The sequence below is a fragment of the Macrotis lagotis genome, chromosome 3, assembly GCF_037893015.1.
Source record: "Macrotis lagotis isolate mMagLag1 chromosome 3, bilby.v1.9.chrom.fasta, whole genome shotgun sequence".
In the NCBI taxonomy this organism is placed as follows: domain Eukaryota; kingdom Metazoa; phylum Chordata; class Mammalia; order Peramelemorphia; family Peramelidae; genus Macrotis; species Macrotis lagotis.
This window is the reverse complement of record NC_133660.1, coordinates 279,481,646-279,624,558: the sequence shown is the minus strand read 5'-3', so window position 1 is coordinate 279,624,558 and position 142,913 is coordinate 279,481,646. Positions and strand designations below refer to the sequence as shown.

At 46.4% G+C, this 142,913-nt stretch overlaps 3 protein-coding genes across 4 annotated transcripts; 1 reads left to right on the top strand and 2 right to left on the bottom strand.

Annotated features, from left to right (window-relative positions):
* Positions 1-60,442: 60,442 nt before the first annotated feature.
* CCND1 (cyclin D1) lies at positions 60,443-74,628 on the top strand. Its single transcript, XM_074230879.1, has 5 exons — positions 60,443-60,641; positions 61,652-61,867; positions 62,397-62,556; positions 67,411-67,559; positions 70,951-74,628. The coding sequence occupies exons 1-5, from the start codon at positions 60,444-60,446 to the stop codon at positions 71,104-71,106; spliced, it is 879 nt and encodes a 292-aa protein (XP_074086980.1). The 5' UTR covers position 60,443; the 3' UTR covers positions 71,107-74,628.
* An 8,691-nt stretch (positions 74,629-83,319) lies between these two features.
* LTO1 (LTO1 maturation factor of ABCE1) lies at positions 83,320-91,236 on the bottom strand. 2 transcript variants are annotated; one of them, XM_074230877.1, is made up of 5 exons: positions 91,061-91,213; positions 90,322-90,427; positions 90,005-90,075; positions 87,862-87,979; positions 83,320-87,585 (listed from the first exon to the last, which is right to left on the bottom strand). In XM_074230877.1, the coding sequence occupies exons 1-5, from the start codon at positions 91,108-91,110 to the stop codon at positions 87,517-87,519; spliced, it is 414 nt and encodes a 137-aa protein (XP_074086978.1). In that variant the 5' UTR covers positions 91,111-91,213; the 3' UTR covers positions 83,320-87,516. The 2 variants fall into 2 exon arrangements, with proteins under 2 accessions (XP_074086978.1, XP_074086979.1); XM_074230878.1 differs by lacking the exon at positions 83,320-87,585 and adding an exon at positions 88,483-88,654 and having other exon boundaries at positions 87,891-87,979; positions 91,061-91,236.
* Positions 91,237-104,230: 12,994 nt separating this feature from the next.
* On the bottom strand, positions 104,231-110,367 carry FGF19 (fibroblast growth factor 19). The gene is made up of 3 exons (XM_074227617.1): positions 110,139-110,367; positions 109,463-109,566; positions 104,231-104,554 (listed from the first exon to the last, which is right to left on the bottom strand). The coding sequence occupies exons 1-3, from the start codon at positions 110,365-110,367 to the stop codon at positions 104,231-104,233; spliced, it is 657 nt and encodes a 218-aa protein (XP_074083718.1).
* Positions 110,368-142,913: the final 32,546 nt, after the last annotated feature.

The following is a 142,913-nucleotide window of genomic DNA, read 5'->3' as shown; positions in this document are numbered from 1 at the left end:
TCAAACTCTGATCCTCCTGAATCCAAGACCAGTGCTCTATCCACTGTGCCACCTAGCTGCCCTTACGGGGAACTCCTAGAAATGTCCCAAAAGGGAGAGATCAGTCTAAGACCTGGGGGAATCACAGAGACTCAGCTTTAGGAAGGGAGGTCTAACAAGGTATCTTGTCCCACCTCCTTCTATAGGTCAAGGTTCAAAGCACCTTGACCAAGTCACATAGGTTGTTTGTGAGGAAAAAAAGCAGCTTTGAAGCCATATCCATTGGCTCCAAACTCAGTACTCGTCACACTGAATCACACTGCCCAGAGTGTGGATGGATTTTATTTTATTACATTCATTACCTTAGGTCACTGCTCAATGTTTTTACTGTGTATTATTTCCCTTAATCAATTTTTACATGTATACACATAATACATCAATTTAGAAAATTTGTGTCATATAAACAAAGAATTTTATGGCTCCATAATTCAAATCAATAAACATTGATTAAACACTTACTCTCTGATGATGTTTGCCCTGTGTTCTACAAGAAGACCAGGGCATCAGGGAGATGATGCCATGACAAGAACATGAATTGGATTTGAGGGCAGGGGAGAAGTGAGTCACCAGCCTCACTTTCTCCTCTTGGTTCACAGAGACTCAGCTTTAGGGAGGAAGGTCTAGAGTCATCTGGGTCCAGTGGTCAGATATAAATTAGAATGATTAGAGATGACTCCGGATGCAAGGCAATCAACAATCTGAGGCTGGATTTGACCGCCTGTCTTTCTGATTCCAAGATCAGTGCTCTATCCACGGCTCCATCTAGCTGCCCTGTCACCTACTTTGTACTTCCCAGGTCACTTCCCTTCTTAATAAAAGCCAATGGCTCCCTATTTCATCGAGAAATGACTAGAAACTCTGCTGGTCCTTTCTTCTCTCCTTCTCCTCCCTTTGTTACATGGTCCAGTCACATTGATCTAACTTCCTCTGCATCCCCCTGTTGTTCTGACTGTCACTCCAACCTCTTCACCCCTGCCTTAGTTCCCCTGGCTTCTTCCAACACTCAGGCTTCAGTCCTACCTTTGGCATGAGGCCTGTCCCAGATCTCCAGGTATTAGTCCTTTCCTCCCTCAGATTCTCTCATTTATCCACTCCTGTTTCTCCTAAGTATCTAGATGTTTACAAGGCATCTCTCCCTTTGGAAAGTGAATGGCTTGAGAGCAGGGACTATTTTTGCCTTTCTTTGTTAGAAGAGACTAACAGTAATTGCAGCTGGCCTTCACTCAGGTACCTACCCCTCCTCTGCCTACACTCTATATAGTACCAGTCATATGGTGCTCAACAAGGTTAACTTACTTTCCCCTCCCTTTTGGATTTGGCAAGGCAATGGGTTAAGTGACTTGCTCAAGGTCACACAGCTAGACTATGTCTAAATTTAGATTTGAACTCAGGTCCTCCTGATTCCAGGGTCGATGCTCTATCCACTATACCATGTAGCTACCCCAACTTACTTTTTTTTTTAGGTTTTCTTTTTTTGCAAGGCAAATGGGGTTAAGTGGCTTGCCCAAGGCCACACAGCTAGGTAATTACTAAGTGTCTGAGGCCGGATTTGAACCCAGGTCCTCCTGACTCCAGGGCCAATGCTTTATCCACTGCACCACCTAGCCACCACCCCCAGCTTACTTCTTAATGAGGGAAAGTCTTCCTTGGCTCCTCATCCCCATCCCAGCTTCCCCAGAATCTACTGCTTTCCGCACTAAAAGGGAGTAAAGCAAAAAGAAACTAATACAAAAAGCACAACTAAGGTATATGCTAAGCAACTAAAAAAAAAAAAAAACCATGCCAGTATGATAGGAACAGAACCCAGTAACATTATTATCAGAAAATTCATTTGGGAGGCTCACATTCCAACTTTGGAGGGGATGGAAATAGCAGAAAGGCAGTTAATTGTCCATTTCACAGTCCACTCTGTCCAAGATCAAACCTAATCTTTCCCCATGTCCCCTCTCACCCTGGTCCCTTTGTGCCCCCTTCCTGCTCATGCAGATGATGCTGTAATCGATGGCCCCTGGTGGACCCAGCAACGGCTGCTTTGATGACCTCTTGGGATCTCATGTCTGAAACCCCCAAGGTTACCTGGACTTGTCCATCTTGAAGCAATGGTTCAAGGTCTTAGTTGGAGAAGGAAACACCACAAGAGAGGGGCAGGCCCATCCTAGACACAGGCTTGCCAAGGCAGGACAGTTGGATGAGGCTCTGAGAAGTCCTCCAACCCCAAAGCCTGAAAAGAAGAGGAACCCAGGGAGGCAGCTCAACCCTTGAGCATATGCACAAAGTTACGGATCAGAAGGCAATTGAAAGACTTTCATCCCTACCTAATAGCAGTGTTCACTCTGAGGTAGAGGAGAATCCACGAATTCAAACTTGTACTAAGGGGATCACCACTAAGGGATGTTATACTGCTCTATCACCAGCCCTTAGTCTGGTACACAAAAGGCATTTAATAAATGTGTATTGATCTATGGGTGATGCAGGGGAATGTAAATTCCTTTAGGGCAGAGGCTGCCACATCTTCGCCTTTCTGTCCTCAGCAGCTAGAAGAGTGACTGGCACCTAACAGGGGCCTGTAAAAGTGTTTGTTGAATCTAATAACTTGGATTTTTCTTGCTCTGGAGAACTACATCTTACAGATTCTAAAAACCAGAAGCTGACTAGACTTTTGTTTTTCCCACTTAAGAAAGTCTTTTGTCTCTCTGGTGCCCTTTCCCAAGAATGGCTCCTCCTGCCCCCAACTCTTCCTCTTTCCCCTTATTCTTCCACCCAGGTTCCCTTCTCAGCCCTTTAGAGTGTCTCCCTTCTGAAGGATATTTTATGTAAGGATTCTTATGACATATTCTATGAGGCAGGGAATAGGCATTGCCCTGATAAGTCCAGACAAAACGTAGACAATGGAAATATGAAGTTCTTCAGGAGAGGACTGGGGCAATCAAGGAAGACTTCAAGGAGAAGGTGCAGTTTCTGAGCCCTCGAGTCCAGGAATGGCAGCCATAGCCAAGGCAAAGATTCAGTGGGAAGAGATGAAGATGTCCCCAGCACCTGCAAGTGTTAGCAGCCCATTGCTGTGGGTGGGAAATAGGATATCTCAGAAGCAAAGAAGATTTCAATGGGGTGAAGCGATGACAGAAAGGGGGAGGGGTGGATGAGCTATGTTCCCATTTATATGAAAAATGGAACAAAAGGTTCTGGTTTTGCTGGTAATAATGAAGCATTTCAATGTGAGCAGGAAGGAGCTGGCTTCTATTAGCTTATCAAAGACTCCCTTCCAACCTCTCCAACATTTGGAGGTAGGGATCCTCCAAAACTATATTAAAGTGGGGAGAGAGGGAGAAGTGAGAGCAGGGTGGGCAGGAGAGTGCTGCTAGGTCTCAGCCAGTCTGGCCCAGAGAAGGTGGGCAGGGTTGGGTAGGGAGATATCGAGAAGAGATCTAGACTACAATCGGGTAAAGAGTAGACACTTCCCAGAGGACTCATTCTTTCTATAGAGCAATTCCATGACCAGAAACCTCTTTCTAAGAGACAGAGAGAGAGAGAGAGAGAGAGAGAGAGAGAGAGAGAGAGAGAGACTGAAAGGTATAGAAACAGACACAGAGACAGAGATCATGGAAGGAGAGAGACATAGACATAGAGACAGATTAAGAAAGGAGAGACCAGGGTGACTAGATGGCACAGTGGATAGAGCACTGGCCCTGGAGTCAGGAGGACCTGAGTTCAAATCTGACCTTAGACACTTCATAATGAACTAGTGTGCCCAAGGCCAAGCCACTTAATCCCATTTGCCTTGCAAAAACCTAAAATAAAAATGTAAAGAAAGGAGAGAGAGACCCAGAGATCAAGAAAGAAAAGCTGAAGGAGAGGGAGAGGGAGAGGGAGAGGGAGAGGGAGAGGGAGAGGGAGAGGGAGAGGGAGAGGGAGAGGGAGAGGGAGAGGGAGAGGGAGAGGGAGAGGGAGAGGGAGAGGGAGGAGAAAGTGTCAGTGTTGAAAGGGAAACCTGCCTGGAGACCAATTGAAATAAACCTCTTTTCTTTTCCATTGGACAAAAGTTCCCGGGCTCAAGGGGAGGGTAGCACCTCAGGTATGCAGGTGACAAGGTGGCACTATCTACCCAGGGCCTTCCTCCCAGCTTCTTTTGCTGCCTCTTCTCTCCTCTGCAGGCCTGGGGCTTTCTTGCATGGTGTTTCTATATAAATGTATACTATAAGATAGTTTTCCCAGCCCCAGATCTGTCCAATGAGCTCGTCCTCCTTGTGTCTGCCTTGGGGCCCTGTCTGTGTGACTCTGACCTCTGGGGAGAGCCCCCCCCCCAGCAGAAGCCCCAAGATTCTGGGGCCACAATTCTTCAGAAGGAAACTTCCCGTTCTTTCCGCTTGGCTGGCCCTTCACATGTGTGAGGCTGCCCCACAAGCCTGCGTGGCAGGAGTTGTGTCTGACTGTGGCACCTATTGTCTAGAGCTTTCCTCTAGAAAGGGGATTGGTCGCTTGGGCCTTTCATGGTGGGCCCCTGTGGGGCCAGGGCAGGCCTGGTGGAGGGAGGCCTCCCTGGAGGAGGAGCCCTCTCCCTTCCTGGATCACTAGGCAGGACAATTGTGCTATCCATCTTTTCAAGGCCTATTGTGGGGCCCCCTGGGCCTGGAGAAAGGTTTGATTCACTGGGAAACCCTTCTGGTCAAAGAGAAGGCTGACGACGTGTCCTTTAGGGACTGGGTCTTAATCACTGACTTTTTCTATCGGGGAAATGAAGAGGATTCTGGACATCAAAAGGCCTGGGAGGACGTGGCTTTGGCCACATTTTTCCTGGAAAGAATAGGAAAGCCACCCTGAAAAATGAGCTCACTTTACAATGCACAAACGAGGAGAGGGCTGGGGACTCAAAGCCCACCCCCACCATCCCCTTTCAATAGCATCCACCAAAGAAGGACTCCCAGGAGGAAAAGTTTCTTGATCACCAGGGCCAAGGCTGGACCGTGAAAATATAAATGAAGGCAGTGGGGACGCTGGGTCAGGTGGGGTTGGACTCTACCAGGGGCTCTCTCTGACCAGAGGATATACAGCTCAGTCTTAGGGAATCAAGGAGGGGGAGCAATGCTTTGCCAGAACTGGGCTACAGAGAAAAGCAGCCCCAGGTGCTATTGTTCGGGGTGGCAGAACCACCCTCTCTCATCTTTGAAAGGTCTCCCTTCCTCAATGGAGTCCTCGGAACTCTCTGTGCTAGGTTAACTGGACTTCTCTCCGCTTCTTTGAATGATTGTTTTGGGGAAGGGGTGATTTATAAGAGATTGATTAGTGGGGAGAACAAGGACCTATTGATCCCCAAGTGGAATAACCTCTCTCAAGACTGTGTTCGCCACCCAATACAGCACCCTTCCTCTTCCCTCATCTGTCCCTTTGCCTCAGAGACTTTTGAAAAAACAAACGCTCTGGGTCTCAGTTTCCCCATCTATACAATGGTACAGTTGGACTAAATGGTCTTTCCAGTCCCTTCCAGATTGGAATGACCTTCAAAAGACAAAATGAAAGTGGCTTGAGGAGAACCAACCATTCATTCATCCTTAAACAGCTGGGAGGGCTTTGATTCAATATAAAGATAATCTTATCCTTGAGTCCTGGGTCCAAAGGTCTGAATTCAGGGTGAAGCTTTCACTTTTAACTGTTGTGCTAAGGAGGGGAGGGGGGAGATTTCTGCCAAGTCAGTCCCAGAGGCAAAGGAGGTGGGAGAAACTCAATGACCATCTAGACCAGCCAATAGCAGAATAGAAATCTGTGCTACAATAGTCAATCAATTAAGCATCTAAGTGTCTATTGTGGACCAGGCCCAATGGTAGATGCTAAGGAGACACACATATAACACACACATAGAAAGAATGAGAATTCCAAGAGACAGAGACAGAAAGGGAGGAAAAGGAGGAGGAGAAGAGGGGAGAGAGTGAGAGAGAGGCAGAGACAGAGGGGGGTAAAGGAGAGGAGAGGGAAGAGGAGGGGAGAGGAGGGGAGAGGGGAGGGGAAGGGAGGAGAGGAAAGGGGAGGGGAGAGGAAAGGGAGGGAGACAGAATAATGAAGTTGGGGGAGGAGGGCATGAGAGGTGAGACTTTAGGCAGGAAGACTAGTTGGTGCAGTGAGAGAGGCAAGAGCTGAAAAGACTTTCAATGAAGGGAATATCTTTGTAAAATTTGTTATTTGTTCTTTGTTCTCCAAGAGGACCAATGACACCGGGAAGGAGATCATCCTGACTTGCAAGTGACTTGGGTTGAAGTGAGGCAGGGTGGTGCAAAGTCCTCTGCAACCATGTGGATCCAGTGGCCAGATATGGATCAGGACAACTGGAGAGGAGAGGAGAGGGCAGAAGGGATTAGATGTAAAAGTAGAAATGATACAATAAATAATAATAATAGTTATTATTATGATAACCAGCATTTACAAAGTGCTTTTAGATTTACAAAATGCTGCACAAAAATGATCTCATATAATAGTCTTAGTAATCTAATATCACAACAATCCTGGGAGGCAGGTGCTATTATAATCACTATTTTATAGTTGAGGAAACTGAGTCTGAGAAGGTCAGTGACTTGGCCAGGGTCTCACAAGTAGTAGGTGCCTGAGACTGGATTCTAATCATCTTACTGATTAAAGATTCAACACTCTGTCCAAGACACTCGAGTCAAGGAGGGTTGAGGAAATGCTGAGATTAAAAAGGGGAGACTTGATTGCTGTTGCTCAGTCTGCTCCAGCTCTTTCTGAGCCCATTTGAGTTTTCTTGGCAGAGATACTCGAGAGATTGTCATTTTCTTCTCCAGCTCATTTTATAGGTGAAGAAACTGAGGCAAACGGAGTGAAGAGTCTAGCCCAGGGTCACAAGTCTAGTGAGAGTCTGAGGCCAGATTTGAACATTGTGAGACACTGTTAAGGGTGCAGAAATAGGAAGTTTGGTGGGGGTAGGTGGATGGGGAATCTGAGGTGCCTAGAAACCACCCAACTTAGAATGTCCACTGAGCAGTTGGTGCTTTGGGATTGAAGCTCCATCCATGGCTAGGCTGGGGAGTCTGGAAGTCATCTGCCCAGAGATAATCACCCCAGGGAGATAAGAGAGAACCAAGAGAGCCTCTGTGGGAAGATTCCAGTGAGTGGGCACCTGCCATTCCCCAGGTAGCCAGCACTCCTACATACTGATGTCTATCCTGAAGCTGCCTCTGCACCTCTTCCCTGCCCCCAGCCCCCATTGCTCCTGTATAAACCAGGGTGGCCTGTCTTCTGGAAGGAGACATTGTCCCAAGCCTCAGCTGGGTCTCCTTGGGCTTCTAGGCTCCTCCAGGGGAGAGCCCCAACCTTGGGAACCTACTGGGTTGAAAGGAGAATGGCTGGGAATATGACACAGCCCCACATCTTCCCCGCCTTGGGCAAGGACCAGGACTCCTATCTCCAACTGTCACCCTCCAGGCTCTCCTTTGAGATCTGCACTACAGATTTCTAGAGAATTCCGATTCTTGTGACAAGCCCCCACCCCCATCTTGCCTTGCCACATTGTAAGGGCCATTCCCCAGGATTCTGAGGACAGATAACCACCTTGTCTGCTCATCCTGCTGGTAAGAAAGCCCACTGGCTTTAACCTTTAGATTTCTCTTCCTCAGGGAGGCAAACTCTTCAGGACCTTGGGGACCGACTCAGAAGGGACTTGAAAGATTGTCTAACCCAACGAAAAGTCTCCTTTTCTAAAGAGCCATCCCTGAAGTGGAATGAGCTGCTGCAGGAGGAAGTAGGGGGAGGGGGGTCCCAACATGGAGACAGGTCAGCCCTTACTCTTGATGTGGCAGAGCAGACCCTGTTTAGGGAAGGGTTAGATGGTTAGAAGGGTTAGGTCCTTTTCACTTCTGATGTTGGGGGGCTCTCGGAATAGATGGAGACACTGAGCTTTAGAGGCTTGACTCTCATGATCCTAAGGAAAATCACCTGTAATTTGGACTCAATAACCCTTCCAGTCCCTCCCTCCCAGGGGGGTAGGAGGAGGTCCCCATCAATAGATTGCTTTTATTTAGTGCTGATGAAAGCCCAAAATGGGCCTGCCCTTCAAACCAGTCAATAAAGTACTTTGCTCTCCTTCAACTCCAGCAAGATAATGTGTGGGAAGCATTCAGGAGACTTAAAAAGAACAAAGCAACAACAGCAACCCATGAATGTCCCGTTGCTTTGTGGCACCCCTCTCTGAAAACATGGTTTTCTTCCCAATTCCCCTCTTCCCTGGTCTGGATTCTTGAATGAGTAGATCCCCCCATTCTGGTACAAGGGAATCAAGAGTGGGACTGTCTTCCATGAAACCTCCCCGGCATGGGGTCAACAGGAGAATTCTCAGTACAAGAGGAATGGGCTCCACACAAGAATTTCCAGTAAAAGTGTCCAGATGAGGCTGTGAGGTTCAAGGAGCTGCAGCCAACTCATTGGGCAACCTTGGGACTTATTTCCTATAACTCCAAAACTCTCAGTCAGTTCTCACATGAAAATAATCTGAGGGATGTAGGCATGGAGGACAAGAACACGTCAAAGCGAGTAGCCTGACCAGGTGAACAATGGGCGGACCCACTGAATAGCTCCAATTTCTACCTTTCTTTGATGTTACTGGAGAGAGTGACCAAAAAGGGCCAAATGACCAAATCCAAGATTCTGGTGTCTCTTGCTTGGCTCCCCAGGCCTTGTATTCATTCTAGGGCCAGGAAGAATACCAAGCAATATGAAGTGTCCACCTTGAATCATAGAACATCATCTTAAAGTTGAGAGAACATAGAACATCAGAGCTGGGCTTGCTCTTAGAGTGTTGAATGTAGGAACCTTAGAACAGAGAATTTTGGAGTTGGAGAGTGCTCTATGCTAACCCTCTCATTTTAGAGCTGTTCAAGCTGAGGATCAAAAAAGGTGGGGGTTTGTCCAGAGGAGGAAACTGAGACTTATGTGAGCCCAGCAAAGAAGCCCTCATTTTTGAGTTAAAGGAGCTGACTGGAAGGCCTCAGACGGGGTCATCTCTGCCTTCTGTCCACCCTCACCTGACCTCCCCACCCTCCCTTTCCTGCTGAGTCTCAGGCAGTTAATGATGGACTAAGAGGAATGATAGGGCCAGGCCCCCCATTGTTCCTATTATCTGTGTCTACACTGTCACAACAGCTAAAGGCTTCACTTATTCAATTCCATTCAATGCCATTCAACAAACATTTATTGAATCCTTTCTATGTGCTAGGCCTGGGCTGGGAGCTTGTGGAGATGCAAGCATTGCCCCCCCACCCCATGACAACGAGGAAGAATCCCTGTCCCCAAGGGACTTCCAGTCACTCTACAGGCCTGGGGACTGGAACTATTCTGACTGGAATCTGAATTTCCTGGGTTCTTCAGTTAAAACAGCAAGGTCTCTGTTGGCAAAGCCCCTCCCAAGGAGGGTTCTGGTCTCTGACTTTGCTCAAAAGTTTCTTGTATTTAAAAACTGCCTGAAATAGGAAGGCAGAAAAGTCTCACTGACACCAAGATGTTCATGGAAGGAAGTTGGAAAGAGGAGAGGGAAGAAGGGAAGGAAGGAAAGGAGGGAGGAAGGGAGGGAGGGAGGGAGGAAGGAAGGGAGGGAGGGAGGAAGGGAGGAAGGGAGGAAGGGAGGAAGGGAGGAAGGAAGGAAGGAAGGAAGGAAGGAAGGAAGGAAGGAAGGAAGGAAGGAAGGAAGGAAGGGAGGGAGGGAGGAAGGGAGGAAGGGAGGAAGGGAGGAAGGAAGGAAGGAAGGAAGGAAGGAAGGAAGGAAGGAAGGAAGGAAGGAAGGAAGGGAGGAAGGAAGAAGAGCGAGAGAGAAAGGGATGAAGGAAAAAGATTTTTAAATGTTTGAATCCCAAGTTTGGTCATTGACTGGGGTCTTGATGTCTCTTTGCTTCTTTAAGGGAACATTCAGGGGCAGCTAGGAGGTACCAGTGGATAAGGCACTGGCCCTGAAGTCAAGAGGACCTGAGTTCAAATCCGGTTTCATTCACTTAATACTTGCTTAGTTATGTTACCTTGGGCAAGTCTCTTAAGTCCATTGTCTTGCAAAAACCAAAGAGAGAGAAGGAAAGAAGAGAGATAGAGAGAGAACATTCAGGACAGCTAGGTCACACAGATAGAACACCAGTCCTGGAGTCAGGAGGACCTGAGTTCACATCCAGTCTTGGACGATGAACACTTACTAGTTGTTTTACCCTGGGTAAGTCACTTCATCCTGATTGCGTCACATCCAGGGCCATCTTCAGTCCTCCTGATCCATATTAGTCCTTTGAACCCAGATGAGTACAGAAAAGAAAGTGAAGTTGGTGACCTAACTTAGCATGCCCCCCCAATCTAATTTACTTATTTGTTGTGGCTTCACCCTCCCTTGATGGCAAGTCTTTTTTTTTTTTTAGTTTTGGCAAGGCAATAGGGTTAAGCGGCTTGCCCAAGGCCACATGGCTAGGTCATGATGAAGTGTCTGAGGCCGGATTTGAACTCAGGTCCTCCTGACTCCAGGGCCGGTGCTCTGTCCTCTGTGCCACCTAGCCGCCCCAGTGTCATGTCTTCTTCAAGAACAAAGGGCAAAACAATAACATCATGCCTCCTCACAATCACTCTCTGCATTAAGTTTTCAGAAGATTACAGCTTAGGCTAAAGAGAGACTCTTTAGTCCAACTTCCTCATTTTCACAGGTGAGGATACTGAGGACAGAAAGGTCACAGAATGAAAGAGTTAGGATTTGAATTCAGGTCCTGTCCACAGTTATACAAAAATCTCTGAATCTAGAACCTTAATGACAAATGGTTGTCATCCAGTTTTTGCTTAGAGATGTCCAGAGAGGATGGGACCCTGATTTGGGAGAACTTTGATGATGGTGGTGATGAGCATCAAACCTGACTCTGCTAATGGGCAACCCCCCCCCAATTCCCCCTGCTCTCCTGGGATCCAGCAGAAGAGAGGAATCCTTCTTCTTTCTCTTTCTATAACTATGGGCTTAAAGTCTTCTTTTGAAAAAACTTATTAAAAAAAAACCAAAAAGGGACTTTTAAAACAAGTAGAGAAGAGGACTTCCATTTCTTCAGAACTTTTAACATTGCAGATCAGAAGTTGGAAAGGGCCACATAATGTTTAGCCCAATCCTCTGATTTTACAAATAAGAAAACTGAGTCCCAGGGAAGTAAAGCCTGGTCCAAGGTCCCCTAAAGAATTACAGCTCTGCAGCAGCCTGATAAGGAGGGAGCTGAAGGGGTGAGCTGTTGGGTGGAGCCAGGGAACTGTTTTCTGGTCAATCACTGGCATCAATTACTGAAGGTGACTTCCAGGGTTTCTTTCAAATTATCAAATTTTTCTTGCTGATGAGTCTAGGTCCTCATCCCAGAGAGGGACGACTCTAAGATGGTATAGTCTATGATTCGAGGTTGACTCTTTTCATATTGCTTGGTATTCTTCCTGGCCCTGGAATGAATGAGAGGCATGGGGAACCAAGCAAGAGACACTAGTGGAATCTTGGATTTGGTCATTTGGCTTCCTTTGGTCAGTCTCTCCAAATGGGAATCTACACTAAGAGACATGAGAGGGGGTCCTATAGGGGAAAGGGAGAAAAGCCTTCCCCTCCCACTTCCCAGTGCTGCTACAGAAGGCAAAGAGAAGATTCCCTCACACACCATGCCACTAGTGGGGGTTCTTGGGAGCTAGTGAGGTGCAGTCAAGAGCAGTTTACTTGGAGGGGTGCTCCTTGGTGGCACTCAAAGATTCTCAGAAGTGGCCTGGAGGTACTTCGACCCAAATTGGAGCCAGGATGAGTCAGTTATAACTGACACGATAACACAAACTGTGAAAGGCCAGTGAAAATTGGACTCTAGTCAGGAAAACCTGAGTTCAAATGTTGTTTCAGACTATTACCAGCTGGGGAACCCCCGAGAAATTACTCAAAAAATCAATTTACTCCTCAGTAAAAAAGAAAGAATAATAATATGTGGAGAGGATCAGTTGAAATTGCTATATGTAAAATGCCTTTGCAAGCCTTGCTAAATAAATGTTAGCTAATTATTATTCTAACTAAGTCCCTAGAGGATGCAAAGTAATTTTTGGAGATCATAAAAGAAAGTCCCCCAGGGAAATTTTCTCCTCCTGGTTATTTGGTTTCCCCTTTTCCTGCTTTCTTCCCCAGTGCATGCCAGGAATTATGGGTTCAGAGTTCAGGGGCTTTGGAGGTCAAGCTAGTTTTACAGAAGAGAGAACAGAGCTGCGCCACACCAGTTATATATGACAGGTTCAGGATTTGAACACCAGACTCAGACTCAGATGAATTCCTTCTCTCTAGGTGCTGAAATAAAAGCTGACTGAGAGCTTGATTTCCTGAATTAGAACAAGAACATCCAGACTCTGCCCTTGGGTCCCAGTTTCTTCCTACTCTAGTCCCTGTCTCCTGAAGAAGACTTCTACATGTCTAGACTCCACTTTTTACCTTCCAAGTCCTTTTCAGTGTGAATTCACTCTGCCTGCCCATCCTTATCTCTTCCTATAGTCCAGCTGATTGGCCAGCCCCAGGCTTTAAACTCAGCTAATCTCTTTCTCTCTTTCTCCCACAGGCTTAGACCCATTCCAGCCTCCAGCCTCCAGCCTCTCTCCCAATTGTAAGACCTTCCCTGCTCCTCTCTGGAGTCTTCAAGATCTATCTCCCTAGGAGGTATCCTCAAACTGTTTCCTTTACATGATTTCTTTTGGTCAATAATTGAAAAAGTGAGGGTGAGAAGGGAGTTTAGAAAGGAATCAGTCCAGTCCCACCCTGCCCCTTTACACCCCCCCCACCACACACACTCACAAACACTCCTCATTCTACTGAGGAAAAAAGGAACTACTCCAAAGTCACAAATCTAATAATGTACAGAATTGGGGCTTCCATTCCCCTAAGACCAATGCATAAAACCTCTGACCTGGAAGAAACCTGAGAGGGTGATCAGTCCAACCCCAAACTAAACCAGAATTTCGTCTCTATCATTCCTAAAAAAATACATAGACTATCACTTAGAAAAGAAAGTGGTGATTACCTGAAACTAATATGGGTTCCCTAAGAACTGAGAAAGACAAACTGATCTCATTTTCTTTTTGTCCAAATTCCTCATCTAGAAGAGGGGAATGAAATCCTGTGGGCAGAATTCACCTAGATTTCAATAAGCTCTTGTCCAAGTATCTGTTCCTATTCCTGTGGAGAAGATGGGGAGCTCTACATTCGACAGAAGAAAGCCAGATGACTTCAGACTCAGAGCTGTTGTTAATGGTTCCATTAGGATCAACATCACAGGAAGCCTCCAGTAGAAAGCCCTTGGAATCTTGGTTCAAGGCTGGGTGACTGGGACAAAAGCATAGTTGCAATGCTCACCAAGTTTGTCAATGATAAAAAAAACTGAAAGGCAGAGCTAAGCTACTGGATGACAGAGACAAGATCCAAAAAAGAGTTTGCTGGTTGGATCGAAGGAGATGGAAGTTCCAGTGTTCCAGAGTTGAGAGGGAGTCCAGTGGTCATCTCTTCTAACCTGTAACTGAAGAAGAGTTCTTCCAACACTACAATCACCAAATGGTCACTCCAAATGGGAATGAGTACAAGGTCTGATATTTGGGTAGAAAAAAAAATCAGTTCTTCAAGTAACAGATAGGGGAGGCACATTGAGGCAGCAATTTCTCTGGAAAAATAATGTAGGAATTTTAGAGACCTCCATATGTCTATTGTATCCATAGTAGATGTGACAGTAAAAAAGTTAATAAAATCTTAGACTGTGATAAGGGAATAAGTTTTCAGGACTAAAAAAGCGAATGTCTCTTTTCTCTGCCCAGGTCTGATGAGAAATATGGGCCAAGTTGGTCTGAAGGAGGAGGGAATGATAGCATCAGGACCCACCCAGAGAGGAGAGATGGGGCCCATTCTGCTTAGCCCTAGAGGACAGAAGCAAGATTAATGGAGGGAACTTGTAAAAAACGAATTCAAGACTAAAACTTCCCCAGAATTCTAGCTGTTGGGTATCAGAATAGGCTGCCTCTGAAGGTATTGGGTCCTTTTTCTTCTGAGACAGCCCTATTAAGCCGGTGAGCAAACTTTATGAATCTGGTTTTCTGCCACTTTCAGAGTCCTTGTACCAGACCCTATGGAATGCATGGATGAAGGAATGTTTTAGAAGGGTTTTGGTATATGCATGTGCGTGTGCATGTGTGTGTGTGTGTGTGTGTGTGTGTGTGTGTGCACTCATGTGATTCCCCTCTGTGAGCTCCAGGGACCAAGCCTAGTCTTATTAAATCTCAACTTTGACCCTATATAAAAATAAGATCAAAGTGGGTATGGAATTTAGATATAAAATTTGAAACCAGAGATAAATTAACAGACCAAGAAATACTCTATCAGATCTATGGAAAGGGCACAAATTTATGGCCAAACAAGAACTACAGTACATTATGAACTGCAAAATGAATAACTTTGACTATATTAAATTAAAAAGGTTTTGCACTAATAAAATCAATGCTGCCAAAATTAGAAGGAAAGGAGAAAGCTGGGAAGTAATCTTCACAACCAGGAGTTTGAGAAAGGTCTCATTTCTAAATATAGAGAAATCCACCAAATTTATAAGGTTCCAAGTCATTCTGCAATCAATAAATGATCAAAGGATATGAACAGACAGTTTTCAAATGAAGAAATTAAAGCTATATATAATCATATGAAAAAAATACTCCAAATCATTATTGATCAGAGAAATGTAAATTAAAACAACTAAAACACTTCACACCTCTCAGACTGGGAAAGATGAGAAAAGGGGGAAATGATCAATGTTGGAGAGGTTGTGGAAGGATTGGGTCATTGATGCTTTGCTGGTGGAGCTGTGAATGAATCCAACCTTTCTGGAGAGCAATAGGGAAGTATGCCCAAAGAACAATAAAAATGCTTTCCCTTTGACCCAGCAATTCCAATTCTAGACCTATATCCAGAAGAAATAAAAAATGGGGAAAGTCCTACATGTTCCAAAATATTCATAGTGGCTCTTTTTGTAGTGTCAAAGAATTGGAAATTGAGGGAATACCCATCAATTGAGGAATGGCTAAACAAGTTATGGTACATGAATGCCATGGAATATTATTGTTCTATAAGAAACCATAAATGGTCAGACTCTAGAGAAGCATGGAATGACTTACGGGATCTGATGCTGAGAGAAGGGAGTAGAGCCAAGAGAACAATGTACACATTAACAACAGCATTGTGAGATGATCCACCTTGATGGAAGCAGCTCTGCTCAGCAATTCAGAAAGTTAGGACTATATTAGACTGCTATGGACAATGCTATCCCCAACCAGAGGAAGAAAAAAAATAAACCTTCCGAATCCAATGAACACTTTATAAAAATTTTCTCTTATGTATCTCTTTCCCTTAATCCTAATTCCACATACTGAAAATGATTAATCTGTAAACATGTCACAAATATAGATGTCCAATGTTAACCTGATTGTTCACTGCTGAGGGGAGAGGGGTGAGAAGGGAGGATGGAAAGAAATTTTGTCACTTAAAAATATACAGATGCATATGGATGAATGTTAAAAAAAATAAAATATATGAATTTGGGGGAAAATATTTAAACTTTGTCTTTTCCCCAGGACCTAGCAGCAGCTAGTACTTCATATATGTGAATAGATGAATATTAGGACCCAGTCTAGTCATGACCCCACTGGTCTTCTCTGACCTCCCCTACTCTAATACCCAGCATTCTTCTATGGCACAGGCCTAAGGTGTTCTGGCATTATCTCATGTGTGTTCATACTGTCCTTCCTCTTGAAGCTACTACATCCTGGTTCTCCCTCCCCACGTCCCTCACTGAACTATGACATGGGGCCACCCCATAGTAGATGCTCAGTGAACATGGACTAGCTGACAATTCCCTTAATCACCGATTGCCTGATAACTCCATGGTTCACACAGTACATTTCTCAGGTCCCAAAATAACTCCCACAATGGGCAGGGAGCCAGGTCAGTCATTCATTGGACCAGATCACCAGACTCACCTGGTGTCCACGACCACCAGGCAGGCACCTCTGCTGGGGAGACGTTGCTTGGCATACATCCATGGCTCCAAGTTTTATTGATTGCCAAGAATTAGGAGGGAACAGAAAATAATGTTCTTGTTGGACTGATTTCCCTTCCCCAAGAATATGTGGCTTCTTCAGCACAGGATTCCCTTCATGAATGTTGATTGCAACTCCTTCTTGCTGCCTTGTTCCCTTCCTATTGACTATTATAGCTGGACTTTCTACACTTCGTCAGAGGCTACACATGTGGAGGTGGAGAGGTAATCAAAGAGAGTCTAGACTTGGGAGAATGAGCCAATGCAGGTGTGCGAGAAGAGGAAAGAGACCTGGTCAGGAGGGGCCTGGCCAGTTCTGTGATTTCTCCTGTCCACCCTATGGTGGGGAAAGGCCTTTTGGTTGGAAGTTGAGCCAGAACAGACCTTCAGAGAGAAACTGATCCCCTTGTTCTTTCTAGTGACCACCAGGGCATAAGGAGGAGTGTGACCCTCCTTCCCCATCTTCCTGACCCCACACTAGGCCAGCTCATGAATTCATGGCAAAGTCTATATCTGGAGGGGGCAGCTGCCTGTTTGTGACTCAGAAAGTCAGCAGGACCAATCAGTGCCCATGGGCAGAGCCCAGGAGAGAGCTAGTCTGGCAGATAAGACTCTGGGGAGCATGCAACTCTTGGAAACCAACTCAATGGTAGAAAGAATATCAGTCAACCATTTTTAAGTATTTATTAGAAGCTTCTTGAAGATCCCCAGCGAACAAGCTCCCCCCCCCCAACACCTGCTGAGACAGCCCACTCCCCTTTGGGATGGCTCCAATTGCTAGAAAGCTTGGTTCACACCAAACCTAAAGGTGTCTCTTTAAAATTCCCCCCCCAAATAAAAATAAAATAAAATTCCCCCCATTGCTTCCCTTGAGGGGCAAACCTATAGGGCAGGGGATAAACGGATAGATAACAACTGTTCTGAGAAAGATCTGGGGGGTTTGGGTGGAGGGTAAACTCCAATTGAGTCAGTAGTACAATGGGGCAGCTTACAAAGAGCTCATGTGGGTCTCAGGCTACATGAAGGAGAGAGATCCTTTGACTTATCAGATCTTGTCTTAGTGGGGTCAGGTCTGGCTGGCATGACTTAAGGACAGATAGGTAGGAATAGGATCAATGAAGGGTAGCCAGAAGGTTGAGGGGCTTGGAGTTTAGGATATGATGAAGATCCACTAAAGAAACTGAGGCTGGAGAGGAGAAGACTCAAGAGAACAAGATAGCATTTGAAGGGGAGATCCGATTTCTTCTGTGGGGCTTTGGAGTGGGGAGACCATCAATAGGAGTGAAGGGCGCTGAATTAGAAGTTTCCCATCAAATGTAAGGCCACCAGTGTTGCACTGAGCTATGACTGAAAATCTTAAAGATATTTGACTATCCTCTGGAATTTGTTTCTTCAAAAACTGGCCTCCTAGGAATTTCTTAGACTTTTGTTGATGATTGCGATAGGACTGTTAGCAGAGGTGGCAAGGTTGCATGGGGAGGCAGCTGTCTTGGAGATGGGAAGACCTGAACTCAAGGTCTGCTTCTGAAAGATGTTGACTATAATCCTCGGTAAATCGTTTAGCTTTTCAAAGATGATGCTGCCAAGAAGATGCCAGTCTCCATTGGTGGAAGCAATTTTTCACAGGGAATATCCTAATCACTTAGAAGATGGAGCTGGGAGCCAGAAAGAAGATTAGTGCTTTTGACAGAAATAGAAAACAGGATCTAAATTTTCTCTCAGCTTCCTCTTGGCCCAGCTCTGATGGGATGCTCTGAAGACACTTGGAGGAAATGGGGAAAGGGAGCAGTTTATTCCTCGTACTTGTTAGGCTGTGTAGATATATGATTACAAAGTTTGTTTATGTTCATCTTAATTGGGTACATGTTGTAGAGACCTGGGAGGAGGGGTACTGTGGACCTAGCACTCTGTTATGGGTGAATAAATGAAGGAGTCAGTGGGTGGATAAAATGGGTGAATAAATGAATGAGAAAGATTTATTAAGAACTTACCATGGGAAACTAAAAATAAAATTATTGTAAGACTAGGCTATGGCAATGACAAAGCTGTAGAGCCAGAGCTGAAAGGAACTTTAGAAACTGAGGCTTTAGAGAGGTGAAGGCATTGTGATAAGAGTAGGAACAACCCTAAATTTGTATTTTACATTTTACAGATGAAGAAACTGAGGCCCAGAAAGATTGGCAGAATTTGAATCCAGGTCTTCAGGGTCTGGGTGTAACCTTTTTCCTGCCCCTGTCAGGACCCTGTTGATAGCCTGAATGGGTCAACACTTAAGGCTTCTGGCCCCCAGCCCTGTTGTAGGGAAGAGTTTCTCTGTTGTCTATTTTGTATTTCAGTCCAGGGTAGATGGTTCTCTTTTGGAATCTACTCAGCAAAAGGCAAATAGAGCTTGACAGGAAGCATCCCCAGACAGGCTGCTGACTTTGGGGGTGACTCCTCATCCATTGGGGGATGAGTAACTGAGAGCCAAATGTCCCCAGACTTTGGAAATGAGTCCTGATGACCCAGAGTTCCTTGGTAGCTCTGTCTGGTCCAGATTGGGGGGGGGGGGGAGGGTTGTTCTAAGTCAATGCTGAAATTTCCCTCCAAATAGACAGGAGTTCAGTGCTCACAACTACTTTGTGGTGCTTCACTCGGTGACTCAACAGTTCTGAGGACTCTGAATAGCCCTGGCCTGAGTCACATCCCCTTGGTGTCAGTCCAGTGGTGCCATGCTTTGCCAAGGCCCAGTGGCCAGAGGAGGATCTGAGTGAGAACACACCCGATGGAGAGTGTTCTTTCCAGGTGCCCACCTCCTTGGAGCACCCTGGTCTGACAGCTGGCAGTGATAAGGGAAAATGAGGCTAGAAAAGTACAATGACTGACTCAAAGTCACCCAGTCAGGAAATAGCTGAGCTGAGAAATATAACCAGAAGATCTGCCTTCAAACCCACTGCTCCTCCCTATCCCAGTGACCTCTCCTTTAGGGCCCCAGAGGTCCCCTGAAATGCCAATCTTTACTTACATGACTAAGATCCTCTTAGAGCCAGTGACAAGTAATGATGGAGCTGGTTCAGAGCTGCCCTTTTTTTTAGAGGAGTCAGTCTAGAGAGAGCCAGACATGGGTGAGGTTCAGGGCCCTTCCAACCCAGCCAGGGTTCAACAAGCCACAATAAGGCCCTCAAAATGAAGGAACAAGGGGTGGCTAAGTGGAGAAGTGGATAGAGCACTGGCCCTGGAGTCAGGAGGACCTGAGTTCAAATCCGGCCTCAGACATTTAATAATTACCCAGCTGTGTGGCCTTGGGCAAGCGACTTAACCCCATTTGCCTTGCAAAAAAAAACAACACCCTAAAATGAAGGAACAATTCAAAACTTCTCTGTGTGTGTGTGTCTGTGTGTGTGTGTGTGTGTGTCTGTGTGTGTGTGTCTGTGTGTGTGTGTCTGTGTCTGTGTGTGTACATCTCCATTTCTCTCTTCTCTCTGTTTCTCTCTCCTTTCTTTCTTTGTCTCCCTATGTCTGTGTCTCTGGCTCTCTCTTCTGTGTCTGGATATCTCTCTGTCTCTGCCTTATGGTCATCTCTCATCTCTTTCTATCTCTGTCTTTCTCAGCTGTTAGCAGAAATCATCTCCGATGAAGTAGGGACCTTGAACATGGAGAGATTCCCGAGAGACAGAGTCACTTCTGGAGATTAAAAGGCATCTGGATCTAGGAGTCTCCTCCGCCTGAAGAGACAATCCAGGAACAATCTCAACCTGGAGCAGACTGGGAGAGACCTTAGAAACCATTCAGTCCAATCCCCTCCTTTAGCAGAAGGAACTGAAGGGGGAGGGGCAACCACCTAATGTGGGGAGAGGGGTTCTTCTTGGGAAGCCAGGTAGGATCTTGAAGAGAGAACTGGGATCAAATCTCAGCTGTGTGATTTACTTGGGGGGGGGGGGGCTCATCATGGGATTTTATCTTTCTGAACAGAGGCTTTTCCTCCTAGCAAAGTGAAAAGTAATCAGTAACAATCACCAATATTTCCAGATATCTCCCTTCCTCATCGAATTGGTCACCGTCCCAAATGTTCCCATTGATGCTCTGCCCCAGGATGATCTTTACTGCATGTCTGAAGAAGTGGGAAAGAGGACAAAGCATCTCTTCTCTGAGCCCTGAGTCCTGAAGAGGTTCTCAGACAACAGCTGCCCTTTGGAAGTCTTCGAAATAGAACATATGAAAAAGGGCAACCTAGCATTTCAGAAGGAGAAAAGGGGGCATCTGTCCTGTTGACTGGCACTCCTCTTCCTCCTTCTTAGAAACCCAAGCCCTAAAGCTCACCAGGGTGAGACTCTCTCCTCACGGGGGTAGATCAGTATCCTGATCAGGGGTGGGGGCCAGAGTTGGTGAGAGGGTCAGAGAAGAGAGATCCCCTCTTGTCAGTCTCTTTGGGGTTTGGCCTTTCAGTTTTGAGAGAGAAGATGTAGCAGACCAAACACACATCACATCGCTGAGAAGCCAGTAGAAGAGCAGTTGGAGGGGTTCATCACATCCCCATTCCCAGTTAGCTGCATTGGACACTTTGGGTCATTTGGGTGAGATCTGGGTCTCCGTCTCTCATTATCTCACTCCTGTTGGGAGAGCTCCTTCCCTCTGGATTGTCTGCTTCATCTTCTCCAGTGCAGATTTTCTTTCATTTCTGTTTGGTTATAGGCTTGAATAAATGGTTTTCCGTTGACTTTCTATCTATATTTATTATGAAACTGATATTTGATGGGAAGGGAATCAAGACTTGGCCATAAAACCTGGGGGCCCTCATTTCCCCATTAATGACTAGAGATCGAAACTGAAAATTCTATCCCCTAGATGAATATTATTTAAGGGAGCAGATAGTATATGGCCCCCTCTCTTTAAGGTGCTGAGAGGCAGCCTCTGGCCTCAACCTCCTCCCTTCCCTCCTAGTTGGAACTGAAGCCCCCCTTGAAGAAGGATGGGGGTAGAAGAGGCTAGTAATGTCTACCCTCACCTCATTCTGAGCCACACATATGGGAGACAACCCTTATCACAATCTAGGAGAAGGCCCAGCTTCTCCCATGTTCCTTCTCAAGGTCAGAGAGGAGAACCTGGTATCATGCTTGCTCTAATTAATCAGTAACAATGACCAGTATTTCCAGAGAACTTACAAAACAGACACCTTACACATATGGTCTCATTTGAGATTCGCCAAAGCCCTAGGAGACAGGTGCTAGGAATATGCCCATTTCATGCATGAGGAAACTGAGTCTCAAAGACATTTGGTGACTTGTTCAGGGTCACACATGGTAAATGGTAGACAGAGGTGGGTTTCCTTTCTCTCTCCCTTCCCTGGAGGTCTTCAAGTCTTCTACAAGTGGGGAGAAACCATCAAGAGGATTCTTGTTGTCCAAGGGCAGGCTGGATTCTGGCACCTTGAGGGCCCTGGAGAAGGAAGCCTAGTGAAGAAGGAAGGGAGGGTCTGGGGGACCACGCCTCCAACTTGGAGTGTGGGCCTAGGACTCATTCTCTTGGAGCGCTGGCTTAGACTATTCTGGGTTCCTGAATGAGTAGGATTTATTTTTTCCCCAAACTTTTTTGAATTCATCAAAGGCTCTGGATGTCTTCTTCAAAATCCTTTTCCTCCCTCCTCTAAATTTGGGATTCCTGGGTATTTTTAGAGCAATTTAATCCTTATGTTTCAGATTCACTTACTCTTAAATCATGCTAAACTTTCTGGCTGTCCTCGCTGGGTTTGGAGATCTTTTGGGGGGCCCAGGGAAGGCGCATTTGTTTTGACTCGGCATGCTGGGTCCTGGCAGCCCTAAGTGAAGTCAGACCCCATGGGCCTCCAGCGTGGCTCCATTGTGAGAACCCACAAGATTTCTGAACATTCTCAATCTGGCCAAACAGGCCCCCTTTCCTTGTGCTTGAAGCCATATTCTCCCCACATGGGGGGGATCAGGCAACAGGAAGCAGCCTCTCTGCTCATGTAGGCTGCTTGCAGACCTCAGGTGATGGGTTACTCACTCCCTAATCAAAGGCAGTTCCTCTTTGGTCATATCAAACTGAAATACTCCTCTTTGCAACTCTCCAAAGCCCACACACAAGGAAGGATGTGTCAGTCTCTGATGGTAAACATTCAACATCAAACTTCAGAGGAGAGAAAAATCTCACCCATGAGGAGAGATCTGAGAAGGTTTCGTAAAGTCTGTAGTATCTAAGCTGGCTGCTGCAGAGACACCTGCCGGGGCTGGGTCTTGGGGGGAATTCCTCTTTCCTGGTCATGTTCTCCAACCCTTGGGACTCTTTGGCCAGTGGAGAAGAAAAGTAGAAAGTCAAAAGCTTGGCCTAAGTCACTCAAGGGACCCCCAAAGCCAGTGGAACTCTGGAGAGACAAGCAGACCCACAGATCTCAGGAATCTATTATGAGAGAGCCCATGGGCAGAATCAGAAAATAGGAATCCCGGGTCAGTTCGGCCCCTCTTGCTACCTGTGGGACCTTGGCCTAAGTCACCTTCTCAGCCACTTGGAGAGTCCAACTCTGCCTGCCCAGTGACTGAGAAAGCCCTGAGTCAAACAAGAGCTTAATCTGAGATTGACCTCTGGCTTGTCCTCTCTGGGCCTCAGTTTCCACAACCGTAAAATGGTCAGGAGAGGGAGGGAGCAGTAGAAGAATGTATTTTTCAAATCTGATGGGCAATGAGTATGGGAATCCTCATTCAAATCTCCATCTTAGGAAATGTCCCATGGGAATCTTCATCCTGGTTAGATGTGGATTCTCTGTTTTAGAAACTTAGGGAAGATTTCCCACCTCACAAGAAACCTTGATTGACTAACTCCTGCCAATGGGAAGAGGAAGGCCCAGAGAAATGCTTGATGGGGTCCTGGACCAGGGCAGAGCCTCGGGGAGAGGCTCCATGGCCTGGGGCTCAGGAAGGAGGAGGTTCAGCCAAGTTATCAGAGCAATTCATCCAGGGCCTCAACAGGGAGTAGAGAGGGGGCAGGAGAGGGGCTCACCGAGGTAGGAGGCAGGAGAGTTGGGGACACAGCAGCTGCTCCTGGGGCTTATCATGGAAGCTAAGGTGCTCTTCAGTGTAGAGAAACCTAGGAGACCCCAGGCCAGAGAGAGCCAAAGGCTGAGATTCCCCATGGGGGTTGGGATGAACTGTCCCCAAACAACCCCAGAATGACACTTCCCTGGGAACCAGGAAGTATTGAAAGGCAGACACCAGTGTAACAAGATCTAGGCAATGTTCAGGCTTCCTGGTAAAAGGACACACCTCTCTCCTAGATGAGGCTTCTTGGGAGCCGGACGAGCTGATCTGACCCATGGCTGGACTCGGAAGCCACCCTAGGAAGCAGGCTCAGAATCCCACTTCTGAGGACTACCTGCTGTGAGACTGGTCACTTGGCTCTGTTGCACAGACTTCCCTCAGCCTGGAGTCCTTATCTCCTAGGACTGTGGAGAGGGACTTGAGTGAGATAATTACCAGAAGGATTTCACAACCTTAAAAAAGTACTCTGAAAATGTCCATTCTGCTATTTCTGAGCTCCCCCAAGGGAGAGATGGGAAGAGTGAATAATGGCAGGAGAGGAAGGGAGAAGGGCAAGGAAGGATAAACAAGGCAAGACAAGAGGAGAAGGAAGGATCTCCCGGCAGGGATGGGCTGTGAAAGCCACCAGATCCGCCAAGTCCTATCTTTAGTTTGCTGTCTCCCCTACCCACCCAGCCCCTGTTTTTCCAGCATAGTTCCCCCCACCTTTTCTCCAAATTCTGGTTTGTATTAAAAGCAGGGGGTTGGTTGTGGTCATTTTCTCTGACTGTCCCTCCTCTGCTCAGACTATCTCTACTCCCCTCTTCTTTTAAATCCTAACTAAAAGCCCACCTTCTATAGGGTGTCTTCTTTGTTGCTATCGAGTTGTTGTTCAGTTGTGTCTGACTGTGACCCCTTTTGAGGTTTTCTTGGCAGAGATGTGGCGTGGTTTGCCATTTCCTTGTCCAGGTCATTTTACAGATGAGACAGAAAATGGTTAAGTAACTTGCCCAATGTCACACAGTTAGGAAGTGTCAGAGGCCAGATTTGAACTTACTAAACTCTGGGAAGATAGGGGTGGCATAAAGCCTAGAGTCAAACCTAGAGTCAGGAAGACTCATTTTTCTATGTTCAAATGTGGCCTCAGATATGTCTTATCAGTGTGACCCTAGACAAGTCACTTTACTCTTTTTGCCTCAGTTTCCTCATCTGTCAAATGAACTGGAGAAAGAAATGGCAAACCACTCCAGTAACTCTGCCAAGAAAACCCCAAGTGGGGTCAGAAGAGTTGGACAAGACTGAGAAATGAGTAAACAAAAACAAACTCTGGGAATACAGATTCCTTTTCTTATTATTATAGATGAGGAAATTGAGGTTCCAAGAGAGGTCACACCGTCATATCCTGGCAGAGCCAAATCTCAAACCCAATAGGCCCTTTCCATAGCACCAATACTGTCTCTCAAGAGACTTACAAAATCAGAACAAAAGAAAGACCATTGGGGGATATGAAGCTGAATCCTAAACTCAGGGAATTCCATCCCTTCCAGAATAAGGTCCGAAATGGTCTTTATAATGAGTCATTTAGCAAAAACTTCACTGAGCAGCCCTTAGGCTTGTGGGTCTCTATTTCCTCCTCTGCAAAATGGGAAATTAGGTCAAGAAGGTTCCCAAAGTCCCTCGCAGTTCCCCAGAGCTGCCCCCTGCCCTGGTCCCTAATGTCCAAAGAAAGTCCCATTCAAAGAAACGGGTTCATAAAGGCTTGTGGATGGATTCATGGACTTGTGCCTCTGCATCTCAGGTCCTGGCCCAGTTCTTCTCAAGCTCTTAATCAATAGTGAATTGGGCTTTGTTCTGCTTGGGCCTGGAGGGCAGAACCGAGGAAGCCACACGTGGAAATAGAACAGAAGACATTTTAGGTTGGGTGGCAGGAAAAAAAAGCATAAATAAAAACAAAACAATATCCTCACAAGGAAAAACCTCCCAATTGTGTGGGGGATGGGGGAAGGGATTGGTTAACTGGAGACTAATGAACCCCTTTCCCGGATGCCGTCACCAGGATTCCTGATGGAACAGGGGCTCGACTACATGGTCGCAAATTTGGTCCCCAAGAGTCTGTGTTTCTGTATTTGTTCTTGGGGAGAATTTTCACCATCTTCTATCTTCTAGACAGAATGAGCCCCAGAATATCTAGGCAGTATGCCTTGAGGCTGCACAGCAGGAATGTGGAGAAGTTGAGAATGGAACAAAATCCATAGCCAGAGACTGTCCATGGCCATAGTGGCCCATTGCTCCAGTAGCCCAGCGGTTTGGACACTAAGCATTTTTGGTCAGCTTCTAGCTAGGAGGCCTCCCCAAGAGCGAATAGCAATGGATACCTCCCTCAGAGTGCCACTGGCCATGTGAAACTGGACCTCCGAGATAGCCCAAAGGTGGGATGGGAGGGAACATAGATCTCCCTGGATGCCTGGAATTCCTTGGCTAATGCTTCGGCTCATTAAGATGCCGACTTGAAAGTCGGTCTCACAAGGCCCTGAAAAGAACGGCAGGTCTGTAAGATGATATTTCCTGGTCTGCGGGACTATCACGATGAGATCTTTGAGTCATGATTTCAACACAGGAAGCTCCCTGCCACCCAGAGTAGCTCCATGCCCCCAATACAATCGCCCTGCTGTTAGGGGCGTCACTGTAGAGGCTGGGCCAGATGCCTTTCCCAGAAGCCCGTCAGGAGAAAGGGATCAATGGAGTGTTTTAGCTTAGAATATAAAATTCCTCAATATGTTAGGTTTGCTTTGATGCAATTGAAAAGTAAGCTCTCAGCATCTGAACTGGTGACTTTATCTTCCCACCCCACTGCTGCTGCTCCCCCACCCCCCCTGCACCCCACCAACTAAAAAAAAATCAGATCAGATTCTCCCTGCATTTGCTCTTTCTTCCTTTGTCTTTCTACAAGATTCTGTGTTTTAGAAATAAATGAAAGATTTCGCTTAGAAATTCAAACATCAGACTCTACTTGCAACAATCTTACTGTCCCTGTCCCACCAAAATCAAAACAAAACAACAAAACAGTCCATTTCAACATGAACCTGGAAGCCTCCATCAGGATTTTAGATAGTTCTAGCCTTCAGTACTAGTTATGGTCTTGAAAAGAAGAAAAATGGAATAGCAATTTCTTTTTATTCATTATTTCTAACCTATTTCTAGGGAAGTCAAGGCACACCTTTAGAGGGGGACCAGATAAGCATCTTATGTCACACAGAGGTCTCAAGTCACTTTCTAGCACAGTCCATTGGATCTAAGATGGGCAGAAGTATGAACTCTTCCCTCTCTCACCTTAAACCTTAGTGAAGGGTAGATACTAGCCAGAGATCCTGAGGTCCTTCTGAGGTCTCCAAACTCTTCTTTTTATAGATGGTGTGACTTAGACCAAGAGAAGGATATGACTTGGACCTGTCCAGGATCATGAAGGTAGAAATATATCAGGGAGAATTAAAAACCCAACCACTCTGAGTTTCTTTCCACTGGAGCACACATAATTTTCTTCCACCCTCCCTTCCCACCCCCATCCCCTCAGCGGTGAACAGTCTGGTGAATATTGTGCATACACATTTGTGTTTAACATGTTTATATGTTTTTCTGGAATCCATGATCATTAAAAAGAGATGAAAAACTCAACTGTGATTCAGTCATGGTGTTAATTTATTTTAACTCTATTTGTTAAACCTTTTTTTCTTTACTGTTACCAAGGCTAACATTCACTGAATTAGAGGCTAAAATCAACCGAAGTGGAGACCATCGATATGGTCCATCAGTAGGGAGAACTGTCAATATATTTGTTTTTTGGGTTTTCCCCCCAATTTATATTTTATTTTACTTCTCCAATTACATGTTATGAAAGTTTTTCAACATTCAACCACATGCATATGCTTATTTATAAGTTACATAATTTCTTTCCACCCTCCCTTCCCACCATAATCCCTTCAGTGGTGAACAGTGTGGTAAATAGTGTACATACACTTTGGTGTTTAACATGTTTACAAATTAGTCATTTTCTTTTGAAGAATTAGGACTAAGAGGAAAAAAAAAGAAAACCATGAGATAGGAAAGAAAAACATAAGAAAAAATTTTAAGAAGTGAATGTGGTGCTCATTTGGATTCTGCAGCATTTTTTTTTTATTATTTTGCTTTGTTTTGCTTTTCTTCTTCTTGATGTGGATGACATTGTTCATTACAGGTCTCCTAGGGTTGTCTTAGCTCTCTGGACTGTTGAGAGGAGCTGCATCCAACAAGGTAGATCATCTCACAGTGTTGTTGAAAATGGGTACAACGTTCTCTCGGTTCTGCTCCCTTTGCTCAACATTAGTTCCTGCCACTCATTCCACGCTTCTCTAGAGTCTGACCACTTATGGTTTCTTATAGTGCAATAGTGCTCCATCATATTCATACACCATACCTTCTTCAGTCATGCCCTGATTGATAGACATCCCCTCAATTTCCAACTCTTTGACAACCAATGCAAATCAAGGCCCTATTGACTCTCCTGTGGTGAAGAGAAATCACTTGTTGATGTAGGGAAGGCTCTGGATCTTGATACCACTTCTACCAATTGGTAAGTTTACTTTGATATGAACACTCAAGCTCTTTTGTAAGAACCACTCTTTGTTTTTGTTTCTTCTCTCTGGAGCCAAGCAGAACTAGTGAATCCCTCTCCTGAAGAAAAGTCCTTCAAATGCTTGAAGATGGCTGTCCTGTAGCCCTTGAGTTTTCTTTTCACCACACAAAACATCCACAGTTGCTTTCATTGTTACTCCTCTGCCATGGAAGAGAAATGAATCAATCAGCCTGATTGGCTTCTAATCATTCTCCCACTTCCTCTAGAGTATGGAAGCTAGAAATGAACACAAGTCTCCCAATGGGGTGTGACCAGGGCAGAAGAGACCATCACCAAATCTCAGACTGGGAAGGAAACTTAGCAGCTGTCTAATCCAACTTCTACCTTAATAAAAATGTCCCTTATAATATCATCTACAAGAGGTAGACCAACCTCCACAGCTCCTTTCTGCTTTAAATCTATGACTATGATTCTAGAGACACAAAGGCCACCCACAGTAATTTCAAGAGGAGGAGGGTACTAACAAATGAGGGAATATCAGAAGAAATCTCATGTAGGAAGCAGCACCAGAACTAATCTCTGAAGGAAACTTGGGGTTCTCTAAGGTAGAGGTAAAGAAGGGGTGAATTCTAGGTATGAGGGAACATCTGGGCAAAGGTCACTTTACCAAAGAGTAGAGAGAAAGATTAGGAGGAAGAGATCCCATACCATAAAACTCCTCATAAACTTGAGGGAGGAATGATATGTAGGCATTGTTTGATCACTGGGAGATGAATGGATCCCAGTGCTATCTTGAAGTAATCTGAATCTCTAAATAAAGTTTGTATCACATGGTATGAGTGGATGTATGGAGGAATGGAGAGATGGATGTGTGGATGGATAGATTAATGGATAGAATAGATGAATGGATAGATGGATGAATGAAGAGAAGGATGCATTGATAGAATAGATATATGAAAGGATGTATCAAAGGATGGATGGATAGATGAATGCATGAGTGAATGTGTGGATGGATGGATGGATTGATGGATCAATTAATGGATAAAATAGAAGAATGGGTAGATGGATGAATGAATAAATGAATTGATTGAATAAATGGATGGATGGATGGATGGTTGAATGGATGGATGGATGGATGGATGGATGGATGGATGGATGGATGGATGGATGGATGGATGGAAGGAAAGATGAATTGGATGGATGGATAGATGAATTAATGAATGAATGCTGCATTACTCTTTCTTCCATATTCCCAGACTTGCCAAGATTAGGTAGCCAAGTTTTCTAACTTATCTTGCTGAGGTCCAGGTCACCACACCTCTCACCTCTTCCTACAATCTACTTGGCTTGCATGCCTCTATTACAGCATGCTTCATCTCTTCTCAGTCTACATTTATATTATTGCCTTCCCCATTAGAATGTAAGTTCCTTGAGGTCAGATACTTGAAATCAGCAATTACTTTGCACAGTACCAGTATCTGATATAATATAGGCACTGAATAAATTTACCACATTCTTACCCCCTTCAAACACAATCCTTAAGTCAGCTATGATTTAAAAATTCAGGATCAGAAATGAATATGATTTTATTAGTAGAAATGATCTATCTGGAAGGAGAAGCACGGCCATTGGCTCTGCTGCTGTCTCCCAAGGGTCTCATAGTCCTTCTGTCTGCCCTTGTCTATGTGCTTTCTCCTTTACGAGGGGAGTCTCTTTTTTATTTACACCTTCAGCATCTGATTCGCTGCCAGGAAAATAACATATAGGGGTGGCTAGGTGGCACAGTGGATAAAGCACCGGCCCTGGAGTCAGGAGTACCTGGGTTCAAATCCGGTCTCAGACATTTAATAATTACCTAGCTGTGTGGCCTTGGGCAAGCCACTTAACCCCATTGCCTTGCAAAAAAAAAAAAACTAAAAAAAAAAGGAAATAACATATAGTCAGGGCTTCATGAATGCTATTTCCATTCATTCATTCATGTATTCATTCAATAAATATATATACATATGTAAGGTATATGTTGGTATATTGTTCATTACATGTGATATCATGTTGCTATGTTATATTTTATGTTTTAAGTAACATTATGCTGTGTGTTGTGTTATATTATACCAAAAATGAGGGATAACACAATCTGTACCCAACAATCTCACCCAAGAGAAGGTTCCAATGGTCCTATAACCTCCAGGTAACTTCTTCAAAACCTGCAAAGGAACAAGGCTTGCTTCACTCCCACATTCATTTTTGATTTATTCAACAGTCCATTATGGAGTATCTCCTATGACAATAACTTCCATTTTCAAAGCTCTTATTTCATTTTTTAAAAAACCTGATGAGATAAGGGAGGCAAATAGGATTGTCCTCATTTTTCAGAGAGGAAACTGAGGCTCCAAAAAGTGATTTGCCCAGGGACAAATGCTGGTAAAGTATTGAAGACACAGTTTGAACCTAGACCTTCTGTCTCCAAGACCAATCTTCTTTTTAGGACATTTGTCTGATTTGTTTGAGGGTGATTTGCTGTATGTCACCTGGGATTTGAGGGTGGGCAAAAACCTACCTTACAGCAACTAGTTATGGTATTGTTCTGATGTCTCCAACTCCTTGTGAAGCCATGGACCATAACAAGCCAAGACTGTCCACAGGTTTTTCTTGGCAAAAATACTGGATTGATTTGCTGTTTTTTTCTCCAATGAATAAAGGAAAATTAGGATGAAGTGACTTGCCCAAGGTCACACAACTGAAATGTCAAATTTCAGATCCTCCTGATTCTCAGTCCAGTACCAACTGTCTCTGGGATAGTTGGGGACCCCAGACAAATATACACAATTATACTTCTGCAAAAAGTACCAGAAGAAACTGTAAATTCACTACATCCTCATGTCCATTCTCTTATTTAACTATCACAATAATCCAGTGAGGTAAGAAAGACATATAACACCATCCCCATTTATAGATGAGGAAAATCAGACTAGAAATGGGAAGGGTTTTGGTCACTTAGTTATGTGGTATTTCTCCACTACTCCTAAATTTCACATGGCTCTTTGGGGTAACATGCAATGAAAAAAATAAATTTATAGAATTTAAAATTCTTCAAAATTTATGTAATTTTTAAAATGTTTAAAATTTAAAATTTTTTTAAAAACCACCACCTAGTCTCCATTTAGTGAACTGTGCTGCTGCTGGACCACACCAGAGATACATCCAATAGCAAAAACATTTAATTAAGGCAGGAAACAACTGTATGTGAATGTGTTTACTTATGTATGTAAATAAGGACTCCAACAGTCTCTGTACACATCCACAATGGGGTAAAATTTTTTCTCTGCTTCTTAGGGTTATTCTGGAATTCTCCTTCAAGTCCTTTGATATCTGCTCATAATTTAAGGAAACACAGTCAATTTGGAATTCATAAGTCTAGTAGTAAAATGTGGTGTTTGCTTCTTATAAGAGATTTCCCTGGGAAGGGTTTAAGAGAGCAATAGCCAAGATGGCTATACCAGGGCATAGGCGCAATCACATAATGCTTGTCCCTCATTTTTTTTTTTTAGGTTTTTTTTGCGAGGCAAATGGGGTTAAATGGCTTGCCCAAGGCCACACAGCTAGGTACTTATTAAGTGTCTGAGGCCAATTTGAACTCAGGTACTCCTGACTCCAGGGCCAGTGCTCTCTCCATTGCGCCACCTAGCCGCCCCTTGTCCTTCATTTTCAAAGAAGACCCCAGCATCAGGGAGGTGATGCCATGGCAAACACATGTATTGGATTTGAGTCACTTTCCCCTCCAGATCCACCTAGGTCCAGAGGCCAGATAGGAATTAAGATGACTGGAGATGGTTCTGGATGTGAGGCCATCGGGGTTAAGTGACACACCCAAGGTCACACAGCTAGCAAGAGCAAGTGTCTGTGACTGGATTCAAACTCTGGTCCTCCTGACACCAAGGCCAGAGGGAAGTATAAAGGAAGGAAGCTAGCTTGTAGTTCTGATCAGGGAAGAGAAAATAATCCCTCTATGTAGTTTCTAGCATGGCGTACACTACTCCCCGCCCAACTGGCTTCCAGACAGGACTGTTCTTTTTATCTCAAATGAGAAGAAAACCAGTCTCCGATTCCCCAAATCTCTTGTCTGAGGTCACAGAGCAAGGTAAGTAGCAAAGTGAGGACAAGAGCCCTATGCTGGTGATATTCAAGCCCATCTTGAAGCAGACAGCTCCCTGTGACTCCCGACGGGCGGGTTCAATGACAACCTAGATAGTATCAGAGGTTGGCATCGTGCAGAGTAGGATAATGCCTGGTTATCAAACACTGGCTTCATTTAGGTGACTTCAGTAGCAGAAGAATACAAACTCAGGTTTCTTTGAAAGCAGCCCCAGTTCTCCTAGGAAGCCAATGACCGAGCTCAGCTCCCTGAAAAAGATAATAGAGGAAATCTTGAACTGGGCTCTGACTCTTTTCACCCAGGCACTCCACACTGAGAGGATGGGCTTTACTGCAACAGAGGTTCGGAGCTTTGGTGCCATGGAGAGGTTCAATGCCTGGTATCATGGAGCAAAACCTAAGCCCTGGCCATCCACAAACACAGATGTCACCCAGCAGTGGCTCCAGATGTCACCATTTAGTTGAAATCGATCGTTTAGGAATCAGTGAAGAGTAAAGATTGTTGGAGGCTGGAGTGTGCTAGTCCCATCTCTGTGAATTGGGTGCCTTGATTAGAAAGAGAATGTTCTTTTGTTTTAATCAGTGAATTATCATGCTCCCCAAAGAACTCTTGCAAGGATCCATAAGTCCTTGGGAACACTGTTTCTTTCTGGAGGAAAAGGAAGGAGTGGAATGGAGAAGCATTGGCAGGCATCTGCTATGTTCTAAGAACTGCCCAAAATGTAAAATATACATCTTATAACAGAACTAAGACATGTTCTAGGTTAACAAATAAAAAGATAACAGGAGACAACTAGAAGATTGGGACAGTTCTTCTCTTAAGCTGCCACCCTTCTACAGGGAGACACCAGATTTGGTAGAACTAGTGGCTGGCTCATGGTGAGGTCCAATGGCCCAGAATAGTTGGCATCAAGGCAGATGGCTATAGTAGGGAGGTCTAGCAAGTGCAGCAAGAAGACCAATAGTAACATCTAGTGGTGCACCATCTTACCAGAGGATTAGAGTTCAGATAGTTCAGATAAAATGATATGAATAAGAGAGGATGAACTTCCCTGCAAACAAGGGCCCTGAACTTTGGTGCCATAGAGAAGTTTACTGACATCCCACAGAGAAAAATCTAACCCCTGAGCATCCAAAAGGCACCAACATGGATATCCCCCAGTAATCCAGAAGCCTGAGAGGTTTAGGACAGGACCAGTTGCAAGAGGAGATGCTAATGGGATCTCAACTTTAACCAATCTGGGGCACTGGCAAAGAGGTCCCGAATGGTGCACTCTGGAAGAACAGAGGTTTAACTAGGAGTATTGAGGGAAGGGGTCTTATGAGAGTTCCATAAACTTTGTCTTCCAGACTCCAGGGATGATGGAAAGTCTAAAACATTTGTTGGTGTCTTTGGCAGCTTATCAAGGGTCACACTGTTTCAGATAAATAAGAAAGGGAAAACAAAATGTGAATATCATGGAAGGTCTGAACACTGTGTCTCCCTTGCCTGACAAATAATACGTTTCTACGTGAGCCATGTTTTGTTTTTTTGTTTTTATTCTTCTAAGGCAATTGGGGTTAAGAAACTTGCCCAGTGCCACATTGCTGGTGTGTTGTGTTTGAAAGGAATTTAGGAGAATTGATCCAGTAGGACCAACAGAAGCCAGTATTCTCAATTGATTGATGAGGAAACTGAGGCCCAGTGACTTATCAATCTCATACAAATATTAAAGGTCAACAGGGGAATTTGAATGAAGGTCTCCTGGCTCCATTGTCATTGTTCTCTCTATTGCACTCTTCTGCCTCCAATCTACTCCAACTCTGAATAGTTCACCTCCACCCCTTTTTACAGACTGGAAAACTAAGACCCAATGTGACCAGTGTCACCTAAGGAGTAAGCCAGGATTCAAACCCAGGTCCTCCACTGATCCAGTGCATGTTTTCAATGTACCATTCTCCTTTCCAGTGCAGAAGCTGCTTCCCCAGGTCCTGATGGCCTCAAATGTCTTCAGCATAAATGAAACCTTTCTTTGCTGTGGCCCTCTTTGTAATGACAGTCTTCTTCTTTGTGGGATCCTCTCGAAACCCAAGGGGAGACGGCCTGCCTCGGACTCGGCATACCTGTGGCTCTCGGCTGCTGGGGAGGGAGTCCCTGGCTGGGGTGGGGGGAGGTAGGGAGAAGCTCCATGATGGACTCCTCACTCCCCCTACCTTGACCCTTCCCAACAACCCAGATGACCTCATGTTCATAAAGGCCCCCTTTTTGAAAAAGCACCCTCAGGTCCTGGGTTCTGATGAGGGAACAGGACCATCTTCCCATGAGTGGGGCCTATTCAGGCTTTGCCCAAGAATTCCGTGAGTTCCTGGTTTCTGAACAGATCTGTTTAGATGTTCCTGCCCATTTCTGGTTTGGAATGATGAACAACAAGGTGAGTTACAGTGGGAGTGAGGATTCCAACTCTGGGGCTTCTGACTTCTCCAACCCCACCCTGCTTGAGGGCGGAGGTGGGTGGTGGGGGTGGGAGGCAGTGTCTGTTCATTTTAATAGGTCTCAAGTGACCCAGCTGAAAAATGGGTATAATTAGACCTGCCTGCTGCCTGGGATTGTTGTGAAGTTTAATTACTGCTTGAAAGTATTTAGTGATCCTCAGATGAAAGATGCTATGAAAGTAGTGTTATTTATGGAGTAATCAAAGCCTTCCCTTCTGTCATAAAAGTCCAGGTGCGTTAGCTGAATTACAGCCCCTCCGGTATGGCCCTGGGTGTCACACACTTTGGTCTATAGTCTGGTATACCGGCCTTTGGTATGTTTGCGAAAGCTTGGACAAAGGTGTGGCCATGGCCACGGCCCAGCCGTTTGCTATTGGCCACAAGGACTGAGAATGACGCCCTCTTCGCCTCCCCACTGCCATCGGGCTGACCAAGGACAGCTAGTTGCTGCTGCTCAAGCTCCAGTCTTTCAATGTCACCTCCAGTCAGTGGTAATCCGGACAGGGCCATAAACGCTCTGGGCTTCGGATGCCCATAAGGGATCCACCAAGCAGTCTGGTCTGAGGGAGGTCTCCAGTCCAAAGGAGGCCTGAGTTTGTCATTCCAAGCACCATTTAAAGGACTCCTGCCAAATGGGGTCACTAAAGAACATTTACGCCTGACCTTCCCTCCAGATTGCCATGTTGGAAAAAAATGGACTAAACTGCATCTTCAACAACAATGATAATAATAATAAAATAATGATTGGGACAATTATAAACTCTGCGATAATGATGGCAACAGCTAACTTGGGGAAACTCCTCTCCAACAATAATGATTATTTTAATAGAGGGACACACTGGGGGAAACTGTCTCCTCTCCTAGAGCAACACTAACAGCCACAAAGGTTCTACATTTGAGAAAATTGCATCCTCCCTAATAAGAAGAATATCTTGTGGATGAAATTGTGAGCTAGTTGGCCCATCACAACGACCCTGGGAGGGGGCTGTGTTACCATATCAGCGGTGGGGGGGACTGGACCCTGAATCCAGACACATGCTCACTAAGCTATTCTTCCCCCATTTATCATTCAGCTGGCTCATTCTCCCAAACATTCCAAATAATTGATTAATAAAAGCAATTTTCAAGCGTTTAGCAGGGCAGTTCTGCTCTCCAGGAGTTCACATTGATGGGGGTAACAATGCAGACACGAGTTCACCTTCAGAAGGGTTGGCATGCCAGGCTCCCAGGGTTGTACTGGCAAGTCAAGGTGGCATGACTCTATACTTGTCTCTTTGCCCACCAGTGAGTGCATCATTCAGTTCCTCCAGTCAGAGCTCCATCTTTTGGTAAATGAAGGCCAAACCCACCAGTGCCTTACTCAGTTCCCATAGTTTTGGGGATGGGGCCAGAGCCATGTCTGTGAATGAGATGGGCAGGGACAGGGGGAAGGGGAGGAGGGGGAGGAGGAGGAGGAGGAGGAGGAGGAGGAGGAAGAAGAGGAGAAGGAAGAGTAAGGGTTGCTACTCTCAGACACTATTCAAGTTATGGCCCTTCTCCAGCTCCACTGTGCTGCCATCAAAACTCCTGGCAACCCTTTTAGCTGGCTACTGATAGCAGGATCATCTGTGTGTCCCTACTACCCTGAGGGTCCCTGCCTGTCACCATTCAATAAATGATCCAATTTATTTCTAACAATATAAAAACTAAATGGCCTGGAATGTCTTTGATAACCACTGGACCTTTCATGCGTGACCATAGAGAAAGGAGAGAGATGAAAGAGCACCGTGTACTGAACAGGTAGAATGGTCTACTGGAAAGAAACCTGGAATCCAAACTATAAGACCTGCATTTGAAAGTGAGGTGACCATCTTCTTCACAACTTTGAGTACATCACTTCCCTTTTAGACCTGACTGATCTTTTGGATCTTTTATGGATCATGGATCTAGTCAAGTCAAGTTAGCAACAATTTATTAATCTCCTACTAGGCACATAAATGTTGAGAAGACAAAGAAAGGCAGAAGCCAGTCCCTGCCCTCAAGGAGGTTACAATCTACAGGGAAATGACATACAAACATTTCTATATAAAAATCTATGAAAGCTTTATTAGAGATCACCAATAGAGGGAAGGTAGACCAACATTTCTAGTTTGGGGGGGGGGTGAAAGGTGTCTTCCAGAAGGTGAGGTTTTAACTAGGACTTGAGGGAAGCCAGGAGAAGGAGATGGAGAGGGAGACAGGCCCAAGAGAATGAAGAAGGGAGCCCAAGTCCCTGGGTCATAGGGTATCTGAAGGATATAAATTGCCAAAAGATTGGAAAGGTAGGGTGGGACCAGAGGAGCATTTTATATTTGACCCTGGCTGCCAGAGGGAGCCACTAAAGTTTATGGAAGAGGGGATAACATGGTCAGATCTGCATTGAGTAGAGGATAGAGTAGAGTAGGGAGAGACTTGAGGCAGGCCTCCCCCCATCCCATATGGATTACCATAGTCTAGAAGACAAAGATGGTAATCCATCTGCCCGGATTAAAGTCTATTGTTTTTCAGCATGTTAAAACAGCCCTAGTCTTTCATTTTCTTTGTCCATTTTTTCTCTCACTGTACAACTGAAAGAAAATGCATACTTCAATATTTAGACATGTGGGATAAGAGGAAGTTCTAAATCCATTCATAAATATTGCAAAAGAGGAAGGCCAGAAGAATCTAGGGTTTCCGCAGTCCACTACATTCTCAGTGAGGAGGATCTCACTTGCCTTTGGCTCCAGTTCCACCTTCCTCCAGGGAACAAATAGCATTTCAGAATGGGGGAGATCATTCACCCACATTGTTTCTGTGAGGCTACAACTGGAAGGCCTGCCTGGTGACAAGGAGGTGTCCAAGAGCATCCATTCATTTGGAGGCTGGGTGGGACACAAGTGGCTAGGGTCCTTTCAGAGACTCTCCAGGTTTTGAGGGCTGTGTGTAAGCCTCAAGAAGGTCAAGAAACATTTGAACAGGATCCTCATCTCGAAGCTCTCAGCTTACAATTACAATGAACATCAGAGGAAGAGTTCCTGATTGAAATATCAAACATTTTTTCAACAAATCTCCAGGGCCAAATCTGGTCACTATAATTACCCAGCACTCAAGTATATTTTCCCCCTTTTGATTGACACTGTTCTTCTCTTTATCTATGTAAGTTTGATGATTCCATTCTGTATCAACTTGCACATTTTCTAGTTCTTTATATTCATTGTTTCTTAGGACACAATCATATTCTATAATATTTCTATAAAATTACTAGACTCCTTAGTCAAGGCATATTGATCCCTTGCCTTGATGGCCTGTGTGCTCTTGGAATACTTGACTAGTAAGTGCTTTGCATTGTTCAATAGATCTGCTCAGTCTAGTTCCAGTCATGCCTCACTTTACCACCCTGGTATTTTAGCAGTCATCTTGCTACCACTCCAACCCACTAGGTTGTTTAGCATCATCTACCCTACTATGTCCCTTCCTCATCTAATTTCTAGTTCTGGGGCTATAATCAAATCAGTGCTGCCATTTCTAGTGCCATTGGAAAGGGTATGCTGATCTCCTCCCCAGTGGCCTCACTCATTGTCCCTTTGACTTTCCTAACCCAAATGGCTTCCTTCTTGTTTCTACTCTCCTTTTCAGTTGTGTCTCCTTTTTAAGAATAAAAATTCCCTGAGGATTTATGCTCTAAAGGGAAGGCAAGATTGTCTTCTCTCTAATAATTGCATCTCCAGTGTTTGGTCCACAGCAAAAGCTTCAGAAGTGATTATTTATGGTTTCATCTTCCACGACTATGAATATCTTGGTATATGTGATACTTCTCTATGTTTGACTTCTTTGGGGGATATGCCGAGCCATGGGATAAAAGGTATTGATATTTTAGTTATTTGTTTTTGCCATCATTTCCAAATGCGTCCCAAAATGGTCAGAACAACTTAGCCTCACCCCAGATTGCCCCAGCCCTTCTAATGCTGATCATCCCCACCTTCTGTCAGATTTGCCAATTTGCTGGAAGTGAGGGGGAATCTCAGATTTGTTACAATTCAGACCTGCCCAAAGACAAGTTGGGGAAGATTTTATCAGTTTCCTTCTAGATACAGATAAAAACATAGAAGAGAGGGTCCTACTCCCCACTTTAATAACATTTTTCATTTCTGTTTATCATGTGAAGAAAATCAACTGCAAAGCCAGAACTGATCATATTTCCAAAAGATTCCCAGCAGGCCAAGTAAATCTCTGTCCTTTGTGGCTTGATTAAGGGAAAGGACACGCTGGAAGTCTCAGGATGGCAAAAGAGGTTCTACCCATCTAGGCCAATCTGTGCCCCATGAACACATGGTGCCTCTGTTGTTTATGAACTGAAATTTCCTGACTTTAGATAAAGAATTCTTAGAGATTGTTACAATCATGTTGACTCTGAAAGACTGGAAGAGCAGAAGTCCAGTGAAAGGGGTCCCTGTTAGAGTTTGCTACCTACCAAGTCAGGTGAAGTTTCAGCCCAGGCCCAAGTACAAGAGAAGCCCGACTGAGATGCCAAAAGGACCTGAAGAGAGACACTCAGTCACTTGGCTGAGTAAGTAAACTTCAGAAGTAAACTTCAGAAGCAGCTGGGTGGTGCAGTGGATAGAAGTAGACTTCAAGGAGTCAGTATTTTGTGGCCACTCTGAACTCACTCTCTACAGTGGGTATCAATCTGAGCCCACAGGAGTGATACGGGTTTCCCTGGGGATTGGAGGAAAAGCTACTTCTGTTTCCATCACGTCTTCTTCACAAATACCCGGATGCAAAAGCTAGCTGATATTAGCTGTTAAATGATACTGAGCTACTAATAACTATCAATTGGTCTTTGGGAGAACACAGTGAAATGTAGGTGTGAACTAATAGCATTGGAAAATGATGCCCCAATGTGGAGGGGGGGGGGCATCTCTAGGGTTAAGGACTCAACTTGTTAGGTAGAGTGGTAGTTGGGAAAAGAGACCTTAGGGTTTATAAAGGCTGCGTTATAATTTGTATCTGTCTTCCTAATAATGACTAGGAGAAATTGTTCAGGTGATTGTTAACATTTTCATATTCTTTAATCACATTTCTAGTGGAAATGGCTCTTAGTCTCATAGATTTGTGTTAATTTACTACATGTGATGCATAGCAAGCCCTTGTCAGAAATTTGGATGCAAAAGGATTCCTCTTCCCCATTCAGAGTTTTTTTTATCATAGCTTCATTGATTTTGTCTGTGAAGAACTTTTCAATTTCATGGAACTGAAATAATCATTTCTATCTTTTGTGACCTTCTCTATTCCTTGTTTTGGGGCCCTATGGGAAGAGCAATATAAATTCAGGAATATCTGGGTTCACATCCCAGTTTAGACTCTTAATAGCTGCATGATTCTCAGAATATCATTTCTTTTGACTTGTTCCTTCATGGGTCAAACAGGTGTAATACTACTGCTTACTTCATATGACTGCTGAAAAGATCACATAAGACAATATAAGAATGGCACTTGGTGAACTTTAAGCACTAAATAAATGTTAACTATCATCATCACCATCATCATCATTACTATTGTTCATTTGAATTCTCCCTCTGGCCATTGATTTAAAAAAGCTAACTCCATTTTCTCCATTTTAAAAAAATAAGACCTTTAATGTGTGAACATAAGAGTAGAATGTGGAGCAACTGGCTGCCCTAAACCTACTTTTCACCATCCCCCCAATTTTCCCTGAAATTCTTGTTAAATAAAGACTCCTCCTATATATAATTTATATATTTGGGTTTATCAGACATTGAATTATTGAGTTCATTTGCTTCTGAGTTGTGTTTCCCTCATTTGTTCCATTGGTTTCTTTTCAATGATTTAACTAGTACCAAATTATTTTATTTTTTTATTATCTTGTAATATAATTTAAGATCTGGAAATGCTATTCCCTTTTCATTCCTACTTTGAAAAAAGTTATTTCCTGTGAAATTCTAGCCCCTTTGTTCCCTCAAACTAATTTTTTTTTTGGTCTTTCTCTATAAAATATTGGATTGGATAAAAAAAATTGGATTGGTATAGAATTAAATCTCTAACTTAAGATAGTATCAGTATTCTTATTAGTGATCAACCATAATAATTCATTGCTTATTCATCTTCCCCCTCTCTGGAGTATCCTTTATATGTGAAAAAAAATATACTGTGAAAAATTATAATACTTTTAGAGTTGAAGGAACTTATGTTCTACCCCATGCCAAGGGTTCCAGGACCAGAGACTGAAAGTGAGGTGGGATTTAAAGATTTGAATAATGAAAACATCACAAGGTTAAGTGATGAGAGAGCAGGTAGACACAATGTTAGATAAAGCCCAACAGAGTTCTTCTTTCCACATTAACCTTTTCTCCATTCCTGGGATGGTCCCATTTCCCTGTCAAAAAAGAGGTCAGTCATGGCCCAAAGGGTTGATTTCTCCACAGATCCTAACAGAGAATGAAGAAAACAGTCGCATCACCCAGAGGGAAGAAATACTTCTGATACAAGGACCCAACATTGTTAGCACTTGCTAAGTATTAAGTAATGATAATTAAACCTTTGAAGGTGATTAAATCAGCAGTCTGAAAAGTACAGATAAGAAGGCATGGGGAGGGAGGAGAAACAGACCTTAATTAGCAACCTGGAGTTCTCTGGAACTGGAGAGCTGTAGAGGGAAGATGGCAAATATTTCATGAATTAGATGGGGATGGTTATAGTAGATGAGGGAATGTGGTCAATGGCTATTTCAGATGTCAGATGGGGAACAATTGGTCCATATGCAGGAGGAAAAAGAAAGCCCCAAGTGAAACTTGAATTGGGAAGGTGAGCTTGGACTAGTAAGACCCAGGAGCATGTTCCAATAGCATAATACATACATACATACATACATACACACACACACACACACACACACACACACACACACACACACGGAGTCCTACAGTGTCTATGCTGCCTATGTAGCCATTCCATTTCTGATGGGACCCCAGGATATTCAACCAGACTGTGACTATTTGTGACTATCAGGGTCAAGCTGTTGACTAGTCTGTCTTTTTAAAAATAAGATTTGTATCCATATATATAGTTTGTTTTTATATTACTTAGATTTTTTGCCTTCAGTTTTGTTTCTCTCCCCTCCTCCCTACCCAGAGTTAGCTCTTATTTTTTTTAAATTCAGCAAAACAAATGAACACACACATGTATCTGTATCTATATACACACAAAGACACATGCATAATGTGTGAATTCTGTTACAATGGTTGGTTCATTTATAAATAGAGGTCAGGAGGTAAAATAATGACCTTACCTCATTATTCCTATTCAACTTTAGAAAGTATATTTTAGATGAAAGGTATGAGTTTGGTCATCATAGCTTTGCATCCCCAATTAGGAAGATTCCTAACATGAAAGCAGAGGTTTTCTGACAAACTTTACATTTATATCTCTCTCTCTTGGTAACCTCTAACCTCTTAAAGTAAAATTCAATTTCCTGGAAAGATTTGAGTAAAGAAAAGCAGATAATAATTTAGGATCTGTGGATAGATAGCCAACAAAAAGGGGAAGTTATGGAATTAGCCAACCTGGATCTTCTGCTCTAAGATGCCTTTAGATTGAATGGCGATAAAAGACCTTCAGCCCCCATCATCCTCTTGAACCCTGATGGAATAAAATATCAGCTGCCTTCTGAGACAGTGCAAGAAAAGACTTCAGAGCCTACATCTACAACATATATGAAGTAATTTGCAGTTTGGGAGCCAGGAGCACTAAAAATAAGGGCATCAGGAAGAACCTTATGTAGAAGATGGCCCCTGAGGTGAGGGGAGTTCTTCAAGGGAAGAACTAGGGACTGCAAGAGATCAGAGAAGGAGACCAGGTGGAGTAAAGTGGATAATTTATGTAAGAACTGAGACCAAATAGACCAATCTGGCTAAGGTGGAGGACACATTGCTATCAGGTAAACTCTTGGTTTGAGCTTTAGGTTGGGGAGCTAAGCTTCATCAAAGGGCAGGATCAGCCATAATAACTAGTTCAGACAACTGATGGGACCGAGAGAGCAATAGGACAAGGATGGGACTTCCAAAAGCCTTCAGGATCAAGATGGTAGCTTGAATGTCAACAAAAGTGGATGGAAGCCCAAAGAAGAAGACTCTTTTGGGAGACAGATCTAGGAGGGCTCTCTTCATGAAGGAGGTTAATGACTGGGAGAGCTCAAGGGCAAAGGCAGCTGCCAAGTGGAAGAAATAACTCATTGTCAATCTGCAATACAGTTCAGCCTGTATAGTAATAGACATATTAAGAGACAAGGCTGGAGTCCAAGAGAGATCAGGCTAGAAGCTTGAGTAGTTCTGTCTAACATCTATTCCTTCATGGATGGGGAGCTATTAATAGTAGGGGCTGGACTTCTGAAGCAAGTTACTAACCAACACCAGACAGAGAAGACTGAGAAGAGGAACAAAGCTGTGTTGGTCATACTAGTCTTCACATTGGTGGTAAAATGAGAATCATTGTGTAAATTCATCTGTCTGTCCTCTTGTGGAGTCTATGGTTTGCTAAAAAGAGTTCTTATGGAAAAATTCCACAAGTTCAAGTGACCCCCACTTCTCAAATAGTCATTTCCTGTGATGTTCCAATGGGGAGCTGTCCACCTGAAACTGGAAGAAGTCAACTTCCTGTGCCTAGAAACAAAATGTCACCTGTGCCCTAGGAGCTGGGCATTGTAGATTGTCTGGCATCCCAAGATGAATTCCCAAACTCCCCATTCTCTGGGTACCAGAGTCTGATCTCAGAGGGGGATGTGGGTGGAGTAGATGATTTCTCAGATCTCCTTCAGCTGTGAAATTCCATCTCTCCATGAATCTTTGTTCCACCACCCTACATCTCCAGTGTCTGTTCCCCATGATGAAGCAAACTTCTGTGCCCCTTGCCCCAGCAGGAACCTTAAGGTCACAGCTTCAATGGCACCATGAAGAAACATCAGCTACACCAGTGGCAGGGCCATGTAAGGTAAACGGCAAACCAAGGAGTTAGAAAGGGATCCTGACACCTATAGAGGCTGAATGGGGGTCTAATGGCAGACTCAGGAAGGTGGAGATGAAGGACAGAGGAAAAGAAACCGGAAAAGTAAATAATAGGGACCCTTTCTTAAAGAAAATATTCCCTCACAATAATTTTGAAGAGTCACATTTGTCCATATAAATGAGTTGTTTTTTCTTCATTTTCTTTATTCTTCTCCGGGACTATAAATCTTGGATCACACAGAAAACAGTACAAATGTAAAAAATAATTCCTCTACATGAGCAATTTGATAAATTTCTCCAGTAATGGGAAAAGTCACCTGGTGACTTTATCCTCAATCCCAAAGAATAATTGTGCTATCTACCAACATAGTAAATATTATTCAGTATAAAAGACGATGGTAAGAATGATTTGACAAGACAATTTCTATTTAAATTCCATTAAAAGAGATAAGAGAAAGAAAAGGGAGAAATAAGGAGAGGAGAAAAAGGGGTAGAAAGAAGAAGAGGAATAAAAAAGAAGACAAAGAGGAGGAAGTAGGGAGGAGGAAGAGGAAGAGAGAAAAGGGAGGAAAAGAAGGAGCAGAATAAGAAAAGGAAGAAATGATTTTTACCTCCCATGCAATAAACCACAGAACATTATAAAGAAAAGAATAGCAACAAAGATAGCAACCTATGCCGTGACTGTTTCTATGTGAAAGCTATTGAATAAAGTTTCAAAGAATGATATCATAACAGTAGCTATAGGGAGCAGTCATGTATCCATCTGTGCACTCTTCTTCCTAATATCATATAAAAGAAAAATAGCAGGATAGCTACTTGTCCCAGGCCTATTTCTATCTGAAGCTTAAGAAATAGAGAAGAATGTCAAGGGGCTATGGCAGAATGGCGCACTGCTGTTCTATTGGTAGGTCAACCATTAGGGAAAGCAGCACGGAGCCAGGCTCCCAAATTTACTATTGGCGCATACTCTTTGGCCCAGTGATACTAATAGTTGTTGAGTCATTTTTCAGCCATGTCTGACTCTTCATGACCTCTTTTGGGGTTTTCTTGGCAAAGATACTGGAATGGTTTGCCATTTCCTTTTCCAGCTCATTTTATACATGAAGAAATGAGACAGTTAAATTGACTTGCCCAGGGTCACACAACCGGTAAGTGTCTGAGGTCAGATTTGAACTTAGGTCTTCTTGACTCCTAGCTTAGTACTCTATCCACTTAGCTACCTAGTGATCTCATTTCTGGAACTAAACATGAATAAAGAGGGAATAATCTATAGCAAGACTTTAGAAGTAGATTGGAAGGAGTTTGTATTTGATACTAGAGGTGGCAGGTAGCTACCATGATACATGACAAAAATAAAATAATCTCTACCTTCCGTAAGTTTATTTTTTATAAGCACTTTAAGGTCAGCTAAGCTATAGCTAGAAATAAATATGTATATATTTCTATTGATACATACACATACACATATATTTATATTTCGATAGATAGATAGACAGACAGATATAAATACAGATATAGATAGATATAGAATTTGTGGGCAGCTAGATTGTGGAGTGTGCCAGTCGTGAAGTCAGGAGGACTTGAGTTCAAATCTAACCTCAGTTATATACCAGCTGTGACCTTGGCCAAGTTGTTTAATGAGTTTCTAGTATCTAGGACCATCTCCCGTCATCCCAATTCATATCTGGACATGGGACCAGATGGCTCCAGAGGAGAAAGTGAGGCTGGTGTCTTTGCACAGCCCCCTTTACTCAAATCCAATTCATGTGCTTGTCTGGCCTTCTTCAAGAACAAAGGACAAACATCATCCTACTAAGGTTGTTGTGATGCTCAGATGATTTATTTTAAAAAACATATATAAGTGAACATGTGTGTATGTGTGTGTGTGTGTGTGTGTGTGTGTGTGTGTGTGTGTGTGTGTTACTCTGTGGGGGGTAGCTGCTGGGAGGTTGCTGCTGTTATATCTCCATTTTATGACTTCTATATAGGATTTGAAAATGACACAGCCAAACTCTCCTTGATTCCTGCCATATGCTTCTGCTGGCAGAGTGTTTGGGCAGTGGGCACTTTGGGGAGATTGAACTCCCAGCTGCTTCCTATTGACCGTGTGTGACTCACCACTCTTATGCCTTTGAAAGGACCAGGCAACCCCTCATTGGCCATGGAGAAGGAAGAGCAGATGACTCAATGGACTTTTTAAAAGGGAATGAGTCTATCCCTGATCATTCCTTCTTTCAGTCTTCCATAGGAGTAAGCTGTTCTTTCAATGGGACTTTCTATATGGAAGGGGAGATGAGCTTCCCCCCTACTCTAGTCAAATGGTGACTGCTCCCACATGGCAGGAAGAACCAGGGGACTCAAGTAGACAAACTTTCTTTTTTCCTTTTTTTATGTGATTTTTCTTTATTTTTTTCCTCCAATTTCATGTAAAGATAGTTTTCAACATTCATGTCTTGTAAGATTTTGAGGTCTACATTTTTATCCTTCCTTCCCTCCCCCTCCTCCAATAAAATGCACATACAACGCCATTAAACATATTTCTAAATTCAGCTAGATAAACTTTCGCCTGGTTTCCCTGATGGTCTTTTCCGTTTTATGTTCTCTTTTCCAAGTCGACGACTTAATATTGTTTTTAAGGTGGATGTGTTCACTTGGAGGTGAGTTCAAAAGGGGACTGGGTGCATTGGCTAGAATAAAGTGACCCCAGGAGAGGAATGGACTTAGTCTCTGGCCTATATTGAAGAAGGCACTGACCAGGAGAAGCCTTCATCCTGCAGAACCAGGGTCAAATGTGGAATGTCCATTCCACAGTCCCACAAATGGCTTCAGGTTCTGATATTTGTGCCTCAATCTTTTAGCAGCTTATAGCAGTGGCTAGTTAGAAAGTTGTACTGATCGCTTAACTCATCGATACACACCATGAATCTTTTATATCTTTTGCATTTCTATTATATGTAGAAAATAAAGAGTGTCCCATACCTGATTCATATTGTGCAATAAATATCTACTACTCCCTGTTTGGGGGAGACCCTAGGCTTAGCTATAAGGAAATCTTATATAATGACACAGTGGGGTATATAATGATCTTAAGAATATAAGAAAAGGATCCTGCCCCTCTTTCATTAAAAGCTGGCTCTCCCCAGTACTGGATAAGTTCTAGACCACCTCTAAGAGCCCTGAATATAGAGAGAAGTAGGAAGAGAGTGGGTGCAATGCTCCAATGACCTGGACCAAGCAATGGTTCTACTACAAGGAGATCTGAAGTCAAAATAAAAGCATTTTTAGAACCAACGCACCCTCACAATCCATCAGAACAAATAAATGGCCTCTTGGCTCTCCTTTCCCAGTTTCTAATGGGGGCAGCGACGTGTCTACTCTTCCACGGTTTTGAGTCTTTGAACTTCATCCCCACCACCAACCTATGGAGCCTCGGCTGGCTTTAATCATGGCTCCCCCTTTGGTCTGCTAACTACTGGAGGCTGGTGAGTTTATCACATTAACCGAGCTTGATCACTCAGGGCCAAATTACAGACTGAGTCTGAGAGCTTGTCTGACAGGCAATCAAAGCCCCTCATGCTGCAAATTCCCTAGCTCTGACTTCCCCTTAATCAGAGTCCACCAAATGTGCCAACCAATGGTTCTGCCATGGTGGAGTGAACTGATTTTTCTAATTTTGAAAACTACCTTAAACAATCTTGCTCTCATTTGATTTTGAGGACAGATTTTTTTTTTTTGGTTGTTTGGTTTGGTTTTCATCTTAAGTCAAGGTTCTGTGGGGAAGGAGGAGATAATGTTAATCTACTAAAATACAAAATTTTGGGACTTTTCCAGGTGCAAGTTAGAGCTAAAATGCCTTAAACTGTTAGATTTTTATAAAAAATACAGTGTATGCTTTATTAAATACCACTATGTACAATGCATAGAACAAGTCACTGTGCAAAAAACAAAAAGGAAATAGGTTTTTTCCCCTCAAGAATCTGACATTCTATTGAGGAAAACAAGATGTATATGGAGAAAGGAATATAACTATGGCCAAAGTAGTCTTGGGCTTGGAGCTGAAGTGCTAACAGTCAAAGAGGAAGTTAGAAAAGGCTTAAAGTAGCAAATGACATTGAAACTGAACCTTAAATGGAGCAAAGGTGAAAATGGAAACAGCAAGACTCACAATCCAAGGAGCTGGGAGACAGAATGTCAATGCCATAGACTCATTACATTCTAAAGCATTTTGTCATGATGAGTAAAAATGCCATTCATAACTCATAAAATCCAAGGAGACTCATGGCTCCTCTTCCCCAGCCATTCTGCTTCTCAGATTCCCACCTTTCAAAGCTCCTAGAGCATCCCACCAAAAGCCTTCTTTCACTTCTTGAGATCCCACTGAACATTTGTATCCTTCCCTACCAAATAGCACATTTAATCATTTTCTGTGCATTCATATCTTGCTACAGAACTGGAGATTACAGAACCTGAAATCCACTCTCAACTGAAAGGGGGTTAAAGTCAGATCAGAATTTATGAAAAGAGATACAAACCCAATGGGCCCTGGAACCCAAGGGAGTAACTGCCCCAGAAAGAAAGAAATAAGGGTCCCATACTTAATTCGTGTTGGATAGGATATTTGATTCATAGAACATTTTCTATACCCTTGGTGCTATGGCAGAAACTAATGACTTGCTCTCCAAGATAGGACTAGCTCAGTCTTGAGGTTAGCCCAGAGTCTAAAGACTTCCAAGATGATGGTTTAAAGTGTTGGGATGTTTCAGTGCTATTGTTTAATTGTTTTCACTTGTTGCCTCCTTGTACCCTTCTACCTGAATCATTGGGAATGGTCATCTATTCCATGCCAAAACATCCATAGGAAAAGAAAAGGGCAGAATTTGAGAGAGATACTAAATTGAAATTAAATGAGAAGATTGGGGAGAAAAGGAGAAGGAAGAGGAAGAATGTTTCAAAATGAGGGTTTTGGCAGCTCCGTTTACATGAAGGTTATTTCCAAACAAAACTATGAGTCAAACCTCAGCTTCCTCTCCCCTCCTGATATCCCTAGTTCTTTCCATCATACCCTCTTACTTGAAGATACTCAGGAATGTAGACGTTGAATACATTGTGAATTCTCCCTCTTCTTGTCCCCCTCCAAGCAATCAGTTGCTTTTATTCAAGAACCTCACCCTTCAATAGTCTTTGCCCTTCCTTCTGGCAGCCTCTTAAATAGTAACATTGGAATACTCTATCCAGAGCATAGTCTATAGACCCCAAGTCATCTCTACATGACCCAAAGAGCTGAGGGGCTATTGATATACTGAGTGTCACACACAGGGATCTTGGGGGGGGGGGAGATGGGGAAGAATGTTGGCTCAATTTTATGAAGACAGTGTGTAAAAAGGATGAATCATGAGGTTTATACCAGAGTTCAACTACTTCAATTTCATTACTAATAAGATGGCGGGTATGTGGCTGAATAGCAGTTCATCTGAAAAATCAAAAAAAAAAAGCTATCGACAAGCAAGCAGTCATGGTGAACCCAAAAGACAAGTCTACACTTTGATATGGTATTTGCAAAAGTTAGTGTGGTGTTGGGTTCCATTAATAGAAATAAAGTCTGCAAAATGAGGGAGGTACCAGGTCTTCAGCACTCTTTAGCACTTCTAGAACCAGGCAAGGGTATGGGTTTCAGTTCCAAAACCCACATCTTCTGAAAGGCATTGATTAGCTGGAGGGTTTCTAGAAGAGAATAGCCAGTATGGTGAAGGGCATAGAGATCATTCCCATATCAATCAATCAACCAGTATCCCTGCTTAGAGCACCAAAGAGGCAAAGGACAGTCCCTGCCCTCAAGGAGCTCATAGTTTAAAAGATGAGACAACAACCTTTAAGTATGAATAAAGGGAAGGCATTGGAATTAAGAAGGGTTGGAAAGGTTTCTTGTAGAAGGTGGAATTTTAACTGGGACTTAAAGGAAGCTAGTATGGCAAGAGAAGGAGGGAAAGGGGTCCAGGCATGGGAGTCAGCTAGAGAGAATGCTCAGGGTTGAGAGATGGAAGATCTGGTTGTGGAATAGCCAGGAGAGTTGCATCACTGGATTGGAGACTACATGAATGACTAAACAACAAATGGCTGAGCATTCTAGCACAGAAAGAGGGTGGGTACCAGGCCAGCCTTGTTCAAGGGGGAGAACAAGTATCTTCATCTTCAGTCTAGTTCCAGGTCACAAGTCCAAGATGGACTGAGGAGTGTACCTAGAACCAGAATTTCTAGAAAGAAGAATTTTTGTAATTAATAAAAGAAATGAGAGTGCTAAAGGAAAAAAAGAAAAAAGAAACAAAAGCCATGGAAGAAAAAATAGGAAAGGGAATTAGCAACTCAGCTAAGGGGACACAAAGTCATGCCCAAGTAAAAAACTCCTGGAAAATTAGAATGAAAAAAAATAAAAACCTATGATTTCATGAGACAACCAAAAAAATCGAAAAAAAAAAAAAGACTGAAAAAAGAGAAGAAAAATGTAAGGTATCTCATAGGCAAAGTAGAAACAGAATCCAACAGTTATCTCCTGAAAGAAAAACCCCAAAAAGAAAACTCCCAGGAACATTTATGGTCCAAAATGCAGAGCTTCCAAGCCAAAGAAAAAACATTTCATACTGCTAGAAAGAAATAGTTCAAATACTGAATCAGGATCACACATGATTTAGCAGCCATTACTGTGCAGGAGCAGAGAGCTTGGAGCCTGATATTTTCAGAAGGCAAAGGATTTGAGCTTACAACCAAAAATAATGTAACCAACAAAAGTGAGTACAGTCATAAAGGAGGGGGGAAGAGATTTTAATGAAATAGAGACCTTCCAATTATTCCTAATGAAAAGATCAGAGCTGGGTAGGAACTTTGAAGTGCTCACAGAAAAGTTGAGAAAGGTGAAAAAGGTTCACATGAATGAACAAAGGACTAAACAAGAATAAATTGTTTACATTCTAATGTAGAGTGATGATATATATGTCCCATCTGGGGAACATCATCAAGGTCTGATGAGACACAAAACCTCTAAATATTTCTGCTATGCCTTTTTTTTATCTTAAGAATGAAAAGAGAAGGGAAGTATGGGGTAGAATTTGAATAGATGGAGGAGATGAGTGGTGACAGTACGGGAGGAGGACAGAAAGGTGTGGAGGTAGGAATGTGTTTTGTCTGTCTCCTATTTCTCAAGGATCTCTCCTTTGTTCTCCTCACTGGCTTCCTTGTCTTGAGGCTGTATGTCCCCACAATGACCTGAGGCAGAGGATGAAGGTGGGGACAGGACATGTATGAACAAGGACTCCCAGGGGACTAAGGAAGATCTACTACAGGTTCCCATTTCCTTCCATTCTCCAGAATAATTAAGAAGGTATTCTAAGGATTTTTCCCCTCTAGAAATAAAAGGAAAATGTCTTCTGATGTCATCACCTTTTTTTCCTTTGTTCTTCTAAGATCTAGTAGGGACAAATGAAAGTGATGGAGAGAGGCTCTGCAGTTCCAGGAAATGGAGAAGATTATAGAACCCCTCAGCTGGTGACAGCTCTATCATACTAGTACTTTTCTCTCATAGTACTGATTACATCCTTCTTTCCTCGACGTTGCTCTGTGTCAAACTAGACCATAAACTTCCTGAGGACAGAGACTGTGCCCTAACCATCTTTGCATCCCAGAGCTGTGGTTAGTGCTCAGAAAATGATGAATGAATAATTCTGTTGGGGGTAGCTCTGCCAGGACATTCCCATTGGTTTGATACAAATATAGCCCAAAAGCCACAAGACCCTAAATCACAGAGAGAAGGAAAGTTACAAAGACGCTCCAGAATGCCAGGGACATGTGATGAGCAGGGCATCTGTGCCTAGAATGAGTCAGAGAAGAAAGACAAAAGAGGAAAGGAAGTGGGCACAATATCTGCCCATGCCTCTGGCCAAGGATGAGGCAGTTAAGCCACAAGAAGAAAAAAAATACCATCAACCAGACATCACCTCCTCCCTAAACGCCCCTGCCCCAAGCCAAAGTAATTTCTGAAGGAGGACCAGACACTGGTAGAGTGAGCAGGTTCTCAGGGCTGGCAGGGCAGGTTTGACCTTTTGTACTCCCATATAGATAAGACAAAAGTTGCCTTATAGGGGGAAGGCAATTGACCTCTGAATCTCCATTTTGTTATCATGTGAAAAAGTAATGTGATATGCCCCCCAAAATTACCGGGACCTGAGACAGGTACAGACCTACAGAATGATGGTCTAGCCTTCTAGATTCCAAACCGTCACGATAGCTGTGACATGAACAAACTGGAGAGCATGGGGGGGGGTAGTTACCAGGATCTGAAAAGGTTTCAAGATCACATTATTTGAGAATCCTTTGCAGCAACAATGGATCTTGAACCTAGACACTACAAGAGACACTCTCTTCAAACCAGGATTGGACTGATTCTGTATGATTCCAGACTGTAGAATTAGGAGTGACAAGGAAAACATTTCAAAGAAGCAAATGTATTCCAAAGCTTAGCTTAGGAAAGGCTTTCTACCCATAAGAGTCATCCCACAGTGGAACAGGGAGTGAGTTACCTGTTTCTGGAGATCTTTTAGCAGAGGTTGGGGGACCCTTTTTCTGGGACATGACAGACCGGATTCTTGGGCAGGCCTGGATGCCTCTGGGGGACCCTTCCAACTCAGAGATTCTGGGCTTCAGGGAGTCTCATCTCTGAAGGTCACATACTATGTGATCATGGACAGGTCTAATGACTGCACTATCCCCAGATTTTTCAAGTCACCCTATCTGGGTCTTGGTTCCTTCCTTCCTTCCTTCCTTCCTTCCTTCATTTATTTATGGGTTTTTTTGCAAGGCAAATGGGGCTAAGTGGTGTTCCTTCATTTGTAAAATGGGAAGGATAGCAATGAAATAAGTGCCACCACAATAGCTGACTTTATCTGATACTGTGTCTCTTGGCTCTGGACACTGCTTTGAGCTGATCCCCATGCCTGGAACTTCTTGGTCCGCATCTCTGCTTCTTTTAAGACCCCCCAAAATCCTACCTTCTCCAGGAAGCTATATTCAACTCCTCTTAGCTTGAGTGTCTTCCTCTATTAATTATTTCCTATTTCTCTTGCAGATAGCTTGAATTCTATTGTGGATAGCTCTTGTATATAACCGGCTTTGTCTAACTTCGTTCCCACTTGGTCTCCTTCCTCATAGATTGTAAGCTCCTTGAGGGCAGGACCCGTCTTTCTCTCCTTTTATATCCCCAGAATTTAGGATGGTATCTGGGACTGGCTAGCAGGTGCTCAAGACATGCTGATTGGTTGATGGATTGATGTTTTCTTTGCTCTTCCACAGAAATCTATGAGGGAATCTATGAACCAATAATCACTGACATTCACACAAGACTTTAAAACTTCACAGGTTCGATCAGTCCATTAACAAGCAATTGTTGCTAGGCATTGTGCAAGGAGACAGTCAAAGATTATGAAACAGCATCTGCCCTCAAAGAGCTTATATTCTGTTGGGTAAAACAATCTCATTATCATACACAAAACCGATGGGGGGGCATGGAAGGAAAGGGGAACTGGGGAAATGAGGAAAGGTCTCAAGATCCCATTTGAGCCTCACAGCCACTCTGAGAGGAAATACCCTTATAATTTCCATCTTACAGATGAGGAAACTGAGGCAGATAGAGGTTAAATGATGTGTCCAAGGTCATAGAGCTGAAAGTAAAATCCTAATTTGGTTCCCTTATGATTCTAAGTTTAGGGCTCCTGCTCCCGACCTATTCGGTCTGGTTATCTATCAGCATCTATCACAGACACTCAGCTTTGAGTTCATCATCATGCTGTCCTTAGCAGGTAGAGGTCACTGCATGAGGCCAGCCCCAGGGGCCTACTATCTCTGCCGTGAGGATGAGGGGTAGGAGACGGGCCAGCCAGGGCTGTTCTGATCCCTGTCTCCTTTGTAAATTGGCTGACCAAGGTTAAGGGTGAAGGAAGTCTTCCAGAGGAGGGGGGGACTAATCTGTCCCAAGATTCTATGCAGCCCACAACCGTGACCTCATCTATACAACTTGATGGCCTCCAGCTCAGTCGGTGGACCCTGAGGGTCCCTAGGAGGTCAAGGTGACTTCCCTGACACAGCGGCTTGTTAGCCAGAGAGTGGGGATGGTCAGGGGATGACCTCTCGCACTTGACATGGTTGCCTCGGTCAGCTTCCTAGGTGCACAACCCCTTCTTCCCTGGAAGTAGTTAGATCCTTCCTGGCTACATGACCAAGGCCTTCCAGGCTCTCAGAGCATCCGTAAAAAAGAGATAAGCATCCCTACAAGTCCTCAAATCACGAGAGGCTCAAAAGAGAGGTCTCGAACTGCTTTGCCAGCTTTACAAATGTTGGTGATGTTTGTTATTGAAACGACCTTACAAAGCATTTCCCCCATGAAGTAGGGAGAGCAAGGATTTTTGTTTGTGAGGGAATTGGGGTTAAGTGATTTGTTCAAGGTCACACAGCTACCATACGTTTGAGGCTGAATTTGAACCCAAGTCCTCCTGACCATTTTGCCACCTAGCTGCCCCATTTTACAGAGGGAGCCGCCGCCTCCCTGAAGTTTACCCCAGTAGTAAGGGAGAAGAATGTCCCTAGGCAGTACTCATCTTGTGGGCACAGACGTTTCTAGGGCCATGTGTCTACCCGACAGGTTGGTGGATACAGTTAAAAAAGCCACCAGATCCCCCTCACTCTTGAGCCCCCCAGCTACCAGCTCTGGAATTCTCTTTCCCAGGCCACAACCTTGCCTGTCTCGCTCCTGTCTCAGAGGATGATGATTTCCCTGAGAGAAACCTTTCTGGGAGAATAGCCCCCTTCATCGTGGCTTTCTACAATTTGCTTTAGAATTGGATCCCCTCTAAAGATGTCCACCAGCATCCCACACTAGAGGATTTCTCTGTTCAGTGTTACATTTTTAAGGACTGAATGGAATACACAGACCCTTCTGAGAAGCTTTGATCTCGAAAACAAAGGTAGCTTTTGAGAGAAGAAAATATCCCACTCCCCCAGAGGTCAGCATCCTTTTTGAGCCCTGGGCCCCTAGTAGACAGAGGAATGCTTGGGGGGCCTCTGGGGGGCCCTCAATGGCTTAAGGCAGAGGGAGAAGGGAAAAAAAGGTAGGAAGACCGTGTTAGTCCTACTCATTTCAGCAATAAAAGCTAATATTTATAGAGGAGCACTTTAAATGGACTACCTCATTGGGCCCTCACAAAAACTCAGTGGGGTAGACATGATGTTATCTCATTTTACAGAGGAAGAAACCTGAGATCACTGGCAAGAAGGCTGGGTACGGTCCCAGCCATGCCCAGCAGCTATCTGGTATACAGTAAGCACTTACTAAAGGCTGATTGACTGATAAGTTCAAATCCCAGCTCAGCCATTTACTCCCTGTGTGATTATGGGCAAGCCACTCAATGCCTCTGTGCCTCAGTTTCCCACATTCAATCTTGAGCTTGAGCTCTAATCTGTGATCTCCTGACTTGGTCTGTGTCTCACATCTAGGAGGTGATTTGAGATGAGCTAAAAATAATAATGGCTAATATTTATGCAGAGCTTCCTACGTGCTGGGTTAAATGCTTGGCAGCTAGGTGGCGAAGCAGATAGAGCACTGGCCTGGGATTCAGGAGGGCGAGTTTGAACCGGGCCTCATACACTTGCCCCTGACTAGCTGTGTGACCTTGGGCAAGTCACTTCACTCTGATTGCTCCCCATTCCACAGGGCCATCTCCGGTCTTCTTGATTCCTATCTGCCCACTGGACCGAGATGGTCTGGAGGAGAAAATAGGGCTGGGGACTGAGCACGGCCCCCCTCACATGCTTGTCATCGCAGCCATCCCGATGTCATCATGGGCTTCTTTGAAAATGAAGGACATTATTATAATATTACCTCACAACCGTGATGGGAGGTGGGTGCCCCATTTTACAACTGAGGAAACTGGGGTAAACAGAGGTTAAGTGACTCACCTAGGGTCACACAGTCAGCCACGGCCCGAGGCTGGATTTGGACTCTGGCTTTCCTGATCAACTCCGGTGCTCCCTTCATTTATCCTGTCAGGAAGTCAAAGGTGAGCTCCACAGATATCTGACAAATGAGGAAACTGAGTCACATAGCTCAGAATGGAGGACCACAGGCATTTGGACTGGGGGGAATGGACTTGGAAGTACATTTTAGATTTCCAAAAGGGACCAGAAAGAATACAGGAATCTCAGATGGGGAAAGGTAAGGCTACCTCAGGGGCGGAGTCCAGGCCTCTGCTGGGGAATCAGTGCTTGAAAGGTGGGGACCTGGAGGTGGTTTGGCCTGCTGGGTGGGCACTGAGGGGAGGAGCCAGGGGAGCCCTCCCTCTGCTCTCCTTCCTCCTCACTGAAGTAGGGGTGTTGCTTTGACTTGTCTTTTCCCTATCTTTTATCTCTTCTTTCCAAAACAACTTCTCCCCTCCCTAGAGGGGTTTATGAGAAGGTGGTGGTAGGTGGGTGGATCTGCAGCTCACTCAGAGACTGTGTAGGGGAGACTTGGAGCTGGATGAAGTCAGGAGCCCCAAGGCCTCTGACTTCAAGGGCTGGCTCCAACTCTTCCTACTCCTAGCAACCCCTTCTCCTCCCTGAGCCTCAGTTTCCCCATCTGTAAAATAAGGGCAATATTACTGATAAACTCAGCCTTAAACCTCTCACTTCATCCACCTCATTCCTTTGCTCAAACCCCTTTAGCTGTTACCCGCTCCTCAAGGATAAAGCTCAGACTTCTCTTTCGGAGCACAGTCCTTGCTCCAGTCTACCCTTAGAGTCCGATCCACTGCCATTTCCCTACACAAATCATACTCTGCAGCCAGACTGGACTCGTCGTGCCTCCTCTCCGCAAATCCACATCCCAACAGTCCCTCAAGGTCAGGCTCCTCGGAACTTCCTCCTCCAAGGAACCTGGACCTTCAATATCACATTGGGTCACTATGTTGGGCCACGGGAGCCCTGCTGCATTGAACTCATGAGATTTTCTGTAATTCACAGGTTTTAGGTCTTAGTTCTCTGGCAGATTGAAGCTTCTTGAGAGTAGGAGCTTGACTCTTACAGCCAACGGGACATTAGCCCCCTTGCTGGCCTTTCTAACTTCCCTTTCCTATATGATTATCATGAGAACGGATGATATATATGCATAACGCTCTACGAAGTCAGCATTTATCTCATCCTAGGTACCTATGTCCTAAATGCTTTCCAAAGATGATCTCATTTGATCCTCACGATTCCATTTTACAGTTGAGGAAACTGGTTAAGTGACTTGCCCAGGGTCACACGGAGCAATGAATGCAATACATGAACATCACATCCCTCCTAGCCATTGGAAGGATGACCTGAAAGTTATAGAAAGGTGAGCTATTGCCAACTATTATTACTATGAAGCCATCTTCTCTACAGCTGTCCTAGGAATATTTCTAAAACATGAAGCAGCCAGTCATTCCCTCTCCCCTTCCCAAATCACTGATGGCTTCTAGTTGGTCCTAGTAGAAGTCATGGGCTTCCCAGGACAACACACTCTTTCTCCCACTGACTTTGCCGGGCTCATCTCAGGAATTTCCCCTGGCTGCAATGCCCGTTCCAGGGAGACTGGTCTGCAAAACGACCTCTTGCTACTTCATTCTTCTCTTGGCCCTCCCCAAGAGTGCGATGCCCCGCCTTGCATCCCCTAAAATTGTCCCCCGAGTTGCCTGATTAACCAGTCTTTTGTCCTTCCACATCCCAAAGAATGTAAGCCCCTTGAGGACAAACACACTTCCACTTTTTATTTCCCCGTAAGCATGCAATAAGAACTGCTGATTGATTTACACTTTTAATATCCAGATTTCTCTCCATGGATCCTTGAGGGAAGGGACAGGTTTTTATTTTAACCTTGATTTGATTTGATTTTTTATTTTTTTTACAAGGCAGTGACCTGCCCGAGGCCACACAGCCAGGTCATTAGGAAGTGTCTGAGGCCGAACTTGAACTCAGGTCCTCCTGACTCCAGGGCCGGGGCTCTATTTACTGTTCCCCCCAGCCGCCCTAACCTTGATTATTTCGGCCGGTGTTTTGCCCCTGGCTGCCGAACTGAACTGCCTCGATTCTCCACCGGTTCCAAAGGCCTTCCTCTGCCTCTCCTCTCCATGCCGCCCTCCCACCAGGGGCTCCCAGCAGACAAAGGCGATCCGCACCCAGAGTCCGGCCCGCCAGGGTGGGCCAAGCAAGAAGCCAGGGGGCTGCCTCCCCTCCAGGAGCCTCCCTTCTGCCAGAATGGGCTGAAGTGGGCACCTTCCACTGGGTGAGGGAAGACTGGGGCCCCAGCCTCAGGCTGCAGCTCGGGAGGCAGCCCCTCGGGGACTGCCCAGTCCGGCCTGGCAGTGGCCCGGTGCCACACTGCCCACTGCCTGGCCCCCAGCGGCCGCCTGGTACAGGCCGGGCAGAGCAGCAGTTTCGGCTTCGGGACCGGCCATCCCCTCTTTCCCAAGGCCATGAAGGAAAAGTGAATTCTAAAAGGCTGCTATGAAATAGTCCGGAGCGAGAACCGAAACTTGTGGGGTGCATGAGCGCTTACGGGGGAGAAGGCAGCACGGGCGGTAAACGAAACGGGGCATTACCTGGATGTCTTCCACTTTTAATTAGACCCCAGGCCCCGCGTTCTCCACAGGCGAACACAAAGAGAAGTTCTCTTACCAGGTTGTTGGAAACATGGCAGAGAGTCAACATCCCTCGTCTCCCCTCCCCCAGTCCAGAAACTTCCAGAAGAGGGTCTACCTGGAAGCGGTGGAGCGGGTGGGGAGGAGCCCCTTCTTTTTTATATGGACACAGCACCCCACGTTCGTTCGGGCGGTTCCTTTGTGGGTTGGGGTCTTCAGAGGGAGGTTGTGCACAGTCCGGGTCCCTAGGGAATCCTGGCCCTGCCACGTCCCCCCCCCCCCCACGGCCGAGTTCTGGGGGGGCAGCCCTCAGCCCGAGAGCCCCCCCAGAGCCCTCCTTTTACTTGTGTTAGTCTGGGGGAGCACTTCCTGCGAAGTGCGCAACCCCCGGAGGAGGGGGTGCGGGTCCCCACGGCTCGGGGTCCCCGCGATGAAAGGGTGCGAGGGCGGGCCCCGGCCGACACGCGCATCCCGGCCTCGGGGGGCGCAGCGCGGCCAGGGGCTCCCGGGGGACAGTCGGGGAGGGTCCTCGGCACCCCTAAATGAGGCCAGCAGCGGGAGGGGGCGACGCCTCGGGGGGCGCCCCGACGGCGCTGCGCGGCTCCTGCAGGCATTACGGTAGGCGGCGGCGGGGCCCACGTGGGCCGGGCGCGGAGGCACCGGCTGGAATGCGCGGAATGCGCCGCGAGCCTGCGTGGCCGCTCCCACGGCGGGCCCACGCGCGCCGCGGCCTGCCCGAGCGGCCCCGCCCCCGGGGGACCCCCGACGTGCGGGGCCGGCGCCCCCCGAGGCCTGGCCCCGGGGCGCGCCCTCTGCCCCGGCCACCCGGGACGCGCCCGCGTGGGGAGGGCCCGCCCACGCGGGCCGCCAGGTGGATTGGCCGGGGGGGGGGCCTAACGGCGCCTGTCGGGCCTCCCCAGGGGGCGCCCCGCGGTGTGGTGGGGGCGCCCCGCGAGGCGGGAGCGTGGAAGGGGCCGTGGGCCGCGCCTCGGGCGGCCCCGCGCCCTCCCCACGCGGGGCGGCCCCGGGCCGGGCTCCCGGACGGCCGGGCCGGGCTCCGGGGCCTGCACGCTTCTGAGCGCGCCGCGCACTTTGGCGCCGGTCCCTGGCCCGGCCCTGCCGAGATCTGCCCGGCCCGCCTGGTAACACGGCTCGCCTCCCATTGGCTGATGCTAATTCCAGCTTCCTCCGGCCCGCGGGGGGGGCGGGGGACTCCCTGCGGGAATCGGCCTCCGAGACCGCGGGTGGCCCGGGGCGCCCTTCGGGAGCGCGGCCCCCCCCCCCCCCCCACGCCGGGGCCCCGAGTGCGGGAGCCGCGGCGCTGACGTCGGGCCCGGGCCGCCCCCTGCCCCCCGCGCCGAGGCTGCCCTTCCGTCCCCCCACTCCCTGCCTCCAGCGGGAATCCGGGGGGCAAAGGGGGCCCGGGCCGGGGGCGGCGGAGGCGCACACGTGCACTTATGAAGCGCCTGCTGTCTACGGGCGCCTGCCGCGGCCGCACGGGCCGAAGGCTCTTGGCGGGGCCCCGGCGGACCCCGCTGGGGAGCTCCAAGTGTCCCCCCGACACGGTGCCCCCACCTCGGGCGCCACGCACGGGCCCCCCGGGACTCGCCCGCCTTTCCTTGGTTTACCCCTCTCCCAGCCCCCTCCCTCCCCTCGGCCTCCTTTTTGTGTCCTTTCCCACAGGGGAGGAGGACGGGATGCGGGTGCGCCCGGACGGAGGGGGCGGGGGGCGGGAGGGGGTCTGCGTGGGCCCCCCCCCCCCGGGCACGGCCACGCGGCCACACACTGCTCGCCCCCTCCCTCCCCGGGCCCAGGACAGGCCGGAGGAGACGCGGGCCGGGGCGGCTGGGGACACCTGGGGGGGCGCGTCCCGGGAAGTGGGGAGGGGCGCCCTCGGAAGCCTCCCGGGGGTCTCGCCCGGCCCCCGGCCCCCCTCCGGCCCCGCGAGCTCGCGCGGTCCGCCCGGCCGCCCCCACCGAGCTGCCCCCGCGCAGAGCCGGCCCCGCGGCGATTAGCATTTGTATTGGAGCCCGGCTGGCGGGGGAGCGGGGCCGGCCCCGGCGAGGGGCTGGCTGGTCGCAGGCTCGGCCCCCTCGGCCCCCCTGGCCTCGCCTGCCCCCGCCCCCGGCCCTCCCCCGCGTCCGCGCTCCCTCTCTCATTCTCTGCCGGGCTTTGATCTCGGCTCCACAACAGTCACGTCACCGGGACCTGCGGGAGGGGAGTCGGCCGGGCCGCCGAGCGGGGGAGCCTGCAGGCGGCGGCAGCAGCGGCGGCGGCACCCGCAGCGCCCCGGCCCCGAGCCGGCCCCGCCGGCCCCGCCAGCCCCGCCGGCCCCGCGCCGGCCCCGCGCCGGCCGTCCGGCCGCGCCGTCCAGCGCCGTCCAGCCGCGCGGCCGCCCGGCCATGGAGCACCAGCTGCTGTGCTGCGAGGTGGAGACCATCCGCCGCGCGTACCTGGACGCCAACCTCCTCAACGACCGCGCGCTGCAGACCATGCTCAAGGCGGAGGAGACCTGCTCGCCCTCCGTGTCCTACTTCAAGTGCGTGCAGAAGGACATCCTGCCCTACATGCGCAAGATCGTCGCCACCTGGATGCTCGAGGTCCGGGGCCCGGGGCCGGGGGGCGCCGCGGCCCGGGGGGCGGGGGGCTGCTGGGCCCCGCACCTCCAAGGACACGTAGGCAGGGGCTGCCCGGCCGGGCTCTCCGCGCCATCTTGCGCCCGGAGAGCGGAGCCCGGGGCCGGCCGCGGCGCGGGCGGGGGGCGCGGGCGGGGCGGGGGGCGCCGGGCCGCGGGGGGCTGCGCCCTCGGGTGGGCGGCGGGGCGGCGGGGGGGGGGGGGCGGCGGCCCGGCCGGCCGGCCGCGCGGGGGGCCCCCCGAGCGCCGGAGCGCGCCGGGGGGCCCCCGGGAGCGGGGCGGGGGCGCGGGCCGGGCCCCCGGGGCCCCGAGGGCGGCGGCGGACCCCGGGCCGGGCGCCCCCCGGGGCTCGGGCGCCCCTCGGGGCAGCTCCGAAGGCGCGGCCGCTGGCCCGGCCGGCAGGGCGGCGGGCGGCCGCGCGCGCGGCGGGCGCGGGAGGGGGGGCGGCCCGTTTCGGGGCGCCCCGCGGGCCCCCCGCGGCCCCCGGCCGGCCCCCGGCACCGGGGTCCGCTCACGCTCCGCCCGGGGCTCATTGTCAGCCCTTTTGTACGCGCCGGACGATTTTTTAAATATTTTTAAATATTTTTTGAAAAGATGACGTCTGGGGAAATGCGGCCGCCGCGCCGCCTGCGTGGGGACGCCGCCACCTTTGTGTCTCGGGCCGCGGCCGCCGGCCCCGCGGCCGCCCCCTCCCCTCGGGCCGCCCGGCCCGGCCCGGCCCCCGGGGGGTCCCGGGGAAGAAGCCCCGGGGGCGCCCCCGCCCCCCCCCCGCGCCCCTCGGGCCCCCCCCCCCCCCGCTGGCCCACTTTTCCTTTCAGTTTCTCGGGCCTCGCTTTTGTTTGGGGCGGCTTTGGGGGGGCGACCCGGCCTCGAGGAGGCTGTCGGGGCTGGCCGGGCCCCCCCTCCGGCGGGGGGCTCCGGGGGGCCGCGGGGCGCCCGGGCGTCCCGCCTCCATCCCCCCCTTCGCTCCCCCAGGTGTGCGAGGAGCAGAAATGCGAAGAGGAAGTCTTCCCGCTGGCCATGAACTATCTGGACCGCTTCCTGTCCCTGGAGCCCCTGAAGAAGAGCCGGCTGCAGCTGCTGGGGGCCACCTGCATGTTCGTGGCGTCCAAGATGAAGGAGACCATCCCGCTGACGGCCGAGAAGCTCTGCATCTACACGGACCACTCGGTGCGGCCCGAGGAGCTGCTGGTGAGGCGCCCGCCCGGCCCTGGCCCCGGCCCCGGCCCCGGCCCCGGCCCTGGCCCCGGCCCCGGCCCCGGCCCGGCCCCGACCCCCGGCGCCCACCTCGCTCCCAGGTCGCCCTCGCGGGGACCCCCAGGACGGCCGGCCGCCCTCGGACGCGGCGGGGGGCCGGGCCCGGGCCCCGGGGCCCTTTTGCCTACTTCCAGGCCGGCCCCGGCCCTCCCCGAGATGCGCCCCTGCCTCCCCCTTCCTTCCTCCCCGTCCCCTCCCCTCCTCCAGCCACCACGTTTATACCGAGCTAACGTGGCCCCCACAGTGGGCAGCGCCTGCCCCCTAGCGGCGTGCCCGTGGCCCGCAGCCGCCGGGCTCCCGAGCCTGGCCCCTCTCCTCGCAGATGGTGGGAGGTCCTTTTGTTTGCCCCCCCCCCCCGTGGCCACTGGTCATCCCTCCTTGGGGAGTCTCCTTCCTCTCCACGGGGGGAGCCGCATCCCTGCCCTGGCACTGCCCTGGCACTGCCCGCCCTCTCTCCTTGCAGCACATGGAGCTGCTCCTGGTGAACAAGCTGAAGTGGCACCTGGCCGCCATGACCCCCCACGACTTCATCGAACATTTTCTGTCCAAGATGCCCGTGCTGGAGGAGAATAAACAGATCATCCGCAAACACGCCCAGACCTTCGTGGCCCTCTGTGCGACAGGTAGGTGGGGGAGGGAGGAGCCCCCCAACGCCCCTGCGCCCCGCTTGGCTTGGGCACCGCCGGGATTTCAGTTAGGCCCATCTCCGGGGGGGTCCAGGCTTCTGAGGTCTCTAGGCCGGGGGGGCTCCAGCCCACCTAGGGAGCACTCTCCCCACCTCAGAGGACCCGCATTCACCCAGAGAGGCCTTATTTCTCCGGGGGCCGGGGCCGACCCCCATTTCCAATGACCTGAAGGCCGTGAACAGGAAGTGCTTTTTTTTCGGTGTGATTGCTAGGGTTACTACTTGTCTGGGGAGGGGGCTCCGAGCCCCGCTTTTATTGTGTCAGCTTGCCAAGGGGGAGGAGGGTGCCGCTCAGGGCCAAGCTCCTCCCCGCTCCTGCCTCCACCCTCTTCCCTGCATCCCTAATGAGGCTGCCAAGCCAGGCCCCCACCCCTCCCCTGGCCTCTCCCCGAGCTGGGCCTGCAGCCAGGAGGGGCTGGAAGGGAGGGGAGCCCCAGCCCCAGCTCTCCCGACCACGTGCCCCCGGCCGATGGGCCATGTGCGGGGGTGGCCAGCCCAGCGAGCAGACTGAGGCCCGGGCCAAGGGCATGGCGTGGGCCTGGGTGGGAGGGACGGGCTGTCGGATGGGGCTCGCCGGGCAGCCCTGGACTGCCAGCGGGACGACCCGGGCCTCCCCTTGTCCTCCCCCCTCTGCCATTCTGCCTGTGAGTGGTAACTGGCCCCTGGGAATCAGCAGCTGCCCCCAAAGTCTCCGCTCCAAAGGAGCCGGCCCAAGGGCACCTCTCCAGCTCCTGCCCCCCTTCCCCCCGTGATGCCAGGCTGGGCTGCAGAACCCCCCCCCATTGGGGACCGGGAGACCGGTGGGTCCTCCAGCCACACCTAGATCCCCACCGGAGATGGTCTGACGGATGAGATGCCCCGAGATGAAACAGCAGCTGAAGAGCTGAATGATGAGGCTTAATAGTCATCTTCCTCATCATAAATAGCAAACAGTAATCGAGGCCAGTGGCATTTGTCAGGCCACTTTCCCATTTGCCAAACCTGAGCCAGGGCTGAGCTCACTAGAGACTCTGAGCAGCCCTAAGGCTGGGCACCTCGGGCATCATTATCTCTCTGCACAGATGACCCAGAGAAGTCTTGCCCTGGGACCTAAAGCTAGCGTCCCGCAGGATTAGAACTCAGACCCAAGGCTAGGATTGGAGCACTCCTTTATGGGGTCGGTGTTTTTTCCTCTTCATTCTCTGTGAGTGTCTCTGTCTCTGACTCTCTGTCTCAGGCTTTGTCTCTGTCTCTCCATATTTCTGCCCTAGAATCCTGGCATTTGGGGCAAACTGTTCATTTAACTGGGCCACCCTGCTGGGGGCCATTCGGCCTCTCCCCTAAGGTCCGGCTCGGATTTCCTGGGAGGGCTCCAAGGACCCGAGGGATTGCCAGCTGATTCCTTGTCCCCCATCTCTGCCCGTTTGGTCTTAACCCAAGCGTCCCATGGCATGGCTCGGCACCACCCCCGCCCCGGAGCTGTCAGGGAGCGTACCCCCCCAACTCAGGCCCCCAGGGGCTCAGCTGCTTCAACCACCACGGGTCTGAGTTGGCTCTGCCGAGCAGGGACCTTTGGAAACTCGCAGTCGGCCTTTTATGGCGCTGGGAACGTTTTCATAGAATCTGAAAAGTTCACTGAGGATAAAGACTCCAGTGGCAGCTGCTCCCTCCTCCTCCTCCTCCTCCTCCTCCCTCTTCTGCAGGAAGTGCCCGGCAGGCCTCCCTGAGCCCTCGGTTACCTGGCTGGGGAGGTGGGGCTTGGTTAGCCAGCCTCCCCTTTGGAAACGGGGATGTTGAGGGGGGAGGAGGCTGAGTTCAAAGGTTGCACAGCAAAAAGACTGCAGTACTTTGGTCCCCCACGGTGGTGGAGCAGGGCTGGGGGCCAGCACCTGGGGGGAGGGGGCAGCCTAAGGAACCTGCTCTCCTAGGGGACTGAGGGTCTTTAGAGTTGGGAGGATGGACTGAGAATTTATATAGCCATGATAGCTTTAAGGAAAACCCTCTAGTGAGGAGGGGGCTGCCCCCCAGGCAGGAAGGCTAGTGTGGAAGCCGGGGAGGGCCGCTCTGGAATGTGGGGTTCTGTGGCTCTCCTAACTGGGGGCCTCCTCCAGGGTGACTTGGGTGACAGCGGGCCATCTGAGCACCCTTCTCTTCCATTCGAAAGGTTTTCTTTGTGCTGCGGTAGGTGGGGGGGGGGGAATGACCAGGGTTTGTTTGAAGTGATGGCATAATTGAGTTTAATGAATGGACCTTGGCAGGACTGACTCTAGAGAACCCCAGCTCAGAACAACAGTGGTCAGGAACGCTCTGGCCTTTGGGGCAAGCCGGGGTGGCTCCGTGGCCCGGTGGTCGGGTGGCTTGGTGGCTCTCCTTCTCTAAGCCAGGCTAGGCCGGGCCGGGCCGGGCCGGGCCAGGCTGCCTCCCCTCCGGCCTCGGCCTTTGAAGCCAGCCTGCCTTGACAGGGCCTCCCTCCCTCCCTCCCTTGCTCAGCATCGGGGCTCAAGGTGTGGGACCAGTTGAAACCTGCTGCCTGGTCCCCGCGTGATTTATGGGAGCAGCTCTGATTGGCCTCAATGAAAGGGTTTTCATTCATGGCCCACAGCTCTCAGCCTGGATGCAATTGCTGCTGTTTGAAAAGGGAAGGGGTGACTGGCCCCGTTACTGCGCCGCCTCGGAGCGGCTTTGTCCGCCCTTCAGGGTGGCTGGCATTCTTCAGGCCCCTTCCCTTTCCCCCCTCTCTCTCTCTTTAACAACGCTGAAGTTGTTTATTCTTTTTGGATGAAGTCTCCGAGAGGCTACTGGGGACGTGGGCTTCAATTGGCGGGGGCCCCCGGCCCTTTGTCCCCGTGTCAGCTCTCATTCATCTCGCCGAGTTCGCCTTGTTTGTGGGCGCTGAGCGGCGCGAGATGAGGCGATGGGGGCTGACAATGATGCCACACTCTGCTCTCGGGGGCATCCAATTACAGGCCCGAGGGGCCCCCTGATTAATATGCGGAAATTCGGGGCCTCCTGGTGGAGGACAAGGGAGAGCCGAGCACGCACGGGGGAGACACCAGCACCGGTTTCTGTTCTCTCCACCACTGCAACATAATGAGGGTGCCCGGGCGGCCGGCCTCCCTTCCCTGTGCCCGCGGGGGGGGGGCAGGCACGGCGTCTGACAGATGGGGAGATGAGGCTGGGAGGGGGTCAGAGACCAGCCCCCTCCTGGCATGTAAGGAAATAGAGGGGAAGTGACGGACATGCCCCGAAAGCCATTTATCCGACAAATCAATCTAGATGGGGCATCTCCAGGCTATGGCCTCCATGAGCCGCCTCCGTGCCCTCTGGCGAAGGGCCTGGCCGCTGAAATCCTAGAGACAGTTTCTCTGGTGTAATTATGTGGGCAGGCAGGGAGGGGAGATGCCCAAATTGGGGAATGCTCTGACCATGGCCCCCCAGGGAAAGCTGGAAGGACAGCAGTCCTTTTCTTGGACAGTAGGCACATGGACAGGAAGGGGTCCCCTTCCTTGGAGGAGCAAACGAGTGCATCCTGAGGTGGGGGGACCTGCCTGTTGTCCCCCTGTCCCTTGCTCACTAGGTTGTTTAACCCGTTGGGCCTGTTTCCTCATCTGTAAAAAGGAGGGAGTTAGGCCAGGACCCCCTCTAAGATCTCTGCGTCCATTGATGAATCTTGGGAACACTGAGTTCAAGGCACCAGCCCTGGGAATCCTCCCCTCCTCTGGGCCCCACTCCTGAGCATGGGGGAGGGCTGTTCCATACAATGCTAATCTGAAGTGATGAAAATATTCAGGCCTCTTTTAAAATTTCATTTTGAAAACCCCTGGAGGCCTCCAGAGTTGGGAGGGGATTGGTCCCCTCTTTTTCTCCAAGTGGTGGACATGATAGAGGTCATTTCCTTTGGGTGCTGATCGTGGGGTGATCTCAGCACTAGAGTTGTTCTATTTTTATAGCTTTGTCTAGCCTGGGGGTCCCTTCCCACCAGGGACATGGGGGTGCTTCCAAGCCTAACATCTTGACGGTTCAATCCTTCTTGGTCCAACAGCCCCTCCTTTGGGTGGAGGGAGTTGAGAGATCTAGTCCCTTCCAAGCGTGGATGTCCCAACCCTTCCCCCACCATGATGGTCCCAAGGATAGATGGCAGAGCCCCTGTCAGCATGGGGTCCCGTCTGCCCTCTCCAAGTGACCCCCGTCACTTAGGCTTCGCCACATTACACTAATTCTGTTGCCAGGGTGGATGGCAGCCAGTGACAAGAGGAGAGATGCAGACAAAGAATTTTGAAGATGAAGCCTTCATTTAAATACGAATTATCTAGCTATTGACAGGTCCGGGCTGGCTGGGGAAGAGCTTTTGTTGGGGGTTTTTACCCCCCAGGGGAGATTTCTTCAGAGGAGGGGATTTCTGTATTTCCAGATATGTCCCTGCCTTTGTCTCCTATCCTTCAGTGACCTTTGCCTTTAAAGGTTAGGAAAGTTAGAAAGAACCGGCTTTCCTGATTCCCCTCAGGAAGATCACTCATCCCTCCAGGAGGTGACCAAAGAGGCTCCTGGGGGAGTCTTGGCTGACTTCCCTGCCCCCCCCCCAACATGGAGGCAATTCTGATAAAAGAAAGGCATTGTTAGTCTCCAAGTCTGTGGTGGCCTCTCCTTGCACCTTCTTGCCCCCATGCTTTTCATGGATATCTTCTGGGGAAGGTGGACCCCTTGAAAAAGTTGGGGGTGGCTCTGGTTTGGGGATGACCCGTGGTCTCTCTGAGATAACAGATCTCCAAAGCCACCCGAAAACTCAAATCTCCTTTCTCCATTTCTATGGCAGACGTGAAATTCATTTCCAACCCCCCTTCCATGATTGCCGCGGGAAGTGTGGTGGCCGCCGTCCAGGGTCTACACCTGGGGAGCACCAACTCCTTCCTCACCTACCAGCGCCTCACCAGATTCCTGTCTCAAGTCATTAAGTGTGACCCGGTAAGTCTTGCACCCTCGCGGTGAGGTGGGAGGGCTCGGGGCCAGGGGGGGCCCAGCTGTCTGAGGCAAGGCAGGTTTGTGACTCCAGCCCACCAGTCAAGCATTTATTGAGCACCAACGGTATGCCAACATCTCTGCTCAGAGGGTTCAATAAAGAGATGCTCCTTTGACCTCCCTGCAGCCTCAAGGCTAGGGGAAGGATTAGAACCCAGGGAGTGATTCTACCTCCCATGGAGGTCACATGGCTTGGGGAGAGTCTAGGAGCTAATCAGTTTTAGAAAAGGAAAGTCCGGCTTTTTTACACAGGAGGAAACTGAGGCCCAGAGGAAGAGTCCAAAGTGAAGGCTTCTGGGGGAGGGGAGCCATTGATGGCTTTTATCCAGGACACAAAGAGAAAGTGAGAGGCAGGATCAGCATGTCCTTAGGTGGCTCCAACCTGGGTGGGGGTCAGTGATACCAAACTGCCCCTCTTGGTTCCCTCTGGCCTGGTGGCACAGATGCCCCTGAGAGCTCCCTGATGACGCTGGGCAAGAGATACCTCTCTGGTACCAGGGAGCCAAAAACCTTTGGGGGGGTCTCACGGGCAGAGACTGGGCCAGAGACCTGAGGGTTGGGCTTTGGAGCTGATAAAGGGTACCAAGGCAGGGTCCTTGGGAGGTCTCAGCAGCTCAGACAGGGAGGCGAGAAAGCCCGCCTTGATTTGATAGGTTGCGCTTCAATTAGAGGGAGAAGAAAAGAGGGCAACATTTTTTGGTCTAGGTTTTTTTTATGGGGTTTTTGAAGTCAGCATTCTCCTGTGGCGATGTAGTATTTTAAATGTTAGCCTGCTCTAATGACACACGCTAGGCCTGTGGTGAGCGGAGGCTCACACAATAGCATCTTAATGGAGTCTCCCAAGACAGTCCAGGGGGATCTGGGCTGGGGCTCCTGTCCGTTCATGAAAGTTTCAGAAAAAGAAACTGAGGTAGGCAGAGTCCCCCCCGCCCCCCAGCTAACGAGTGTCTGAGGCTGGATTTGGTGACTGACTGTGCTCTCCATTCCTGGAGAAACCAGGCCATTTAGCCCAAACCCCAGGGCAAAAGGCTCATTCCAGCCCCCACCCCCACCCCACCCACAGGTAGTTAAGTGAGGGGCAGAGCCAGGACCTGCCAGATCTCAGCATCCTCCAGGAGTTATCCCTGGTCCTGGTTCTGTACGTGACCCATCTACTGCCAGAGGTCATGGCCCTCATGGAGGAAATACAGGAATGAAAAATCAGTCCTTGATGGAAAAAACTAAAACACCACCCTTGTTCTACCTCTGAAAGCTGAGTGTGCCCCGGTTGGGTTGTTGATCACCTTCTGAGAGGTCCAACAGGGGACCCAGAGTCTTGCTATTTTCATTTGACTCACTCCTGGTACCATCTGGCAAAGTCAGGGCATGGCTGCAATGCCACCGGTGGGCCAACCATTTCCCTTGGACTGGCTTAATCCAAAGAGGGGCTTGGGGCAGGAGTGGGGGACAACTCAGTGTTTAAGGTGATGTTGGGATTTTGACTCAGGACCCCAGGACTGAGGGTTCTGTTCTGTAAAAGCATTATCATCAATGCTGCCCCACACAGCCCCACCACAGGTCTCAGCCTCTGTTTCCCTCTCTGTACAGTCAAAGGGTTAGTACCCAGAGACCCCTTCTCCTTAGGAATCTGCTTTCAGGCCACAGATGATCTGAAGTCACTTAGGGATCTCAAAGGCCAGAGGAAACCACCAAGAGTAATCATAACAGCAACAAAAATAATAATGGCCCTGGGCCTGCATGACAATCAGTTATCACTCTGGGAGGGGGGGATGCTATGCCCCCCCACCACCAAAGAACATCCCTCGATAGGGTCCCTTGGCTTTTTTATGGACCTCAAGGATATCTCTCATCTCTTTTAAGTGAACCTTGAAAAGTCATTTTCCAGGAGCTGCTAGGTGGTGCAGTGGATAGAGCACCGGCCCTGGAGTCAGGAGGACCTGAGTTCAAATCCAGCCTCGGGCACTTCATAATTACCTAGCTGTGTGGCCTTGGGCAAGCCACTGAACTCCATTGTCTTGCAAAAACAGAAACAAAATTCACTATTCATTATTGGCTTTGGAGCTGGGTGACAGCCTAGGTGAGGCAGGGTGACCCACTGGTCAGCATCGCTGCTGCACATTTCTGTCCTCTGAGGTTTCCGAAGGGCTTTAGCAGTGGGGCCCTCGATGGTGTTCATTGAACTGAATAAATACTCCCCATTTTACAGAGGAACACATGGAGGCCAAGAGAGGAGGCCCCCAGTGAACTCTGGTCAGAGGCAGGATTTGAACCTGGGCCTTGCTGATTCAAAGTTCAGATACGTCATAAGAGCCCTGGTGGTAGCAGGCAGGTCAGGAAGGAAAGCCCAGGCCACTGGAGTTCACTCTGATTGCTCCAGAGTTTACCTCTACCTAGCCCTCCATTCCTTGTTTGGGCTTTGTCACCCTGGGAGGAACTGATGCTGTGGTCCCTATTTTACAGATAGGGAAACTGAGGCAAAGATCAGTGAAGTGACTTGCCTAGGGCTTCACAGCTAGTTGTGACTGAGACAGGATTCAGACTTGCTGGGCTCCAGGCCCTTTGCACTGATGTGGACCTCTGGCACCCTTTGAGACCACATCCTTGAGGAGGCCAGAGGCCGGTTCCCAGACTGGGCCCTGGAAGCCCTGTGCCTCCCGCCAGGGGCCACCACAGTCTGCAGAGTCAGGGCACAGGCATTTCGAGCTGGTCTGGGAGGCCCCTCCTTTCGCTGTTGTCTTGGGGAGTCGTTCTGTTGTAGGGGGCAAACCCCTCTCTCCTGTGCCAGCAGGGCTCTTGGGCACTGCTCCCCAGAGCCGCAGAAACCAGGTGCCCACTGGTAAATGGGGAGGGGGGGAGCAGCCAAAGTACATGTCCCGGCACTCTGGACAGCAGCAGGTGGCCACCCGAGGCGGAACTGAGGCCCCTGCTCAGCCAGATCTGTGCCAGGGTGGGTGCCTGGGCTTGGGCCGTGCCTCAGGGGCTGCTAGCTGGGTGACAAGGTTCTGGTGGGGTCAGATTTCTCCAGATTGAATTCTTTTTTTTTTTTCTTTTAATTTAAGGCAATGGGGTTAAGTGACTTGCCCCAGGGCCAGTGTTCTAACCACTGCGCCACCTAGCTGCCCCCATTGAATTCTTTAGGAATTTCAATTAAGCCCCTCTGTAGGCTGCCCCTGAGATCCAAAGACCCTCAGCAAGGCGCAGAGAAAACCTCCCCTGTCTCTCAGGCTTTGGTCTTTAGTGGGCAGTGGGTGAATTGGGCCCCCTTGCCCAAATTTAGGAGGGTCTCCTGCTCACCGGGTTCTCAAGGCCAGCCTTTTGTCTCCCCCTCCCCCTGCAGGACTGCTTACGAGCCTGCCAGGAGCAGATCGAGGCCCTCCTGGAGTCCAGCCTTCGCCAGGCCCAGCAGCACAGCTCATCCTCAGTGCCCAAGAACATGGAGGAGGAGGGGGACCTGTCCTACACGCCCACCGACGTGCGAGACGTGAACATTTGAGGGGCCGCTGCCATCTGCTGGGGGTTTGCCGAGTCTGGAGGCAAACGAAGGGCATCTGGGGAAGGAGGCCGCCCCCCCAACTCCCCACCTAAACACCCACCACACGCAGAAAACCTTCTCCAGGACACATTGCTACAGAAACGGACTCTCCGTTCTCTCTGTTCCTGTTTTTTCTCTCACTCTCTCTCCCCCTCCATCCATGACTTACAGAAGCCGGCCCAAAAACTGTTTCAAAAAAAAAGGAGGCAAAAAAGGATTGGCAAGGTCCCGGGGGAAGGGGCTCTGCGCCACCAATAGATGCTTTTATACTCTAATAATCAACTAGTTTTTGTATTAACGTGTTTATGACTGTATGTTGTAAAGATAGGCGTTAACAGGAGAAGGTCTCCAGAGGAGGTCTTAGATTGGATTCCTTACATGGTGAAACACCAAAAAAAAGAGGAAAAAAGGAAAACTAAAGCCCCCAATGCAGAAACCACAACATGAAGCAGAAAAAGTGAAACCAGCCGTTTTGAAGTAGAAAAGAGGGTTAGAGTTCTTGTTCTTTTCGTAGACGTAGAGTTCCTTGGGCTCTCCGAGGGAGGCGTTGCGGCCCGGCATCTCTGTCCCCCGCTAGCTAATGCATGTAGTCACTTTACGGCCTGTGTCCGAACGGCCTAGCTCCTTCCTTAGGTGTTTCTCCTCTTGCCTCCCGAGTGCTTCAGCATGGCAGCGCCTCGTTCCAGGCTAATCTCCTTTGTGCCTCAGGATCTCCTTGGCCAGGGAGGTTGGGTTTGGGGGTTCTCACACACATACATACACACACACAGCCACACACTCACATACATGCACACACAGCCACACACTCACATGCACACAGACACACTCACATACATGCACACACAGCCACACACTCACATACATGCACACACACACCCACACACCCTCAGCCAGGACTTGTATTCTAGAAAAGACAAAGTAGTGACATAATAGATTCTATTTTTGTAATCTTCCTATTTTTTAGCGCGTGCTGACGGCCTGTGGAAGGCGGGGAGCTTGCCGCCTCCCTCTGGCCCTCCCGCAGCCGCCCGCCTCCTCCGTGTCTCCCGTGGAATCCGCCTTGTCCTCCGAAACCATTCCATTCCAAAGCACTTTCAGGCCGTGAGAGAGGAAGCCGTGCTGGTGTGTTGCCTGGGGGGCGAGCGGGCGGGGGGACTCTAGGATGGAATGGTTTGGAAGTGCCCAGGGTTGGGCACCGGCGCCCAGCCGCGGCGCTTTAGAAGGTTGGGTTGCAGGCCAGAGAGTGGAGAGAGAACTGGCTCACAGAGTGTTAGGATGGACTTCTGCCCTGCCCGAGGCTCCTCACATCTTGAGTGCCAACTCATGTTTGTACATTAGGGGGCCTTAAAGGTTCGCCTTAGACCATGTAGTTTTAAGGATAATCTCTACCTGTTTTACACCGGAAGGTTTTTAAAGGCTAAAATATATAATTTATAGTTAAGGCTATAAAGCATATTTATTGCAGAGAAAATTCAGAAGGCCAGTATGATTTGTAAAATAATGCAATCTCCCCCTTGGTTTAAAAGAAGAAAAAAAAAAACAAAAAAAAATCCCCACGATCCCTTGTGCTTACGTAGCAGTTTTAACGCAGCTTGTCAAAGACCGGTCCTTTTGAGAAACGTTATCAGAAACACAAAACCAAACCACGACGCGTGGATGCAGCTCTTGGGAGGAGGGGGCTTCTGGCCCCAACGCTCTTCTCTGGCCATTGAGCCGGAGTGCTCCCAGAGAACCTGGGGGGGCTGACATCCCCGTCTTTTCTTCTTCCCTTGTGTAGTGACCGAAAATTTGCACATCTGGGTGACGCATGTTATTATTTAGGAAGTACGTAGCTGAAGGGAGGGGGTGGATGGACAGAGGGGTGGAAGGGAGAGGAAGATGACTTTGGAGGAGTAGGATGATGTGGGGAAGCAGATGGGTGGATGGATGGATGGATGCATGGATGGATGCATGGAGGAAGCTGCCGTTCGCTAAAGGGGTTGATTGTAAAAGTAACCGAAAAGGAGTGGGGGATACTCCGTTTTTATTGAGCTGCTATGGATGAATTCCCAGCATGGTTTGGAAAAGGATAAAAAAAAACAGCCAGCATTGCTTCTCTGTATCTTTGTCGTATTGTTTTGCTGCTATATATTGTGGATCAGTTGTTTTTTTTACACAATGTCATTAACTGCCATGTCATAAGTTTTTAATTTTCTCATAGAAAATTATATTATTGACAATTTTTTTTGTAGATTTTTTTTATGTGATCAATTTTTTTTTTACTTAATGTGATTACTGCTCTATCCCAAAAAAGGTTCCTCTTTCACAATACCTCATGCTTTCAGTTAATCATGTTAGAACCAGGGGTTTTCGGGTCCTGGACTCCTAGCCTCCCCTCCTCCTACAAACAGAAAGGCCTGCAAACCCACCAACCAGTCAACCAACCAACCAACCAGCCAACCAACCAACCAACAAGCCAACCAACAAGCCAACCAACAAGCCAACCAACAAGCCAACCAACCAGCCAACCAACAAGCCAACCAATCATGGCACGTGCTCTCTCCTGAATGGGGCTCGGCCGAGCAGGGTTGAGAGAGTTGAGTCAAGAAACAGCCCCAGAGACCAAGTCCCAGCGCTTTCCTTCTTTAGTGTGCGTGGAGAAGGCCGGATTCTTGGTCTGACCTGGGGTTCATTATCCTCGTAGTTGTAAGCTGTGTTATTAGCCACATTGCTCTTTGGAAGGTGCATCAATTCTTCGGACTGTCTGTCGGGGGGCCTCGCCCTTGGCAAGAGGATGTCTTCTGAAACGCTACGTATCTGGTGTGTTTAATCTGTTTATTATATACTAGGTTTTCGTTGTTGTTAATTCTAGCATGATGCTAATTTAAGAGAAGCCTGTAGGGTTTACCATTAAGCCAGCTAACAGAGTTGTATGCTGAAGAATAATCTAGCTGTTTGTCTGTATGCTGCTAAAACCAAAATGGAATTAGAATTCATTTATTGTTTATTTTTGAGGAGAAATGCAGTGAAGATCCCTCGTGGTGCGTGGAGGGCTGGGACCGCATCCATCCATTCTGGCCACAATTGGGGAACACTTTGCTTTACCTCAGAAACACTTCTCTGTTCGTGCGGCATCTCTGAGTGGCGGGTGGGGAGGGCGGCGGGAGGGCCACGGGGTCTGGGGGCTCTGTGCTAAGCTCAGTGGTGGTGTATCCGGTAAGTTGCTTTCGATATTGTCCGTACTAAGAGGCCAAAGGCTGATGGCGGGTTCATGTGTCCACAGAGGTGCTTTATATGTCCTGTTATTTACAGATTTATAACAATCTTAGAGGAAGCGGGCAAGACAGATGTGTACCTTTTTATATTGTACTGATTGGCATCCCTGGTCTGAAATGCACATTTTCACCGACAGACCTGTAACAGACAAGTTTCCAGCAAAAAAGGAAAAAAAAAAACTTTAAAAAAAATTTAAATTCTAGAAATAAACTTTGTAAAACCCAACAACTGTGCTGTTGTTTTTGCTTAGTGGGCAGGATAACGAGTGGGGGGCATTGCCCTTGGTTCATCTTTAGAGAGAGAAGGAATGATGAGGGCCACAGAATCACGTTTCGCACCCCAGGATCTGAGGGGATGAAGATGATGGGCTGAGTCAATGAGTTCTAGCCTTGAGGGACTGCCCCAGGAGAATGGCTCTGAGAAATCAGCGTGGCAGGCAATAGCAGAATACCCTTAACACCTCCTGATGGGTCATGGGCTGAGAACCTTCATTTCTTCCTCCTTGGGGGACACAAGTTAATTTCAGGTACCCCCAAATTAAGAGAAGATTGAAGATGTTTAGAGCAAAGTCCTTGGGAATACAAAGCTCTACCTGAAGCCCATGTCTCTTTTATTGACCTAGGGTATGCCCAATATTGGGGACCCAGAGACAGTCACTTAAGATTGGTCAAGGGACATGCCATAGGAGGAGATGAAGGACAACAAGGACTGAGGCTTGGTTCTCAACCATGCAACCCCTCAGAAGACCAGGGTAGAGGCTGGTGGGGTGACTCACGGGTTTGTAAAGAGGGACCTTCCCAAGCCCACCTGTTTCTTGCCAGACCTTCTTCAAAGACCTGGATGCATCAGCTTCATTGGAATGCCTGGTGCTCTCTTGGCTGTGGCATGAACCCCATGAATTCTCTTTTGGTTTCCCAACAAAACTGAACCCGGGTCTCTTCAGTCCAGTTCCACTGGCCTCGTCACTGCTTCCTCCACAGGACACCCCATCTCCCACCTCTGGTCATTTGCACAGACTGTCTGCCAAGCCCCGAGTATCCTCCCAAGTTCCCTCTGCAGTCTCTACCTGACTTCTCTAGTTTCCTTCCAAGGTTCCCCCCCAAAATCCCATCTTCTACAAGAAGACTTTCCCAGGCTCCCTTCATTCTTGGGCCTTCCCTCTAGTGAGCATCTCCAGTTTATCCTCTGGTAACTTAGTACTCATTTGTCTGCCTGCTGTCATCCCCATCAGACTGGAAGCTCTTTGAGGACAAGGACCCTTGCGTCTTCTCATAGCTCTAGCTCCTGGTACCTAGTAGGTGCTTAATATATGCTTATTGATGCCAGGCTTGTGGCATCCACATTGCCCTGGGTTGGCAGAGCCAGGAGAGGTCTGCCAGGGAGACCCCACTCTGCCATCAGTTCCCTTAGTGGGGGTAGGTCCATTGCCCCCCCCCCCCAATCCAAGGCTTTGGTTCTTGGTCAAAATAAGGGAGACTCTCAACTGTCCTCCCTGTATGTTACTTAGAGGGCTGTGGCGATGCAGTGAGCTCAGAGGAAAGTTCAAGGGACACTTGATGGCACCTTGGGCCAAATAGAAGCTGAGCCCCAAGGCCCCTTGTGTGTGTGGCCCTGGTGGCTTTGGAGGTGATTTGAGCATCCCACTCCAGAAGAAGTGCTGCTCAGAGGTGGGCACCTCCATCTAGTCTAACCCTCTATCTACAAAAGAGGAAACTGAGGTGGAGGGAAAGGGCGGTGGGTCCTCGCTCTGACTCCCAATTCATTCATTGCCTCATCTCCCAAGTCCATCTCCATCCATCTATTCACCAATTATCTTTTCACAGTGGGTACTGTTTTAAGGTATTTTCCTCCTCTACAGCTCCTGCTGATCCTAATTCTGAAGGACCCCCTTCAGGATCTAGAGAAGTCTCCAAACTCCAGGGTTCCTTCTTGCCTTCTCATCTCACCTGGGCCCTGCCCTTTTAGGGCTCTGCTTTCCTTCCTTGCTGACTGATAACCCCTTCAGAGAATGACCCAAAGCTTACCCTCTCTCTCTCTCTTTTTGGAGGGGGGCTCTAAGGCCAACTCCCAGTGTGGACCTGAACATCCCCCCACAAACCTGTAGAATAAGGGCATTGAGTTTCTCCCTTCCCCTTTCATAAGATTCACAACCAAGGTAGATCATTGAGCCCAAACCTCCAATAAATATTTTTTGTTGACTGTGAGTCTAGGGTTCAGTGAGGAGATGGCCCCTTCCCCACATCCTTGGGTACCATTGGCTGGGGATGGCAAGGGATCTAAGAGTCCTGCCTTCCTTTTCACCCAGATTGTTTCCAGCCACCAACTCCATGGAGAGATGGTGACCTTGCCCAATTCTCAGCAGAGCCCCCACCAACTCCCCTTCATTTCACATGTGGAGTTCTGTGACCCCTTCACTCCCTGAGCCCTAAAATAAAGTAACAGATTCCCCATGGGGCATGTTTTGTTAGTTCATTCCCTGACAAACTGCATCGCCCCTCTTGGTCAGGCCTGGCACCTGGAGTTTGTGGCTCGATGCCAGAGAACAAGGTGTCTATGTGAAATACTTTGACAAGATAAGATGCCCCATCTCTAACTGACCTGTGAGATAGAGGTGCAGGAGACAAGATGCCAGGGCTGCAGAGGAGGCAGTTTGGAAGCCTGTAGATGCTGGAGAACCTGTGTTCAAATCCCACCTCTGACTTCTTTTTCTCAATTGTAAAATGGGGAGGTTGTATGACACGATCCCCCACCCCCACCCCCTTACCCTGGCTGGGTTTGGTGCGACTCTGAAGGAAGCAAGAGATGCTGAGAGGAGGAAGGTGAGTGGACTGATGTGGAGAATGGTCCCACTTGGGCAAAGGGCTGTAGGTGGAAGAGGGACATCACAGGTGAGAGACAGCTGGCAGCTGGGCTGATGATGACCATGAGAAGGGACCAGTGGAGACATGGGAGGTGAGGGAGGGAGGAGAGTCAGTGGTCGCCACAGTGGCCTAGTAGCAGTCACCAAGGGTTGATGGGGCCAGGGCAAGGCCGGACCCCCCTCCCCCACCCACCCAGCCTGCCCTGCCCAGCCAGACTGGGGAGCCGAGCCCAGTGTGTGTTCGTTTTCCCCACGTGTGTGCTGTGCATGTATGTGCTGTCTCTGTGTTGTGTGCGTGTGTTTAGCTCCTGCTCTGGCAGGCCAATCAGGGCTGGGTCACACAGAATGTGGTATTTTGTCATGCCAGGAATGTCTTTGATCCAGAGTTTATCCAGGAGGGGAACAAAGCCGGGACGCTCTAATCCGTTCCCACAATCCTCTCACTCTGAGCTGGGCAAACACCAGGTCCTGGCAAGGTGGCTCGCTGCCCAACAAGAGCCAGGAGGATGGAGTGAGGGCACCCCGGAGGCTCCCAAGGCCCCATTGAGGAGGCTGTGACCCGGCTGGCCAGGTTGGGCCTTAGAGAGGAGACCTAGTTGGGACCTCATGGCTGGAAAGGAGAAAGCCAGAGTCGCCCTGGTGCTCGTTGGTACAATCTCCTCCAGCCAGGTTTGACTCCAGGTCATCCCTTTGCTTCTCACCTGGGTGTTGCTGGGAACCAGAAATCCACACTGCCTTGGGACTCACATATAAACCTTGTAGTTATCCACATTATCTAACAAACTCCCGAAGTCTCAGTTTCCTCGCTGCTGCTCTCCCTGCCCATCTCTCAGACTGGCTAGGAGGCAGGGGCTTTGTCAATAGTATTAGTAAAATGGGAGTTGCTCTTACTGGTGTTGGTAACAACGATGTGTTCTGAGTGGAAGCCGAGGGAATGGAAACTGAGGCCCACCATCCTTTTCTAAAGACTTTACTGTAAAGTGGCCAAAAATGATCAATAGAAACACAATTTTTTTTTACATTTAAAAGAAATGTTTTATTCCTCTAAAATATTTTTTACCTTTTAAATTTATTTATTTTGAATTTTACAGTTTAACACATTCATTTTTAAAACAAATTAATGTCAAGTCAAGGCAATGATTTTTGTTTTGTTTTGTTTTGTTTTTAAGTGCAAAGCAGGGGCACACAAAAGAGACCTTGTGGGACAGATGGCCAATCGGGCCCAGGGAACAAGACTGCAGGCCCAGTCCTGACCCTGGACATCAGGGCCTGGGCCAAGGTGGGGTCTCCCATTTTCTACCTGGCATTGTGTATGATCTGTGCAGATAAGAGGTGAAGTGGGTCCTGTGTTTGACCTGGGTCTCATCTGGATGGGTCAAGGATGTCTCTGAGTGCATGGGTCTACCCAAGTGGGTCCCTCTTCCCTTCCCTTCTTATATTTTCTAGGAATCTCCAGGAAGCATGGCCACAACAGCTGGGATGAAGTTCATGGAGTGCTGGCATGGCCCTCCCCACCAACTCCCACCCCAGAGGCTCCTTTGGGGGGGCAGGGGCTCTGAAGCACTGTTGAGGTCCACCTGATCCTTGGCTGCTGCAGTGATCTGGGCAGTAACCTGAGGAAGGCCATGGAGAGGCCTGGAGGAGGGAACTTGTCCATATGGTCTTTTAGAAATGCATTGAGATAGAGCACTGGCCCTGGAGTCAGGAGGACCTGAATTCAAATTCAGCCTCAGATACTTAATAATGACCTAGCTGTGTGACCTTGGGCAAGTCACTTAACCCAATTGACTTGCAAAAGCAAAACACAAAGAAATGCCTTGATTTAAGACTAGAGCTACTACTCTCCGGGGTCAGAGGACCAGTTGAGGCTCAACATTTCTGGTGGACAGTGACAGACCGGAGCAGGCACAGCTTTCATAGCTCGCCAAGGGGACCAAATAGCAAGTTCCTCAGAGGCTCAGGACTTGTCCTGTTCTTTCAGATAAAGGATTCGGGCTCTGTGACTCACACTTTCCCCAACTCAAGACAGCAGCTCCTCTGGGGGTGGCTTGATTTATTATTGGTCCCAAAAGAACCTGGAGAGTTTAGGTGTACTCATTTTTGAATTCATATTTTATAGAGAAGGAAACAAGCCCTGAGAGGCTGGTGCCCAAGCCTCCTGGGGCCAGCACTATCCACTGAGCCCCACTGCCTCGGAGCAGATGAAAGGCATCCTTATGATCACAGACACTGGGCAGTGGGGCAGTGCCAGCTGAGTGCCCAGCCTTCAGGCCAGTCATAGCCTCTTTCTGAGCCCCATTCTCCTCACCTTTTAGAGATGACAACAGGCTCCCTAAGAGAGCCCACGTAAAAACAGCGTCCGCAGCCACCGGCAGCTGTCCGAGTGGCCTTCCTCCCTCCGACTGAGGGACGCACTGACGGTTCAGGCGCCTGCCAAGTTTTCCTGGCACTTCCCATCACACAGGACTCCTTGTCCTGGCTGCCCAGAGTCCGCCAGAGGTTTTACTTCAGTCAGTTCTGGCTGAGACCAACATAAGCTGCCTTCTGTCCATTGATATTCTGAACATTCAGATGGAGGTAAAAGTTGTCTCCAATCGTTTCAGTCATTTCAATAGTGGCTTGCCCGTGTTTTCAGTCAATGGACGTTTTCAGTGGAGTACAAGTCCCCATTCCAGGTTCTAGGTGTCTCCATGCTGGAAGGGACCTCAAGGGACACATGAGGATCCCTCCACATGCCCGACCACTGATTGCCAGTCTTTGCTCAGAGACCTGCCATGGACCATTCACAGATATTGGGCAGCCCAGGTGTTCCACACTCTTCACAAACACACCTCCCAGAGCCCCAGATGAGTGGAAGCATGGAGCAGCTCTGGACACCAGACCAAGGAGGGCACCCTCCTTGTGGATCCAGAGAGTGGACAGTTGATCTCCTCTGACATGTCTCCCAACTCTAGGCTTCTAGGTCACCCAGAGGCCCCACATGGACCTTCATCATCCATGTACAACAGGTGAAACATTAATGAAACCTCGGAAAGTGTTTTTTTCTCAGCTCTTGCTGCTGGGTTTGGAATTGAGGTTCTAACATTTCTTAATCTGTTGTACTTTTGGAGGAGCTCTAGTCCTCACAATCTCTGTAGCAAGTGATAAGGCTTTTCCTGAACTTTTCTATGGTATATAGCTAGGTCGTACATTGGAAGGAGTACCAGGCCTAGACCCACGAAGACCTGAATTCAAATCCCGTCTGAGAGACTTCCTAACTCTGTGAACCCAGACAAGTCCTTTAAATTCTTTTTGCCTCAATTTCCTCATCTGTAAAATGGGGATCAATAATAGCTAAGTGCTTAGCACAAGGCCTGGCAGGAGTAAATACTACATAGCTGTTAGCTATTATAATGTAAATGAGATTCCCTTTTATTTCTTTTATTCTGAACTTTGATTATCTTCACAGACATTAAACTCATTTTCTTTCTTTTGGTTAGAAGTAAGGAAAATAAAAAAAGCACACATAAAGCTGCCAAAAAGACCCAAAGACTTTGGGGACACTGTATATGTTCAACACTTTACAAAACTGAAAGCGCAATATAAATGCCAGCTGCTATTATACAGAGAAGTCATAAGTGGAACATGGATTCAAGAGCTAATCCTGTGTAGTATTTCATTTCCCTAGCACAATGTCTCATATGCATAAACATTATAATAAATATTTATTGTTGTTAAAAAAAAGAAGCAAGGAAAATATCAAGACAAATTGCTAGGAATTTCAAAGTAGGACTGCTTTGTCGAGGTACTGGTTTGGGTCAATGGGAACAGTGGGCCTTGGAGCTAGCACAGCTAGCCTGATGCCTAGGCTGGGAGTGGCCACATGCATGTTCAAAGGCTCAGTTTGCTCCTAGGTAAAATGATGATGATGATATCCAAGGTAACTGGGTATGGGAAGGGCTATCGGAAGGACGGTAATGATTTTAGAAAGGAAGACAGACTTCACTTGGCGTCCGTCATCTTTGGAACAACAGCCTCACATAGCTGCTTCCACTCCACCCAAAGTTCAGACCAATCTAAGCCTGAAGCTGAAGGTTTGTGGTCACAAAGCTGCTGAGGCAAAGTCTGCCAAAGTCAAACTATTGGGAATCCTTCTTTGGTTAAGAGTGTTGTCAGGTACCATAAGCTGTCATGAACAAAGTGCAGGAAAGCTGACATTGTGGATGAAGCGCGGTGGCTGCGGTAAAGAACAAATAGGAAATCCATAACCGTGGAGGCAACAATATAGTTGCTCTGGCAATTTATAGGAAGGAGGCACAACTAGCCGACCCGTGACACCTATAGTAACGATAACACTGCTTATAGCTCTTTGTAGTAAGCAAGTTCAGCGAGCAAATCCAGGACGGTCATAGTAACAATAATGGCTCTTGGTAGGAAAGAAGCACAACTTCCACATCCATGACAGTCATAGTAGCAATAACATTGCTCATACCGATTTGGAGGAAGGAAGCACAAGCAGCAAGTCCGGGACAGTTGGAGGAACAAAAATGTCGCTATAGCTCTTTGTTCGCTAGGTGCTATGTGTTCATTCACCTGATCCTCACGACCACCCTGGAAGAGAGGTGCGGGGATGATCCTCATTTTACCGATGAGGAAAGTGAGACAAGGTTATGCTACTTGCCTGGGGTCACACATGGGGAGGAAGTGTCTGAGGCTGGATCTGAGTGCGTTTCCAGGAGTTCCAAGCTCCCGGGGCATTGCTAGGTTTCTATGCATGCACATGGCCTGGCCAAAGGGGAGGGGGTAAGACCCCAAGGCTGACAACGGAAGCCAAAATTAGATATGGTGAAACAGAATCCGAATGAGTGAATTTGCTGATTGTTGGCATCACCGTCCAGGGGCATCTCACTTCGGGACCTCTTTGTAAAGAACAAGTTATGGGTTTTTGGAAATAGGAGCCTGATTTCATATCCACAAATGAAGTGAAGTTCTGGCTACTTTAGACAGTTTTCATCACAAGGATTTCCTGAGGACCTACTGTGTGCCAAAAGCCTGGGGGCCCAAGGAAAGGAGAAAGCCAGGCTGAGCTTGTGGGGCTCCCAGCCTCAGAGAGAGCCATGTTAATAGGAAAGGTTTTCTATCAAACAAGATGAATAAATAAGGAAGAAATTTGCTGCCAATGGAGAGAAATGGGCATATAGACTGGAAACGCCACAATTAGGGTATGGCTCCCTCTTGCCTATTAATTTTATCAGCCATCTCCCTTCTCCTCTGAAAACCTTCCTATGAAAGCATCTTTTAGAAAGAAAATGAGGCAGACAGTGAATAGCAGGCCTCTAAGTTTTCACTTAATATGCTTGGGATAGTGAGTACCAATGGAATGATCACATTGCAAACCCCCCAAAAGGCTTAGCTTTTACTGACATATACTGACATGTGATAGTATAGAAAAAATGGTGAAAGTTGATAGTATTTGAAAATTTCTCGACAACTGCATGCTCAGGAAGTAGCATTCCACATTTGGTAAGGCCCATATTTAATTCTGGAGGCCACAGAACAAAGGCATTGACACGCCAGACTGTATGGAGCTAAAGTTTCAAAACCCCCTGATGGTTTAAGTCAACATAATCTCTTTGGGGGGCTTAGTTCATGTCCCATTAAAAGAGCATTCTCCCCACCCCTTCTCTGGTGCTTTGGAAGATTACAGCACAGACATATTGATTGCCAACATAGCTCTGTGGTGATTTGGCTTGCATTAACAACCTTCACCAAGAGGAACTTGATCTTTGGCTGTGGGAGAACAAATCTCACCGGTCCAAGATGTCCTCATTGAAAAGCGACATGTTACAACAGGGTGGCAGGCTCGGGAACCATGTTGGATCTCTGACTCTCATGGCTAAACAATCATCAATTTGTTTTGGTTCTTTCTTCAACATCTTTCCCCCATTCATCCTCTCCTTGCTACCCCCACAGTCCAATGGATACAGACTTCTTCTCACTCGGGGTCTCTGATGGAGTTGGGATCTCCACCGTCCAAGCCCAGACTCATCTTGGCCCTCACTGCCCCCCCCCCCCCTTGCCAATGGCATCCAGTCTGAATCTCACCCAAGGCCCGGATCTCCAGTCTCTACATCACTCCCCACAAACAGCACTGAATTGTTAGTGAACACTATGGGGTCTGTATATTCATGTCCATAGATGGATGTGTCTGAGCATTGTCTCTCTGACTAGATAGGACTGACTAGACAGTTCAGCTAGATGGCACAGAGGATAGAGCACTACTAGCCTTGGAATCAGGAGGACAAGAGTTCAAATCCAGCCTCTGACTCTTACTAGTCCAGTGACCTTGGGTAAGTCACTTCACCCTGATTACCTCCCATCCCGGGCCATCTCCAGTCGTCCTGATTCATATCTGGCCAGTGGACCCAGATGACTCTGGAGGAGAAAGTGAGACTGTGACTTAGCCCAGCCCCCCTCACTCAAATCCAGGTCATGTGCTTGTGATGACATCACCTCCTTGATGTCATGGTCTTCTTTGAGAATGAAGGATAAACATTATTAGAAAGGACTGTGTCTCCTTTGACTTGTGCATCACCCCATGGTGACTGACCACATGGCCGTCTGCTCTGAGCAGGTTCACAGCCGTTTCTTTTCCATGCATTTATCACCTTCATTAAGCTTGGACTCCCTTTGTGTTGCTTCTCTCCCCGAACCCCCAATCTCTCCAATCTTTCATTTTTTGCTTTTTGTTCTGTTCCTTCAGCCTGGAGCTCTTCTCACCTATCAGATTGTAAAGAGAAGGCTGGGTCTGAGACACTGGTCCATTTCAGATGCTGAACCCCTGCTGCCACCCCCCATCAGATGTTTTCCAAACCATTGGAAACCAGTTCAAAGATGGCAGCAAGGTGGTGCAGTGGGTACTGCACCCTTGCTTCCTGTCTCTAAAATGAGGTATATATGGGCCCCCACCTCCCAGGATGACTGTGAAAATGAGACATTTATAAGGTAATTATTAAAAGTAATAAGTGCTTGGCTTTTATAATTATTTTTCTTTCCTCATCAAGTATGAAAATCAGTGATGCCATAGGGGCAGTGGTGCAGTGAATAGAGCATCAGCCCCGGGGTCAGGAGGATATGAGTTCAAATTCGGCCTCAGACACCTGATACTCACTTGACCTTGGGCAAGTCACTTAACACCATTGCCTTGCAAAAACCAGAAAAAGAAAATCAATGATGCTAATGACTCCTCTTTTTTGGCATAATTTTTAACAGTTGAAATGACCAAGGGCTTCATTTCCTCAACTTTTGACCTTTGAAAGCCCTTCTCCTTGGGCTCACCTCTGAAAATGCAAGGCCCAAGGTTGCACCAAATTCAGATCTCCTCTCAGAGAGCAAGTGAGATTCTATATGTTAGGTTTTGGGTTCAGGTTACATTGGACTTTGGGCTCTTACTTGATCAAACCCTATTTGTGTGGTGATTTTTTCCCATGTTTAAGTACGATTGGTGTCCTTTGAAAAACTATACATTTTACTTTATTTGAAAACATGTTTGACTCATGATTCCCCATTGCCAAAGGAGTCCATGACAGAAATGATTAAAAAACAAACCATCCTTCTAGAAGATAGAGGGCCGTCCTGGGACACAACCTTTTTGATACAATCACTGAGAGAACCCATTTCTATCCAACTGCAGTTTCTCATTCCTCAGAGCTGCCATGTCCACCAAGGCCCGGGGACACCAAAGTTAGACCACGACCACGGTGACCTACAGATGCTGTGGTGGCCAACACCCCCAAACCAGCTTCCCCTCTCTCCCTGCCCAGTCTGCCATGGGTGGGTATGTCGCTGCTGGCTGCCACCTGTTTCTGGGCTGTTCCCCAGCTTCCCAGCTCAGATGCAGACCAAGAACAGTTCAATGGGGCCGTGAGTCACAGACAAAAATTGCAGTTGTCCTTGCAGCAGGGACTCAAGGCTACAGCAAAGCCTTTATTTTCAGGCCATCAAGCTAAATGAGGTTGTGAAGGTACTTTATGGCTGGCACCAAACATTTTCCCGAATGTCCTGGCTCTTCCTCTAAAGGCCACAAGGGGCTGGGCTTCCCTGGAGCCTCAATGGAAGAGAAGTGGCTCATCATTTTCTATTTCTCAAAATCACTAAAATTTCCTTTCTGAGGAAACACTTTCCCAAGAGTTAACATTTTTGTGGAGAATCCTAGACACCCTGAGTTATCCTGGGAAAGGAAAAGGGCAGACTCCTAATAGGGAAGTTCCACTCAAGCCTTGAAGCTGGTCACCATGGCTTTCCTCTACTGCTAGAGAAGAGCTCAGATGCGGCGACTGTTTATGGGTTTGATTGGTCAGCGAGCTTTGACTGTTTTCTATCAGAAACAAAAAGTCATTTTTAACTTTTACTTGGAAAAATGCTATTTCTTTGAAGGTCACAAGTGCTGGGGGGAGTTCGGTGGTACAGCGGGTAGAGCACTGGCCCGGGAGTCAGGAGGAGCCGAGTTCATATCTGGACTCAGATATTTAATAATGACCTAGCTGTGTGGCCTTGGGCAAGCCACTTAACCCATTGCCTTAAAAATAAAGTAAGAAATATTACTCATTAAGGCACCAGTGGGGAAATTTCAGAGGTGGCCACTGCTGGGTTAACAAGGCTGGTAACACACATGGGCCTCCCATCTGTGGTGACTGTGCCAAATATTAGGTCAGGCTTTGGCTTCAGTTGACAGGTAACCCAGGACCCAGGCCCCTTTGACACGTGCCTGACCTCAAGGGGCCTGCAATCTAAGGGAAACCTGCACAAATGTCTGGCATAAAGAAGGCAGAGTAGTGGGGGGGGCAGCCTTCCACCTCGCCCCAGAGGAGGGGGTATCCTTTCCATGCTAGCTTACCATGCCGAAGGGAGGTCAAGGAGAAACTGGAAGGGGGAGACCCCTTTCCTCTGGCTCAGGAAAGGTGCATGGGTTGGGCCTTCCAGAGGGAATAGGGACAATCTGGCTGAGGTGACAAATAGGTGAATAGGGGGAGGTGGGGGCACCAGACCACATGTGGAAGGCCTTGAATGTTGGCTTCAGAGAAAGCTGGGGGATTCACTGCAGAGTAGAGTGGACCAGTATCTTGACCACAGAGGTCTCTGGGAAGTAATGTGGAGGAAAGCTTAGAGAGCACATTGGGGATAAATGAGGCTCATTCAGTTTATATAAGAGACTGAATGAGAGCAACCCCACACCCCAGAAAGCACCCATCCTCTTTCTCAGCATGTTGTCCTTTACACGAAAATGAAATGAGAGGCAAGGGACGCCACTCCACAGGTGACCAGTGATTTCTACAGGTGGATACAACACTATGGTGAGAGAGATACCCTCTTAGGGTCCAAGAGAAGTCACACAACTCACAAGAGAAAGGTGGGTCTCACTAATCAGAGAAACAAAGACTGCTGGGGCTGAAAGAAGCCTTAGAGAGAATCGGCTGTCACCTCCCTATTTTACAGAAGAAGAAACTTCGGGCCTGAGGGAAAGTGATTTGTCCGAGGTCACCAGCAACTTCCTGGCAAAGCCAGTTAGTGCCCCATCCCCCCACCAGGCCAAGCCCCAGAAAATCTCACGCATACATTTCATGGCACAACATTTAATCTTGGTCAAACCATCTCCAAGGGAATGGTTAACTTGAAGAAAAGTAAGGTTAGTTGATAAAGTATTTTTCTGGGATATTTTTTTCCTTGTTTCCCTTCTCCGATGAGGACTCCAACTGCCGTTAGCTGTCACCATGAATCTATTACACTGGGTCAGACTCAAACAGCCCTGCACCAATGAAACACCAATGGTCCTGTTCCAACACAGAATTAAGGACCAGAATTCCATAGTTTGCTTGGTGGTGATACTGGGAATTCTCCACTTGCACATTTCAATCTCCCTTCTCATATCCTTTTCCAATTTCTCTGAGGCTAGGAATGGGAGAGGAGGAGGGGGGTCTGGAGTGACTGTCCCCCCAGCCGTGGGGTCCTCCCATTTCTTCTCTTACAAAGAAGCCCCACTTTTTCAAAGGAACTCGGCCTCGGTATCCATGAAGGCCACAGGGCAAAGGCATCCAGGCCAAAGAATAGGCCTGTATGGAGGGGCACAAAGGAAGGGCCCGACCAAGTCTCTTCATGGCAAGACTGCAACCCTCATTTCAGGACAATGAATGCCCAACGATCGTTTGAACTTGAATCTCATTTTTAAACACTTGACACCCAGGCATCTGTTCCTTAACATTTCTTCTGTCTTCTTGTGCTCAAAATGAGAGTGTGGAGCTTCCGGGACTGACTTGAAAGTTGGGCTGAACCCCGAGCAAGGAGCAAACCTGGAACACAGAATAGACCCAGTGGACGGCTCTGTCTGTCCGGCCTAGAAGGGCATCTCCTTCTAGCCCTGACCTGCAGCAGTGTCCCAGCGGCCCCGTGAGCCCCGTTTGAGCCCCTTAAACTCTGGCAGTGACACCAGATAGAGCCGGATGTGGTTCTTCCCACCAGGGGCCAAGGATTCAGTGGCCCCCTCCCACTTCCTGCAGGGCCATTGGAAGCCCATCCCTCCCCCGCGAGCTACAGCTTATTTCTACTGAGACAGTCTCAGAACCAACCTGTTTAAATTTCCCTCTAATTCTGTCCAGATCTTCATGAAGCTGGGCATAAGTGGGGTCGGCGTAGGGGAATTTCTGCATCATCCCTAGGAATGAGTCGAGCATCCTCCTCTTCTTACTACAAAGCAGGGAGTATGGGATGTTAGGTCTCCCACACACGTCTGTCCCAACCACAAGCTCCCCCTGCCCAGAGCAGGCCACGCTGCTGAGCAGGCCCCATTCTCGTCACACTGGCAAAGTTCTGCCAATGGTGTCTGTGAGCCCAGGCAGGTTTTATCTCAGGCCTGGCAGGAGGCAGCACTGCCAAGATGCAGGAGCCTCAGGTTTAGAACCTGCCAACTTAAGAGGCAGAGTCAGCCGACAAGGTCTGGCCTCCCTCCGGCTGCCCGGCTCTTCAGGGACCTGCTGGGCTGAATGTGGGCTCTCTAACTATCAGATGGTAGGAAATTTTAATAAGTGAAGATCCAGGGGAAGAGGAGATCAGCTTAATTCTGTCCCCCCATGAACTCAAACTGAGATGAGGTCATCAAGAAGAGAAAGTCTGTAACGACCCAAATGGGGCGAGGTCAATGAGGAGAGCTGACCCTGACACCACCTCAGCGTTCAGTGAAACACGCTCACCTGAGCCTCCCAACAACCGGAGCAACCAGTGCTGACGGTGACAGTCCCCTCTAGGTTATGGATGAGGAAACTGAGGCTGCGCAGGGAGGGAGCCAGGCAGGCTCTCCCCATGTGAGCCCCCAGAGGTGGCCGAGGGGGGAAGCTGCTGAGTACACCCCAGTCCAGGCTTCCTCTGGCAGGTTCCAAACAAAACAGGGAAGCAGTTTCAGAAGGGGGACTCATCCCCCTGGGCTCGTAGCCTCTTCTATGGCACTCTGGGGTTAGACAGAGAGCTTCTCCCCTTCTGGGAGGCAGGAGGAGATAATCCGCTCATTGTTTGTAGGGAAGGGGGGTAGACATGGGATTTTCTCAGTGTAAGAAGCCCCATACTCTGATGAAGACTGGACACCACTGTACCCTGGGAGATGAAGGTCAGTCCTCTCTCTCTCACCAATGCTGCCTCCCGAGTTATCCTCATCACCCCCATTTGACAAGTGAGGGAGCTCAGATTCAGAAAATGGAGAAGACTCTGACAGCGACTAAGTGTCAGACCTGGGAACTGACCCTGGTCCTCAGAGGTCAAGGCCGGAGTTCTCTCACACTAAGGTAGGGCCTCAGAAATGGCAGCTCCTTTTAGAGAAAGGTTGGCTCCCGGCGCCAGGGGAGAGGCCCGTGACACACACGGCTGATTCAGGGAAGGAGAAGGACAGGGACCCCAGCGGCCGAGCCATCCTCGGCAGGGCCTCGCCCCAAGGGAGGCTCTAGGACAGCAGCTGGTGGTCTCCTCAGGCCTGAGACAAGCTAAAGGAAAGGCTGTTCTTCTGTTCCCCTGGCGCTCTCTTCTCGGGGATGGCAAGTATGGCAACAGAGATTGCCAACAGCAGCCCAACCCCCGGTTTTACTGTCCCTGCTAGCAGTGATGCTGGGGGGACAGACTCTGAATGTGGCCAGGAGCCACAGAACATTCACCCTACTCCACTACCAACTGATCACCTCTGAATGATTCCTCCAAGAGCCCTGGAGAGTGTCTGAGAGAACTGAGTCAGGCAGAAGACCCTCTGACCAGTGCCAGCTGCCCGCCTTCACGGCATCTCTGGGTCACCAAGGGATCTGGACATTCCTGATTCTGCTAAGACACGGCAGCTAGAACGTACCCCCTCCCACCTGCTTCCATGCCTGCCACGGCTGCCCAACACAAAGCCCTGCCCTGACCAGAGTGCCATCCCGGCTCTTCTGCGTCAGGGTTTTTTAACTCACACAATAGGTATTTTAGTCTTAAGGACCTTGTAAAACAGTATAGGTAGGAACAGAAAATGAATCAGAGCAGGAAAGTCCCCCAAAGTCCAGAAGCAGAAAGTTGGGCACAGGGAGAAGTCAGAGACGGCCCAGTCATCCACAGCTGGGGGAGCAGTGACTAAGCAGGGGGAACCTAGCTCCCTCTTCCTTCCCTCCTTCCCTTCTTCGCTTTTTTCCTTTCTCCCTCTCTGCCTCTTGGGGAGGACGGGGAAGATGCCCACGTCCCCGGGCCAGGCCCGCGCCCTACCTGTCCTTCTCAGCGGTGCTCTCGGAAAGCAGGCACTTCCAGGTAAACGCAAAACCTCGGTAGCACCCAATCTGCGGAACGAAGGCAAAGGCAAGAAAAACCGCGCAAGGCGCCCACTTCAACGACGGTTGCTTACAGGAAAAGCGTCGGCCCCCCTTCTGAAGGCTGCCCTGGGGGGCTCAACATGGCTTGGGGGTGCCACCCTGCGCTGCCGGGCGTGGGCCGCGGGCACGCGGTGCCCAGTGTGGAGCCCTCCCAAGCCGAGGGCCCCTCCCGGGAAGGCCCGCCTCGCCCCCCACCTCCGGGGGCTTCGTTACCTCGGACCCGACGCCGGCGCCCCGGGACACTCCGTGGCGCCTCCCCTCGCTCAGGCCCACGCGGCCGCCTTCGGCGTAGCCCTCCCGGTAGCCTTCGCCCCGGTACCTGTGCGGGAGAACACGCGCGGTGAACGCGAGGAGGGCGGCGGGGGAGGCAGCGGCCCCGGCCGGGCGGCGGCGGGCGGCGGGGAGCCGGGCCGGGCCGGGCAGCGGCACAAGGAGCCGGACCGAGCCGGGCCGGGCCGGGGGGCCGCGGCACAAGGAGCCGGGCCGGGCCGGGCAGCGGGGGCCGCGGCACAAGGAACCGGGCCGGGCCGGGCAGCGGGGCCGCGGCACAAGGAGCCGGGCCGGGCAGTGGCGGGGAGCCGAGCCGCGGCACAAGGAGCCGAACCGGGCCGGGCCGGGCCGGGCCGCGGCACAAGGAGCCGAGCCGAGCCGAGCCGGGCCGGGCCGGGCCGCGGGGAGCCGAGCCGAGCCGCGGCACAAGGAGCCGAGCCGAGCCGAGCCGAGCCGAGCCGGGCCGGGCCGGGCAGCGGGGCCGCGGCACAAGGAGCCGGGCCGGGCCCGGCTGGGCTGCGGCGGGGGAGCCCGGGCCGGGCGCCAGCACCGGGGGCGGCCCCGGGGCCAAGGTCAAGCTCAGACGCCCCGCGGCCTGTGGAAGCTGAGCCCGACCCTCGGGCGCCCCGCCCCCCCTCCTCCTCGGGGGCCACTAGGCCCGGCAGGCCCCGGCGGCGCCCACCTCTCCTCCGCCATCACGATGGCGTCAAACAGGTCCGGGGCCCGCTCCATGGCCGGCTGGGCTCCGGCCGCCCGCGGGGCCCAGTCCTCGGCGGCTCAGTCCTGGGGCCGGGCCGGGCCGGCCGCGCACGGGCCGCCGGGACGGAGGCTACGGCGAGCGAGAGGGCCCGGGCGGCGGCCGCGGAGCTCCCCCGCGTCTGTAATGGACCCTCCCAGGCCGCCTTGGAGCGCCGCCGGCGCGGCCGCGACCACTGCGCGCGGGGGGGGGACGTAGAGATCGCGGGGGCGGGGTGGGGCTCGGCTCCGCGGCTGCGCACACACGCGGCGCTGACTCGGCGCTGCCTGGAGGTGGGACGCCGGAGAAGCTGGGCCGGGGGGCTCCTGGGGGGGGTTCCTCCCGGCTCCCCCTCCTCTGCTTCGGGAGAGCGCGGACTGGATCCAGGGGCCCCCCCGGGGCCTCGCGGCGCGCAGCCTACTGTCGGGGCTTAATCAATGCAGCTTTGTCTCCACAGACGGCCCCAGAAGGGGGCACGACCCCCAGAGGCGGGGCAACCCTGGCCAGCAGCCCTGCTCCTGTGGGTGGGGGTCCGCGAGGCCAGGCCCTCCCCGCCCCCCAGCACGGCTTCCACCGCCCAGCGGGGCTGGGTCCGGGGGTCCCGGGGGGCTGCAGGCCGGCTGGAGATCGGGCTCGGGCTCGGGGGGCCCTTGGCTTGGGGCCCCCCACGCCGCAGAGAGCGGCCGCGGCGGGGGGAGCGGCGCCTGCTTCACCCGGACAAAACGGCCTTCTTAGAAACCAAAGCTGCAGAGCCCGGCCCCGCGGGGCAGCGCCCAGACGGCCAGCCGGGCTGGACAGCTCCTCCCGGCAGACCAGCCAGCGGGCACCGCTGCCAGCCCCGCCGCCACCCCCCCAAGGAATCCACGCGAAAACGGGGCAGACCCCTCTGGCTCCAGAATCGCGCCCTTCCCCGCTTTCCTCCTCCTCCCCGCCCTCACCCCTCTGTCACAGCATGACTAACGGGGGAGTGACCCCATGTGTTCCCCTTCTGCCAGTTTGTGCCACAGCCTGGGGTGGGAGAGGGAAGCGGGGCAAGAAGGATGTGCATCTCGTCCGTTGGCAACTGAAGGGCAGTTGGAAACTGCCTTTAATCGGAACAGGAGAACATTAGACTAAATGGCATTTTTTATAAAAAAGAAGCCTTGGTTCACCTAGTGCGTTTTCCTTGTTTCCTTGGCAAAGAGTGGGCCCAGAGAGGGGAACCTGGTCTCCCTTAGGCTAGCTCCCACCCAGCAGCCAAAGTCTCCTGACCCTCACTCAGGACAATGCATGTTGTTTTAATCTTCCCAGAGTCAGTGACTTCTCCATCACAGGACCCAAGCAGAAGCTCAATGGGCAAGTTCTAGAGAGTTCCACATGAAGCTGGAGGAGGAAGATCTCCAATTCCTTTCTAACTCAGAGTTTACTAGCACTTTGCAAACTTGCCTTCGTTCCCCTCCACGCTTGCAGCAGCCATGGTAAAGGGGAGCAATTATTGGCTGCCCACAACTGTTCCTACGATTCTTTGCCTCTGGACATTTAATGCCTCTGTTGCTCTCTTTGCTAAGTTAGGGTCATGGCATCCTAAAAACAAAACTTCAGAGGACCCTTGTTCACTGACAGCCTTGGAGTTCCACTCCCTCATTTTACAGAAAAGGGAACTGAGACCCTCAGAGTCAATCGATGAGCACACATTATCCATCAAACAGCACACATTGTCTCCAGAACCCAGCCTACTGAATACTAGGCTCTGGAGATAATGAAAGACCTGCCTTTGAAGAACTCATAGTCCAGCAGGGAGACATGGAACACAAAACAAATACAGGATGAATTGGAGATACCCAATATGGGAAGTTAGTGGAATGCAGGAGGACCCAGAAAAGCTTTCTACAGAAGCTGGAACTTTAGCTGAGATTAGAAAGGGAAAGAAATGCCAGAGAAAATGCCCAGATTCAGGAGATGGGGGTGTTTGTGGAGTTGCCAGGAGTGGAGTGTCTTTGGACGGAAGAGTAGGTGGGAGAGGGATGAAAGAAGATAGGAAACACAGGAGGGGACTATATTATGAAGAGCTTTGAATGCCAAACAAAAGATTTCACATTTAATCCTGGAAGTGAGAGGAATCATTGAACTTTATTGACTGTGTGTGTGTGTGTTAGGGGAGGGGGTGAATGTTCAGACAACTTCTATAGAAGATCAGTTTAAGATGACTTTGGCAGACCAAGGTATGTTGTGTAGATGGGTGACATTAGATATGGGAGTAGAAGAGAGTGAGAAATGGAGGAGGGTAGGGGGTGAGGCTGAAGGTCTTTGACAGTAACAGGGAAGCTTGGAAGAAGGGAGGAGGTAGGGAGAGAGGATGTTTAGTTTAAAAGATTTCCTGCTCAAACAATTGGAGATGTCCAAGAGGCCTCTGGAAAAGGAGCCCGAAGGTTAACGATGAGGGCTGAATAAGGAGTTCTGAGAATCAACATCATAGACATGATATTTGAATCCATGGGAACTGATGAGATCACCAAGTGAAATAGTATAAAGGGAGAAAAAAAGAGACCCAGGAGAGTTCTGTGGTATGCCCACAGGAGCATGTGTGAGAGGGAAGAAGATCCCTCAAAGGAAAGTCACCCAGATAGGAGGAGAACCAGGGAGGAATGGGGCAAAACCCATTGAGAAGAGAGGATTGGGAGGAGAGAATGAGCCCCAGTACTCAAGGCAGTACGGGGTCATGGAGAAAAAAGATTTGGCCACTGAGATTGATAGTCACTTTGGAGAAGGCAGTTTCAGTAGAATGATGAGGTCAGAAGCCAAAATGTAGAAAGTTAAGAAGAGAGTGAGAGGAAAGAAAGTGAAGATCTCTACTGCCAACGACCCTCTGGAGCTTTTGCCACAAAGGGAAGTCAATAAGCATTTCCCCCTTGTTTATTATTTATTTGCTTTTAATATTCTTTTTATTTTGAGTTCCAAATTCTCTCCCTTCCTCCAACCCCACCTCCACCCACTGAGAAGGCAGGCAGTAAGATACACATAAAATCATGCAAAACAGATTTAATATTAGCCTTGTCACAAAAAAGCAAGAAAAATTGAGATAATGCTGCTTCCATCTGCATTCAGACTCCATCAGCTCTCTCTCTCTCTCTCTCTCTCTCTCTCTCTCTCTCTCTCTCTCTCTCTCTCTCTCTCTCTCTCTCTGAAGAGGATAGCATTGTTCCTAAGGAATCTTTTGGAAATGTCTTGGATTTCGGTCTTGATCTGAGTAGTCAAATCTTTCACAATTGATTATTGTGGCTATTTTTGCTGTTATTGCATATTAGTACTCTGTTCTGCTTACTTCACCGTCAATAGATACCTACTCTATTATTTATTAAGCACCTACTGTATGCAGACACTGAGCCTAAAACTTGGAGAGACGAAGGAAAACAAAGTCAGTCCTTTCCCTAAGGGATTTTATAATCTAATCAGGGAAGTCAACACACAAAAGGAACCTGATAAAGGGTGTGTGGGGTGGAGAAAGTACGTGGGAACTAGAAGGACTGTCTCAAGGATGTCTCCAAATAGTTTAACTGGTAGGACTTAAGGAGAAAACCAACCTTTAAATCAAGGCCCTGGAGCTCATAGCCCTTCCCTCCAGCTGAGGATTTGGGCAGGGACTGAGAAGACTGAAGAGATGGGAGTGCTGGGCACGTTGCATCTCCCTATGCAAAGATTTTCCAGTGACGTTTCCTGGGGAATAGGAAGGAAACATGGGATGAGCTCTACAAGAAAGAGAGGGGGATGAGATGAGGGTTTGGTTTCCATCTTTGAGGATGGGCAAACCATGAGTGTGTTTATGGGCAGTAAGGGAGCAGATGAGTGAGAAAGTGGGGCAGCAGAGGGAGTGCTAAGGAGCTCATCATGCCAAGGAGAAGACCTCCTGTTCATGGGAGACAGAAGAAAAAGAGGAGAATCAAAGTTAATCGTATTTGGTGTTTGGACTGTGGGATGTGGGTCCCCAACTTTCAAGCATCAAATCCTTGCAACAGATGCTAAAAGACGCACTGACCACTAGAGGGAGCCCGTAGCGCAGGAATGTTTGTCTTGCTTGGCTTTTTCAGATCCTCATCGGTGCCTTCCCATCGGCCACAGGGAGGCATCAGGGCTCCATGAAAGAACCTGGCTTCCCCACCACCACCGCCAATTCCCTTCTCCCTAGCTTCCTCCCCAAGGCCTGAATGTGGGTTCCTCTCACCTGCTCTCAGGATCAGAAGTCTCCTAGCCCGATGGTTCCTCTCAGCATGGGGACATCATGGCAGCTCAGGCAGGAAGCACCCTACATGAAGGACATGCACCTGTCCAGTGGGATCATGACTCCGTCAAGTTGGCCATCTTATCCTAGCCCCGACCCTTCGAGATCCCTTTCTCAGCAATAGCCACAGCTTCCGTCATCTCACCCAAGTGGAGAAGGGGCCAGGTTAGTTAAATCCTGACCACTTTAATCGCTGCCTTTCTTTACGGAGGGAAGTTGTATCCTAGGGACCCTAAATCTTTTTGGAAACACTCAAGAGAGGAAAATCAACTTCTGAACTGGAGGAGATCTTAGAACATGGAGTGTTGGACATAAGATCCTTAGAACATAGACCGCCAGTGCTTGATGGGTCCCTAGTACCTAGAATATCAGAACTGGGAGGAACATTAACACAGAAAATGTCTGCACTTGATAGAGCTTTAGCAATAAGAATGTCAGAACTGAAATTCAAAACCATAGAACACAGAATGCTATAACTGGAAGGGACCTTAGAACAGGAACAATGAGAACTGGGAAGGAATTTCAAGCACAGAACATAGAAAGTCAGAACTGGGAGATGCCTTAGAACAGAGAACCTGGAATTTTAGAAATGGAGGGATCTTAGTGGGTGTTTTCTTTTTCATTTCTATAGGTCTAGATTCTTATAAAGAATCTTTCTCAAAACCTGTCCCAAAGCTACAACCTACAAATGAGAAGCCCACTGATTTCCCCTTCTTTCTATGGCTTCTCCTCCACCCTTTTCATGTCTTTCAATACCCATGCCATGTTCCACATCAGGGTGGACTGTCCATCTGGCTCCCAAGCATCCCTTCTCCAGTTGCACCATGTGAACAACTTTCATCTACCCATGACCTCTGTTTTCCCATCTCCCTCTGCTCTTGTTATTTCTAGGCCTCCCTAGCAGGTAAAGCCACCTCCTCCGGGAAGCCTGTCAGCCTCCCCTTGGAGTCACTCTCATACAATATACTCATAGGAGAAGTTCAGTTCACTCTTGAACTCGAGATCTTTTTTCCTCATTAGGCTATAAACTCCATGAGAGCAGGACTGGGGCTTATCTTGGCTCTCCACTCCAAATAGAAGGTAGTCAGGGCTGGGCAGGCATGGCAGGTCTGTGCATATTGGCAGCCAGCACTAGGGCAGCACATTGTTCCTTCACAATTGCTATTCTTGTGGGTATCAAGGTTTCTTTTGATGATACCTTCCATCTCCAAATCTCCCTGACTTGAAATCTTGGCCATCTTTGACTTCCCCTCATCAAGTCACTTGTCAATTCTTCCTTTTAATTTCTTGCCCCATCTCCTCCTTTCAGCCTTTTCTTGGATCCCTTCCTGCTTCATTGAGGGGAGAAGGAACCCCCTTTTCTCAAGTATCAATGGCAACATATGGTAGACAAGTGAGTGCAAGATCCTTGGGAGTGGTAGCACCCCCAGGTTCCCTGCCCTGCATCCAACTACCATAACCATCAAGTGCCAACCGACTGCCATGCTCGGGGTGGGCAAGTCAATCTGACTGAAGGAACAAGGAAGACACAGGAGGCAGCAGGTGCTAGGCAGATCAAACCATCTCCCCTCAGACCCTGATGGCGATAGCCCAGGCCCATGAGTCCCAAAGCCTTGGGACTAACCAAGCTTGACTTACCTCCCAGTTCTCTTGGGCATCCTCCAGGGAAGTGGACTCTGCCCCCTGAAGCTGCAACCACAACCTCTGGAGATCTGGGAAAGAGAGGTCTTGTTATCCCAGATCTTGGCCATATCCAACAGCTTAGCCATAGAAATCAGAGGCTTCCATTAATGGAAATGTTATGAAAGAAGAGGAGGGGCCTCCTATGTGGCTGGTGCAAAGGACCATGAAAGTTTTCCTTCTGGCTTGCAGCTGAAGCCTTCTGAATACGTTGTCTCCTCAGAATGGAGCCCCTTGAGGGCAGCCACTGTCAGACTCCACAGCACTTAGCATGGATTTTACACATGTAAATGCATTTTCATTCATTTCTTCTTTCCCTTGCTCAGAAACATTCAATGGCTACCTAATTCCTACAGGAAATAGTCCAGACTCTTTAGCTTGGCATTCAGGACCATCCAAAACTCAATTTGAAATAAATTACCTTTACAAATTCCTTCTTTCCTCTCTTCCTTCCTCTTTCCTTCCCTCCCTTCCTTCTTCCTTCCTTCTCTCCTCTCCTTCCCTTTCTTCTCCTATTTTCTCTCCTTCCTTTCTTCCTTTCCTCTTTTTCTCTCCTCCCTTCCCTTCTTCCTTCCTTTTTTCCTCCTCTTCCTTCCATTATTCATTCATTCAACAGACCCCGAGAGTCTATACTAGGCTAGGAGTTGCCCTCCCACCAATCCTTTCTGAGTGCCCTCTCCTCTCATACTAATCTTCACAGACCCCTGCATAGCTCTCACAATCCCACAAGCTCTTTACTGCCCATGTCAAAGACACCTGCTGAGGGCCTTTCTCCTCCTGCTCAACCTTGGATCCAACCAGCTTCCTGCCCTTGCACATAGCTGGAATTCATTGAATACTTGTTGATGATTGCATCACAGACTTCTGGAGCCTTGGTCTGGCAGATCTTAAGGCTCAGCGGCCCATCCATCTCCACCTGGTACTGCCTCGGGGACATGCTGTTCAGCCTCAACATGATTCAGATGGCCAAGGAAAGAAGGGTCCTGACTTTATGGCTTTGCAGGAACTTGTCCTTTTCAGACCTTTATATTGTAGATTCAGTATATTTGGACCACGAATGATGTGGATTCTCAGTTGCTTGAAAAGATCCTTTCCAGGCTGACCTTGGAGTCACCATTTGGGGTCTGATTGTAATATTTGCACGCACACACACACATACACACACACACACACACACACACTCATACAGACATGCAAGATAAAGGTTGCAGCTTTCCCTGTTCCCCAAATGAGCTAGGCTGCTGCTCTTCTAATACACATATAATATTTGGTGGCTCCCTAGTACCTCTAGGATAAAATGCAAAAGCTTCAGTTTGGCAGATATAGTCTCTCAAAGCTTTTCTCCCACCATATTTCCAGGCTTCTTTCACATTATTCCTCTGCACAGATTCTAAATTTCAGGCAAATTGGACTTTTTTTTTTTGCTGTTTTGTGAACTTAGCATTTCATTTCTCATCTTTGCATATGCTATCCCCCATGATTGGAATGTGCTCACTCCTCACCTCTACCACTTAAAAACCTTCAGAGCTTAGATCAAATATCTCTCCCCATACTCCCCCCCCACTTTGTTAGTTCTGTTTCTCTCTTTTTCTTCCTTCCTTTCTTCCTCCCTACTTCTCTTGCTTCCTTCCTTCCTTTCTTCCTCCCTCCCTCCCTCCCTTCCTCCCTCCCTCCCTCCCTCCCTCCCTTCCTTTTTTCTATTTCTCCTTCCTTCTTTGCTTCCTTTTTTCTATCTCTCTCACTCTCTTCAGTTGACCCCGTCTTTACTTAATCTGTGATTTTATTATATTGTCTTTACTTAATCTGTGATCTTATTATATTTTTCCTGTAAAGTATCAGTTCCTTGGAGACAGGGGCTATTTCTTCTATCTTTAGTAGGTGGAGTGTTGGACTTCTTGTCAGAAAGAAACCAATTAGATTACTGCTTCAGTAGGGAGCCCTGGGCAAATAACATAATCTTTCTCAGTCTCAATTTCTTCAACTGTAAAAATGAGAATGATGATGGCATCTTCCTCACAGAGTTATGAGAATCGATAAAATAATGTGAAGAATACAAAGCAAGCTGAGAGACAGCCCCTGACCTCAAGGAACTCACAGTCTAATGGGGGACTTAACACGAACAACTAGGTATGAACAAGATAGAGGAACAGGAGAGAGATGGGTCAAATAGAAAAAAAGTCACCTAAGTAGAAAATGGGTCATTAGGAAACACTTTACTATGTGCTAGTAATGGAAACACTGATCCAAACCAAAACAAAATTCCTGCCCTGAAGATGCTTACATTCTAATAGGGTAAAAGGGCACTAAAGAGGGGGAAGAGGAGATGAATATATCCATTAAAGGGGCATGGTAGACAAAGTCCTATTGAGATGAGTCAGAATTGAGGCCTGGAGAGAGATGAATATATGAATTGATCTGGAGATCATTCTTTAAATGGGAGTTCTGAGAGGAATTATTCAAAGAGAGGGACAGACCCCAAATGTGGTGGCTACTTACAAGGTGGGAAAGGAATGACTAGAGGTGGGGTGAGAGTGGAAAGAGCTTCTGAAGGCACCAGCTTTTTCATGAGTTGTGATGTCTTCTTGCCATGAACACTGAAGGTAGAAATGATCACTGAGTAGTACAATTACCTCCCAATGAAGAGATTTGCTTGGCCTTCTCCACCATTCCATGAACAAGACCCTTCTCAGTCCTGAGGGAATCAAGGTCAGTAACTGAAGATAAAGACCAGTACTTGGCTAAGTTAATGTAGAGATGATGGGCAGAGGCTAAGGACAAACTTAGGGATTTGGGGCTGAGTCATATCTTTATTTTCTTCCTAATCCTGTTGACAGTTTCCTTCATGGAAATTTGTGAGGACAGGGAATAATTTATTTCTGTTTCATTTTGTGGGGAGGGTTGCTAATAATTTAGCACTGCTCTCAAACTAAATGAGGCAGGCTCTATAGTTACTCTCATCTCCATCTAACAAATGAAGAAAGTGAAGCAGACAGAAGTTAAATGACTTACATAGGGTCAAACAGCATTATTGACTGAATTTGAACCCAGGTCTTTTAAAAAAATCTATTCTCATAGTATGAGGAGAGATTGAAAAAGTATACATGCTTAACCTGGAGAACACTGAGCTTTGAGGAGAAACACTGGACAGGAGCTAACAGTTTTCTTCCATTAAAAAGGCTGTGATTTAGAAGAGGGATTGGACTAGCTCCAGTTGGCCCCAGAAGACAAGGCTAGGAGAGATGAAAGGAAGCTGTGAAGGATTCAAATGAGGTTGGAGTCAGTCAGTCAGTCAATAACGATTTGCTGGTTGGAGCCACCCTAAAGAGGTATGGGTGGCTCCGGGAGTTGCGGGGGTGCGATTCTTCCAGCCAAAGCCAAATGGCCACTTTCTGACTACAATAAAGAGGGAATTTTCACTGAGACACAACTTGGATGATCTCTAAGGTTCCTTCCACCTCTGAGAAAGCTAGGCAAACTTTGTTTTTAGGGTTTTTTTTTTTGCAAGGCAAATGGGGTTAAGTGGCTTGCCCAAGGCCACACAGCTAGGTCATTATTAAGTATCTGAGGCCGGATTTGAACTCAGGTACTCCTGACTCCAGGGCCGGTGCTCTATCCACTGTGCCACCTAGCCACCCCAAAACTAGACATTCTAAACTGTAATAGATGGCAGTAACAATGGTAGTGGAGGGCCATCAAATGCCAGAGCTGGATGGGATGGAAAATCCATCAAATTCAATCTTCTCTTTCAGAGGAGAGAAAGAAGGTTATTTAACCAGTAAGCTGCTAGCCAGAATATGAACTCACATCTCCTAAGTCCATATTTCTGAAACTTAAAATTATAGTTGAGATATTTTAAAAGTAGACGACTGGTGTCTACAATCCACTGACACTTCCAATAAATCAATTCCAGTCTGGTGTTGTCTGTGGTCCCAAAGGAAAACCTTAAGTTCACATGTTTCCATTCAAGAGTCCAAACACTTTAAGCCTCTCTGAGAATCCATCCATCCATCCATCCATCCATCCATCCATCCATCCATCCATCCATCCATCCATCCACCCCCCTCAGACAATGTTTACAATTAAGTAAAGTCTCTGTAACATCAAGGTCCCACAGCTCAGGGCTCTTTCTGCCTCAAAATCAGAGGTCAATGAACTGCAAGTTCTGGCTCCAGGGAATTTTTTCTACCTGTGATGAAACTTCTGGGAGATACTGACAGTTCTTGGTCCAATACAAATAATAGTAAGGTTGTTTTGATAACTTTCAGCCCCATAAGATAGAGACTATTGGTTCTTCATATGGAAAGTCAGATGGATACCATAGTAGAGGGTCAAACTAACATTGAAATAACTGAAACAATTCTGTAATCTCTGAGCTGGAAGGGAGAGAGAAACAGACAGACAGACAGAGTCTGTCAGTCAGGGTCAGAGAGAACCAGAGATAGAGAAACAGAGAAGTAGTGGTAGAAGGAGAACGAAGAGAACCAAAACAAGAAGAACAAGGAGGAGGGGGAGGAGAGAGAGTGGGGTAGATCAGGGAGGGAGAAGGGGATGTTGAGACAGATGGAGAAAGTGAAAGAGAGGAGAGAAGAAGGAGACAAAGGGAGAGGGAGAGGGGAAAAGAGAGAGAAGACAGGGAGGTGGGGATAAAGGGGATGGAAAAGGGAAAGGGAGGGAAGAAAAGAAAGAGAGATGCAGTCTAGTGGGGAAAGCAATGGACACACCAGGAGTAAGGAAGATCTACTAAAGCATTTCTTCCAAGGCTCCCCTGCTGCTGTGTTCACCTCACCTGGGCAGGTTCTACCTGAAGTCTGGTGTCTGAGGTAGTCATCCAGGATGATGATTTGGAAGGAGGTAGTGGCCACATGTAAACCTGAGTGGAGGCTGAGAACTATTTACTGAGGTTCAAAGAGTGCTAGACTCCCAGTTCCCAGGGCCCCATGCAACCATGTGCTCCTGTTTATACAAAGCTTTTCTATATTAAGTATTTTTCATCACTTCATCACATCCTTTGCCACAGTATCCCTAGGGGATAGGCAGTATGGATTATGATTCCAATATCCAGATGAGGAAACAGAGAGACTTGGGACAATGAAGAGATTCAGCTGAGACCTCAGAGCTCCTGATGTGACCCATCTCAGAAACCTAGAATCCCTAGGGTTTTCTTTCCTTTGACTCTGCAGAGGAAGCCCAAGAGTTTCCATGTTCAGGGATTCATGAACAAGTTGGAGACAGGAAAGGGGCTTGGAGGTCTGGACACATGCCCCTATCTGGAGCTTTGACCCTCACTCCCTTTTCCTTGTTCATCTCCAGAGAGAAGATTTCCAATAAAGTCCTGGTGCAGGGACATGAGGCTGGGAGCTGGGAGGACCCCCCAAGGTGATCAGTGGGAATATTACCTGAAGAGAACCTTCTTCTCCTTTCATCTACCCCCACAAAGGACCTTGAACATAGCAAACAGTAAGTATTTAATACATGTGTGTGGATTGATTGGTCTTAGATCTCTACCTAGAACATTCTGGGAGGAGTCCATGCCTCTTGGCCTCTCTAACTGGATGCAGTTACGGCTCCCATTCCCCAGAAATCTCTTTAAGAAATGACACAAGCTTTGATATAAACCAATGCTACTTTAATGTAAAAAAACCAAAACTCCCATCAGTGTATAAATATGACAGAGGGCATAAATAAAGTAAGAAAATAAAGGGTTGAACCTGGGACAATAAATTATTTATAAATATCACATGGCACAGCTAAGTGCTGGGCAGAGGAGGGGGTGAGATTTCCCATGAGGACCCAATTAGAAGGAATGAGAGTCAATTCTACTCTAGGGAGGGTGGGTAGGGTAGCAGGGAAGGCCTCCCCAAACTAGCCTTGGATTCTTCACAGCTCCTGTCCCTCCTCCATCCCTGGCAGGGGAAAAGGTGGAGAAAGAGGAAGAGGATGAAGGGGCATAGGAGATGAGGAGGAGGGAGAGAAAGAAGAGGAGAAAGGAAGGCGAGAAGGAAGAGGATGAGGGGAAAAGGCAGAATGAGAAGGAATAAGGTGAGGAGGAGGAGGAGGAGACAGAGGAAGAAGAAAAAGGAAAGGAAGAAGATGAAGTAGAAAAGGGGGAAAAGAGGAAGTGGAGGAGGGTGATTAGGAGGAGGAAGAGGAAAAAGAGGAAGAGGAAGAAGAGGAGGAAGTGGAAGAGGAGGAAGAGGGACAGGAGGAGGGAGAGGAGGAAGAGGAAAAAGAGGAGGAGGAAAAAGATGAAAAGGAAGAAGAGGAAAAGGGAGGAGAAGGAGGATGAAGAGGAGGAAAATGATGAAGAGGAGGAGGAAGAGGATCAGCAGAAGGGGAGGAGGAAGCAAAGGAGGAAGATGAGGGAAACATTCAGCCATCACCAAGCTCTAAGCCCACTGCTATGGGAGGGGAGAGGCTGCTGGGGTTCGATGCCTGCTGTTTGCTATTCCCTGGGAATTCCCTCTAAAGACATGTCTGAGAGTCACCCCAGGTGACTTGGCTCAGCAAGTTGCTCCCAAGCTGTCTCCTATCTCTTTTCTGTTTCAAGCTGTGTTTACGTTGAAAAGACAGGCAGTCATCAAACTGGGGGTGACAAGATCTTTTCATTTTTCCTATCGGTAAGGTAAACCAGGTTGAAAGAGGGAGTTGGGGGCAGGGAGGGGTTAACAGCCTTATCTCCCAGGGACAATCTGATGCTTAGTAGGCAGGAGAAAGAGGTCATTCACCCTGGTCTTGGTCTAATTCTGCCCATTTAGGCCTGAGGAGTGGGGGTGGGGCCTCTTCCAGTTCCCAGGGCCCCATGCGATCAAACCCTGGGTCCCCCTCCCCCCCAATAAGGATTCCTGGTTGGTTCTCCTAGCAGCCCTAGCCCTTGGCTTCATTCCAACATGAATCTGAGGTTGGCCAAGCCCACTCTTCCAGCTTTCATAGTCACTGATTCAGCAGACTCCTGCAACCCATGGAAGGTGATCCTGCCCAAATGAGAGACCCCTTGGGCAAGGGGCTTACTGATGCTCAATATCTTACACATGGATCGTCTCGGGATATTTTATGTATTTACAAAATTATGACTGTCGCTCCTTCCTGGGACGTCTTCATCCTTCAAGAGACCCTTGAGGCAACCCCTGCTCCAAGGGAAAAGGATACTAGACTTGGGCCCCAAATTCTGGCTGGAGCCTCCATCATTTCTGGAAGCTGGGGCTCTTTACAGGGGATAACCTGGAGGCGAGGCCAAAGGGGTCCATGCTGTCAGTTTCTAGTGGCAAGGAAAACATCTCAGAGTCAAAGGCATCTCTGTGGCCCCCAGACACCTCAGTCTCCAGAGGAATATAGCTGATCATGGGCAAAAAGTGAGACAGAGGCAGGAAGTCCTTGCCTTGGAACTGCTGTCTCTGCCTTTCACTGCAGAGGGAGATGGGGAGGCCGTACTTCTGGGACAGGTACACATTGTAGCCATCGGGGCGGATCTGCTCCTCAAAGGTGCAGTCTTCAGTGGAGAACCTCACCTAGACAGAGGCACAGATCGATTAGAATCCCCTCCATTATGCTGGGAAACAGTGGAGAAGGCCAGGGAAGCAAGGGCAGGGAGGACATCACCATCTTCAGTAGCTAACTGGAGATTCCTACTAACCCACTGGAGGTAGGTACTTCAGGTCCGATTATCCTCATTTAACAAGTGAAGAAACTGAATCCAGAGAAGGGAAGGTATTTGCCCAGGGTCATACAGACTTGTCAGTGTCAGAGGATCTAGGTTCAAATCTTACTTCTGCCTCTTACTGGAAGGTGCGGGGGAAGGAGCAGTTGTTCCCACTAGGTATAGCACAAGGAATCAAAAAAGACCTGAGTTCTGATCCTGCCTCAGATACTTACTATGTGGCTCTGGATGAGTACTTAATGCTGTCTGCCTCAGTTTCTTCAGTTGCAGAATGAGAATCATAATAACAACTACCTCCCAGGATGGTTGTGAAGATGGAGACAACATCTGTTAATGCCTAGTGTCTGGTCCTTAAATTCATCCATCTTTCCTCTGCTGTTTCCCTCCCTTCCTCTATTCCTTGAAATGAGGATGAAGGAACCCCAAGAAGAGAATGGTCTGAATGTCTGACTCAGGGAGAACCGGTGGTCACTTTTGATTATGTGAGGGTGCTTGATCAGAGTTAACTTAACTCCAAACAAGAGCAGTGGGAACAAGTGACAAACTTTATCTAGGCTAGAATAAGCCTGCTGAAAGGTAGTACTGGGGTTTGGGCTGCCCCAGGAAAGTGTCTCTTCTCTGCTGATTGGTGAACATCAGCCTCCCCGGGGGGATTCCCATCTAGGTCCAGGTGAGTGAGCTAAGGTGGCCTCTGGGGTACCTTCTGGCTCAGAGACTCTGAGGAAGAAACGAATGGAGGATCCTCCAAAGTCAGAGCAGAGAAAACAAGGAAAGACCCCAGTAAGTACCAAATTTTTGCTTATTAGGTGCTGAACTCTGTGCTGATTGTTGGGGATATTGAGGACACACACACACACATACACACACATACACACATACACATACACAGACGTATGTACAGGAAACCAGAAAGAGAAAGGGACTTACACACATTTACCTAACCAGGAGGGGAGGAGGCAAGCCAGAATTTGAATTCAAGACTTCTTTTTCTAAGCTGATTAGGTTTTTAAACAATACTGTTATAGCCCTCGAAAAGGATTTATTTTTGAGATACATGTTTGATGCCTGTGATTCAGTTACATTTCCAGTTAATCTGGGGTTATCTGGAAGAATCTGGTGGCCTCAGAGGAAAACCCTTAATCCTCATGATCCTGCCCAAGAGTCCAAACCCTTCCCTTCTCTGTGAGAGTCCCCCCTCCCTGCCCCCCCAGACAATGTTTATAGCAAGGTGCCAGGCTCAATAACCTGGCGTTCAGAACTCGGGGCCACCAGGGCCCCACAGCTCAGGGCTCACTCTGACTCCTCTGGCTCAGGGGTCAGTGAACTGCAGGTGATGGCTCCCAGCTCCCGGTGAACTCTTTCAACCGTAATAAAACATCCAGGAGACACTCGACAATTCTTGGTCAAATGCAAACAACAATGAAATGGAGCTGCTGGTTATGCTATTAGTCAATCATTTCCAAAATGGAAAACCAGATAGCAACCGAAGACAGCTTCAAACTCTCCCATTGTCTGAGGCTGAACTGGAATGGACATGGGAGTCCCACTCTCTGTTGCTCCCCACCATCCCTGAGCCTTTGCTTTCTGACCTCCAGGACTGGGAAATCTGAGACCCCCGGACAGATCATTCTCTTTCTGAACAGTTTCATAGGATCTTCTCAGTGTCTCCATTCCCTGTGACCCTTCTCAGGGCTGTTCTCTCCAAGGCAGAGATATAGGAAAGGATGGACCTTAAGGGTCACCCAGTTCTAGTCTCTCAGAAGTATCCCTCAAGTGAATTCAAGATTTCAAGTGACTGGGGCATGACAAGGAACTATTCAATCTTATTTTTCTTCCCACATCTAGCATTCTGGCTGAAAGATTAGCAGGATATTTCTTTCTCAAGCCCCATTTCATGGTTTTAAAATCATTGGTTTCAACTAGAAAAATTAGGTTTTGGAATGGCATCTAGAGAGAGTTACCAGCTGACCCAATGGGAGCCCTTTACATTCTCCAGACCCAACCCAGTTGTCAGTTTTTGAACCTCAGTATCTCAGATGGAATGGATCTCTCAAGATCATATCTGGTCCAACCATATCTGGTCAGAAACTGTATCTCCTAGGCAGAAATCAGTCAGCCTTTGATGGAAGACCACTAGGGAGCCTGGTTCCCTCTGTCCCTCTTGGCTTGATAGGAAGCCCAACCTTCCATGGAGCTAATACTCCAATTTTGGCAGTCCTGCTCCCCCAATCCTGGCCTCTGAGTCAATCATCCCTCTTCTGGAAGTCTAGATTCATAAAGGCAGATGTCCTTGAATCTTTTTCATATTAGGCAGAGTGGGGAAAGACTTTCCATATTGATTACCTGATGAATGGCTGGGCATAGATGACCATAAAGACCAAGAGGGTCATTGGTGCTGCCACTTTAAATCAATGCCCCAATAGAGAAAAATGGCCACCATGCCATCGGAGCCCTTCCCCTACCCCTCCTTCCTCCTTTCTTTCCTCTAGTCCTCCCCTCCCCTTCAAGTATTTAATTAATAAAGGTCACAAAAGGATTTGACATCAATGGTTCCCAGCCACAAAACAAGCTGGGGACCAACATCAAAAGGCCTGTACTTGGGTCATGAAGCATCCTGGGTAGAAGCTAATCAAAGCTGGGCTCTCCCAGCAATATCCTAACAGGCAATGTATCCGGCCTGGGAAGACTGGGCTATTCCCAGGTCTTTGGAAGCACAAGGGGGTGGGGGTGGGCATTCACAGCAGGGCAGGAGGGCATGGGGGCCCTGACCAGCCCTCCTTGGACCACCCTTCTCAGACCTCCCACAGCCAACAGCCATCGATGACCCCAGAAAGAGAGGGGGTTTTTTATAGTGGGTCCCTTTGAACTCCTGCCTTTGTTGGCAGCTAATTAGGGAAGCTCTGATTTTCCATGGATCTAGCTCCTTTTCAGTGGGGGCAAACTCTCCCACTAGGCTTCAGCTGAACCGCCATAGGGGAGCAGCAGGATGGCCGGCTGACAGGTCTGGAGTGTTTATTATTGTAAGATGAAGAGACCAGCTGGGTGGGACTGGAGGGCCAATCTCTGGAAGCCCAGGCTTCTTGAGATGAAGGAATAACTCAATTTTTGAAAACCTGTCCTGATCATTTCCAAGAGGCAGGATTTAAAACCAGAGAACTGGGTGAATATATAACAAAGGTGCCATAATTAACCCTCCTTTGCCACAGTAAAGATGGGGAAAGCGGTTTACATAATAATGGCTAACATTTAGGCCATTGCTTTGAAGTCTGAGAAGCACTTAACTCTGATCTCATTGAGAACTCACAACTACTCAGAAAAGAAGGTTCTATTCCTCCCTCCCCCCCAATTTGAACCAAGAGGAAACTGAAACTCAGAGAGGCTAAGAAACTAGTCTGGAGTCTTTACCTGTAGTCACTCTCCTAAACTAGAAGGTGAGCCCTTCGGGGGCAGGCAGGGTGGGAATTTCTCAGGGTCCTCTAGCTCTCAGCACACAACCAAGGCAGAGGAAGCCAGGAGGCCAGCCAGTGGACAGCTCCAGGTCTCACACTTCTGTGCTCCTGTGGCTTCTACCAATTAAATTCCTTACAATGCTGAGAGGAAGGTGTTGGGAAATATCAGGCCCATTTAATGGAGAAAGAAACTGAGGCTCAGAAATGGAGAGTGACTTGAAGCCCTCCCAGCTAGGGAGGGTTCTTCTATTTACACTTTCGTTTAAAAAAAATACAGAAAATTGGGTTCCAACATTGACCCCCAAGTTCTCCAGGAAGGTTTGCAAGTGAGCTTAGAGGAAAGGCGTGTAACCATTTTTCAAGAATCAAAGTAGTAAGAGAACCTTAGTGGGAGCTTTCTGTGACTTGCCCCCCAAAACAAAAGCACCCTGTTTTTGTTTTTTGTGGTCCCCTTTTGGCAACTTGCTGCAAAGACAATCATGTCTCCTTTGCTCTCTCAACTCTTGATCTTTCCTTGCTCTTTTGCCCTAGATTTGGAACTGAAGCTCAGGCAATGTGGAACCACCATCTCTAGTGGCCCTAATCTATACGTGGCCTCACTCAACCCAGAGAGGTCTGGAGGAGAGAGCCCGTCCTCCCTTGGATCTAACTCACAAGTATGACATCCTCCTCCGGATGATATGGTCCCTTTCAAGAAGGAAGGACAGACCACGAAAGAGCTACGACCCCTTAGTTCCTCCAGGTCCTGAGAAGTAGCCTCTGAGATCTTTTTCTTTGCAAGCTAGCAACTAGCAACCCCCTCTCCCTGATTTGGTATGGAGCTGGAGACACCAGTCCTCCAGGCTGCAGTCTGGGACCCCAGGGCTCCCTAGCTCCCCATTCCCTCCAGCAGAGCCAGCTTCTTAATACAAAGAACCCACATTCCTCCTTCCAGCTGAGTTCTAAGGCTTTCTAAGAACTTGTCACCCCTAATCTCATTAGAGCCTCCCAGAGCTTCCAGGTAGGTATTATCACCATTTTGTAGCTGAGGAAACTGAGGCTCAGAGTGGTTAAATAGTTTTCGAGGTAAATATCACCATTTTGCTGCTGAGGAAACTAAGGCTGAGGAACTTTTGAGATATTATTACCATTTTATAGCTGAGGAAACTGAGGCTGAGTGGTTAAGTGATTTTGAGGTACGGAGGTAAATATCAGTACACTTTTAAACCTAGAAAACCGACCGAAGTGAACGAATAGCCCCAGCCCCCGGAATTGGGAAGTCCCTTGGAGTTAGCCAAGCCCACCAGGGTAGGGCTGGGGAGTTGAGTTACCGATCCTTGGAGCTTCCCGGCATCTCCCATACACAGGTACCGAGAGCTGTGGACCCCCTTGATCGCCACAGTCCGAAGAGCTACCGCCTTGATCTCCAGCAAACCTGAGCAAAAAAGAGACAGGTGAGGAGGGAAGAGGTGCCCCGACGGGGCGCTCGGAGGCAGAGGGAGGCCAAGCCCCTGCGCTGCCCCTCCGAGCACCCTCAACCCCAGCCCTCCAGGAGCAAAGGATTTGAAGGACGGCGGCGAGGAGTAATTTGGCACAACAGGCCAGGAGGCTGGGTGACTCGTCCAGAGGCTCAGAGGACCGAGGGCGCACCCTGTCTCTGTCCGCGGAGAGGTGCAGCCGGGCCAGAACTCTGGTCCCGGCCCCAACCCTCCAGTCTGTGGGGTGAGCCTGGACCAGAGCTGGCGGAGGGGGGCGGACAGAGGCACGTCAGGGGCCTGTCGTCTAGAGTGGAGGGGGAGAGGAAGGGGCTCCAACGGAGAGTTGGCAAGTACTCTCAAGCGCGTCCAAATGCGCGCGTTCTCTCTCTCTCTCTCTCTCTCTCTCTCTCTCTCTCTCTCTCTCTCTCTCTCTCTCTCTCTCTCACACACACACACACACACACACACACACACACACACACACACACACACACACGCCCGAGGGCTCATCTCCACCCTCGCCACTTACTCAGGGCGCTTTGAGCTCGGCTGCCGTCCACGCGGCCGTCGCGGTGGATCCTCAGGAAGAAGAAGCCGGCTAGCCCGTGCCGGTGGGCGGTGTAGAGATGCCGCAAGCGAATGGACTCCCCCCAGCCGTAGTAGACGTGCGGGCCGGCGTCCGCCAGAGGCCGGGCGCGCCCCGTCGGGGCCAGGCAGAGGACGGACAGAGTGAGCAGAGGGGTCAGCAGCAGGGCCATGGCACAGCCGGCCTTTGGGCAGAACGCGAGCCGCCTCCCTCCACGCGACCGCTCTGGCTCCCACAGTCCCGCAGCCGCGAGCTTCCCGTCGGGCGGACAGGAGCACTAGGGAGCCACAGTGCTGGGATGCGAAGGGAGAAGAGGCCGCAGCGGCTGCAGGTGCCCACGCCTTTTATAGGGCTCCTTATCTGCCCATTGAGATTTCTGCCGATTGCTCGAGTAGTTCATATCAGGGTCAAATCTCATGGAGTCCACACCCAAATCCACTAGCGAATTTTCTCTCACACACCGGTCCCACCCCATCCCACGCGCGGCACTATCCTTTCCCTTCCTCTCCCCCCCCACCCCTGTCCCTTGGGCTCCGCCCCGGGCCGGCCGGCCCTCCCACTGGCCCTAGGAATGGGCAGGGGTGGGGCGGGGGGGGGGGAGGAGGCTAGGAAGGAAGGAGAGAGAGAGAGGGAAGGGGAGGTAGGGAGAGGAAGAAAAGGAGGAAAGGAGATAAAGAAGGAGCCAAGGAATGGCTTAGGGAAGGAAGGGAGAAAAGAGGCGGGAAGGGAAAGGACAAAGGGGGGAAGAGGCAAGCGCGGAGGGAGAGGACAAAGGAGGGAAGGAAGGAGAGGAGGAAAAGGAAAGAGGGAATGCTGACCGGTTCCTGGAGCCCCCATTCTGGGTAACAACCCACAGGGAGAAGAGGAGCTTCAGGGAAAGATGGATGCAGAGATAGGAAGAGGAAGCAGCCTGCCACTTTGTCCCAAGGGACTGGGGAGCTGAAATCTAGAGAGAGAGAGAAAGGAGGTTGCCTTCTTTTCAGCCTCTCCCTCCCTCTAGCATCCCATTTCCCTGTCCCCCTAAATCAAGGAAAGTTGGTCCTCCACGGGCCCCCTGGCGACCTTCAGGAAACAAAAACTTGGCCAGGCCCAAGGCTACTGGCGCTGTGTCTGGGAGGGACGGGAAGGGGCAGGCATCTCGAGCCATGATCTTTTCTCTCCTTGGGCATCTGACCGAGGATCCCCTAGTTAAGGATTAGGACCATACTCCTAATGAGAGGCCATCCATCCCTCTGGCACTCTGAAGAGCTCAAGTCCTCCCATCTCCCATCCAGGACATTCTGGGCTTCCCTTGGCAACTGACTCTTAGGACAGCTAAGCTGAGGGGACTCCTGGAAACCAAGGCAAGGGAAGCAGTGCACCATACCAAAAGGAAAGGGGGGAAATAAATGCCAGCCTGGATAGTGCTGGCTTGGAATCCCAGCACTTCCTAGCAGGTCCCATCCTAGAGAAATCACACAGTATATCGGAGTCCCAATTTCCCCTCTGCAGAAGGGGATCAATAATAAAGGCCTTGTGAGTCATCATATCTGGAAGCCTTTGCACTTAGGCAAAAATCAAGAGCATTTATTAAGCTCTTAATGTATGTCCAGCTAAGGGAGAACCATTATTAAGAACAGGACCTTCTCCGTGAACACTGGCACCCCCACTCTGCCCAGGCACAAGCTAAGCTTTGGCCAACCCCCCCCCCCTCCCCACTTTGAGGAGTCTGATCAAAAGTTGGGAAGCCAGGAAAGCCAGTGGGTCTCTTCTCATTTCCTCCTAAAAAGTTTCCTGGGTTTTATCTTCTTCCCTCTTTCCATTCTTTCCCTTATCTTTGGCTCACAGTGGGCTGTAAACTGGAGCCTCCCTTTTCCTCCCTTTAAACCCTGGTTCCAGACCAACCATCTGGAACAATGTTAGCCACTAGGTGGCGCAGCACACTTAGGTTGGAGCTAACCTAGTGCTCCGTGGATGCTGAGAATCCATCCTTTCTAGCAGCCCCTCGAAACTGGACAGGATTGCAGGGACATATAATTCAACAAATATCTGGTCTTGTCACCCTAAGTCACCCCCCCCCCATAAGTGATCATCCAATCACTGCCTATAATTCCTTTATCTAGCCCCAGAGAAAGAGACAACTCATTGTCTCCTCAGGCCCCGGAGACCCATCTCATCTCCTTTCCAGAAAGATTTTTTTTAATCTATTGATTTAAACATTAAAAAAAAAAAACTCTATCTCTTTGCTCATGGATCACTTGCCTCTCTTGAAAATGGGGGTAAATCTCTGTCAGCAAGGATATTGGGTTCTAAACCTCATGAGGAAGAAAGCTGATGGACTCACAGAAGGTCAGACCTGGAAGAGGCAGAGTGCCATGCCCAGTCTCTGGGCCATTGCCCAGGATGACCCCCAGGCCTGAAATGCTTTCCCTCATAGTCTTCAGCTTCTTTAGAGCTCAGCTTCAACATCCCCTCATCCTGCACAAGTCTTTCATGCTTCTAATACCCTCCTCTGGAAATTCAATGTGTGTCTCCTTTACAAGAGTAGCTAGACAGCACAGTGGGTAGAGCACCGGCTGGAGTCAGGAAGACTCATCTTCCGGATTTAAGTCACTTTAGACACTTACTTACCAGCTGTGTGACCCTGGGAAAATCTATAACTTTATTTGCACTGGTTTCTCATCTGTAAAATGAACTGGACAAGGAAGTGGCAAACCAATCCATTATCACTGCCAAGAAAACTCCAAATGTGGTTACAAAAAGTTGGATGTGACTGAACAAATTTATTTTCTTTTAAGTTACATATTATTTTCTCCAATAGAGTATAGTGAAGGCAGGGGCTGTGAGTTTTTTCTTTGAATCCATGGCACATATCAAGGACATAGTGTTTGTTACAGGTGTTCGAATAAATGAGTGGACATTAGAGCAATTGAAGCCAACCCCTATGATGAAGAACCTGAGATCGGAGGAGAGGGGATTTAGTATATTAAGCTCATTGAATGATGGTGTGGAAAAAGACCTCAGAAGCCAATTATTTCAACCATCTCATTTTACAAATTGTCAAACCAAGGGGTTGAGTAACTTGTCCAAGATAACATAGACTCAATTGCCAAACCAGGACAAGAACCCAGGTCTCCTGACTCTTGATTTACTCAGTAGCCCAGAGAAAATGGAAACACCTGAATTCTGGCCTGAATAACAGGTCAGGGGGGCTGAGCTGGTCACCTTCTACCTCTGACATGCATCTCTGCTTCTCCTTTGTCCAATGGGAGTTGATGGATTTAAGGTGAATAAGAATAAGACCATTATCATTCTTAAAGCATCATTTACCCATGAACTCTTGAAGGCTGACAGCATTAAGACTGGCAAACTGTACTTTCCAAACCTGCCTTGAGGCAGGTAAGTAGAAACATATTCTCACAGATTTCAAACTGGTGGGGACCTAAAAAGCGATCATCTAGTCTTTTCATTAACAATGAAGTAACTGGAGCCAGAGTGGTTAAGTGACTTGCCTCGGATCACTACTAGTCATTCAGAGACAACATTCAGTAGCACACACAGTGATCATCACACCTAATCACACACCTCTTTTTTTTTTTTAAGGCTTTTGGTTTTTTGCAAGGCAATGGGGTTAAGTGGCTTGCCCAAGGCCACACGACTGGGTAATTATTAAGTGTCTGAGACCGGATTTGAACTCAGGTACTCCTGACTCCAGGGCATGTGCTCTATCCACTGTGCCACCTAGCCACCCCTGGGCAATTTCTTTGAAAAACATTATTCTGGACTTGACAAATGCCAAATTAAATGGACATTTCTATATATTTTGTACCACAGGATTAAAAAAATAGGATTGTCAATAAAACTGCTTTTCTTTTTTTTTTTGTGCTTCTAAAAATATAAATATTTAATTGTTTTCCAATTACATTCAACAGTACTTTCTACCAATCTTTATTTTTGCAAAGTTTTGAGTTTTACAATTTCTCCCTCCCATCCCTTCCCCCAACAGAAGGCAGCCTTTACATTTGTTTCTAAGATATGCATATAATCAAAAATTGAATGTGTTGAGAGAAGAAACATATCCTTAAGGAAGAAAGAAAAATATTAGAGATAGCAAACTTATGTAACACTAAGATGAATTTTTCAAAATTGAAGATAATTATCTTTGGTCTTCATGTAAACACCACAGTTCTTTCTCTGAATACTATGGCCTTCTCTATCACAGATCCCCTGAAATTGTCCCTGATCGTTGCACTGATGGAACGAGTGAGTCCATTAAGGTTGATCATCACCCCCATGTTGTTACAAGTTTACAATGTTCTTCTGGTTCTGCTCATCTCACTCAGTATCAGTACATGCAAGTTTTTCCAGGCTTCGCTGAAATCCTATCCTTCCTGATTTCTAATAGAACAATAGTGTCCCATCTCATACATAGACAACAGTTTGTTCAGCCATTCCCCAATAGTTGGAAATCCCCTCACTTTTCATATTTTTGCCACAACAAACAGAGCTGCTGTAAATATTTTTGTACATGTGGGTTTTTTTTAACCTTTTCATGATCTCTTTAGGAAACAGACCCAGGAGTGGTATTGCCGGATCAAAGGGGATACACATTTTTATTGCCCTTTGGGCATAATTTCAAATTGCTCTCCAGAAAAGTTGGATCAGTTCATAGCTGCACCAACAATGCATAAGTGTCTTAGATTTCCCACATCCCTTCCAACATTGACCTTATTGGCCAACCTGAGCGATGTGAGCTGATACCTCAGAAATAGCTTAATTTGCATTTCTCTAATTAATAATGATTTAGAGAAATTTTTCATATGACTACAGATAACCCTGATTTCCTCATCTGAAAACTGCCTTTGCCTATCCTTTGATCATTTGTCAATTGGGCAATGGCTTTTTTTTAATTTGACTTAGTTCTCAATATATTTTAGAAATAAGTCCATTGTCAGAAACACCAGCTGTAAAAATTACTTCCCAGTTTATTACATTTCTTTTGATCTTGGTTAGAGTGATTTTGTTTGTGCAAAAGCTGTAATTGCTTTTCTTGTAAAATATAGAATATCTTTATACAATAGCTTCCAAAACTGTCCTCCTGGTATGGGCTTCTTTCTAGCAATGCTTCTGTTTTCTTCCTATCTCTATCCTCTTTTCCTTTCCCATCACCATTGGAAGAAAGGAAAAATCAAGCCCCTCTAGCATACATGCAGTCAAGCAAAGCCAATTCCCATATTAGTCATAGCTAAAAAGGTTTATCTTGTTCTGCTTCCCTTCTCTGCAAAGAGGTGAGCAGCAGACTTCATGAATCAGTCCTCTGGGATGGCAGTTGGTCATTGTATTGCTAACAGTTCCCAAACCTTTGAAGGTGACTTTTCCTCATAAAGACATGGGCGTAGGACTACCTACTCCAAAGAAGGCACTGTGCTCTATGAGAAAAACAGAATTCTGGTAGCTCAAGAGAAACGTGAGATGCATCTCCACTCCAAATGTTCATGCTATTTGTGCCTGTATTATGTATGGTACAACCTTCAGAGATCTTATTAGTCAGATCAGCCATAATGGGACACATTGTACCTACCTTGACCCCAACATCATGATGTCATTTTGATCTTTTGAATGAAGGAGGAAGAAGAAGAAGGTAGAGATGAAGATGATGAAGCTGAGCCAGCCTCAGGCAAATGGGCAGCTGAAGACTAATGAATGAATGAAGGAAAATAACTAATCCTTATTATGTTGTTGGTATGGCATACATTAGTCTTCTGGTTCTATTCACTTTATTCTGAATCTGTTTTTGTAATTCTTCCCAGGATTCTTTGAAACTGTCTATTTCATCAGTTCTTATAGTACATTATTTGCTTACATTCATACTATTATCAAATTAATAAAAATCCTGAAAAAAAAAGGAAGTCACATTACAATCCCTCTGATCTCTCAACCTGAAGAAGTAATTTCCTTAGATTTGAGGAGGACCCTGGAGTCTTTCTAGATCATTTCAATGCTACTTTTAAAGGGTATAATCCTTTTGGGATGACATAATCCATTTTATTGTGACTCTATGGCATATTGTTACATATATCAGAATTTGACCAGCCATTCTCCAATAAATAAACAGCTCTGGTTCCCATTCTTTTCCACCCCTAAAAGAGGAATTTTCTAAATTTTTTATAAGCAAGGGTCCTTTTTTTTGGACTCTGTAGGGTTATAGAAGTAGTTTAGAACTTTGGTCAAACATAGTTCTGAAATAGTAGAAATGGAGAACAAAAAAGATGAGAACAGCCAGGAGAGGAAGTCTTCTTTCTAGAATGATTATCCAGGTGAGTGAGCCCCATCCCTTTTACTTTCCTACCTCTCCTCACATAGGTCCTGGCCATTTGGGGCTTCCCAGGGCCAAGCCCCACAAAAATTGTGCCCAGGACTCATCCTAGCCACTTCCTAACAGCATAAATTTGGATTTCCAGAATCAAAGACAAAGAGGTTAAATGCTGACATCAGACCAGAGGGAGGGAGCTCTGAGGACCCTGATGCATTTCAATGAGCAGAAGCAAAATGAATACAGTAGTCAATGACTGGCATTAATAACCAGGCAGGCAGAAGTGTCACCAGGGAAAATCCTTGGGGAAAATACCTGGAGCTCACCAGTGAGCCTTGCTCGTTAAGTGAGACAGAAGCTTCTGAACCATTACATGTCTCCCCTCCCTCAGCCCCCTGTGGCTATAAATCAATGGTGCCCGATTAAATTTAATTGCTCTCCCCTGGCAGCTTTGGTTTTTAAAAGGTCCTCAGTGAAGGCACAGCCAGGCACTGCTATCAGTGGCAGCTCCCAGAAGGCTGTACTCCACAGGAATCTGGCAGGACTCAAGAAAGACATTGGCTGAGGAACAGCTCCTGGGCATGCCCACTTTCCTTTGTTTGAAGGCAGCCCCCTGCACTCTGGGGCAGCTCTGCTGGGGAGGGGGCACTTTCATGACTGCCCTCTCCTTTTTGCAGGTTCTGCCCTCTGAAGCCATTCATTTATTCCACTGATCCCCACAAATTTCTCCATTGTCCTTAAAACAGGGATTAGTTCCAAATTAGTTCTTTATAACAAGGTTGTATATACTTTTTGCCCATTAAATGATTATAAGCTCCTTGCAGGCAGGTGAGTCCTTGCCAGTGCTTAACACTTAATACTAAATTCTTGGCTTGTCCATCCTTGTCATACCCTACCGGGTGCTCTCTAGTTATCAATGTGTGGTGCTCATAAGATGCCAGGGCAGAAGGAAGGGTGACCAGGGTGAACAGATGGAAGAAGTATATAGGACCAGCTAGGCAGGGTGGGTTGGATGAGTTTGTGCTTGCTTCTACTCCAACCTAGACCTCTTAGCCTCAGGGTGGGAACTCCAAACCTAAGAGGGTTCCCTCCTCCCTGGCCTCCCATTCCCCATTCCTCATCTCCAAGGTTGGGCACATGGATTTGGAGGATGTTATGTCATCTATAAATTGGGTAAACTTACTCTCTATGTTTTTATCCTGGTGAACTTGGGTACTCAACTAGAAACTTCCCTACAATTTATCAGGAAACTATGGATATCTGCTCATTGGCTTGGGTGTCTTGATCAGTCCCAAATCTTAATCAGTGACCATCTAACTCACCTTTCTTGACCTAGCATCCTCTCCAAACTTTTCTGAAAAGGAAGAAAAGTCCTATGGCCCCATAGGAAAGGGAGCAATCTCCAGGCAAAGGTGAAAGGAGGGGACCAATTCCAGGGCAAAGTTCTGAAATCTGCCTTGTGGATATTCTGAAAAGTTTCCACTTTAGCTGCATGTCTGATCCTTTACCTTGTATAGAGGAGGTGGTAATCTCTGCTCTAAGGTCCTCCCTCTTATTTTACAGAGGAAGAAACTGAGGTCTAGATAGTCAGAGGTGCTTCCCCAGGGCCATTTGGTAAGCAGCAAAGCCAGGATTTGAATCCTCTGACCACTGAAACAAAACTGCCTTCTATAGGAATCCAACCATTCTAGGACTGACTGGGTATGCTGTCTATTTGGTCATAGAAGTGTCACATGCTTGGCTTTCTAGGGATGGCTTTCTCTGTGCTTCCTTAGAAAAGTCTATTGTGGGTCTGTTCCTCTGATGTGTGCAGAGAGCCACTCCTGTCTGACTTCTGATGGCAAGTCAAGGGAAACTTTAAACCTTAAATAACTAACAAACACAAGCAAGGGACCATTTTTAGTGTCTTCTCTTCTCATGGATACAATCTTTGGGATATCTTTTAAATTGTAGATGCAAAGAAATGTTACTTGAGGGAGCAGCAATGCTTTCAAAGTCAAATTTAAAAGGACAAAGGATAGCTGAGAACCTAATATAATAAAATGTGAAAAAACAAGTACAAGAAAAGCCAAATGGATGATTGGAACAGGTGGAAGGCACCCCATCTCACCTTTGAGGCTCCGCTCCCAGACCATTCTGGAAATTAACTATTGGTTACTCATCTATGTCTGTGTTATATCATCTTTGAAGTCAGGGATTTTTGTTATTGTCATCCACACACCAGCGTATAGTGCCCTGCCCCTAGTACATGCTTATTAAAATTAAATGCTTGGGGTTTTTGTTTGTTTAGTTTTGTTTTGTTTTCTTGCCCAAGGCCACACAGCTAGGTCATTATTAAGTGTCTGAGGTTGGATTTGAACTCAGGTCCTCCTGACTCCAGGGCCAGTGCTCTATCCACTGTGCCACCTGGCTGCCCCAAACTTAAATGTCTGTTGAACACAACAGGAGAGAATGAATAGAAAAGAAAAAGAATTGGGATAGACTGAAATAGAATTCTTCTTCCATTATATTTCTCCTGTGTGGATTGTCTAAAGTCTTTTAAATAGGTGTGAATTTAGTAGACTCTGTGGTATTCTGGATGCAATCAACCCAATATCATCCTTAACCAGAAACATATTCAGGCCCTCCCCATTTCTGGACTCCCCTTTTCGACTGGATTCTCTGTTGGACATTCTCCACAACAGTAGCAAACACTTTGGTGAGTATGCTTCTTCTCATTTTGAAGAGTGTACTTCTCTTTATTAAGAATAGAGAGGAATTTTTTAAATGAAATAAATGAACTTAATTAATTAATATTTAAATAAATTAGCTAATAAATTAATAAATAAAAATAAAATAAATGAAATTAAAATTTAAAAACCAAATAAATGAAATTAAAAACAACAAAATTATAAGAAAAGAATCAGAAGATCATCACCATTATTTCTTCAAAGAACCCTATATAATTTTTCTTTAGGTTTTTGCAAGGCAATGGAGTTAAGTGGCTTGCCCAAGGCCACACTGCTAGGCAATTATTAAGTGTCTGAGGCTGGATTTGAACTCAGGTACTCCTGACTCCAGGGCCAGTGCTCTATCCACTGTGCCACCTAGCCACCCCAAACCCTATGTAATTTTAACATATGTATGGGCATTTTCTGAGAGTATAATGTTCCCTTCTCATAATTTCACAAATGATACTCTGTGTGTGTGTAATTTATTCTTATAAAGATTTTGAAGAGATGAAATGGGCACTTGTGGCTGTAGTTACTGATCTCGTCCCATTATGTTTACCAATAGCATTATTGATAAATTTCCCCAGTCCCTTGTTATTTATTCATTTAATACAGCTTGAATTTATTGTGTCACTTGAACCTTAAGAACTGTGTCACTTCCAGAATAGACCCCCCCCCAATACACACCTGCTTGAATCCAGATCTTTCTGATTCTGTTTTCTTGAATACCATTTACATTTCTTCATGCTGAACATTAGGGATTGCTATATTAGAACACAAATGCATGGCTCCATTTGGCACCGATGGAAAGAATAGTTTCATTGGGACTCCAAGTTCCGCCCATGCCCCACCCCTCTCCAGTGCCTCTCATTCCAGCATGAAATGATATTATTCCTGCTTCTACCAGATTTCTCCATTGCATTTTACAAACGCACTCATGTTTCAAACTGCTGATGGCTTTGGCTGTCATAGTTCTCCATGTATCAAAGTTATTCTTGATTTCTGCCTGATAGAATTTCTAGACTCTTTTCAGCTCCTTGTAGTGGTGATTTTTTGATCCAGTTAAACTTCCATTGAAAATGGTGACCATTTGTATTGATTTCTTTTATAATTCATAATAATAATAATAATAGACTATTTAGTTGACATACAGTGTCTCCTAGTGACAGGCACTATGTACTAAGTAGGCACTTTTACAAATGTTATCTCATTTGATCTTCACAACAACCCAAGAGATATGTCTTTGCTTTACAGTTGAGGAAGTTGAGACAAAAGAGGTTAAATGACTTATCCAAGTTCATACATGTCCAAGTTTAGATTTGAACTCATGTCTTCTTAACTCCAGGCCCAGGTTCCATCCAGAGTCACCTAACTGACTTTGGCCCTGTTTTCCCCATACTTCTTCCTCCATAAAATTTTTAGTAGCTTATTACATTATGTTTAATTTTATACTACAGTTAACTTTCATCCCTTTTCGTTTCTCATTTGGTGTGGTTTTGGCTATTTGCTTTAAGTTGGACAGAGAAGTGTTTAGGAAACCAGTAACCAGTTGTTTCATGTCTGTTAAAATATGGAGCAGTAGACTATAAGGTGCAGGAGAACAGGGACAGTTTTCATTTTACCTTTTTGCCCATCTTCTAACTCAGTGTCTAATTATACAGTAGTCACTTAATAAATGTTTGTTCAATTGAAATTGAATTGTTCATACCTTTGTTTTATTTTAGCAATATGAATGTAGTGAGGATGAATTGGCCTGTTGGGTCCATCCAAAAAATCAGGGAGTTAAAGCTTCCCTGGAAACTTCCAGAGATTCCAAGAACATGGGCCCCATCATTTAACTGCTCCTATCTAGGCGGTGGTCTAATGCTGAAAGGAATTTTAGAATTTTAAAATTTTAGAATACCCTGAAGAACTGGGAGAGGCTGAATCTGCTTGAAGAGGGAGGGGCTTCTGACTTGGCTTTGTTGGGTCTGACTTACCTATGCAGTGGCATGGGTGTCCCTCTATCCTGAATGGCACCTCAAATGGATGGTGGATTCAGCTAGTTGAACTTAAACATGAAACCCACCAAGCTTGAATTCCTTCCTGAATAGGTGACTGAGCATCATTCTCATGATGGGTGGATCCAGGGCCACAGATGACCTTATGAAACTGAGAGATCTGGGAGTCCTTGATCCCTTTAGAGAAGCTCTTGATGGTAGATGTAGCTAAGTAAGACATTCAGAGTTTGGAATTGCCTAATCAGCAATTCTACAAACTCCTGGGAAAAAACCTTAGATTTCATCCAAGGGTCATACTTCCAGGAGATTGTAATAGTGGCCATCTGTTGCAATACTTTGGTTTAGTGAATTCTGTCTTTAGGTCCTTCAACATAATGTTCTCTGAAAGTGTTCTGGTTTAGCATTCCTTTTGTATGTAGGAATATGTATCTGTCCCATACCAATACCTGTGAGCCATAACCTAAGACAGGCTAATAGCCTCAATGGGTCAATGAATATGAGAAGAGAGAACTTAATTCCTCTCTTTAGCTCAAAGCTCCTCCAGGATTTCATGTGGTCCAAAATACATGCATGAGGGCAGAACAGGGAAGGGCAAGTGTTCTAACCTTTGTAGGTCCAGTGATAATTCCTTAATGTTGGATGTTTGATGTGCAGGTCTAATGTCTAACATCTGACTTTCTTTTGGAAAAAATATTCATGATCTATAGATAATAACTTTGATATTGTCTCTTTTGTTTATTGATCCTGGGCCAAACCATCCAATGTTCCTCCTCCTAAACCTTTCCCCTTCCTCATCTGACAACAGAAATCAAGTGTACAGGCTACAATTGGTGATTAATTGTCCCTTGAGATGGTGTTTTGCTATAGAGTGTTCCTTTCAGCTGTACTCCCCTCCCGAGTCTCCTGAGGGTAACTTCCCAAGTTTCAAGATGAGAATCTCAACTATAGTTCATAAGCCCCCCACTGATGAATTCGACTTTCCATAATTAACCGGAAGACACAATTAGCTCAAAGAAGCAGCATTTAACAAGAATAGTTTAAAAAATAGTTTAATATTTAAATATTTAAAAAATAGTTTAAAAAAGAAGTAGCCATCAAACATCTCCCCTAGAAATGGTGCAGTGGTAGGATGGTGGGGAGGAAGTCACTATTTCACAAATACAGCATTATGAGGAAAAATGGATTCGGATTCCCTTAGTATTCTTGTGAAAACTTGACCACACTTCTAGTATGACTGCGCCCCCTGGTGTTTAGTAGACCTGGTATCTACATTGATAGTCCAGGACCATGAGAATTGATGTACAAAATGATTACCACACTTACCTGCTGGATCCAAAAATGTTTTCTTTTTAATTTTTGATACCTTTTGTTTTGTTATTACTGTCATTTCTAAATACATCCTTCCTCCATAACAAAGAGGAAGGAAAGAAGGAAAGAAAGGAAGAAATAAAGAACAAAAGAGAGAAAGAAAGAAAGAAAGAAAGAAAGAAAGAAAGAAGGAAGGAAGGAAGGAAAGAAAGAGAAAGAAAGAAATGAGGGAAAGAAGGAAGAAAAAGAGAACAAGGAAGAGAAAATGAGAAAATAAAGAGATAAAGAAAGGAAAGAAGAAAGAAAGAAAAAAGAGAGAAAGGAAAGAAGCTAGAAAGACAGACAATTTTAGGGTGAAATGGGCTTCCTCAGATGGTGGTGCTGGACAGTCATGTCAGATATGTTTTGGAGGGGTTGGACTAGATGATTTCAAATTCTATGATTCTATGATTTTTAGACTATCAGAGCTTGGGGGTGAGGTCCCTAAAGCAAAGAACACCAGAACCATAAAGAACCCAACAATGATCATGGAGATGAGCCTGAGGCTCAGAGGGATCACAGAAAAAGAGCAGTCTGGTCTCCTGCCACAGAATCACATCCAGGAAAAATGTCCTCTGTGTGGTGCTGAGGGTCCCAGCAGAGGGCCTGTTTGTGCTAGAACTGATCTTTTAAAGATTTTCCCTAGTATCTTTTTTTTTTTTTATAAAACTTTTTGGTTTGCAAAGCACACACCAATTATTATTTCATTTGACCCTAATAGCAACCCTGGGTGGGAGATGGGGATAGGTGTTTTTGTTTTATTTTACAAATGAGGAAACTGAGGCTAAGTGAGATTGCCTTGCCCAGAGTCACCCAGCTAGTTAGTATCTGAGGTAGAATTCAAACTCAAGTCTTTCTGACCAACTTTTGACCCATGATGCATGCTGGACTGTGACTCATTTCAGAGAAGCTTACCACTGTCTTGGTCACCCAGGGATTTTTTTTTTAAATTTTTGACAAAAGCTCTTGAACTCCCTGGATTGAGACTAGTGGACTGATTTTGTCCTGCCGGAAACACCCTCCTTCTCTGGTCTTTGGTTTTTTCCAAGGCTCAGTTGAAGGACAACCTCTTGCACTCTGGGCCCATCCACCTACCCCACCCCCCAAAATATTTTGTGTCTATTCTGTCTTCAACCCTAACTCTAACCCTGAGAAGAAATTTATCAGCTACTGGAGGTTGGGATTGTGCCCAATTATTCTAAGCTTGTATATTCCCAGCACCGAAGATGGTATCTGACAGTAGGTGATCAGTAATTGCTTGAAATGAAGTAGTGAACATGGTCTTTCTGTTTCTAATAGAAGGCAGAGAAAAGCCTCTGGTTATTGGGGCTCTGGTTGTGGTGGTTCCCAAAGAGATGGATGAATTTCCTGAACACTAATTGAATGTGGGATGTTGGATTAGCGAGTTATCCATCAGTAAATTCCTTCTGGGGCCCTGGTTCCCTTGGGAAGGAACACGAGAACCTCTTCTCATATGTTCTTTTTTTGCTCATTTCCTCAATGCCTATTTTTCCCATATCAGATAAATACCCAATGGTGACTCAATCTTTGCTTCCCTTGGGGGGAGGGGAGGGGAGCACAGCCTCCCTTCAACATCCTCAATAGTGTTATGCATTTAGTACACAAGGCTGATGAGAAGAGAGGAAGAGGCTCTTTTCATTTGTTCTATTGATCTCTATGGCATCCCCCAAAACAGGGAGAACCTTCTCGATGAAAGGGCCTGCATTCAGTCTGGCTATCAGATCTGGCAGTGGGAGGTGGGGGCCTTTAGGGCTTGACAGTCACCTCTATATGGAGGCAGAGGACCCCTGAGGCTCACTACCTGGGTGACCTTGGATGAGTTTTCCCCACCTACAAAATGAGAGCATTGAACTCATTCCACTCCCAGAGTTATGAACTATGGCCTCATATTGTAAAATCATGTCTATTACATCAGGGTGGCTAAACTGAGCAGGAGTTTTTCTTCCAATCTCCCCATCATGGAGGCAGGGCAGAATCTATTATCCCCAATTGATGAAAGTGGGGAACTGAAGCTCAGAGGCTGGACCCAGCTCAGTGGCACAGCGGGTAAAGTCAGGAGTTGGGAAGACCTGAGTTTGAATCATACCTCTAGCCATATGACTGGACATTTAACCCATCTCCACCTCCATTTCTTTATCTGTAAAATGGAATTAATAATACCACCTTCCTCCCTTGGAGTTGAGAAGACAAATGAAATAATATGGCAATTCGTTCATAAAATTTAAGGGCTTTATTTAATACCATTATCATTGTGGTGGTAGTTGCTATCATTGTGATTATCTCCTGCCTGGGAAATCCCAGACTCATTCCTAAAATATAGAGAGAATTGAGTCAAATTTATAAGAATCTAAGTCATTCCCCAATTGATAAAGTCAAAGGATGACGAAATTACATCTCTCTATATTTGTAATCATATGAAAAAATGTTCCAAATCATTATTGATTAGAGAAATGCAAATGAAAACAACTATGTGGTACCACTTCACATCTATCAGATTGGCTAAGATAAAAAAAGAAAATGATCCATGTTGGAGAGGATATGGGAAAATTGGAACACTAATGTACTATTAGTGGAATTGTGAACTGATCCAGACATTTTGGAGAACAATCTGAAACTATGCCCAAAGAACAATAAAATTGATGATACCTTTTGACCCAGCAATACTAATACTAGGTCTATATCCCAAAGAAATAAAAAATTGGAAAAGTCTCATATTTCAAAAATATTTACAGCAGCTCTTTTTGTAATAACAAAGAATTGAAAACTGAGGGGATGCTCATCCATTGGGGAATAGCTGAACAAGTTATGGAAATACATGTTATGGAATATTATTGTTCTATCTAATCCTGAATGGTCAAACTTTAGAGAAGCATGAAAAGAAATACACGAACTGATGCTGGGTGAAGTGAGCAGAACCAAGAGAACATTGTAAGCATTAGCAACAAGATTGTGTTTTGATCAACTATTACGGATGCAGCTCCTCACAACAGTTAAGGAGATCTGCTATAGACAATGCCAAGCACATCCAGAGGAAAAAACTCTGGGATCTGAATGCATACTCTGTTCACTTTTTTTTAAAAAAATTAAAAAAAATTTTAGGCAATGGGATTAAGTGACTCACCCAAGGTCACACAGCTAGGTAATTATTAAATGTCTAAGACTGGATTTGAACTCAGGTCTAACTGACTCCAGGGCCAGTGCTCTATCCACTGTGCCACCTAGTTTCCTCTTCTGTTCACTTTTAAAAAACATCTTTTATATTTTCCTTTCTTTCTCCTGGTTTTTTCTTTCCTTTTAGTTCTAATTCCTCTTTCACAACATGACTAATATGGAAATATGTTAAACATGAAAATATATATACAACCTTTACCAGATTGTTCATATCCATGGGGAGGGGGGAAGGAAGACAGAGTGTTAGAAAAATGTGGAACCCATAAATATACAAATGGATGAATATTGAAAAACCATGATTGCATGTAATTGAAAAAAAAATAAAATTTCAATTAAAAAATAAAGGAGGCAGGATTCAAACCTAGGTCTCAAGGCTCTCAATTCCATTTACAATGTGGCATTATCACCTGAAGTGGATTTGAGTCCTATGGTGGACATATAATGGCTGTGTGATTTTAGACAAGTCATTTAATCCCCATAGAGTCTAAAAGACTGGAAATTGTATAGGAAACCTCTAGTTTATATTGTTAGAGGGAATTTCCTCACCCAGAAATTCCCTAGTAAAATTACAGATTTGGTCCCATCCTTTATGTTGTGCTTACTGTTTGAGGCATTAAGGTTCATGTCACAGTTCAAATAAAAATAAAAAAAAGTTTATAATTGATAAGACCCTAGTAGTCATCTAGCATCTAGTCCAGTCTCTTGATATTACAAGTGAGGAAATTAAGTCAGAAAGAGTCAAAGTGACTACTTGCCCACTACTTTTATTCATTCATTCAATGAACATTCATTGGACCTTTATCATGAGCCAGGCACTATGACCAAGCTCTGGGGATACAAAAAAAAATGACAAAAGACAAGCACTGCCCTCAAAAAGCTTACAGTCTAAGGGATGAGACAACATGCAACCAAATAGAAGAATAGTCAGCTATTTAAAGAATCAACAGGAAATGATTCAAGAGAAGGAAGGCTCTAGAATGAAGGGGGGTTGGGAAGATTTCTTAGAGAAGATGGGATTTTTGTTGGAACTTTGAGGGAACCAGGGAATCAGTAGTCAGGAGTGGAGGAGGGAGGGAATTCTAGGCAAGGAGAATGGTGGTGGATGGTCAGAGAGAAAACCAAACAGGGAAGTCGAGGCAGAGCCAGGCCCTTCAATGCCCAGGATACCACTCTATCCACTGCACCACATTGAATTCAATTTTCAGAACTAGAAACATCCCTGAAAGGGCAGATCACTCAGCTATCTGAAGTCATTTCTTCTCTGGGGTGCAAAGGGATGTTGGGAATATTTCCATTTTGAGACATTTATCAAGAGGTATGCTCCTGATCAAATCCAGCATACAGGGCTCTGAGGGGTTGTCCACAATCCCTTGTTCTCTAGCATGATCTTCCCTTCCTTGGCCAACTCTTCTGACAAACCACTTGATTTCATTTTTCATATCTGCAGGATGGGGATAAGGGCATTCTTCATAATTGTCAGGGTCAGATGAAAATGGAAGTTTGCTCAGTAAGGGCTGTGGATTTCTTTCTCTTTCCAACAATTTGTTTGGGTCCAGGAAGCACCAGCTGCCAGCCTTCTTCTGAGGGATTTCTTTACATTCTTTACAATGTAGAAAGTATTTTTCTTCTGGGCACCTAAGTGGAGCAGTGGATAGAGCACAGTCCTGGAATCAGGAAAACCTGAATCCAAATTCAGCTTCAGACACTTGATTGACTAACTATGGCTAATCACCTAACCCCATTTCATCACACACTCAAAATAAGTCTAGGTGGGAAAGTATTTTCTTCATAATAACTCTGTTAGGGCATAGGCTATCATTTCCATTTTACAGGTGGGGAAACTAAGTCCTTGAGAGGGAAAGAGACTTGCCCAACTCCTCAAAGTCATTGGTAGAAGTCTTTGACTTCTAGTTAGTAATTGTTCTACTAAGTCACAGGCTTTGAGACAATACTGTTCCCAAGAAGGGGAAAGCAGATGTGGGTTGGCTCCTCTTTGACCAAATGAAATTCAGCTAAGTAGAACCATTAGCTTGTTAAATTTTTTCTCCAATTCATTTTTAGGCTAAGAAGGAAAAAATGAATGGTAATAATTATTAATAATAAGAAATCATATTTGCATAGCTCTTTAAGGTTTGCAAACTGCCTTATAGATGTTATCTTGTTGAGTCAAGAAAATATTGTTTTGTCAGGTCTCAAGGAGATGTTCATTGATAGCCCTATTCTATGATTCTCATTTGGATAATACTGAGTCACAGTGGCATTGTCTGTCTAAGGAGGTTGTCTGTTTTTTTCGAGTAAAGTCCAACAACCAGGGTTGAATCAAAAGGGAATTGATGTTTAGTCCTCAAGTACCTGGAAGTTCAGTTATCTAGGGGATATCTAAGGCATCTTCCCCTAAAGATGCTAGTTCCTTGAGACTTTGTATATCTTTTGAGTTGGACTTTCAGAGGACTTCTCTTCTCCTTCTAACTTTTCCCCAGGGAAGCATCATATTATGTTGTTACTCACAATGTGGTAAAGTGAGGAGAGATGACTGGGTCTGGAATCAGGGAACTGATTTTGAATTCTGTGACCTTGGGTCTCAGTATCTTTATCTATAAATGGAGCAGAAAATCTCAAGGAATTCTCTCTCTACCAGCTTTAAATAGATGGCCTTTTGAACTAAAACCAAATTGGGTAATAAATCTGAATTCTGAGCTTTGGAGAATAAGTGCAAGTCCAAGTTTTGGAGTGCAAGAGGAGGAAGCAATGACCAGGACTATCCAATGAAGTGGGGTTATTCAGAGGAAGAAGGAAACCAAACTACTACCCCTTCCTTTTTGAAAGAAAGCTCCAACAACATGGACCCCTTGGAATCTATTCTCATTTTTCTTTCTTTCTAGGCTTTCAGAATTCTGAAAAAGTTGATTTCCTGGATACCTTTCCTAGAGTCTTGTCTCAAGTACCCTTTCCCTGACAATATGGGGCTTAGTGACTTCAAGTAGAAACAAACAGAGTTGGGCTCTCTAGTCTTTCCCTGGAGTTGGATGACTCAGTGCAGCTGCCCCAAATGCTCTTTGGGGTGAGTTTCATTTGTATAATCTGTCCTTGAAAGTTATGGTGCTTTCTTTTTCATTTTCTCTCTTTTTTTTTGTTTAATTCAATTAACATTTATGAAATACTTTATACCTGAAAAGCACTGGAGACACAATGACAGAAACAAAATTGTCCTTGCCTTCAATCACTTTACATTCTACTGGACAATGCATCAAAATACCATGGAATCCTGAAGCATCTAGTAATTGACCTGTCAAATATAATACAACTCTTGTGTTTTCCCAATGACAGGTATTGTAAACCATCTGCCAGTTTATGGCCTTTATTCAAGAGAAATTTGAACAATAACCTTTCTTGAGGTAGTTCTTTTTCCTACAGAGACAATCTTAAATATGCAGAGTACTTGACTTTTAAAACAGAAATGGAGATTGCTATATCTGAACTGAAATATTTATTTGTTCTGCTCATGTTTTTCAAAAAATATTTCAAATTCCATTTTAACATTCTTTTTTAAAAAACTTTGAATTCTAGTTTATTTCTAAATATGAAATAGATAAATCATAATGGATAATTTCTATTATATTTATTTAAAAAGTGTTTGCACAAAGAAGAAACCCAGAAAGCTGGAAAACAATTTTTACTCCAAGTATTTCTGATAAAAGACTCATTTCTCAAATATATAGCAAACAGAGTCAAATTTGTAAGCATGCAAGTCATTCTGCAATTGACAAATGGTCAAAGGTTGCAAACAGGCAATTTTCATATAGTCATATGAAAATTTCTCATTATTAATTAGAGAAATGAAAATTTAAACAACTCTGAAATACCACCTTATATCTATCAGATATATATATATATTCATATATTCATATATTCATATATATAAAACTTGAACACTAATACACTGTTGATGGAGTTGTGAAATGATCCAATCATTTGGAATAGTGTCCAGTAAACTATATCCCTTTATCCACAAAACTGCTTCTAGATCTCTATTCCAAAGAGATTATAAAAAGGAAAAAGGACCCCCATGTAAATATGTATAGCCATTCTTTTTGTGGTGACAAAGAATTGGAAATTGAGGAGATAACCATCAATTGGAGAGTGGCTGAACAAATTGTGTCATATAGAACCTTTGTTCTATAAGAAATCATGAACAGATGGATTTCAGAAAAAAACCTGGAAAGAATTACCTGAACTGAAATTAAGTGAAATAGTAGAACCAGGAGAACACTGTAAAATTGTACAACGATCTACTTTAACAGATTTAGCTCTTCTCAGCAATACAGTGATCAAAGAAAATTCTGGAAGATCTGTGATGGAAAATGCTATCCACTTCCAGGGATAAAACTATGGAGCATGGATTCAGATCAAAGCATGCAATTTTCACTTTTTAAAATTTGTTGTGTTTTTTCTCACAGTTTTTTCTCTCTTTTGTTCAGATTCTCCTTTCATAAAATAATTGTACACATATAAACTATATCAAGGGGAAGAGGGAAAGGAGAGAAGGGAAGGAGAAAAAATATGTAGCTTAAAATGTTACAAAAAATGAATGTTGAAAACTATCTTTGCATTGCTTGAAAAAATAAAAGTTAAAAAGTATGTTTCAATTTGCCAAAAATTGAATTCCAAATTCTCTTTACTTCTCCTACTCCTTGAGAAATCATATAATTTGATATAAATTATACATATTCAATCATATCTAACATATTTCTACATTAGTCACATTATAAAAGAAAACAAAACCCAAAAGAAAAAATCCCAAATAAATAAAGTACAAAAATGTCCTTCAACTTGTATTTAGATTTCATCATTTCTCTGGAAGTGGTGGCATTTTTTTAAACATGAGCCCTTTAAGATTGTCTTTGATCATTGTATCACTGAGAACAGCTAAGTCATTTGTAATTTTTCATTATAAAATATTGTTGTTACTACATAGAATGTTCTTTTGGTTCTGCTCACTTCTCTTTGTATCAGTTCATGTAATTCTTTCCAGGTGTGTTTTGAAACCACCCTACTTGTCATTTCTTAAAGCATAATAGATTTCCCATCACAATCAAATATCACAACTTATTTGCCATTCCCTGGTTGATGAGCATCCCCTCAATTTTCAATTCTTTCCCCTCCCATTTTAATTAATTTGTCAATTATATGTAGAGATAATTTTCAACATTCATTCTTGTAAAGTTTTCTCCCTTCCACATTTCTATCCCCACCACTCAATGAGAGCAAGTAATCTGATATTGGTTATACAAGTATAATCATGTTTCACTTCTTTCCATATTGGTCATGTTGTGAAAGAAGAAACAAAACTGAAAGGGAAAACCATGAGAAGAGAAAAGCAAAAAACAAAATTAAAGAGGTGAAGATAGTATGCTTTCATCTGCATTCAGATTCCATAGTTCTTTCTCTGGATGTTGATGGCATTTTCCATCATAGGTCTTTAAAAATTGTCCTTGGGGCGGCTAGGTGGCACAGTGGATAAAGCACTGGCCCTGGAGTCAGGAGTACCTGGGTTCAAATCCGATCTCAGATACTTAATTACCTAGCTGTGTGGCCTTGGACAAGCCACTTAACCCCATCTGCCCTTTCAAAAAACCTAAAAAAAAAATTGTCCTTGATCTCTTATTACTGAGAAGAGCTCTACATCTAATATAGTTGATCATCTTATAATGTTGCTGTTAAGGTTTACAATGTTCTCTTTGCTTCACTCTGCATCAGTTCATGTAAGTCTTTTTTTCTGAAATCTGCCTGCTCATTATTTCTTATAAAGCAATAATATTCCATTATATTCATATGCAACAATGTTTCCAACCATCCCCTAATTGATGGGTATCCCCACAAATTCCAATTTTTTGTTTCCAATTAGTTTTAGGTCTATCTCTCCATGGCCTTTTATTGCATCATGGTCAGAAAAGGATGCTTTCAATATATCTGACTTTCTACATATGATTATGAGCTTTTTATGCCATAGTAAATGGTTGGTTTTTGTGTAGGTGTCATGTACTGCAACAAAAAAGGTATATTCCTTTCTATCCCCATTCAATTTTCTCCAAAAGTCTTTCATGTCTAAGTTTTCTAGCATTCCATTTACCTTCTTAACTTCCTTCTTGTTTATTTTATGGTTAAATTTATCTAATTCTGAGAGACAGAGGTTGAGGTCTCACACCAGTAGTTTTGTTGTTTATATTTTCCTCATTCAGCTTCTCCTCTAACAATCTGAATGCCATACCACCTGGTGCATACATATTTAATATTGAAATTACTTCATTGTCTATGGTACCTTTTAGAAGGATATACTTTTCTTCCTTATCTCTTTTAATGGAGATCTATTTTTGCTGCTTTTCCTGAGATAAGAATCTCCAAACCTGCCCCTTTTCTCTTCAGCTGAAGCATGATATATTCTGTTCCAGCCTTTTGTGAGTCTTGTTCCCTTTTCTGTGATCTCTTTGGTATTGCTGGATTAAAGGATATGTACAGTTTAATTGCCCTTTTGGCATGGTTTCAAAATGCTCTCCAGAATGGTTGGATCAATTCACAGTTCCATCAACAATGCATTATGTTCCAATTTTCTCTCTGCTTCAAATGAGTTTCTTTTAAGCAGCATATTGTGGCATTCTGGCTTTTAATTCACTCTGTTTTCCACTTCCATTTTATGGGAGAGTTCATTCCATTCACATTCAAAGTTATTATTACTAACTCTTTATAACCCTCCATGCTATCTTCCCTACATTCACATTTTTACCTTTTTTTCACTGTACCCCTATTCCCAATATTTTGCTTCTGTGTACCACCTCCTTCAATGCGTTTATTCCCTTTCATCCAACCCCTCCCTTTTCTTTCCTCTTTCCCTTATTCAGTCTTCCCCTTCTTCCCATCTCTTTACTGTCCCCTCTTTTTTAACAAGATAACATTTTTAAATCATTCCAACAAGTCATAGACATGTTATAGATGTCCATTCCTTCTGACTAAGTATATTCCCTCTAATACTGTTGCAATTCTCTTAAAGGTTTTATTTATTTTGAGTTTTACAATTTCCCCCCTAATCTTACTTCTCCCCCACCCCCCCATAGAAGGCAATTTGCCAATCACTGTTACAATTCTCAAGAATTATGAGAATCTTTCTCCCAGAGAGTATTATAACCAGTTTAACCTTATTGGATAACAGTTTTTTTCCCTTTTCTTCTTTTGACCTTTTCATGTATCTCTTGTATCTCCTGTTTGAAGATCAAATTTTCTGTTTAACTCTGATCTTTTCATTAGGAGAAGTTTGAAAGTCTCCTATTTCATTAAATGTACATCTTTTCTCCTGCAAGAGAAGGCTCAGTTTTTCTGAATAGTGAATTCTTGGCTGTGATCTAAATTCCCTTGCTCTCCAAAATATCATATTATAGGCCCTTCAATGCCTTAATCTTGATAGCCAAGTCCTGTATAATTCTAACTGTGACTCCTTGGTATTTGAATTGTTTCTTTCTGGCCACTTGCAGGATTTTCTCCTTGATCTAATAGTTTTGTAGTTTGGCCACAATATTCCTTGAAGTGTTTTTTTTTTTTTTTGCAAGGCAAATGGGGTTAAGTGGCTTGCCCAAGGCCACACAGCTAGGTAATTATTAAATGTCTGAGACCAGATTTGAACCCAGGTACTCCTAACTCCAAGGCTGGTGCTTTATCCACTACACCACCTAGCTGCCCCTTGAAGTGTTTTCATTTTGGAATCCTTTTCAGGAGAGGATACATGTATTCTTTCAATGACTACTTTGCTTTCTGCTCTAGGATATCAAGGCAGTTCTCCTGGATTTGTTTTCTGGACAGTTGTTTTTTCCAATGAGATATTTTACATTTTCTTCTATTTCTTTTTCATTTTCATGTTATTTTGTTTAATAGAGTCTTGTTGTCTCAAAAAGTCATTAGATTTCAATGACTTCCATCATTTTTTAGATTTCATAGATTCCATAGTTTTCATAGATTTCGATCATTTTTAGAGAAGATTTTTCTTCATTTACCTGTTGCATCCAATTGGTCAATTCTATTTTTGAAGGAGTTTTTATCTTTTTCTATTGGCCCAATTGTGTTTTCAAAGGATTGTTTTTCTTAATGCAAGGTGGTGATTTTCTCTTGCACAGTGTTCATTTTCTCTTGCTTTTCATTTCCCATGCTCCCCTATGACAGACCTTGTTGGTAGATGTTTCCCTCAGCTCTTCTCTAGGTTCTGTGGATCCAAAATCTGTTAAGAGGCATGATTCATGTTAGTTTTGAGGGAAAGCCAGGAAAACTTAAAACAGTACCTGGCTTCTCTCCTCTATCTTGGCTAGAAGTCCCACACTGAGTCTATTTCCAATTCTTTGCCACCACAAAAAAATTGCTTTGAATATTCTTGAACATGTGGGTCTCATTCCCTTTTCTGTGATCTCTTTGGAACACAGATGGTGGTTGTCATATTAACCAATTTGATAGATATGAGGGGGTAACTCAGAATTGCTTTAATTTGCATTTCTCTAATTGATAGTGACTTAAATATTTTTTCTTATGACTATAGATAGTTTTAATTTCTTATTTGGATAATTGCCAATTCATATCTTTGACAATTTATCATTTGGGGAATAACTTGTATTCTTGTTCTCTTTATATTTTTTTAAATGACACCTTTATCGGAAACACTGGTTGTGAAAATTGTTTTCCAGCTTTATGTGTTCCTTCAATCTTGGTTGAATTCATTTTGTTGATGCAGAAACTTTTCAATTTAGTGTTGAATTTTCAGTTGTTAGCCGCCACAAAAAAGCTGCTATAAATATTTTTGTATATACAATTTCTTTTAAATCTCTTTGAGACAGACCTTGTAGCTGACTAGCTGAGTCAAAGGGCATGCATAGTTTTATAACCCTTTGGGCATGGTTTCAAGTTGCTCTTCAGAGTGATTGGATCAATTCACAACTCAACCAATAGGGCATCAGTGTACAAGTTTTCCCTCATTCCTTCCTACATTTATCATTTTCCTTTTTTGTCATATTAGCCAATCTGATAGGTATGAGGTGGTAACTCAGAGTTGTCTTAATTTGCATTTCTCTAATCAGCGATGGTTTAGAACATTTTTCCATGAGACTATAAATAACTTTAATTTCTTCCTCTAAAACCTGCCTATTTATATCATTTGACCATTTATCAGTTGGGGGAATGACTTACATTCTTATAAATTTGACTCAGTTTGTTATATATTTGAGAAATGAGTCCTTTATCAGAGAAATTTTATGTAAATTTCCTTCCCAGTTTTTTTGCTTTCCTTCTAATCTTGGCTGTGCAAGATCTTTTAACTTTATGTAATCAAAATAATATAATGCTATGTCTTATTTGGTGAAAAAATTATTTCCTTATCCATAGATACCAAAGGCAAGTTCCCCTAATTTGCTTGTGCTATCAACCTTCATGGCTTAATAATGAGCCAATTTTGACCTTATCTTGCTGGAGGTCTGAGATGTTACTCTAAACCTAATTTATGCCAACCACTTTCCATTTTTTCCAGCATTTTGTTTTTGTTTTTTGTTTTTTGGGTTTTGGGGGGCTTTTTTGCAAGGCAATGGGGTTAAGTAGCTTGACCAAAGCCACACAGATAGGTAATTATTAAGTGTCTGAGGCCAGATTTGACTGGTGCTCTAGCCACTATGCCACCTAACTGCCCCCATTTCCCAGAATTTTTATCAAATAGTGAGATTTTGTCTCAGAAGCTTGGATCTTTGCATTTAATGATGGTATTTTTGGAAGGTAGCTCTGATGACTTTCCCCTAGGGTTTCTTCTAGTCCAAGTTTATCCAGATGTCCTCAAATTCTTCTTCAAAAGTTTGGGGACATGGAAACCAATGACAACATCTCAGAAGTGGTCCTATAAGACACACAAGAGGTTGTCAGAGACTGTGGAAGTATAATCAAAAATGCTGAGGTTTTCTAACTATTCAGGGATTCAGAATGTGGTTACTGGACAGGACCTGTGAATATAGAATATCAAGGCTCATTGGGTTTTTGAAACAGAATGTCAGATCTGAGAAGTGTCTTAAAATGCAGAATATCCAAGCTGATAACAAACTTTTTAGGGGTGGTGTGGGGAGCGGGGGTAGGCAATAGACTGTGAGATCTCCAAGGATCCTATCATAATCCTCAGAGGGACTGCAGAGAATATCTGATTCAATTCCTTTTTTTTTTGCAGGGATGAAACTGTGACATAGAGACTTTTCCAATGTCACAAAGTAAGAAGGCAACAGAGTTGGTACTTGAACCCAGTTTGAACTGAGACTGCTTTACTTTTCTATTTGTGACCTTTGTCCTTAGTAAAGAGTCTGGCACATAGTAAGTGTTTAACAATTGCTTTTTCATTCATCCATCTGACCATCCATCCATCCATCCATCCATCCATCCATCATTCATCAATTCATCCATTTATTGCTCCTTGTCTAGGGGTCTTGAATGATAGTCGAAGCTTTTGCTAGATAGAGTTTGCTAAAGATCAGTGACTTGAGTCTCAAGTCTTGCAAAAGGCTTTGGAGAAGTGATGAGACTGAGAGTGGAGGAGACCATTTAGATCATGTACCTCACTCAGCCCATTCAGGTTAGATATGTCTGTTATGGATGGCTTGTGAATACTTAGTCCATAGTGATTAATTTTTTTTATTTGAGATACCTTTTTTTAGGGTTTTGCAAGGCAAATGGGGTTAAGTGGCTTGCCCAAGTCCACACAGCTAGGTAATTATTAAGTGTCTGAGACCGGATTTGAACTCAGGTACTCCTGCCACCTAGCTTCTCCCTAATTGAGAATCTTAATGGCACATTTCTCTCAAGATGGGAGAGGAGCAAGGAATCCCAAAAATGTTATGTCTTTTATGCAGTTTGAAAGGCTTTGTTCCAGGGTGACTAGATGAAGCAGTGGATAGAGCACTAGAGTCAGGAGGACCTAAGTTCAAATCTGGCCTCAAACACTTAATAATTGCCTAGCTGTGTGGCCTTGGGCAAGTCCCTTAACCCCATTGCCTTGCAAAAAAAAACAACTAAAAAAATTTTAAAAAGCAACTAAAAAAGAAAGGCTTTGTTCTTGCCCTTTTATGCCAATCATTGGCTGGGGTTACAATCTAATTATTACATTGGTCCTCATATGTTTCTCCCACTCATTATACTAATGAGCAAGAACAGCTACCTCCTTGAGCATGCACAAAGGAGAAGGTCGAAGACATTAGGTTAGACCTTTAGAAGTAGATGGAGAAGACCTGGCATCAATTTTTGATTAGGGGAGGCTAAGTCTTTTGTCTTGACTCACATATCTACACACAGGCAACAATATAGTCAGACCCCAGTCTTTGTAATGTAAACCAACAATTCCCCCTTCACATTCTTGTGGAACCCAAACACCCCCATATCCCTAACATGTCCATAGATCAATTTCCTTCCCTTCATGGGGACAAGGTATCTGATAGTGTTGAAATCGTAGGAACTCAGCACTGAATGAAACCTCAAGATGCTTCTTGTCCAATCTTCATCTGAGCAAGCATTTCTTCCCTTAGCCTGCATTCCACTTTCTGTTGGTTTTCATTATTAAGAAGATTTTCTGGAAAGTCAACCTCAATTTTCCTCTCTACAGTGTCCCATTCTATTGCTCCTGATTTTTTTCCTCCAAACAGAGCAAGGTTGTTCCCTCTTCCACATGACAACCCATCACTTGAAGATCCTATCATGTTTCTTCCCTGAATCTTTCCTTCTCCATGCTAAACAGCCCCAATATCTTCATTTGGACCCCTCTCCAGCTTCTCAGTGCCCTTCTTAAACACTCTTCCTCTCTAAAATCTGTAGACAATGAGCTATTGCCTCCTTCTTATTAGAAGACATGTAAGTCTTTTTTTTAGAAGGATTTTATTTATTTTGAATTTTACAATCCCCCCCCACACTTTTTGCTTCCCTCCCCTCCCAGAAGGCAGTCTGTTAATCTTTACATTGTTTCCATGGTATACATTGATCTCAGTTGAATGTGATGAGAGAGAAATCATATCCTTAAGAAAGAAAAATAAGGTATAAGAGATAGCAAAATTATATAATAAGATAAAGGTTTTTTTCTAAAGTTAAGGTAATAATCTTTGGTTTTTGTTCAAACTCCACAGTTTGTTCTCTAGATACAGATGATATTCTCCATCACAGGTACTCTAAAATCGTCCCTGATTATTGCATTGATGGAATGAGCAGGTTCATTAAGGTTGATCATTACCCCCATGTTGCTGTTAGGGTGAACAATGTTCTTCTGGTTCTGCTCATCTCACTCAACATCAATTCACGCAAGTCTTTCCAGGCTTCTCTGAAATCCCATCCCTCTTGGTTTCTAATAGAATAATAGTGTTCCATAATATATGTATACCACAATTTGTTCCCCAATTGATGGACATACACTCAATTTCCAATTCTTTGCCACCACAAACAGAGCTGCTATGAATATTTGCATACAAGTGATGTTTTTTACCCTTTTCCATCATCTCTTCAGGATATAGACCTAGTAATAGCTTGCTGGATCAAAGGGGATGCACATTTTTGTTGCCCTTTGGGAATAATTCCAAATTGCTCTCCAGAAAGGTTGGATGAGTTCACAGCTCCACCAACAGTAATAGTATCCCAGATTTCCCACATCTCTTCCAACATTGATCGTAATACATGTAACTCTTAATGCCTAATATCACATGCTCTCCCTTGGCTGCCATGCTAGACTACTGACTCATGGTCAACTTGTTGTCTCCTTAGATCCTTTTCAAAAGAACTGCTTTCCATCCATGCCTCCTTCCTTGCCTATTTGTAAAGTTGGTTTTTGGAGCACAAGTGTAGGGAATATCCTTTTTAAGTATCTACTATCTGCTGGGTAATGTGCTAAGTACTTATTACTCTCCCCACTTTAGGGGTGAGGTAACTGTGGCAGGCAGAGGTTAATGACAGATTCAGATCTGAATTCACATCTTCTGGATTCTAAGCCTAGTGCTCCTCTGTAGGCATAAGACTTTATATTTATCTCTATTCCATTTTATCTCATTAGATTTACCCCAATTCAGAGAAAGCTGAGGTTAGGTCATTGATGGTATGAGGTCAGTAGGTGTCAAAGGCTCCTGGGAAGACAGCCAAAAGTTAGAATCGTCAAAGGGACCCGAGTTTGAATAACAAAGCTGTTGCGAATGGTCTTGACCTGGAATGCAGGGTCATCTACTCCTCACCAAGCAAAATAGGGTAGGGTGGGGGAGCATTTAGGGAATAGAATTTCCATCTCAACTTTTGATCTTTTACTAATTTTATATAAATCAAATACACTGATTCTGGTGGATTTATGTGTGTGTGTGTGTGTGTGTGTGTGTGTGTGTGTGTGTGTGTGTATTCAAAGGAGACTCCAGGAGGCTATAAATGCCAAAGGACAAATGTTACTGATGAACCAACAAGAACCATTCTGATTCAGAACTTTTAGAAAGAGCTATCAGGTCTCCAAAGAGTTGTCCATGTGTTATCCCATTTGAAAAGGCAGCAGAAACAGAAGAACCTAATGGGCCAGAGGAACCAAAGACCCAAGATGAAGTAGGTTCTTCTTGGAATGGCAGACAAGAGCTAAGATTTTCACCAATACATTCTGTATTGAAAGGCAATGAGAAAAAAAACATTTCATGAGACAACTGGTCCTTTGCATTGTAGTGCTTGCAAGAAATAGAAGCAAAAAGACCAGGGAAGCTAGGTGGTACAGTGGATAGAGCACCAGCCCTGGAATCAGGAGTACCTGAGTTCAGATCCAACCTCAGACACTTAATAATTACCTAGCTGTGTGGCCTTGGGCAAACCACTTAACCCCATTGCCTTGCAAAAACCAAAAAAAAAAAAAAAAAGCAAAAAGAGCACCACACAACGAGGAAACAAATCTCTTACTCTTTGAAAATGATATGATAGGATATTTAGAGAACTCTAGAGAATCAACTAAAAAAAACTCATTAAAAATAACAGTTTTAGCAAAGTTTCAGAATACAAAATAAGCCCACATAAATCATGGGTATTTCTTTATATGACCAACAAAGTTCAGCAAGAAGAAATAAAAATTCCATTTAAAATAACTTTAGAATGACTGTGTATGTAGAAGCTATATCTTGCTTGCTCTTTTGGGGGAGAAGAGAGGGAAGGGAAGAAGAGAGAAAAATTTGCAAAAATGAAAGTTGCAAACTATCTCTACATTAAATGATAAAAAAAAACATTATTAAGATGAAAAATGTAGACAATATAAGATACTTGGAAGTCTACCTAACAAGAGAAACCATCAATGACCTAACCTCAGCTTTCTCTGAATTGGGGTAAATCTAATGAGATAAAATGGAATAGAGATAAATATAAAGTCTTATGCCTACAGAGGAGCACTAGGCTTAGAATCCAGAAGATGTGAATTCAAATATATATATATACATATATATAATATATTATAATATTAATCAAATCTCACATAAGAGAAGATCAAATGGGCACATGATTTAGACATTAAGGGTGATACCATAAGCCAATTAGGAGAATATGAAGTGTTTATCTGTTAAATTTATGGAGAAAGGAAGAATTTAAGCCCAAACAAGATATAAAGATCATAACAAAATGTGAAATGCTCTTGCATGAACAAAACCAATGCAGCCAAGATTAGAAGGAAAGCAGAAAACTGGCAGGGCAAGGGAGGAAGTTGAAAATTTATAGCAAGTTTCTCTGCTTAAGGTTTCATTTCTTCTGAGTAGAACTGAACCAATCATTTTGTAGAGCAACTTGGAATTACTGTGTTCAAAGAATTTTAAAACTGTGCAATATCACTCCTGCATCAGTGCCCCAAATAGATCAAAGAAAAGGGAAAAGAACCTGTATATACAAAAATATTTTTGTGGTAGCTAAGAATTGGACACTGAAGGGACACACACCAATTGGGGATTGACTACCAAGTATGGTATAACTGCAATGGAATATTATTGTGCTTCAAGATTCTAATGAGAAGTAGAATGATTTCAGAAAAAAACCTGAATAAATTCATTTATCTTGACAGAATACTTTCCAGGGATGTCCACACAGATGATGATATTAGCACATACATTGCCAAGGCTAGCTCAGTGACTGGGAGGCATAGAAGGAAGAGAAGAGGAATTAGACTAGCTACCCAACTGAAGGTCCACAGAGCTGTTGTGCTGACCTCTTTGTGGTAAACTTGTGAAACTTGGACAGTCTACCTGTGCCATGTCAGGAAACTGAATCACTCTCATTCGAATTATCATTATGATAAGAATGACTTGGCAGGATAAGGTACTAGACACTGAAGTCCTTTCTCTAAGTGAACTGCCAAGTATTCAAACTCTACTACAGAAAGTGTAATTCTGATGGGTGGGCCATGTTGTTTGAATATCAAATGTACATTTGCTTAAAAGACTATTTTGCAGAGAACTCCTACAAGGCAAGTACTCACAGGGAGGTGAGAAGAGATAGAAGGATCCTCTCAAGGTCTCTTTGAAGAACTCTGAAGGTGATTGTCTGAGTCTCCTAAGGACAAAGGACAACAGGACTGCTACTTTCCCTTTTCTTGATGTGCTTGCTTCTTCTAATTCAGACACTTCATCCAATGCTTTCCTGAAATTTTCATAAATTATATTCACAGCATTTTTCCCCATTGCTTGCTCTAGTCATCTTATCAAAAAAGAAAATGAGTTTTGTATGGCATGCTCTGCTTACTAAGAAGGCACTCATGCAGGCTCTTTGTCATCACCATTTCTTTTTCTAGATATCCATCAACCATCTCTTCAACAATTTGTTCTAGAATTTTCCAAGATTCAAAGTCAAGCTCGTTGGCCGATAAGAAACCCTTTCGTGAAAATGGCAGCAGTTTTTTCCTTCTTCAATCCTGTGGCAGGTTTCTCATTTTTCAAATCTTCTATATATTACTGATGGCTTGGAAATCCACCAGTTCTCCCAGGACTTGCTCCTTGTCTTATTTATACAGCTTTCAGGGTTGTGCTGGTAAACTTTTAATAACCAGCTCTCTGGAAGGACAAAAGGCACCAGCCCAATCTGCATTATTAGCATTTTCTCCATTACTTACTTAAGTTTAAAAATCACCAAAATAATCAATCATGCCATGTTTTGTCACATCACTGATTTCTGAAGTGTAAATGAAAATTTAACAGTCAGCTCTTGGCTCCAGCACATTCTTGATTTGTGCCAACATTCAACACAAACAAACATTGACTTTTGTGGATCCACCTTTGACTCACAAACAGTGGGGATGGCATTTTGGAACAAAACAAATAGCAGTTGGTACCCCCTTTACACTTAATTTACAGGAAGCCTTTCCTAATCCCTCTGTCTTCCCTTTGTCAATTATTTTCTATTTATCCTGCTTAGAGCTTACACTGTAGCTATTTGATGGCATGTTGTTCTCTACTGCCATCAGACTGTAAGTTCCTTGAGGGCAAGACTGTTTTTTGTCTTTTTTTGTATTCCCATCACTTAACACAGTGTCTGAAACAAAATACACACATAATAAAAGCTATATGATTAATTAATTTGAAGGCTTAGTTTAATTTCATTGAGGGAAATAAGGTATTTTCTTTTCTCTTTCTCATTAGTTAGTCATCTCTGTTCTTTCATTTCCAAGGGAGAAAAAACAATTCTCCTTTTCCTAGAAGAAAGCAAAATAAAAAGGAATTTTCTTTGCCTTCTCTCTGTTATCAGGTTTCATTGTTCCCTTTTCCATTCTCCTTCCCCCCCCCCCACCCTCATACTTCTAACTGGTGTATTGAAGACTTTCATCCACCATAGAAGCAAGATTATTTGGCAATCTCCCAATGATCAGACTAAGATTTGAGCCCAAAGACCCTGAAGAAAACTAGGTCCTTTAGATACTTCTTTATGGCTTATAACATTGTATTAATTAAATATTAAATGAAATTAAATAATTAAAGAACCCTCCAGAACCCCTTTAATGAGGATAGAGGCTCTAGGTTGGGCATGACCCTAATGCTCCAACATTTTATAACTGTTGTTAATGGACAGACAGATTTACCTGTTTTTCATGAAAGCCACATTGAAGTGGCATGAATTCAGTCTGAAGACTCATGAAGGAAAAATTGTATGATGTGGTCCT

Excerpts from the sequence above, each read along its gene's own strand:
- CCND1 (XM_074230879.1), top strand. The coding sequence starts at position 60,444 with ATGGAGCACCAGCTGCTGTGCTGCGAGGTGGAGACCATCCGCCGCGCG. Across the intron at positions 61,868-62,396 it reads TGCGGCCCGAGGAGCTGCTG|CACATGGAGCTGCTCCTGGT; the intron begins GTGAGGCGCCCG and ends CTCTCCTTGCAG. Across the intron at positions 67,560-70,950 it reads AAGTCATTAAGTGTGACCCG|GACTGCTTACGAGCCTGCCA; the intron begins GTAAGTCTTGCA and ends CTCCCCCTGCAG.
- LTO1 (XM_074230877.1), bottom strand. The coding sequence starts at position 91,110 with ATGGAGCGGGCCCCGGACCTGTTTGACGCCATCGTGATGGCGGAGGAG. Across the intron at positions 90,076-90,321 it reads GCGCCGGCGTCGGGTCCGAG|ATTGGGTGCTACCGAGGTTT; the intron begins GTAACGAAGCCC and ends TTCGTTCCGCAG. Across the intron at positions 87,980-90,004 it reads AGCACCGCTGAGAAGGACAG|TAAGAAGAGGAGGATGCTCG; the intron begins GTAGGGCGCGGG and ends CCTGCTTTGTAG.
- FGF19 (XM_074227617.1), bottom strand. The coding sequence starts at position 110,367 with ATGGCCCTGCTGCTGACCCCTCTGCTCACTCTGTCCGTCCTCTGCCTG. Across the intron at positions 109,567-110,138 it reads CCGAGCTCAAAGCGCCCTGA|GTTTGCTGGAGATCAAGGCG; the intron begins GTAAGTGGCGAG and ends TTTTTTGCTCAG. Across the intron at positions 104,555-109,462 it reads CCGGGAAGCTCCAAGGATCG|GTGAGGTTCTCCACTGAAGA; the intron begins GTAACTCAACTC and ends GCCTCTGTCTAG.